The sequence below is a fragment of the Drosophila subpulchrella genome, chromosome 3R, assembly GCF_014743375.2.
Source record: "Drosophila subpulchrella strain 33 F10 #4 breed RU33 chromosome 3R, RU_Dsub_v1.1 Primary Assembly, whole genome shotgun sequence".
Lineage (NCBI taxonomy): Eukaryota > Metazoa > Arthropoda > Insecta > Diptera > Drosophilidae > Drosophila > Drosophila subpulchrella.
The window spans coordinates 14,100,815-14,243,214 of NC_050609.1; the positions used below are offsets into that span (position 1 = coordinate 14,100,815).

The window sequence follows — 142,400 nt, forward strand, 5'->3', positions numbered from 1 at the left end:
TTTTTTTTTTAAGCGAGGGTCAAAATTATAAAGGGTTATAATAGGGTTAATTCTTTTCCGACCACTGTGGAAAACAGTATCTTAACCGCGTACAAAGTCACGGAAAAATGTTCAGTCTGCCAGACATTTATAGTTAGTTGCGTTTAAGGCAGAAACTACATGCACCATTACATTTATCGGAAAGTTTCGAGTCATTTAACTACCAGATTTTTTTCCCGTACTCATTATTCGCCACTGAAATAACTATAGTTTATTGCGGATATCAAATAACCAATAACCGAACGTTTTTATGCAGGTATCGGCTTCAAGGAACTTAATACCCACTTAAGCCGCCTTTAAAAAGCCAAACGACTGTGTGGGCGGCTTTAGTTGGTTATGGAGGCCCAAGCGAAGATGTCTTCATCAATGTTGTCGATAGTGCTGTTAATGGGATCTATAGTGGGTTTTGTGGCCTTACAAATTGACCACAAAGCCTACTGTGATCTGCCCTATTGCGGGATTAACAATATAGTCTGCCAAAAAGCCGTAAGAAAAACTTATACAATAAAATCAATATAATATAGTCTTTTATTTTCATAGAATTATAGTTTCATTTGCCGTCGCAGTACAAGGCTGGTAGATCTGAGCGGTACGCAAAAGGATACTTTGCTACATTTGGTGAATGTATTTAGGAATAGAGCGGCCAAGGGTCTGACCCGAACCCTTTATCCCGCCGGGAGAATGGTCAGGATTTCCTGGTCCGATGAACTGGAGTACTTTGCCAAAATGGACGTGATGAGCTGCATTCCAACTCCACGTCCCTGCATGACTTCCCCGAATTTTCCCAACATTGGCAGCATCTTCGATACCGATGGCTATATGGGACCCAAACAACAGAGCTTCGGCCGTATAATGAACATGATCTCGAAGTGGACAAAGGAGGGACGTTTTGTGACCCGCCAACAAACTATCTTCTTAAAAGATCGCAGTGATCAACAGTAAGTTGATTTAATGATCGGTTAAGATTTATTATTTGATCAAAAGGTATTAATTTATATAGATCCGTATTTCGACCTGCACTTCTGATGGCCGATCGTAACACCCACATGGGCTGTGCAGCAGTCAAGTTTTCTTACCAACGCTTCAACTACCTGTATTTAAGTTGCACCTTCGCCACCGTAAACATCCTTGAAGCTCCCATTTACAGAGTCGCCAAAAACCCAGGTATATTCTGCAAGGAACGCGATGAGGATTACAAAAATCTGTGTTCCACTAGCGAGGAATATCCCGAGAACAAAAAATACGTTGAGTTAACCCGGTATATGACGTAGCTCTAAGGAAATTAACTCTGTTTTCAATTAAATTAATATTTTTACGGCATTGTAATGGCATTGTAAGCGAATGACAAAAACCTCTGGTGATGAGCGAAATAAATCAAAAGTTTTACGCGACACCTCTTCCCCTGAGAGTAGTTAATCGAAACTATGGAACCAACATATAAGGTGGAACTGGAAAATCATTCCTTCATTAAACATGGGTTTGTTCCACCTCTTGCTAGTCACCCTGGTTTTCTTAAGTCCTGGCAGGGATTGCTCTATTCATAATTTACTTCATCATCTAAAAAGTGAGCTTAAATTTGAATATGCCTTGCTATTGGGCAACTCGGATTCGATTTGGGTAGATGTTTTGTGGCATTTTGCAGTTCCTGTAATCCAAATAGAAGGGAATCATAAGGTAGACTATAATTTGGGAAAAAATCATTCCCACAACGTTCTCGCAATAGCTTTTCTTAATGATTCCCCTGAGGAAGTACTAGATATCTTACACATAAATCTACGAATGCTAAATACTCGGCCAGTGCTTTTGGTTCTTAGGAAAAGGACAATGCGAGTATATCCCATGTTGGAATGGTGTTGGAACCATAAACTACTTAATGTCGTGGCTATCGCACCAGATTTCAAGGTGAGCAATTATTATTTTTTTTTATTAAATAGCTTAAAATTAAAGAGAGTGAAGGTTTCTATTGATTCAATAACGTTTTCTTTCAATGTTGAAGTCTCTATAGCTTTTTCCATTTCCGGTGTGAGTTTTTTCTTTACTGATGATGGAGTTACATTCGGTTCTGTTTTTTCATTACTTGTTTGTGGGTAGTCTGTCATAATTTTCAATTTTTCCGTCGTTATATCATCATCTTTTTCATCTGGTAGAGCATCACAAACAATTTGGCATTCATTTTTTGTTTGAAAGCGATTTGGATTTCCACCGCAGCCGCCGTAGGTGAATTGCACACAACGATTGTTTGTAAAGTCATAGCCAAACACTTTAAAGTTTCCTTTGCAAGGTCCAGGATTTGCGATAAATGTACATTTTTCTTATAATAGAAAAGACTTAGTTACAAATTGTTTCTTAAATAAGAATATCTTACCTTGGCGGCGTGGTTGAGAAGTCCCAATGCTTATCAAGTAAATAAGTATTTGGAAAAATACAATCAAATACATAACTGAGAAATAATATATTATTGAATGTGTTTAAAAAAAAACACATTTGTTTTTGAAATAATAATCACACGCCCTGTTTGTTTTTTCTGATACTTTTTCAGGAGTCTTTGATTGTCTACAGCTACACACCGTTTCCCATCTTGCAGTTCATTGAAAGACGATTGGATGATAGTACCAAAATATTCGAATCACGTTTGGAAAACCTTCATGGCTATCGAATGCCCATTGTATTGGGAGGATCTACCCCTCGTTTGATTGTCTATCGTGGCTTGGATGGGAAATTGATATTCTCAGGACTTGTGGGCAATTTCATGCTCAGTTTTGAACAGCGATTTAATTGTAGACTGATTCAGCCATATCCTTTTGATGAGTCAGTTACAACGCCGTCTCGGGAACTCATTGTGGCTGTCAGAAATGGTAGTGCCCAAATTGCACTGGCGGCTACGTATGCTCTAGTACCATTTACCGGATATTCGTACCCCTTTGAACTGCTGAGCTGGTGCCTCATGATGCCATTACCAGCGGAGGTTCCTCATAGTCAGCTTTATAGCATGGTATTTAGTCCCACGGCATTTTGGATCACTCTCCTTGCCATGGTGATAATTTCATTGACTTTATCCATGGCTCTTCGGCTCCATGGCTATAGAGTCACTTTTAGTGAGTACTTCCTACATGATAGTTGCCTAAGGGGAGTCCTGTCGCAGACCTTTTACGAGGTTCTTCGAGCCCCGCCCTTGGTGAGGGCTATTTACCTGGTGATCTGTGTACTTGGACTGATGATTACCTCCTGGTACAACTCGTACTTCTCAACCTTTGTGACCAGCGCTCCAAGACTACCAGCCCTCAGCAGTTATGAGAGTATCAAGCGATCGACTACAAAAGTTGTGATCTGGAAACCGGAATAAGAAATGCTTCTCCACTTGTCGGAAAGTATGAAGAAGTATTCGCCCATCTTTCAGTTGCACAAGGACTATAAGGAGTTCTTGCATTTGCGGGATTCCTTCGACACCAGATATGGTTACATGATGCCACTAGAGAAGTGGTCACTAATGAAGGAGCAACAAAGGGTATTCAGTTCGCCATTATTTAGTCTGCAGGAGGATCTGTGCGTCTTTCATACGGTCCCTATAGTGTTTCCCCGAGCGAATAATACGGTATTCAAGGAACCTTTGGATCGTCTCATTTTGGATGTGACCGCAACAGGACTTCTCAGCCACTGGCGTGATATGGTCTTTACTGAAATGATCAAGGCAGGACAATTGAAACTTGAAGATCGAGGTCACCCAAAAGAATTTCGTGCTATGAAGGTGAAGGACTTGGAACAGATTTGGCGATGTTGGGGATATATGCTTGGCCTGGCCACATTCGTATTTCTGCTTGAGTTGATTTGCTTTTGGCGTCATAAAATCTGGTCAAAAGTTAGAAATATTTTTTCTCGCTTTAAGTAAAACAAAATAACAAATGCTTAATTAAGAAAAAATGTTTATGTCATTCAATGTTTCTTAAAATAAAATGTAATTAAAATAATAGCGATTTTTTTAAATTGTTTTATTTTTCTGTTTAATTTTCACTTTCAAGGATTGAGACCATGCCCTGTAAATGTTATTATAGTTACGAAAAACCCTGAGCTTGGTGTTAACTTCCCAACCAAACATGTCTGATTCAGGTGATTTCACTTGTTTTTTGTAATCCCAAGGGAAATGTTTTTTGGTTTTCTTTTTTCGCCCGCGGCTTGTTAACGTGTGCTGCTAATTGGAATTAACCATTAGCCACGTCGTCGGCGGATTCATTAGCAACCCTTTAAATGTGCAGCGGCATCAATCAGTGTCATGCAGTTGTCCCTCGACCATCGTGATGGATTGCCCAATGTGGATCCTGAGCGGCCTTTGTCTGATTAGTCTGGTCGGTGGCGCAACGGTAATTGAATTACTGGGTAGGATAAAGCTGGAATCGGACTTTGAGTACGTGCTGCTCATGAAGAACAGGAACTTTAGTCTGCCGGATCAAGTTTGGAATGCAAGTACGATAGAGATGGATATTATGGAAACAATAGAAGTGCCTGTCCTTCAACTGGACGAAAATGTGAGCTACTTCTTACACAACAAAATCAGCAGACGTTTGCTGTCCCTGGTCTTCTTAAGTAATGAAAATCTGGAGGAGCATAGAGGTCTGCTCAAAGCTCTGGTTGGGAATCTCAGGCATATGACCACTTCCAGAGTTATTTTTCTTATACAATCAGAGGCTTCAACTGATGTGCTTTACATATTGTTTAAAGATTGTTGGCGGAAGAAGCTATTGAATGTTGTCGTTATATTCAAGGATTTTGAGGTGGGTAAGGAGACATAAATTATAATTACAATAATTATCCTTTTGTTAATCCCAGGCAACCTCAACCTTCTACAGCTACTCATATTTTCCTATACTACAAATAGAAGAGCGGGTCTACGGGTCCAGTCTGTCGTCTTCATTAATTTTTCGCGATCGTCTGAGGGATTTCCATGGCTACGAGATGCCCGTGATTCTTGGAGGAGTCGCACCACGTTTGATTGCCTACCGTAATAAAAAGGGAAATGTGGTCTACGAGGGAACAGTGGGTCATTTCATGATGGCCTTCCAACAAAAGTATAATGTAAAATTTGTCCAGCCCTTGGGGGACAAAAACCAATTGGATTTTGGACCCTCGCTGCAAACAGTTGCTGCTGTGCGAGACGAAACAGTGGAGATTTCAATGTCCCTGACTTTCCCAACGATTCCCCCACATGGTTTAAGTTATCCTTATGAGCAGACGAACTGGTGTGTAATGTTGCCCGTGGAGGCTGATGTACCACCTTTCGAGTATTACACCAGGGTTTTTGAGCTGTCTGCCTTTTTGCTGACTTTAGGAGCCCTTGTGATACTATCCTTTCTCCTGACCAGTGCTTTGCGTCTCCATGGATACACGACTAGAATCAGTGAGTTCCTGATCCACGACAGCTGCTTAAGAGGAGTACTGGGCCAGTCCTTTGTGGAGGTTTTTCGAGCTCCCGTTCTTGTTCGAGGTATTTGTCTGGAGATCTGCGTGCTAGGCATCCTGATCACCGCCTGGTACAACTCATATTTCTCCAGCTACGTGACCACTGCTCCGAAACAGCCTGCCTTCAGAAGTTACGATGATATATTGGCCTCTAAAGTCAAAGTCGTGGCCTGGAAGCCGGAGTATGCGGAGCTGTTTGGTCGTCTTTTGGAGTTTAGGAAGTACGAGCCTATGTTCTTAGTAGAACCCGACTTTAATCGATATCGCGCTCTTCGGGACTCGTTGGACACGCGATACGGTTACATGATCACTACCAATAGGTGGGTTTTGATCAACGAGCAGCAAAAGGTATTCTCCCGACCTCTCTTTCGAAAGCGTGATGACTTTTGCTTTTTCAACAACATACCTTTAGGATTTCCTCTGCACGAGAACTCTGTTTTTATGGAACCCGTGCTCAAGTTAATCATGGAGTTGGCCGAAACGGGATTAACTTTTCACTGGATGGCCACAGGTTTCACTGAACTTATAGAGGCGGGTGAAATGCATTTTGTGGACCTAAGCCCTCATCGGGAGTTTAGGGCCATGCAGATCCAGGATCTGCAGTATGTATGGTATGGATTTGCCTTCATGGTGGTATTCTCCTCCCTGGTTTGGCTACTGGAAATCCTGGCCTATAGACTTAAAACTAAACCCCTTTTTCCACGACGGTTATTATTTCGAGACCAAAAATAAAAGAGTACCGCCGTTTTAAATCTATGAGACCATTGACTTTATGACCGTAAAATTATAGCCAAAAACATTAAACATTAATCGATTTTGGTTAGTTGTAAAGGGTTTGCCTCCCGAAAACAAAGGGAGCCTTCGCTTTTTTTTAATGACTAGAGTCAAGCTAGAGTTGTTTCACAGTACCAGCTGCTTTATGGTTATTTGTGTAGCCATCAAATATGACTTTCCTTTCGTTTCGTTTAGCCCACTCGGGGATCGGATGTTCCCGATTTCCATTGTGCAAATATTTGCACAGCAGCTAGCCGGCTCAAAGTTCAACATCAAAAGCAATTAAGACGCGTGCTTGCCGCAGTGGCAGCTGAACACTGAAAACTGAACACTGAACACCGAATACCCAGTGTTTGAGCTCCCCCAAAGGTGCGCTGATGTTAGCCACCTGTGCGACGGCAACTGGCGCCTCTTGAAATTCCCTAATCGACATGTTTCGATCTCAAACGACGGGCCGGCAGTGGAGGCATCACCATCAGCGGTGCACGGAAAAAAAAACTAGATCAATGTTGCTATGAAAGTTTAAGACGAAGAACTAGCTCTCTTATTAATCTGCAGAGAAAATAAATATATTCATCGGTTGCTTAGTTTCAATACCACTATTTATTTAAAAAGTTTTAGCTGAAAAAAATTTTTTTAAATGTATCTCTTTTGAAATCTGATACATTTTTAGTCATTGTTCATATTGGTTCAAAAGGATTTTATGAATGATCTAAAGAATTCGCGCTTAATTTTTTATTCATTTAAGACAATCTTAAAATATGAATTGAACATTAGTTCACTGTTTATAGTTATCGTTCCAAAATGATTTCGTAGAAAATCTAAAGAATTCGCGTTTTGATTTTTAAAAACATTATAGAATATACAAAAATGTTGGATTGTTAAACCGTAGGATTATTGATATCTGAATTATACCCAAATTTTTTAGCAGTGCACAAGTCGTGTTTCACCGATCGTGGAGTGAAAAATTTTCTCTAATCTGCGCTGATGGCACGCATTTGTAGCCCCCCGCCAAACGATGCCGGCAGTCTGGGGCCGGGTACTTTGATTTTGACTGACAAGTGCCGCCTGCCTGCTGATGCTGCTGCTGCCGGAGTTGCTGTTGCTGCTGAAGTTGCTGCTGCTGCTGCTGCAGTGTTGCTCCTGCAGTTGCAATGCGTTGTTGACATGCGCAGCTGCATGCGCTTTCATGTGAGCTCAGCTCCTTTATTGGAGAAAATTATTTCAGACCTCGGCCAAGACCCATCTGCCAGCCCCATCTCCATCGCCGTAACGAGCTAAAACTAATTAACCCACGACAGACCCAAACAGCGGACACGGGGCGCATCTTAATTGTCAATAAAACGTTTTAGATTTCTTTATTTTTAATGCTTGCAATACTAAAAAAATTAATGCAAAACTTAACTGCAGATGGATGTGTGTTTCTTGTGTGTGTGTGTGTGTGGCTTCTTTTTTGTGTGTGTGTTGTTTGTGTGTGCATAAATAATAACTAACAAAGATTTAACTAAGATTTCAATGTGTGGCTTAGCCTAGGCTTGGATATAAACAAGGTTCGTTCTCTATGTACATAAACTATGAAGTTCAATAAATTAGCAGAAAATACTCGTATTGCAAAGTGTACACAGTTTATAACAAATCGTTAAAACGTTACATAACCCAAACACCATTGAAGATATTTTTTGCGTAATCTAAACTATTGTCCATTAAAAACTATCACAAAATAATTGGCAGTTTAATTAACCACTAACTACGGCTGATTTATCAGTTAGCTTAGCCTATGCAATACACTAGTTGGGGGGAATGTGGTGTGTGGTGTTTAATCTTTAATTATAGGGAATTCGCCTTGTGTTTATCAAATACAAAAATAATGGCAAGTGCAAGTTGAGTTTGCTGAACATATGGTGTGTAAACGTACTTATAGATGGTAAAGTAATGCTTATGCTCCCCCCTTTTCATTTTGAATGCCTTCGAAGTTGGCTAACACTCGGCCCAAGAGATCAAAGAGATCCTTGAAGGAGAAAGGAGCGGGAATTTAGTGTAGGATAAGCTCCGTATCTGGAGGATGCGTTTCGAATTTTTAGCGCCTCGCGTCAGTGTTCCTCCCTCAAATATTTGGCATTCCCTCTGCTTTTGTTTATAATTAAAAACAAAACTAATTTTATTTAGGCAAACATATATTATATACATTAACACTAGCAAACAAATTTATGCTAATTTGGGCAGAGCAACTAAGAAAACGAATACTTTTTAATTTACAGGAAACATTCTGAAGAACTGCGGGTGATTAGGAGACTCGGAATAAAGAACATATTTATTCTAGTTTTGGGGACTTTAAAACAAAATTCTCTCTTTTAGCAAGGAAGCGTTTGGCCTCTTTTTGATATCACCACTCGTGGAATTGCTTCATTAGCATCGTTACACTTCTATTTCTACACGCCTAGCATACATATTCATATATTTTAGTAGTAGGTATTTAACTTTAGTAATTAAAATCTTCAAAATTTGGCACATTTAAATTTAATTTGTTTGTGTAAATGTACATTAAGTTGAGTATTGTATTTGGAAGTGCTTCGAGTGTTTGTCTGTCTGTGTATGTGTTTGGGCATATAGGAATTGCACAGAAAGCTGAAATAGGAATTCATCAATGACGTAAATTCGAGTTGGGTGTACGAGTATTTAGGTATTTCGAGTAGTAGTAATAGTTTCTCTACATTTGTTCATTTTTTGTGTTGTGGTATTTTGTATTTTTTTTGTGAGTAAGGAACAAGAAATAGTTAAGTCGGGGGGAATCCCCGCTGCCAGTGTGGTGGTCACTACCGATTGGTGAGCAGTCCATTGGCAGGTGGCAGTACTCCTCCAGGTGGCGTATTGGGATTGCTGATCATCACGGGCAGCGATGAAGGCACCACTCCACCACCGGTGATTTGCGGCTGTCTCTGGTTAAGTGAGGCACTGGCCGATCCTCCCGTGGAGCCACTGGATCGTGGGTGCTTTCCGGAGCCCCCTTTTATGAGGTTCCCATTGTTCTTCTGGGTCATGTGCGTCTGGTAGTGCTTGGCCAGATGGGCTTTCTGCCGGAAACTCTTGCCACAAAGCGAACAGGCGAAAGGCTTCTCCCCCGTATGAGTTCTTATATGGACATTCACGGAGTACTTGTCCTTAAATCCCTTCGAGCAGATGGAGCAGTAGTGCAGGGATCGCTCCTTCCTTTGTGCACTGCCCGACGAGGAGGACGAACTGCCACCGGAATTGGCCGGCGGACTATTGCTGCTGCTACTGGCACTTCCGCTGGACGAGGAGCCACTACCACTTCCTCCTATCAAGGGATTAGTTCCACTACTCTGGTTGTTATTGGCCACATTGGGATTGTTGTTATTGCTACTGCTGCGCTTGTAGGCCTTCTTGGGCTTGGTGACTCCACCTCCTGCTCCGGATCTCACATGGCTGCTGGCGGCGGAGACCACCACCGCTGAGGCTGGAGAAGTGGAGGTACTGACCTCCGGTTTCAGTGGTTGCGGTGGTTGCAGTTGACCCGCGGTTGTGACAGCCGTACTTGGTGAGATTTGCATCAGGACATCACTGGGTGGACCATAATCCCCGGGTGTGGGTGTACCAGCCGAGCCGGCACTGCAAAACTGCTGCACTTCGTTGGCTATCCTCTTGATCTTCTCGAAATCATCGCTGAAGGCATTCTCCAGCGACAGGAACATGTCGTCCACCAGGATATTGGCATTGCCATTATGTTGCTGCTGCTGCTGTTGCTGCTGCTGGGAACTGAGATGGATGCCCTGGGCCTCGTCAAACATCTGGGCGGCACTCAAGGTGGAGTCGGCAAAACCCAAGGCTGCTGCCTCGTCCGCAAAGAGCAATCTTCGCATATCCTCATCCTTGACCACCGGCATGGTCAGGCCATTCTGCATATGCAATCCCTTGGCATAGCCTTTGCCCTGCAGCGCACTTCGCAGCAGCGATTCCGCCGTACTCTGCTCCGTTTCCGTATTATGATCCGCCATATGCCAGTCGTTGTTGTTATTCTGAAATTGGGCCAACTGTTGGCCCAAATCATTGCCACCCGCCAGGGAAATGGCCGTGACCAGCGAGGGCAGCGTCTGTTGCGTCTGCTGACCCTGCTGATTTTGGGCCTGGGAAATACTGCTGAGACCATCCGTACCATTGCCAATCACATCCTTGCCATCCGTACTGAAACCACTGTCGTCGTAGGGATACTCCGACTTGATGTAGCCCGGAAAACTGCCCAGCAAACTGTCCAGATCCAGCGAGGTGGGCAACTGCTCCGCCTCCGAGCGCTTCAGCCAGGGCTCTCCTCCGTTTAATACTGTCAGGGTGTAGATCTGGCCATCGGTGGTGTCCAGGCTGCTAATCGTATCGCTGCTGCTGCCCGCTCCACTGGAGGCCGCCGAGGAGCTGCTCGCATTGGGTTGCTGTTGCTGCTGCTGCAACTGCTGATGTTGCTGCTGCTGCTGGTGTTGCTGGTGTTGCTGCTGCTGCTGCTGCTGTTGCTGGAGGTGGCCCTGCGGCGATGTGGGACTGGGCTGGTTGGTGCTGGCGGATCCACCATTACTGGCGCTGGCGGTGACCGGCTGCTGTTGCCAGCAGTAGCGATCGAGGTCCTCAAAGATCGAGCTGGAGTCCAGGCGACTGCTGTCCTTGTCCTGGTGCCAAAACTGCAGATTAAATAAAATAAAGGGAAGTTTAGGGAAGGAAAATTTTAAATTTAAATTGATCTTTCATTTCATGATTTAATATATTTTTTTTTAAATGTATCATTAAAGATGTAAAATAGATGTAAATATAAAAGGTTTTATTTAAATTTTAAGCATTCTAAAAATTTTCATCATAAGATTCGATATTATTTTTCTTTAATTGTTGATACAAAACAAGTAACTTAATAATTTTGAACGGTTTGGCAAATCGCAAACTGTAGTATCTTACCTCGTAGCCCTGTAACGTGGGATCGCCGCCGTTGGTGGTTCCATTACGGTTGCCAACGGGCACCACGACACCACCGCCGCCGCCTGCACCACCGCCCCCGCCGTCGTGGATCATGCTACTGTTGGTTCTCGCACCACCGCAGAGGCTCTGCTGCTGGGACTGCGATGTAATGGGCTGGTGAACCACCTGGATGTGGTTGTTGTTGTGACTGTGGGGCGACTGTTGGTGGTTCTGGTGGTGCTGCTGCTGCTGATGCAGACTGACGCCCAGGGCCTCCACGCCCACACCCACCCCGATGCCAATGCCCATATCGGGACCGGTTACAAAGTCGAAGAAGTCCGCCTTCGAGAGATCCTCGGCACGAAAGGACTCGCTGATGTCCATGCCAGCCGCTGCGGACATATCCTCGGTGCCGATCATTTGCTGAGCTTGAAGCGCCAGAGTAGCGCCTTAAAAAACCAGGTACTGGTTAAGTTTCAGTTATGGATAAGCTAAAAACAGAAAAGATATATACGATTAGTTAATTACTTTATAAGGATAAAATAAATAATATATTTAAAAAATATTTTAGAATTTGCTTAAATAGGTTAAATGTCGGTTATTAATTAATTATTCTTCAGTAGAGTTAACTGTTAACGTGAATTCTTCAGCCCCATATAACAGAAAGAGCTTCTGCTGAGTTTCTTGGAAATCTGTAACCCCGTAAGCCCAAAAATGTAAATGTATATCGAGAAATGGATACATGTTAGGTAACATTATTTACAAGCCCCGCCGTGAGTGAAAAATTCTTAAGATACCCATAGCCTGTTTATAACAGTTTCGATTTCGATTTTGCTTCGGGTTTCGCTTTCGGTTTCTCAATTTCTCCAGCGAACGCACACACGCCTGCATTAAAAGTCACACCAATTGATTAAAGCCACTTGTCAGTTGGCCACTTAAGTCAATCAGTCATTCGCATTCGCATTCGCATTGGCTCATTCTAGCCACATGGTCCGGGCCTGCATTCCGGCCATACTTGCATTTTAATTTGAGGCAGTCTCGGCCGGCTCTGCCTCTTAGCCGGCTATCTGCAAATAAATAAATCAAACTGACAGAAGGGTGACAAAGTGTAAACACATTTGGCGTGCTCGACTCGTAAATCTCTCGGACTTTGGCTAATGCCAAATTCTGCCAACCTGTCGGTGCGACAGTTTTTTTTTCGGTTCTCTACTATTTGGCCAGCACTTTTTGTTTCAGTCCAAGCTTGTTTCATTTGCATAGATTCGGCAAGTGCCCGGCATTTAGAATAGTTGCAAAAAATAACTGAAATAAAAAGAGTGTGGCTACCGTGTAGCCCATATCGCACATACCCCTAAGGTGATCGAACTGACAGTCTGTGGCCATTTCAGTTAGCATATCGCTAACGTACCCCCGAGTCGTGTTCTGGCAAAATGTGCCAAATGTTCGAATTGTCAAATTGATTCTACTCTTTTTTGTATTTTATTTTTTATTTTCGTTTCCCGCCACACTGACACCGACATCGAAACCGACTTGGGTTTATGTGTGTATGAAAAATGGACCTTACGGCCTGGCAGCGTGAGAACCACAAACAAAAATGACTTAACAAATTTGCATGGCCCGCTCGTACGTAGAGCTAGCTGGCTTGCATACTTTAGATAAGGGCAGAGCGTAGAGAAAATGCCTCTGCTGGAAAATATTTCAGATGCTGCTGCTGTAGAAACTTTAAGTGCAATATCTGGGGGGAAATCAAGTTGGCAGGGGATCTGGAAATAGCCAAGACGGCAGCAGGCACTCAGAAAAATTATTTCTAGATTTTCTTGAAGATGGAAAAATTATATTTTCTATGATTAAGACCGTGGGACACCAACTTGAGCTTAACTAACTGACTGAATTTATTTTAAATAGTCATGCCAACTTAGATAAACAAGGGTCTACAGGATATCCACAATTTTTGAAATGATTTCTTAAATCATGTTTAGGCTTAATCTCGAATTATAGATTTAATCTACGTTATTACCCTTGTAAATATTTTTTTAACTATCCTACTTACTATTGCTTTACAGAATGCATTTTATTTTATTTTCGATGGAGCTGAAAAATCCGCGTTCTTCGAAACTGAAAATATAATGTATTTCTTAAACAGGGACATCTTTTTTTTCTCAGTGCCAGTCAGCAGCATCAACACCTGATCGCCAAAGCCACTCAAAGGAGGCAAAGGCTGCCAACAAGTGCAGGCCATTTGGCAAGCGGTCAGTTAACATTTTTAAGGCTCTCGAGGTGAGCTCGTTTCCCGGCATTTCCCTCGCCTTTATCGCAGCTGCATCGGCCAAAAAAAATAAAAAGACCAAGAAAAAAAAGGAAATTTCACCAAAACCGAAACGCTGCGTAATCATTTGTGGTCATTTGCCTGCCAACTGACAGCCGCGCCGACCTCTGCCTAGTAGTTTACTTAATAATCATGTTTAAAATGCAGAAATTACTTTATATATACTTTATGGCCAGCAGCAGGGAAAAGCGCCAACAGAACGGACAAGCTAAAAAAATATGAAATAAAATAATAAGCCTTTGTTTGAGCATTTTGGCGCTCAAATATTGACTAATTTGAGCACGATTATTGTGATTTGGATGCGGGACCGAGTCGGGAAAGAAAGTTGGCCATCCAGTCATTCGGGTAAAGGAGACGTGCTCATATAACTGGCGGCCAGCCAATCATGGACGTGGTCGCCATGGATATATCTTCTTGTATCTGCTGGATGTGGATGTAAATGTGGATGTGGATGTGGAGGTGCATGTGGCGGGCACATGCATCTTCCCAGCGGTGCCGTGATGAAGATGCATGCGAATGCGAATTCGAATAGGAATGGCAAGGGGTATAGGATGGCATAGGATGCTGCATGGTAATCGCAATCGTAATCGTAGAAATTGTTAGCGCATTTTGGCCAATGCAAACAGCCCGAGGCGGCATCATTTAAAAAACATGATAGCATGATGGGTTTTATGTTTCGGGGTGACTGTTAGAGAGGGGGCATATTCGATTATGGGCCATAAATAAAAACGATTCAATAATTTAAATGTTTTTAATTAAGCTCTGCTCTTTGGCATATTTATTTACACATTTTGGTAGCCAGGCAGCCAATGATTTATTTGACTATGCAAATTGCGGCAGACAAAGGAAAATGGTTAGGAAATATGTATGTGCAAAAATGTGGCAATTTTCGGCACAATTTCTTTGGTCTAACCTAAGCATTATTAGCGTCTTTGTTGCGGGCGTCAAGAGAAAAAAAAATTGAGATAGAGAAAAAACAGCATCGCGGTAGTCAAAAGGCAGCCATCGTCTGAGATTAGTTTATGTGCAGGAATTTTTATATTGCGGTTACACAATTTTCTTCAACTTTGTTGGCCTGAAAACCCCTCGTCCTCCTCAGACAATCAATGAAAATCACACGCTTTAGCTGCTTCTGCTTTGGCCGCTTTTTCCTAGCGAGTTTGTCGCTTTGACTGCACGATTTTCCACGCATTTTTAACCCAAATACCGCGCTAAACGATTTTTTAATGTCTTCACTAACAAGTTTCAATTACCAATCGTCAAATGTGTGCGCATAAAAACTGAAACCAGTTGTACTTAAAACCGCAGCACCCCCTCTATCGTTGACTCAATCAATTAAAATAATTCGCCTGATTTCATGAAAAAAAAAAGAAGACCAAAGAGCAAGGAAGACAATGTGGCTAAGGAGGGGAAAAAACCTGATGGTTGAGGACTTTGAGCCAAGTTGATTCACGTACCGCAATCAAATTGCACTTCGATTGGCCAAAATGGAGCCATCAGTGGAAAGCGGCAGTCGTCTCATCGACTGATCGACTCATCGTAATCACATTTATTGAGAAAAACGATGGGGCGTTCCGCGTTGCGTATACGCAGTGTGTGCGTGCCCAATGTGATAATTGTGTGCGGGGAAAATGGGTTAATCATCTTTTGGCACATATTTAGTGATGAGAAAAACAGCTGCTGCATACTTTTGGGATCCAACTGTTGGGTAATCGTATATTTTACCAATTTTAATGCCTCGAAATTTACAACTTTGAGTATGCGAATTGCTAAATTCCTCGCCGACGCATAAATTATGATAGTCATTCGCTGACCGCTCGTAAAACGCACACAGAACGCATCAAAAACGCACGGGAGCTCGCAGCTGCAAATTTCATATTTCTGCACTGCAAATTGTCATCGTTAGCCAAGTGAGACCGTCGGCCATTCGGCAGTCGATCATTTCTCACAGCCAGATAATTATCGCCCACCAGTTGAGAGGCTGCCCCCAAAAAGCCAACCAGCCGGATATGCCAGTAGTTGGTAGATGGTAGTTGGTCAGTTGGTAGTCAGTTGCTGACCAATTGACCAATAGCTCAGCGAACTGGCAGCTGATAAGGAAAATACATGCTGCAGCTGCTGGGATGCCTGGCTTATGCCTCAATGCCTCAATTGCATGCAAATGCATAATTGAATCAAATGGTCCTCCCGGTCGCAGCAACTTTCGAACCCCGCCTAATGAAGTAATCAACGGCCGGCATCTCAGGCTTTTTGCTGCCATTGTCAATCAAAAGTCGCGTTTTTATTGCGCCTGCGTTACAAACCAAATCGCATCAAGATGTATTAATCATTTCGGCCGCTGCCTGCGTTGGCGTTAGCCACATCGAAGTTGGCAGAGGGACACTGGGGAAAATACTACCTTTTAATATGGTTCTTTTTAAGTTAGTATAAATTCTTTAAAATTATGTTAAGTCTGACAATAAAAAGCAAACAGCTAAGAAATAAAAATAACATATTTTAAAGTAAACATTATTATAAAGATGCTATTGTTAAAATGGAAACAAAATCATCTACTGATTAGGTGTTATTTTGTAATTGCTAATGTTTGAATAATTCATTCTTATACACTTTAAATTTTAGAAATGGGAAAAATAATTAAAAAGAATAATAATAAATCATAAATTTTTGTGCTGGGGGCCCAATTGACCTTAACAAATCAATTTACAATTGTGCAGCTTGAATAATAAGAAATGTTGATGATGTTATTTAAGTGGATTTTAATGTGCGCGATAGATTAAAAACATTTTTCGCACAAATTTTCTGTTTTAGTAGATAATAAATATATTTTATAATGTCAGAATAATGTATATTTATACTTTCCAATTTTATAAAAGTAATGACAAGTGTAAAAAGTTATCCCTTAAATAACAATAAATCATTGTGAAAACATAAAAAAATATTTTTTGCATTACTGTTGTTTTGTATAAACTTTGAAGATATGTTAAAATGGTACCTTTGAAATGGCTGATTTTGATGTAGTTTTTTTCTGAGTGCAGAGGCAGCCGGCAACAGTTAGCAGCAACAACCGACGAGCAACAACCGGCAACAACGGCAATGCCATTGCTTTATCAGCTGGCGCAGATCTCTTTGGCATAGCCAGGCGTATGAAAAAACGCCAAATAACTACAGGCGAGACGGGCATGATTAAAATGCGCAAAAATGGCAAACTCCAAATGGGCGCTGCTCGGCGGTAACGGCAACAACAACAACAACAACAACCACAACAACAACCACAGCAGCAACAACAACAACGGCGTGTGATGTACACGCGGCGCATTTCAATTCCATTTGATTAATGACAAAGCCGTAAAAGCAACTGCATGAAGGGGGCAACCAGCTAACGAAGATGTTGCTGATTGGCCCGTTGTCCGTCTTGGCCACAATCCCATTTGGCTTTGAATTCGAAGTGTTCCGTTGCCTGTTGTCAACTGTCGGATGCAATGATGCTGCTCAGGATCGTTGTTGTTTTCCGTTTTTTTTTTTTGTTTTTTCTTTTATATGTCTAACCATAAACATTATGCGAACATTAGGCCAGGCAGGCAGACAGCTCATAAAGCAATCAGAGCCACGAATCAATAGGGCCAGCAACTGTAACTGTTTCGAATGCAAAATGGGCAAGTGCAGGCGTCTGCGAGTAGAAAGTGTTTGCCACCCACTCGGCGAATCTGCATAAATACTGTCCACCAAATAAGGCCAAGAGAGTGCCTAACGGCCTTGTGCCAGTGGGTGCTGCTCCCGCTGTTGCAAGTTGCAAGTTGCAACTGATGTTGCTGCTGCTGCTGCTGTCGTGCCTTGCACCGCAGCAACATGGCACAATAAATTTCAAATTTGCTATGAAACTTGTATCAGAACATGTCCATCTTGGCGGCCCACTCTCTCCCAGCAGCCCCCTGCTGTTGTTTTGGGTGAAAATTTTCGTGTGCCTGCGACTTTCACAGCGGCATTAGTGAAACGGAAACACTTACACCCAGAAAAAAGAAAACATAAATTGTCATGTATTGCAAGATGCCAGAAAAAAATTCAGTAACTAAAAACTTTTTTTTAAAAAATCCTTAAAAATTATTTTAACAAAATATTTATATACTACTTTTTAAGAATTTCAATACATGTTGCTTACCATATTCACTTGTATCATGTATCATGTTTTCTAGCAACCAAAACAATTGTTTAATATTATTTTTTTAGAGCTTACATTGTATTTTGGGTCAGTCTGGGGTCGACTATTGTATCATATAATTTCTAGTAAGTATCTATGAATTATTTCTAAATTTGTTAAGCTTCAATATCAAACAGTTTTGGCTTTCGGGTGACCTTCCCGTTTTAAAGGGCTGTCTTTTATAGTAATATAAGGCCAAAACTTCAACAATTTACAAAACCCTATGAAGGTATTTAGATCAATTTTCATAAATCATTTTTATTTACGATTAAATGCTTTAATGCTTTTGATTTTCCTAGTGTAAGTCCACTTTCGGCCTACAGTTAGCTCGTCATACATTCTCTTGGGCCACGTGATTAATGCCTTAATTAGTGCAGCGCTCAATCAATTTTGGGCCAGTTAGTCAGAACCCAACCCAGAAAATAAGAAAATATGATTGGCAATTGTTCGGCGCGGGGTCATTTATCAAAATCAATACGGGAACGGTGCCTCAATGCCGATGCCATGCCAGGGTAATAACAAGGCTAAATGCCGAACGGAGCGGACAGCCCCCCGAGTCACAAAAATTTGCATTTTAACAAGTTAATTTTTTCAGCTGCCGCACTGCTGTTCTAAGTCATTGCAAACACAAAAAACGGTAGCGCACGAATTTTGGCAGCCTTTACTTTCAGTTGCCGTTTTTGACTGGCGACATAATAATAATGACAAACCAGAAACAAAAAACTTTAACACAAAATCTGGAAAGAAACACGGTCGGTCACAGGCGAAACAACTGCATTTCGTTGCCCAAGCGTGACATGTTAATTGAGTTTATTTTCCTGATTTTTGATTATGTTGGGTGGGCGTTCACCCCGGTTGAGTAGAGCTAAGCTCAAGATTTTGACAGTTAAATTGGATTGATATGAAAATATATATGAGCCTGCCTATATAGAAATTAAAGTATTAAGGCATTTACGTGGAGAGACGCCTCTGCCCGGAATCATGATAACTTTATTGATTTTGCCAAACGAGCAACGCCGTTGCCGCCGCCGAAGACATTGAAACCAAATCGTGAGCTCTGGGCTAACAATCAAATCGGCGAAAGAAACCAACAATTGTGGCTGTTTATTTTTTGTGTCTGAGAGTCTGTGACGTGATCGCTGCAGGCGCCACTTGGCAGCCAAACAAAGGGGACCAGGAATGGCCAGAAATTCTGGCTAATCAGCACAGACAAAAGGGGTGACGCTCCCATGTATTTAGTTTTGAAGGCTGACTGCTGACTGCCATTCATTAATGCCATTTAACATACAAGGTGTGTGTGGAAACTTAAAGAAATATATTTATACATTTACTACCCAGCAATTTGTTTGGCTGTCATGTCAGAGTGCAATGAAAATATTTTCACTTGCCCATCAAACGACACAGCACTTGACATGAGACAGGCAACGTCAAACATTCCGCAATGCCACCCAAAAGGCATCTTCATAAAGATTTGCCAAGCAGCAGCATCCAACACTCCCACATCCCAGAGAAGAAAAACCAAATGCCTTCAACAAACATCGTGTGCTGTCTGTGGGCTCCTTGAAGTTTCTTTTTTTCCCTGCCTCGATCAAAATGATTTTTCCCTCTGTGGCGTCTTTTTCATCATCATCATTAAATTCGTCAAGATGCAAATTTCTAGCCCGTTGTTTGTTGTTTGCTGTTTGCCAGTCGTGCTCATCTTCCCGGTGGCAAAACAAAAATAGCAAAAAAAAAATGGTAGAAAAAGGGGAGGAGTGGGTGTGGGAGTGGGCTAAAAAGGGTGGGAGGCCATCAGCCATCAGCTATCAGTCTGGCATTTCTTGGCTCTGACATTATTTGCCGGCTAAGCACAATTTATTGTTATGGCCCGGCTCTTAGGGCCACCTGTGGGCGTTGATCTGGCCATATATAGCGGTCCCATCAGATCAGATCCGATATAAATATAAATATAGCCGACATGTGGATATATATAACTCATAGCTGAACGAGGTACATAAATTGCTCGTGACTGCAATTAGACAATTGTCGCCGTCATCCGAACTCACTCAGCTCAGAAGCTAATGAATTTTTATTTGTATATGTCTTACAAGAGACAACACAGTAGGGCAACAACACAAAGTCTTTATTGTGTTGGTGTGTGCTGGCTGCTGTGGCTTGTATAAATTACCATAATAACAAATTACGGATCATTAAGATTGTCAGCTACTTCGTTTCAATTAATTAACCATTAATTACAAACCGCCTCGGCTGCAGAATGTGTGGTAACAACGACAAATGCTGCACATGCTGAGCAACAAAGGAGGCACTGCTGATGCAGCAGCAGCAGCAACATCAGTGCAACATTTGCAGCAGCAACAGCAGCGGCAACAACCATATTAGCCACGACAACGACGACAACAAGAAGAGGCCGAAATTAATGCAATAGAAGACAACAGCAGCGGCAAGTGAAGAAAAGCACCGGAGAAATAGAAAAAAGCAGCTGTGCGCAAATATGCAAATTTCACAGAGTAAAACAGCAGCTACAAAATAGCAACACAGCAACAGCAACAGCAAATGCTGCAAATATGCTAAGAGACTTCACTTTCAATATATAGCAAAGGATGCTTAGCCTGTTGTTGTTTGTCGCTTTTGCCAGTTGCACAAATTGCATTTTACCATATAAAACAATTTCAGCTGCTAGACAAAAGAAACTCAACTCAATGCGAGCCAAAACACACATTGTCATATACCCATATACCCAAACAAACCATACAATGCACCAGCCGAAACTGTGACAAAAGCACCGAAAGCCATACAAATACAAATTGAAAGTGAAACTCCAGGAAAAAATCCAAATGGAAACAAGAAATTTGCATAGAAATGAATTTGCAAGAGTTTGTCGCGTCTGGTAAGTATGTATGGTTATAGCTGGATTATGTTGGATTAGTTGCTTGGGAATGGGAAAGGGAGGCCTACGAAAATTATTGGGTTTGCCAGACCAATTAATTGAGGGAAATATCCCACTGACAACATTGTATGCTCCACAAGTTCTTGGGAAATCCATTTGTGTAATATCACTTGATGCTAGATATTTATTGCTAACAAATATTGTATGACCCAAGAAGCCAGATCTTAAAACTAGTATGGAATTTAAGATAGTTATTATTATTATAATTTTATAATCCACTCCCACATTTTTCCCTGCGTTGGCCTAATTAATTGTACAGCTTTATAGAGCTAGTTTTGCCATATTTTCCCAAAGACCATTAAGCCAATTCTATTAAATACCATAGTCAGTTGTAAGTCAGTTAAATAATTTGCTCAGGCCACTACCGCACACCTTGTAAATCCATTCGTCAAATTAAACATATCGTTAATTTTATAGATTTAACCATTTGTTTTATTAGATTTGCCCAACACCGTGTAAATCGGCCATAACTCTGTGGCACCAGCACCCCAACTCACTGATTGCATGTACTTGATCTATAAAGAATATCGGCTTAATGCCCCGTTCAGCTCGCGCCCCTTTGCAGGCGCATGACTCTTTATGACATGCGCTCTAGGTAGCCAAGTTCGTTGCCTAAGTCTTTTGTATTGCGACTGGGCATGCAAATATTTGCATATAGATTTACACACCCACGGGCCGCCGTCGCAGTCGCAGTTGGCAACAATGGTCTGGGCCAGAGCCTCCTTTACTTGTTTAATATATGTATGTAGCTATATAGATACGATGCCAAACTTTAAATATATTACACTCTAATGCCTTTTAAGCCGAAACTATAAATTTCTTATCGCCGATCGAAAATCAAGCGTGCTCACCACAAGTCACTGTGAAAAAAAACCAAAGCCAAAGTTTTGGCCACTGGGACTTTGGCTGTGGATAGCTGGGGATAGTTTGGTTAGCTGGATCAGAGGCTGAGTCTGAGGCACACACCCTAGTTGGCTCACTCGTGCGTCATATTCAAATGCGGCCAGATCCAGCTTTTCAGCTCCGGCTCCAGGTCGCAGATTGCGTCCGCCAGATAAGCCAACGCCAGCGCCACTGTTTCGATGACTACGGGAGTACGGGACTACTACGACTAAGACTACTTCATATGGCATATGGTATATGGCATTCTTTCAAAGGCCGTTCGCTAACGGATCGGACTAGCAGGAACCGAGGCAGCCATAAATGGCCAAAATGCATGCGCTGCCTTAAACAGTCAAATGTGTGGATAATAATTTTGATTTATTGCCACAGCATCGCGGCCAACGAGCCACCGCAATCGGCAATCTGGGCTAGATAGCTCTATAGCCAGAGTATTATAGCCATTATCAGGAAAGGCTCACAACCTGCCGTTTGGTCTGCCTTTTTTTGTTTTTGTTTTTAGGTTTTTTGGGGCGTGTGTTTTGCGGTGTGGGGCGTGTGCCAAACATGCTAATGAGCCAAGAGCCAACTTTCAGTGGACCAATCGGCGAGCGGCTAGGCGTCTAACAATGCCCACGTTTGCTAACAATATGAATTTTAAGGTCTCTGTTTCGAATACCTTTTTTGCATAATTTATACATTTTGCGGTAGCTCAGACTGACCGCAACTCTTTCCCGTTTTGCCTGCATTTTAATTATGAAACCAACTCGTGCCAGATGCCAAATCGAAACGAATCGAATTGATAATTTGCATGAGCGAACGCCCAAATTTTGCACAATCAACACAATAATTACAATTGAGTTGTGTTTTTTGTTTGTAGCTGACTTTAGAAGTTCTCTTTTGGCTTTTGGCTTTCGCCTGCCTTACTTTCTCGATTAGTAGTTTATCAGCCAGCTTGGCAGCTGCAGAGTCATTCATCTTGTGTCCAGCAAATGAATCTGCAAGTCTGCAAATCTGAATATCTGAATATCTGCAAATAAAGCTGTTGCCCCGGTGATCTGTCAGTTGTGCTGCCGCAGCCTCTTTTAATTGCAGGCCAAATTGAAGCTGACATTTATGCCTGCACTCCATTTCCATTGCCATTTCCATTTCCATGCCGAGTCCCCTCCTCTTGGCCTGGCTAATTGCCCAGATGCTGAAATCCTCCCGAAGTGAGGTCCTCCTCTAACGGGAGACGATCACATGCAAATTGAGCTGTTCGGGGGATTTGTAGTTGCAACTCGGAGTTGTACGCACAATTAGTGTTAGTCGTTTGCCCGGGACAACACTCAATGGCAATTAGGGTCGCCTGGCGTACGAATCCATTGCAAAATGCCAACAGTTGTCAGTGTGTTTGTTGGCCACAAGTGCTGTTGGCCACTCGACAGGGGCACGCAAATTGTAATTTATGTGACAAATTTTTATGTACCACTAGCGAAAATTTATTGGCCAATGTTTGCCGAGATTCTCTCAAGAGGAACCTGCAGTTTATGATGAGCCAGCCGCTAAAGGCTCCTCGTGTTGGTCGTTAAATGATGAAATCGTTTCGGAAGTGAAGCGATTCGATTGAGATCGGCTCTTTATCTGGGCCTTGATCAGGGGATTTCTTGCGGAGCTTAACTTTTATGGCTAGTTAAATTCTCTAGGACAACAAAATAGCCACATCAATGAAAACGATTTAGAGTTAGGGAAGTTAATGAATGGAGAGAGATTTTATGCAGGTTATGGTATTAGGCATGTCGGTTGTAAAAAATTAGCTATTTTTAAGTTTAGCTAAGTACTTTTTACTGCTAACATAAATTTAATGAAATTTATATAATTAGCTACATTTACGTATTTGATGGGAAACTTTAGATCCTACACAAATTTATATGAAGTATATCTTAGTATATTTAACTTTTTTGCTTAGTTCGTATAAGCATTGTCAGTTTAAAAAGTTCATTCTTTAAAATAGAAAAGGAAAAGCTTAAAAGTCTATAAAATAATTTTGTTATCATATTTATTATTTATATGTAGTACGATTGTATTAACCATCTATTATTTTATCATTGTTCTCAACTGTGATGAGATCTTGGCCGGAAAAACAATAAAATTGGTTGCTGTTCCCAGTCATTCTATTCTGATGCTCATCTTCCTGGAAACAAACACCTTCGATTGCACTCGAGAACGAGCGATGGACCAGCACTCGAGGCTGGCCAAGATTCCAAGATTCCAATCCATTCATGCCGGAAGCGATTCATTCACAACGTGTTGACTCCAAACAGGTGTACGCAGACCATAAGCCAAGTCACATTCGACTATCATTTATCACTTGAGCCACGGCAGCGACTTAAGCCGAATCTACGAGTATTTAAGCTGCTAAAGTGTTCGAAGCGTCTTTGTCCAGCGATTTGTCAATGATGCAAGCTTATGGCTTCAGCCGATAGAATTTCCCAAGCGAACCCATTCATTAACTTCGGTGTCCGTCGCAGCGGGACGGCTACCAAATAGAAAACAATATAAATAGTTCGAATTTCGTATTTCGTGCTTAAGACAAAAAACAAACACATAACGAATTAGACGCATTTAAATACACCGATCGAAATCGATTTGCATTTAAAATCGAATCAGAGATTTCTAATTTCGTGCTACCACTGGCCAAGACAATAAAACGCCCACGCTTGGGCAATAGATGCGAACCAGTTTATAGAGCTGGCTCATCAGTCATTTTGATTACCACAAATAACCGGAGCTGGGAAGCCTTTTATTGGCCTCTGCCATTGATGTCAAATAAATTGATCGCGTCTGAATGCCTTTTTAAATTCCTCAACTTACAATTTGTTTTGTTTTGTGGTCGCTACTGTGGCTTTCGGGCTTATAAGATGGTCCAGTTTGACTCACTGACTCTGACATATTGCCTGACAATCTCACTAAAACAATAAACACAACGCAACTCTAGAATCAAGCATAGCATTAAGACCAGCAAAAGGTCAGCTCGGAGAACTCGTTTTGTCATTTGCCAAAAAACACAGAAACATCAAGAGAGGCAGAAATAAATTGCTTCAATATCGAATTAATAAAATTCAAATTATTAAAACTGGCCACTTCCTGATCGAACTAAAAACGAAACCAAAACAAAAACACAAAAGGCAGTGGGGGGAATTAAAACAAATTCCTGCATTATGTGACCCAATTTTTTTAGAAAGAGGAAAATAAAATAAAATCCAAAGTAATTTATTGCATGTTTTGCTCATTAAATTGATTTTCCCCTTTGATTTTGAGTGCCAGTGCCAGTGTCATTGTCAGAAAAGGGGAAACATGGACTTGGACCCGGTGAAACTGGGAAGCCAAGGAGTCGAGAGGAGCACGAATGTTTGTTTGTTTGTTTGCTTGTACGCCGAATGCGACTGCTGCACTTTTCGGCACGCTCGAGTTTCATAAAAAATGCCAATTAAGCGTGAATATAAGTGCCAGATAATTTTTCAGACAGCAGCCAATGTAACCCAAATTGCCAAAAAACGCGAAAGAGTTACAACAAAGCCAAAACAAGCAACAGGAGCCGAAGGTAAAAAGTAAAACCAAAAAGTAAAACTCATTTTTCAGGGGTAAAGTTCTCTAACCAAAAGGTTACTCATATTCTTTCAAATAACTTGTGATTGATTTTAAAATTAAATTTAAGATTTTTAAGTTCGATTATAACTAACATTTCCATTGAGTGAAATTCAGTGATCTGCAGTTTTCCTAGAATCTCAAGACAACCCAGTTTTTTTTTTTGAGCTTTCGTCTGTGCAACATTGTCAATAGATTTGCCTTTGAAGTGACCTGCTGACAGCCGGCAATGATGACTTCAAAAGCCCGCCGCTGACCTCATAATAAGCCAGGCTCATCGCCACTCAGTTTATGGGGGCTCATCTGCCTTCAGGGAGGGCATTCGAGATTCGTTTCGGCTTCAAGATCCCTCTGCCAGGCAGCCTTAAAAAATATTTACAGCACTCAAGTGCAATTCAAGTGCTGGGCCAAGTCGAGCGATATGCCATGTCCACATCCACATCCACATCCACGTCCAAGTCCGAATTCGAATCAGGCAAAAACGAGACCGACCCCCGAAAAAAGTAAAACCCAGGCCAAGAATAACGAGCCAAAGTGTTTCTTCGCTTTTTTTTTGTTGTGTCGGATTTTGAGCATTTTTCATTTCGGAACGACAGGCGAACTGATGTTGACGTCCACGTCTGTATCTTGGAATTGAAATTCGAATTTGTGGCATCGTTTTCGGTTTCGTTTACGATTTTGGCCAAGAGTCTCTCAGCGCGGCATTCGTACTTTGACTAGTACAATGACAAGAGTTCCGATCCCAAAACAATGGCGGTCATGCTCATAAAATGCCCAAATGTCATCGGGGTTTTGTTTTATACGGTTATATATAAACCGATCTTCGCTGTTATCGCCGGACCCTGGGAGGCGGCGGTGATTTTGATAAATGTTTAATTTATTTTGTGCCTCGCTCGAACATTAAACCTGGCTATTTTCTGACTTAATGAACAGAAATTAACAACACACTGAGATCACTCTCCGGGGGGAGATGATATGTAGGTATATATTGTTCGGATCCAAGGGGAGACTGAGACAGAAGCCAACCATGCGGAAGATCATCAAAGTCTGCGCTTTTTTGGTCAAGTTTCTTCTCGTCTCGTCGGGCTTTTCTCATTTACATTACATTATGCTGGCTCTGGGCTCCGTATTATGAATGAATGTTTACCTACACACATGTGAAAAATGTTGTAATTAGTTTTCAGCTTTTTTTTCCCTTCTTCGCCCAGTGAGTGATTTTCAACAACGACTGCAAATTACAAGTTATTATTAATGTTAACAAGCGAAATCTCCGTGTACTTATGTGTGTTTATGTGTAAGACCGAGTGTATATTGTATAGTGAAAACTAATTTAGCAGGGGGTCGGTCCTCACCCGGAATCCCCTTGATTTGATTTTTTTCGTTTTTATTTTGTTTTTTTTTGAAAAACTTATGCACTCTGCCACGTATGTATTGTAACATTAATGACTGTTCTTGATTTATGCGATGCGATCAGTGGGGAGCAGGAGGCACCTTCCTCGGCAAGTGGGTCACATGTCCCGTGGGTATTTGTACTTACAGATGCCGCTACACGAGGCACTAAATGCGGTCATAAAAAAGAGGAAAAAAAAAACACAACCTCCCCAGTAGCGCTGACATTACATAGAATCCGAATCAAACACAAAATACGTACCACAATAATTATGCAAAGAGCTGCAGCGAAGAACAAAAAGCTCGTTGCACAAACGACATCGACACGAACTCATAAAATATGCAAAATGTGTGCCAGGCAGCCAACAAACCGGCAAACCAGCAGAAGTCGGCACTCAGCCAGCAACTTGTGTCAATAAAAATCAAGCCAAGCACTGCAAATGCATCCTCCGACTCTCTAGGCCCAATCCTCTGCACTTGTTCCATCGGCTCGATCCTATGGCCACCACTACCATATGCAGCTGGAAAACTGTGAGTGTGTCTCGAGTCTAGACAGCAGACAGCCAAAGTCACTTCACATTGCACATTGCGCTTCCTGACTCCGGATTCAATGAGCCATGGCCGCGAAGGATGGAGATGGTGCACTGGATGCTAGTTTTTATGGCCCACCGATGCACCGATTCAAGTGTATATAGGTTGAGTGTGTGGGACTTACTGGCTGTACTATATATGTTCGAGGGGGTACAATAAAAAATTCATCTCTGCCATGAAAACGGCAGAGCCCCGAGCTAATCAGGGGTTAAATTTATTGTAAGTCCTCGGGGGAATTTGCATACACCCGCGGTGATCGGATCACATGGCATCATCGGATGGGATCAATGGACAAATTGGTTTACGTACTGGGTCCACAAGTCGGCAGGAGCAGGAAGCGGCTAAATTCTGGCCAGCTTTACGAGGATCGTAAACATGGGGAGGTGTTTTGAAGCAACATTGCTCAAATTAAAGTAGATCGCGGGCCAAAGCACTTAAAATGCCTGCTCCACTATGAATAGTGGTTGTGACCATGTATAAAAAATTTAATAAAAATGTTAAAAGCTAAATTAGAGTCCAGACCGTAAGCTACGTTTCTTACTTAGATATCCTTCTCAAAAAAAAACTTTGTTTATATAGATCAAGCATTTTAAATATTTTAATAAAATTCCATGTTTAAGCTATACTTTCTCTGCGTGCAGGAAAACTCTCTGGCATTTATGGCTGGCAGTAAATAAATAAATAAGTAAAGCAAACGAAAATCAAACGGGAAAATGTCAGAGGTAAAAAGTTCTCAGTCCGGGCAGCAGACATATAAATTTATGACACATGACGTTGTGGAGTACAAGTACGGACCCCAACAACATCGACATCGAACGAGAGTCGACTGAAGTGTAACTTCCCACTGACCCAATTTACAAGCACTTAATGCCAAAATGGAGAAGTCGTAGAAGAAATAAACAAAGACGAAAGCCAGGCCGGGGTAATGCATATCAAATAAAGTTCAAGCGACAGCAACAACGACAAAAATTATGACCAAAATAGACAGCACTGCCAACAACAGGAACAACAACAAAGAAATTTAAATTAAAATCCAAAAACTCCCACACATAAAAAGTCGAGAAAGAAACACGCCAAAGAAAAAATGTACACACATATACAGGGCAAAAAGGGGTAACCAAAAAAAAAAAAAAAAAAGGTCTGTCAAAATTAAATCATTTCGGTGGCAAACAACATAAACCGATGGTTAAAAGTTGATAATGATGATGCTTGGATAACGCTCGTTATTACTATGGTTGGTGTTGTTTCTGCTGGATTTGCTGCTGCCTTTTTTTTTTGTGTGTGTGGCTTTTGGCCGTCCAGTGCGTTGGTGGCTGGCACTGACAGCGTAACAAATGCTATTTTGACAAAGTGTCTGACATGAGGAGCGTGGAAGCGCAGACCCAGAAAGAGACAAGCGAAACGACGAGGGTACTGCCATCATACCATCACAATTATGCGAAAGTGAGAAGAAATACAGTGCGAAACGGTCTTGTATACCATACCATACCATCCACCATACATGGCCAAAAGCAGATGAAATTTATGAAAATTTTCTACCGCTGATAAACACCCGCTAAAAGTTAAGCGGACAAACGACCCAGGGTCCATTCCACTTGACGGCCAAGCTTCCGGTTTCTTTTTTGGGTGAAATTTTCTATGCGCCTGTGGCAGATTTATGTGAGAAAAGGCAACAACCAGCGGCAAAACATTTTTCATAGAAAATTATAAACACCGAAACACCGATGGCGCGAACTCTAACAAAAAATTTGCATATTCCTCCCTTTTGGCGCTTTAACACGTTGGCTCCATGACACGGGCAACAGACTTTTTAATTATTAATATTAGACATTAGAAAATGAATACCAACGAATAAGATAAACAAAATCAATCAGTCAGTGGTTTCACAACCCATGGGGCTTCACATACAAATTAACAGCTTTTATTTCACTCATCTGTCACCGTGTTTTTGGGCAAACAAACTAGATTTGCCGTTAATTGAAGAAAATCTTTGTCTGTGATTTTGGCCATGTTAAATGGACAAATGAGTGACTAATTTAACGTCAAATAAACAAAGAGATTGCATAGAAAATCTTATATAATTTCAATAACAGTTATCAGGAGACAAAATCTTATTTATTATAAATATAACTTCTATGCTCTACATCTGTAAAATAATATTAAGCCGAATATGATTAACTAGTTACTGGGTTTTAATTAAAAATTGCCGAAACTAGTTTTCTTTTACTTATCTATAGTTTTAAGTTCTATTTTTATTAGAAGTAATCTTCGATCAAACGATTACGACGATTTAACTTATTCTTAGAATTCCATCATATTTTTAAAGATTTTATCTCTTTTTTGTCGCACACCACAATCAGTTTTTCGTTTCATTCATAATTTTTGCCTGAGAGCGTCAACAAGTTCGTTGCCTAAGTCTTTTGTTCCTGCTCACCAAAAAAGCAGTGATCAAGAGTTAATACAAAGTTATTCACTAGTGTAGTTAAGTAAAGCTTATCTTCGCCATGAGTTCGTTGCTTGAGTCTTTTGTTTGCATTGCTGAATGCGGCGTTGATTTGGAATTGCTTTTTTAGTTTTATTTTCCGTTTTTGTCGTTTTTAATTTAAAGTGACGACGTTTCACTTTAATAATTTTAATACCTTGAGTTTTTTATTGCCTTCATTTTAATTAAATGCCATTAAGGTGTTTCTCTTTCCCTGAGCTTCAAGCCAATTGTATTTTTTTTGTATTAGCCATTGGATTTTTTTTTGTGATAGGCAGTTTCGCTGAAAAATTGTGTTGCTCCCATTCGGGATCTTATCTAAAATTGATTTCGTTTTAATTTACTGCCTGCACACACTTAAACTTCGGTATATGGTTTTTTTGCTCTCTTCTATCATCAGCGCCCGCTTGTTATTGATTATATTTTTACACAATTTAAATAAATAAAACTGATTAATATTCATTGATGGCTAATTTATAAGCGTTGTATGTGTCAGCGAATCTGGGTGCCTCGGTTTTGGTGCTAAAGCCGCTGCTACTGCCAAGTTCGACTAACTTTCTTCCAGCAACTGGCAAAATTATCAATTATGAAGTCATTATTATTTACAGCAAGCCAAACATGCGGCCAGCCGCTTTTGATTAATAGCTTTTCAGCCACGGTCTTGTCAAGGGTTCGCCGTTTTCTATTTTCGCAAGCTCAAATTTTTGCGCATTTTTCTTCATTTTTTGCACAGAAGGTGTTGCCGGAACATTTTTTCTGCGTTTGAGTTTTTGGCTTTTGCGGCAGTCGCTGCGCAGTTCTAATTAGCTAATTATACGCTGAATTAGTATATAATTATTGCTGACTTGCACACGCCGAGTGACTAATTTAACCGAGCCAAAAGCGGCGCCTTAGCGAAACTTTGGCAGTATTTAATTTTGAAAAAAAGAAATACTCAAATGGCAGATAAGGCTTAAATGCCGTTGAGATGCGCTATCAGCGTTTTGTGAAATTTGTAATCAATTTGTTAGTTTTCGGCACAAAAGACCCCGGACAAAGAATTCTGTATTAATAGTTACTAGATTGTTCAAAATGCTTTAGTTTTTTGTTTTACTTCTGCTTTGTTTTGCGGTTTTCTGGTCATGATAACTAGCTGGGGATTTCTAAGAGACGAGCGTCATGACTTTCCAAATACAAAACACCAGCGATAAAACTTGAATTTATATGCCTGCGATAAGGCAGCGCAGCTTTGTGTCCCACCACAAAAAACTCTGATAAAACTATTAAAAAATACAGAAATTTGTATATATATATAAACTACCAAGATTTGATTTTAATATGGTTCTGCTTTGCATAGATGTGCGTCAGGCAAGAAATATAGAAATACCTACAAATATAAACTGAAGACCAAAGACTTGGCAACCAAACTTGCACTTACCGGTTTGAAATTGGTCAAAGTGGTCGGAAAGTTTATCCAATTTTAACAGCTTAATAAATCCACATTAATATGTACGTTTATAGTATATGATTCTTTTTGTATACGTATTAAATTTGTTGGGCTACACAATGATTTTTAGTAGTTTTTCCCAGGCCTCAGCCCATAATGACCATTATTTATGGCTAACGATTGTTGAAGACACACTCTCACACACATTTATCATCTCATCGTCTTATCAGACGAAACATAATTCTCGGCCTGCATTCATAAATTTGCTAGCCACTACTATTTCATTTGCATTTGTCGGAGGTGCGGGAAATATTCTTTTAACAAAACTAATTTGGCGGGGTTAATTAAAAAACTCCGAGCTCCGTAACGCAGTTTCCGTTGGCGGTTTCCGTTTTTTATGTTGTTGGTGGGCGACAGGAATCGGAATCGCGACGATAGCGACAACAGGCGATAGAAATTTTCAACGTTGGCCGACGGCAAATGAACTTATACGGAAGTCGGTTGAGGTGAGAAAAAACAGAGACCGCAGCAGAAACAGACGAATTCGGATTCGAAATCTCCGCTCGAAGCTCCGAAACGCACGCAACGCTCAAACACTTGAAACTGAACTGAACTGAACTAAATCTGGCTCTTGGCCAGCATGTCCAAGAAGTTGTTGGCCAAAAGCAGCGACGCCGGCGTCGACTTCAGCCGATCCGCTGAGAGCGTGACGACAACGCCGGCAGAGCAGATCTTTCCGATTTTTTTGGGGGTTTTTCGATTTTTGTTTCAGCTATTATAAGATCTGTTTGTTGTGGCCGGAGCGGCCAAAGCGGTAAATGATAATAAAAGTTAGCCAGCCTCTTGGCCAGGCCAAAAGCAAAGCGCTCTTCGCGCTCTATTAGCGATTCTGATGCTGATTTATGCTCTTAATATATTTGTCAATTATTTTTAGGATCGCCTGCCGCTTAATTCTTTTGTTTACTGGCGGTTTTCTATCGTTTTCTATGGGTGGCTTGGGATTATTTTTAGAATTTGCATAGGCTGGCAAAGCATTGAGCATTAAACTGTCAGCATTTTGATATCGTTTCGCCCCATAAATTGCTCGCATTATGATCGTTTCTTTGGTTGTCTTAATCAATGGAGAATTGTGCAAAAATAAAAACCTTTTGACCTCTGTCCGGTAGAATCTGGTTTGCTTATTATTGGGGGAAAGGCTGTGACGGACACGCCCAGTCTATTGAACTTTTCCCATAAATAAGCTAGATGGTTTCTCACAACAATTATGCGGCTAGCCATTGATAGAAACGCTCTCATTCACATCCCTGGGCCCCCCTTGTTTAATAATTTATCAAAAGCTTTTAGTCAATGATTTCGAATTTACAATTTCGATTCGCCTCAATGGCCCCAAACTGCGACTGTATTTTCTTAAAAGCCTTTCCACTGTCTCGCAGTAAACACTCGATTGAGTGGATTGCCGCAACGACCTGACCCCCATAAGCGTTTCACTAATTCATGCCACTTATTAGCCACAAAAACACAAAATACAAAAACACAAAACGGCCAGGCCAACTTGCACCTGCCTGGTGGAGCCGTGCTCCATTTGGGGCATTTCAACGTCAATCAATATGCATTTGAACTCCATCAATCGTTTCTTCGGCTGTGGGACTTGGCCTGGCCTGGCTTTGAGCATTTCTTTTGGCTCTTTCTCTTTCGATACGATTTTATGGCTTAATGCCGTTTTCTGGCCATTGAGCACTTAACGCTACATTTTCGGGCGGGACGGGTTGGCAAAGACGGCATGGATTGGTAAGGGGCATATTACCCGGGCTTATTGGCTGTCTTGTATCGTGTATCTGGTATCGCTATCGTTGTTCATCTGCTTTGCATTTTATGGCGACCCTGCTGACTTTTCTCACATTTCTACGACCGAATTTCAATTTTGTTTACATCTACCTTTGGGACCAATATACAATATGCTATAGTATATGTTGGCTATTATGAATTTTTAATAATTTCTTTTTATGTTTGATTTGACACTCGGGCAAACGATGAGAGCGGTTCCAATATATTAACGGTTTTTTAATTACCCACTGTCGGTGCCCCAAAACAAGTTCGCTGCCCAAGTCTTTTGTTCTCCGCTCGGACAGCATGACGGCCTGACAACACCAGGCTCCGCATCCAGGTCGGAAAAGTGAAATTGAAGTAGTGGTTGCTGTTGGCGGGGGAAAAACGGGAGGCGGGCACCTACATACGTATAATAATGTATAAAAAACCTAGTAATCAGGGGAGCCACAAAGATCGGGGGCAGCTCATTAACTTGCCGCTTTCGTCAACCAGCCCCAGATGCCGAAAAAAAAATAGCGCCACGTCATGTGAGGCAGTCTGTGTTTTTTTCTTCTACTTTGTATTTCGAGTCCCTCTCAAGGTGTTGCAGCTACCAGAGCTACCTGACTCCCCATCTCAAGCTCCGGAATGCAGCGCCCACTCGGCCAGCGCTTATTATTTCCTCTTCTTGGGAGCCTGCTCACCGCCCAGCTTGACCCATTTTCATTATGGATCGTATGGATCATGCATATATCTATACATACATAAATCTGTTCGCGGCTCCACTGTCTCCTGATCTCATTGTTAAGTGGAACTATTAGTTTGCTACGTTTCCAGGTCAACGGGGCAATCAATCATATTATGTACAGAAGGAAATTTGTATAGTCGCCGCACAAGGAGTGGAATTTGATTTCTCTTTTTTTTTTTTGGCACTTTACATGCCCTTGCGGCTGACTTTGTATTGTTAAACGGACAGTCAATGGCGGAAATACCTCAAACGGCATAGTTTCTTGTCAACCATAACGAATCGCCGAGCGTTGGGTCAAGAAAATTATAATATTTCATTCTATTTTGCAATAAATTGATTTTTATTCAATTTTTTATGGGTAGAAAACAAAATTCAAATAATATTTTTCAATAGAGTTCTTCAATCTTCCTTTTCCTTATCTTTTTTTATACATTATGATTAGCTTGTTTATTTTCTCATTCATAAATTGCAAAATAAACAATACTATAATAGAATTATAATTATAAAATAAAGATATTCTAATAAATTCAAACAAGAACTTATAATTCTAGTATGCGTGTTATGATTTTCCTAAATGTATTTATTTTCTTTAAAGGTTTTATTAACATAATTGTAATTTTTATAAAATCTAAGATCACTAAAATAGTAATAGAATTATATGTTTAAAACAAAACATAACATAACAAATTCCCAAAATATAACTAATCATTTCAGTAGAACCCACAAGTTTTTTCAAAAACAGAAAACCCACTAATCATCCGTGGTCTTCAACGACATTCGCGTCAAGAAAACCAACAAACGGAAGTCCGCACACAACAATTAAAGATGACTAAAACCAACCAACAATCGACAAATAAATTATGGTTATGCACTAAGCAAATATGACTTAAAAATTATGGCTTCGGTATTTATTCTGCCAGCGGTTTCTCGTCTTCCTTATTTACGTACCACTGCTTATTTGCAGCAGATTTGTTATACATTTTTTCTCGAAATTCCTTTCGGCCAATGGCTTCTGGGGGTATTTTTTCCACTTGCCGCCAGATTTCCCAGCATATTTCTACACAGAAATCGGCGCAGGAAGCGCATACCAGAGACTCTGGCGTTGAAAGATAAATAAAAAGCTGCACATTCACGATGCTGACCGGTGGCGCGGCGGCTGTTATGAAAATGAGTTTAAGTTTTTGTTTGTTTATTTTCTAAATGAACTTTTCACCAAGCGGATGTCGAGTGTTTAGCGGAAAGTGAAAAGTGCTGCTTAAAATGACTTAGTTTGCAGGTTTCGCCGGTGCCGGTTGCGGAAGTCAGTAAGTCGGTAACTAACAAGTTGTCTATCATGGAAAAGCAATTTCCATGCCAATGATTTATGAGCCGCTTAACCGGCCCATTACAATCTTATCTCTGGGCTATTATGTACACCGTTTGAGCTGACAAAATATATTGTGCTCGAAATCTAAAGCTGCCACGCTAAACTTCAAGTTGAATCTGAATCTCGAGCTTTGGCTGACGCTGACATGTCGCGCTTATCGCTGTTAAACTATCAAGAGACCAGCCAGCAGACAAAAGCCGAATAGACCTGGCCAAAAATCGAAAAAAAAAAAAAAACAGCTAAGAAACCAAAACAAAACCTGGGTCCCGGGCAAACACACAGCACAGTACTATGCAGTACAATATATGTGTGTACACAGTGTGTCTCAATTGTTTGCCACCACGCACGCGCGCAATTACTTAAACATGTCCAAGTCCGCGTCCACGAGTGGAGCCCACATTTGCCAGCCAGGTGCACTGTGGCTAAATGTGTGTGGGTATCTATCCTATGCTGTGCCATGCTATGCAAATGCGAATGCAGTCTCAGCTCGTACTCATTGAATGACCCTCGTTAGGCGCCCCCCATTCCCCATTCCCCATACCCCCATTGCCCATTGCCCATGCCCCGGCCCTCGTGCCCCTAATCTCCTCCTGACTCCGTCACGCTTTGTTTGGCCTGTCAAGATGACAAGTGTTTGCTTTGCTTTTGCCTGCTCCTCGACGCAGCTGGCGCTCCGGCCATGTAAACTTGACATTTGATAGCATTTTAATTAAAAAGAAGTCGAACGGTGTTGCAGGAAAATTTATGACGGCGCACTAAATCCCAGAGCATGTGCGTGGTCTCTGGAAATGCCTTATTTTTTTTTTGGTCCACTCTAGCGCCAGATCTGTCTATAGATCTTAGAAATTATATCACGCAGCGTTCGGATCTGTGGAGGTGGCTAGCTATATCTATATATATAAATAAATGTATCTGAGGTGAGGCGTTGTCCGTGACCGTGTGGCTAGCCCAGCGAAATGAGGTCGAAATTATTTGCAATTTATTGAAGGCAATCACAATGCCTATGAACTATATTTCCAAGCCATGGCATGTTGGCTCTTGTGGTTGTTGTTTATTAGTTCTTCAGCTGGCCTTTTCATTGGGCCATGAAATTCCGTTTTCTCGCCCTCCTCCCAGCACCTCGTCTCTATTTTTCCAACTTAATTTTTATGTTTACTCTTTTTTCCGCAAGACATTTCTGCAGATCGTGTTGGCTCGGTTCGGTTTTTACTTGGTTTGGTTTGGGAGCTGTGGCAGAAGTGCCGCGGAGATTGATAGGAATGCAGCTGGATGTTCGGTTGATTGGAATAATGGCATGGCCGAGAGTTATGTGGGCACATTTATCTGCTTTGATTGCCTTTATAAAATATTTTATGGCAAAATGTGTAAAGTAATCTTAATGCAGTTGCTGGGAAGGTGGCGTTCTTCAAAGAAAAATATATTTCCCAAAATTATATTGATACTTAAAATGGCTTAAGAATTTTTTTTAATTCCCATAAATTTTATTTTAATTTTTTTAACCACCGTAAGAGTATCAAAACTTTGGTTTATAGCCCTAAATATTCGCCACTCACGACTCCCCAGTCAATTCATTTCCCTTCTTGTTTCTGCCAACTTTTTTTTTGGCTGCTTTTTGTGAATTGAGTTAATTTCGCTGGTAGCGGGTGGTTGATTAAAACGGAAATGTCGTGCGTTTAGCTTAATGATCTCCAACGCCTCGCCTTTAACTCGTTCGTTTTCAAGTGCAAAACAATTTGCATCCCCTGAGGGGCAAAATCTCCAGGCCAAATAAGAAGCCTCACCCATATTCCGTGCGAACCCTTGAATTTCGTTTTTCTCCATTTTTGTGGGATCTGAAAACTACGAAACGCTTTTCATGCTTTTCATGTTCAACGTGATCTGCGCTGATCTCTTCGCATCTCCATTTTCATTTCAATTTTCCAGCTTTGAGATATTTCCCGTTTATTTTTTTGCGCAGGTGTTGGCTGCATTTGAAAATAGTGCAAAATCGTGCTAGAGATATTTGTACGTGATGCCATGTTGTAGGTGTCGGATCAGGATTTCGTCTGGGTTTCAGTTTCAGTTCGGTAGACTTTAATTTGGCCAAGAAACCCGGTGAGAGCCAAGAACCCAAAACGAAGGTTTTATAAAGGGTAAAGTCAAAAGCTGAAAAAATGCGTGGTTGCGGGTATGCCTATTCAAATTGCCCAATTGTGGCCCAAACTCACACTGAAACAATTGCAAACTCATTGACGTCATTAAAAAACGTTTAAAATAAAGTTTTGCGCCTTTATTAAGACTGACATTCGAACAAAGGCTCTTGTCAGCTTTTTGTGGCTGTTGTCTATTATTATGATTAAAATATCCCAAAGAGTGGTTTATTTTTGTTCGACTTGATGCCGCTATTTTTCATTATCCACACCCCCATCCCTTGGCCCCACTTCAGTCCAGAGATCTCTGTTTATTTAAGTAGCCACCTCAGCCGAAAAAATTATTGTTGATCTTTTTTAGGCCGTTTCATTGTTGTCTTTACGAAGCGGGGCGTTTCACAAAATCAAACTGCTCCACATACACGGCATTTAACGCATAGCCCAAAGAGTGGGAATATGTAGGTATATGTCTCTGACTCGGTTCATTGTTGTTTATTTTTATAAGGTCTCGGGCCGGGACACACCTTAAACGAGCCACCGAATGCCACCGATAGATAGCCACTGTAAGCCATTGGGCAATGTCCCGCGTTCCACAACTACCGAACCAAACTATGGATTTACCAAACTTCCAACTTCCAGCTTACCAACTTCAAAAAGCTATAGGCGGCATTTAAACATTTTCGATTTGTTTTAAATAAAAGCAATGACATGCCGCAAAAGTTTTAACAACAATCAATGCAGCACATAATCACAAAGGCGCAGCAGCGTCTGGTCGATATTGGTTTTTGGCTTAGGAGGTGTCGGTATTGGTATTGGCTTGGCATTAAAATCGGTAAATAATTCACGCCATTAAGCGTGCGACGATCTGTAAGATACAATACGATATCATACCATTCGATACGATCCATTACCCCGAATCGAAATCGGAATATGAATCTGAATCTTGTTTGCATCTTGGGCTGAAGCTGAATTGACGTTTATAATTTTTACATTTCGACTGGCTTATTTATGGTGCAATTTCGTTTTGATAATTTGCTGCCTTAAATGTGTCCACACTCGATCTGGCTACGTCATTCCAATAATCGGAATGTAAATTATATATATCCCCTTATTTATGCGTGGAAATAAACTAGAGGCTATTTACATATGTTTATTTAGATTGGCAGCCCATAAAGATAGCCAACAAACTAATTTCCCTGCACAGCAGGTGTTTGTCTTTGTATTGTTATCATCTCAACATTTTCAAAGTTGGAAACTATATATTTTATGTGGTATTGTAAAGAAATTGCCATGGAAATGGCTAGAAATCGACTGCCCTTCGGAAGGTTACACCAACGTACATCTGGTAAGTGCAAACGGATTAATCAAAGTGACATTAATGGGCATGCTAAGATTTCCCTCTCCGGAATGGTTTACCAAATAACTCAGATAAAGTCGTTAGGGCTCGTTAATTGAATTAGCTATCTGAGATTGCATATTCATGCTCAATCAAAACGAACACCGGACTAGTTTTGAACCGCCATTAGCAATGCCTAAAAGCGGAAAAATATAATTTCTTGTTTTAGTTTAAAGGCATCTCTAGGAATGAGATTGAAATTTGGCCTGCAAGAGGCTATAAAATCTGAAAAACAACAACCAGAATGCCCGAATTTAAAATCAATTAAGTCAAATTTATGCTGACATGAGACAAATCTGAAGCAGCAACAGATTTTGCGTAGGCGATCATTAAACGAAACGGACTACAGAGTATGGGGAAATGGGTCTTTGATGCTGTAACCTAACCGTTTTTGGTTGCCCATTTTTTAGGGTCCAAAACAAATCATTAGGTGATGTAGGTTTTTGGCTGCCCGTCTTTGCTCGATACTGATGCCAGATTTATGCGACATTAGCACGCGATATAGAACAGCTCCCAAAGGCGATTATATATTGGATTGTGATGAGGCCACCTACGGTGCGATGAATAACAATTAGTGGCATAAATCAATGACAATCCTCCATCGAGGGGTTGAGTGTATGTTTGTGTGTGCCCGGGAAGGCAAACAGGCGCATAAATAACGCAGATACATCGGTAATACAACTCGGCTATCCACACAGCCAGATAGCTCTCGGCTCTTCTCGGCCAGAAGACTCTCTTCCACTTGCCAGCTTGTCTCGTCTCGGGGGCTCTAATTGCTCCGCGTCAATGTTTATCCAACTGTGGGTGTTCCACACGCACTCGCTCGTTGACCGCTATACGATTTATACGATACTTCTCTCTGGCCGCCAATGTTTGCTTATTCTAATGAACCCACACGATACCTCTGAAGTAGTACAGTGTGCAGAGGAAAAAACCAAGTCTAAATATTCATTTCAATATTTGCATTTAAAGCCGCATTAGTTTTATGTAAAATCATATAGTCATAATGGGGAATTTGTGCATAAATATGGAAAAGTAAGGACTTCTTAAAAACTCGGCGTGCGTCAATTGATAAAGAAGCCTATTTCTTATAAATTTTAAATGGTTAATCCTAAAAGATTTTTAAAATGCCTAACAGAGAAGTCGGAACAAGATCAATATTTATTATAAAATTAATGAGCTACACAACCGGTTTCAAAGTGTTTTAGACACCCATATATATTTGAAATATGTTGATCAATTTAAACTTAATAAATTATTAATGTTAGGTTATTCAAGCAACTTATACCTTTATTAATATTAATACCCTTTTAGGAATGTTTCATCTTTATGGGGCTTTATAAAGCGGCGAATAAACGGTGTTAAAGGGTTTTTAATATTTGGTTATGTATATATTTAAATTTGTTAAATATCCAAATGTTGTCTACATGTAACTAAGCAAATTGATCGTTTTAATACGATTGGTTTCTGAGCGAGTTTTAGATTTACTCCATTACCGAGGAAAATTGCGGATTCCCGAATGATGTCATGTTGATCATGTAACTCAATTTCAATTTACATGATCGATGCTCGCATGCCAACGGGTAGCTGTGAGAAAAATTGATTGAATTAAAAGATACACTTATTCGGAGGGAAGTGGTGCACGGATGCGGTGGTTCAGAGTGGCTCAGAGTGGTTCACAGTGGTGCAGATTGGTGGTGGGGCAGGTGCCGCGGGGCCAAATGTGTAACTGTGCAGGCGTTCGATTTTAATCGCTTCATTTAAAATGCCGCTCGATACGCATCAGTTGGCTCCTTGGCAGCAGCAACATTTACTGCAGTAGCCACTGCATTGCGTGCCACTTGCTGCGATCTCGTTTTGACCAAAAACCGACTGAAAAACCGCCGAGCGCTTGTGGCCAAAATCGAAACACAAATGGCCGCCGTTTGGCAGCAACTGCCACTGCCGCAGATTGGCTGACCATTTTCATGCTGGGGGAAAATCAAACGAAATTTTTAATTAAATTGTTTGCCGCACTTGGCCATTCGGCCGATGGCGTACAAAAAAATCTTTTCAATTTTAATTAAAAGGCCTGCGAGTTGCCAGCATTTGGTTATCGCTGACGTATGCATCGTATATGCGAATCCCATCCGATGAACCGCTTTTCAGCCCACTTCCTTGCCCCGTGGAACACGTGTGCCGTAAATCAAACCGCCTAATGATGCATTTAGCGCATGAAATATGCCAATGCAGCCACGCCGGGTCACTAACTGCGGCTAATTTACGGGCACATAGATACTCAACACGGCACACACACACACCCGCAGCTCGTGGCCTATCAAAGTCAAGGTGGATATTAAGTGCAGCGGAATATCTGTGCACATGTGCTTTGCAACATCTTAACATCCACAGATCTACAGACATGCCCATCCAGCACTCCCCTCGCTTGTATTTACATGCGCATTTAGTAATTCTCACAGTCTGCCACACTCACACCGCCATGCGAATCAGAAATCAACACCCATACAGCCGCACATATCATACTAATGATGCGAAATGACTTTAACGGCTCTTTTCTTCTGCAGGTGCGATCAGGTGTGGGGTATATGCAACTGCATAAAAAGATCTTCAGGCGGCATTGAGTGGAAAGAGGAAGTAGCTACTACAAAGTGTTGGAATGAATTTCAGACTCATTAAGAAGTATTCGAGCACTTCTTTTGTAATCAAGAACGGCTTAAAAAGTGTACTTTGTAAACATTTTAAGTTTTTTAAGCCACGTAAAAGAGTTTCGAATTTCTTTCTCACATATGTGAGACATTAAATTCAGGCAAGAATTTATATAAAATATTTAAAAGTCTATTTCCAATATATGTGAGATATCCAATTCAATAACATTATTCAATTAAAACCATTATCACGTTTAAAATATTTTTAAATTGTTTATTTTTAGCAGGTAGTTTAGTTGTTAATTATACCATTCTTACAGAAACTTAACTTTTATAATAATAACCAATGAAATGTATTTATCATCTGCCTATTATTCTCAGAAATAAACGTATAAAAAGGAAGCAAAGCTTTAGTTAAATTATTTATTAGATTCCATTCTTCAATGTCGATCACATCTTAATATTGAATACTGCTAAGAATTTTCAAAGTATTTATTTCTTAGTCCCAATTATCATTTAATATAAGCTCTGTTTATAAGTATATTTATAATTCAATTTAATATTATTGAAATTTCTAAAGATTCATTTACTTGGGTTACTTAGGATACCAGTTCTGAAATTAGCCTTTTAAAAACTAAGCTTGGATTACAGGGTACCCCTTCGCAAACTCTTTTCTTAATACTTTGTCAACACTATATTTACTAGCAACTACAACAAGGCCGGCAAAGACAGGCAATGGCCTGATCACCGAGTTGGTGTTGGTATCAATGGTCTGGGGCTCTTGGCAACATAGTTATAGTGGCAGAAGGGGGCGGGATGATCAATGGCCAACTGGTTCTTTGCTCTCTCCCGCAATTGCAGACGGCAAATGCAGACATCGACGCTTTTTTCTATGAAATAAAGGTCAAATGAGCCAACAAGACAGTCGACGGCAACAAAAACAGCAACAAGTGATTTTTTCTTAATTCTTTTACCACAGAGCTCCACTTGCAATGTCTGGCCGTAAAAATAAAGATTTATTGTATAAAGATTCTCAAGCGTTTTTACCCCTTTTGTTTGGCTGCTGCTTTGGCCTGACATTTGTTCAACTTATTTGGTATTTTTGACTGTTCATGGCAAAAACGATTTCGTCGCCTTAATTACGTGTGTAAAATGTTTCTGTTTAATTAAGCCGTTTCTAGGGAATTGTAATTGGCGATGGCAAAGGTGAAATGGGAGTACCAATATTGCCACTCATTATAAGACTGTAGAAATGCGAAAACACACCCAATAGAAAGCTGACCCAAGACCATTTCCGTCGTGGACAGCACATTCCATTCCCTTGGCCATTTCTCGATTTCATTCACAGAAGTGCCAGGGAATCTTAATTCGAATCGTTTAGCAACGGAAGCATCGGCTTTGCTGGCCAAATCTTTTCTGCTCCACTTAAACATTTGCAACAACAGAGGGGGATCAGCACAAAAAAGGAGAAATACGAAAAAAATTAATCAAAACAAACAATGAAGAAATGGTCAAAAGCAAATAAAAAGTGCCGGTCCAGAAATTGGGTCCAAGATTTATGCCCCGAGGGCGATTTTCGGCTATTTGAATGATTCAAAAGAGGAGCAACAGCAGCACATTTCGCCATGTAATCTTGGGGTGGCCCAGAAAGTAGAACGAACCATTGAACCCGCATAAGGCCCGAAAGCCAAAGAAACCGAACCAAATATTCATAGAGCTATGAAAAGGCCAATTAATATGAAACTCGTTTCAATGGAATGCCGGGGTCTTATTATTATTACACTTATTTCGTTTGTATTTGTGTATTACTTCTTATATTTTTTTTTGGTTTTCTTCCTCGGCTCAATGTATTTGCACTTGAGCACATTACTCATACGCCCGGTTAGCCGGGTTAAGCATTTCTGCTGCCCTCGCTGGCGGTTGGTTTTTATTTGGTCAGGTAGAAGCCACCGTAGCCGCAAATGCCACACGTTACGCATACGCCAGGTAGGCCCGACCCGGCTCAATTCGCCTTACATTTTGTCGTGGCTCGTGATTGATATGCGCTCGCACAATATGATCGATCTCTTTTCTTCATCATCAATTACAGTTTGCTCAGCTTTTGGCCCGCGCCGATACCCATTGTCCGCCGGCTCTTGGCCGTTGTTGGTTTTATAATCACTTTTTTCGTTTTTGCTTTTGTTTTCTGCCTTGGTAATAATAGCTGGTGTTGTCTTGGCCGTTTTCCTCTTGGCCCGGCATTTTGTGGGTTAACTGCATATTAGACGCTGCTTGGCGGGCCACACACAGTCATGTGATTAGCCGCTGCTCCTGGTAGTGAGTCATTAGCAGTTTCGATCGGGCTGCCCAAGAAAATTCTGCAAATTACCGTTGGCCAGGCTAGCAGAGCAAAAAAAATCATGCCAACGGTTTTGCCTTTTATGCAAATGGTGTGGAAATTTTTTTTGGTGCCCCAAAATAGTTGATCCCCGAAACTATCGGGCCCGCCCCTCGCAAAGCTCGCTTCGATTTTGTCAAAGCTGTCAGGGAAATTTGCATAAATGATAACTTTATCGAACTGAGCCAATGAGTTGGATAGTCTGCGGCAGGGGGCGTGGCCAGTGAGCCGCTGAGTGACTGGCCTACGTGCGTGTCACCTGCGTGTCTGTCGCCATCCCGCTCTGTCCTCTGGGCCTGTAAAATTAACATGTCACTCCACTCCGCACAGGTGGAGACTTGGCTTGGCTTGGCTAAAATGCCTCGATTGGCATGCCATCCAAGTGGGTTTCCAGCCGGCAGAGGCGTGGCAAAGATGTGATGCAATTCGGCGGATTGTAAGGTACTTTAAAGGCACGCTTCTGAAATATGGGTGCTTTTTTTTTAGATTAAGACGATTTCTTTTTGCTTAAATAGTTTACCATTGTTTTAAAAATATTTTTTTATTTTATTTTAAAGCATCTTCCATTTTTGTTACTAGAAATTTACCCTCTCTGCTTGTCCTTTTAATGTTATGCCGCAGTTATGGCTATAAGACACTTACCGTAATGTCGACTAACCTTAATAAACTTAAAAAAAAACAAAGAAAACAAAAATTAAAGGTTAAATACTTTATCAATTAATTGTTTAATTTAAACATAGAAAATAACAGATATGTTTTTAATGCCATGACCTATTAAAAATCAACCAATCAGTTATTAGAGTTTTGGATGAGAGTCATAAGGCCTTTTATAAATATAGCTTTAAGTATGAGCGATATTTTAAGGCCAGAGAAATCAAATTAAATGCAGAATTATAAAATAAACTAAGCTTCTTATTTTATGCGACTAAGAACCACTTGTATTCACTGGTACACCAAACTCATTAGCTTATAATAACCATAATTGAATTAATTTCCAACCATCCCAGTTTAAGGCTTATCAGCATGCAAGCAGGGTTATTATATAATACAATTATTCTTAGTACAAGTCACCGGCTGGCAATCGTGGGTCCGATCTACAAGTGAACCCAGCCTTTTCCTGTCGTTTGTCATCCTCCCCCCGCTCGATATTGTTTCGAATCAAGGCAATGTTCGTGGCCTAAACAAGCGCTTAAACAACGACGGCAATGGCTAAAACAGCCCGTGGACGCTGGACTGTGGACTACATGAAGTGCCAAATTTATATAACCATTAGATACGGCGGTGGCTAAGCCGCTAAACCTCCATGGCTATAGAGCAATAGAGCTCTATGGTATCAAGAGCCTATACTACTACTATACCATAGTATACCCTAACCCCATTTGCATGCGCCGCCTTCGTCGACGACTGACATCGCAACATTTTGTTGCAGCGGCTACCAATTCCGCAGTCTGCCTGCCGTCCGTCCACTTAGTCGCAGCTCGTTTGGGCCACGTCTTTGGCTCGGGCTCAATTTTGTGGCAGCCACTAGTTGCTAGTTGCTGGTTGCTAGTTGCCAATGCTGCAGGTTGCAGGTTGTTCTTGTTGCCCGTTGTCGGTTGGTTGTTGGTTGTCGGCTGTTGGCCGATGGTTGTTGGTTGTCATGTACGAAAATTGTAGCGCGCATTGCTGCAGGAAATAGTTCAAACATATCAATTTTATTTTTATTTATGCTAATAAACCGTTAGGCCGCCCGAGTGAATTATTGCCCATATACATAAACTTTAAAAAACGAAATAAAAAATATAAAAAAAATATAAAAAAGAACCCACGACCCGGCGGCACATGTCGAATCTCTGTTGTGGGCACCTCGATCTCTCGGGTGAAATCTGTGCATGCACTTTGATTAATCAAATCAAATTAACGCCGCATTCCCACACAAATCAATGCAATTTGCGGTGCAGCCTGCCAAAGAGCCAATTGACATCGGTGATTCGACTATGGAGTGTGGAGTATGGAGTATGGTTTTTGGAGTATGGTCTTTGGAGTATGGTCTTTGGCTCTGGCGAAAGTGTTGAGAGCACAACACCCACCCAAAATGGCAGCCGTGCCCATTTCGACGCCTTGTGGGCGTGTGGGCGGGTGGTGCCGGTGGTGCTGGTGGTTTTTGGTGGTTATTGGTGGTTTTTTGCCGGTGATGGGCGAGGCCTCTATGCAAAACAAGTGCGATCAAAAACAAATATTCCATCTACTCCGGCTTGTCAGATATACGAACACACTTGCCTTTCGAGAGGCTTAAATTATTTTCGGTTTTATTGAAACTGATATATTATAATTTATTTAATATGCAAAATAATATAGTTTTCTTTTATCTTGCTCCCTAATTTAAAGTTTCTATGATAAGACATTTTAAAAAAATAAACTCATCTAGACCTTCATATTAGGTATGATACATAACATCATAAAATACTTACTATGCTTAAAGTACAAATAAAATCAGTTCATAAAAGTTTTTCCCTTTTTATAGTATTATCCTTGAAAACTTTTGACCAAAAAGGCTTATAAGTCTTGAATAAATATATTTTTTTACTCATTAAGGACATCTTATTATATCCAGTAGCATAACTTTCCCAGCAAGAGTATGACAAATCGGATCGTGTTGGGTTTTAGCTGGCATTTTGGGTTTTCCAGCTGCAGACTCTTAAGGCGATTTGACAAACGATAGACAGTGCTACGGCAAAAAATAAATAAAAAGCTCACTAAAATGTGGACACCAGAGTGCCCGGGCCATGTTGTCTGTGCCATTTTTGGGCAACCCCCGACGTCATTATTTGCCGGCCTGCGAGTACACATAATTAAAATTGACTCAAGTGTCGCCGCTGTCGTCACACCCAGTTGGAAATGTTCTGGCTCAGATGGATGGGAATGGTGGCCAAAAGGGGAGTGAAGCGGCGCTGGCTGCATAAATTTCAATTGGCAATTGACAGCGGTTTGTTGTTGCCACAAATCTCTGTCAGCTGCATAGTAAAATAAATGTTTATTGTTCGGTAAGTGCCGCAGCCCCGCTGGTAGGCCAAAAAAAAACCCGAAAAAAATAGTCACATTTAATGCATGGGCCGCAATTTATAGGAGCCATTTTCGGCCATTTGATTGAAAGACCCGCAATGGGCGTTCACCCATTGCCAAAGTGCTCCGTGTGTTTTTTGTCGAGATTTCGCGTATTTTCGCCTATTAATTTACAACTTTTGAAGCCATCGCCTTAGCAGTCAGTAGCGGACAACAACTGGGCAAACAATTTGCCATGGCCAAAAATGGCAAGCAGCTGAAAAATTTCGCATTTCGCATTTAGCTTTTTTTTTGTGTATCTTTTGCATAATTTCCTTCTCTTGTTTGGAATGGCGCATGCCATGGACAAAAACTACAGAAAAACAAAACAAACTCCTCTGGCAAAAAGTGAAACTTTCATAATTACTTGAGAATTTCTGGCAAGCAGTATCTTGCATGGCCACTAACTCTCTTTTCAGCTTATTTGCTGCTTTCTGGCCAATTAGCAGAGCCCCCGGGCCGGTGGCTAACGGTAGCCCCAAGCTTTAGCTTCAACTTCAGTCCCGACTTTAGCTTCAACTTCAACTTCGGATTCGAATCCGAATCCGAATCCAGCTCCTGCCCAGCTGCCGGTGGTCCCCCCGAGTGTTTGCCGTACGCATTAACGCCGTTTAGGCCCAAAAGACAAACGGCAAACAGCACCGAGCTGAAAACAACAAGCGGGCAAACAAAGCGACAAACTGGCCAAGAAGCCAGGGGACAGCTGTCCACAGCTGGTGACCAGCTATTAGCCAGGGGCTATCTCGTGGATCGCCTCTTGTTGACTCTCTGGTCAAAGATCTATTGCCTGCACACATAAGACACAAAAAATGTCGTCAAATGTGTGTTATTCTTGAATTGTATTGTTGGACTGGGGATCCTACGGTATTTTTATTCAACTTGTGTATTTTTTAAAAATTATTCGTCTTAAGAAAAGTATTGAAATTTTATTAAACTTCAAAATATGTCTTATAATAATTTCTCCATTTACTTTCTAAGTCAGTTGATAAAGGCTTTTATTTTTGATATTGTTGTATAACTTTAAGGAAAATATGGTAAAATTGATTTACACTTGATTGCTTTTTTAGTAATTTTACATTAATATACAATAATTATATGATAGACTTTAAGCTAAAAGAAAAAAAATTGTTCTTAGAAGAATGTTGACATAAATATATGAAAAAAAAATTGTCAGAAATAGTTTGATATTACGTACTAAGATTGATTTGAAATACATGCCGACTCCAAAGTATTTAAAAATTCTATTTGTCTAACTTAAAATATTTCCAAAGAAATTTATAATATCAATGTTTATTTGTACCTATACTATTATTATTATTTAATTACTTTTTTTGTCATTTGAAAGTTTAACAAAATGTATCTACATATATATCCTTGCTGTTTCTTAAAGGAGAAATGATTGCCTAGCGACAGCAGGGTATCTGAGCTTCGACTTGACCCGCTTCAATGCTGTTTGCCCATTGCCAATGTGGCATTTAAAACTAATACGAGCGAGACAACAGCGCCCGTGTTGGCTGCCACCAAATTGGTATTGAAAACAGTCAACAGACTGCTTGGCGGCAGTCGCTGCTGGCTGTTGGCTGTTAGCAACTTGGCTCAGACTCGGGAGCCAGGCTCAAAGTCAAAGTTAGTTGTTTGCGCTGGGCAAACAATCGGCTTGAATGAGCGACTCGGAAGCGACTTGAGGAACATTCTTGAATGTGTCAGGGGCGCAACTAAACAGCAAATGGGCTGCCACGGCGACTGGCAGGCATTTATTTATGCAGACTGCACTCCTCCTCCTCCTTTTAAATGCAATTGCCAACACGACACTCGAGCTCATCGCTCAGCCCACATGTGGTCCAGTTTAACAAAAAAAAAAAAAAAACGTTTTGGCTTTCCCAACTGTTTATCTGCATGAGCGCTTTACCATTTTGCTTAAAGAAATCAACTCCCCTTTCCATTAAAAGAGCACACAAACACCTGTCCGCGAATGAAAAACACTGACTTATTTATGCGAATTTTCCTAGGCCATATTTTCGTTTTGCAAATTAATTTCTGCGCCTTTGCCTTCATTAGTTGGCGCGCTGGTGAAAATCGCTGGGAAAATCTGCCGTATCAGCAATCCTCGCATCATGATCTCCTTGTCAGATGACGACTCGTTTTCGTTTTCGCTTTTGGTTTAAGTTTTGCACACTCCGCGGAGTTTGCCAAATGTGACGTCTAATGAAGCATGAGGCTCTGAGCCAGTTGTCGTCGAGTTGGGGCTCTGAGATCTGAGAGTCGAGAGTCGGCAACCGGTTGGGGGATTTGAAAATCTGGTAGTCATAAGGCGATGCAGCCTTGATGTAAGATAATGTAAGATAACTGGCCGCAGATCCGATGACAGCGAGAGAAAACACAGGTAGCCACTGGGAGGCGAACGCAATGGCACCGATGACAGCCAAATGCCCGAGAATCGCCATGAAGATCCATGGGATCCATTTGGAATCAGCTAAAAGAAAATATTTCTTTCGCGTAGACTGAGCAAAAAAGGTTGGAGCTATGTGTTGGGATAAAAATCTTAAGATAAGATTGGTAAATTAAAAAAAAAATTAACGAATATTATATTCAGCTAAGGCAAAATCTATCAAAAGACTGAAATATATGATGAATTTCCAAAACATTTTAAAAACTTATATATTTCGATCTAAATGTTTTGATTTTTTATAAAAATGCATGTATACAAATTTGGTAGGATGTTTCTTCTCTAGCTTGCCATCACTTTCTGAAGTAAGCCCCATCAAACCCAATCGCAAATAAAGCAAGTGTTATAAGGCTATAATTTTTCCCTGTGCGTGAAAAACTGGAAAATTATATAGATGCTCAATGTGCATTGCTCATCGTCCGTTCTCGAATGTGGATTCAATTTGGGTTTTCTCACTCTCCCAAATCGCCAGTCGTCTGCAATTGCCAGTGAGCATATAATTCTCATTCGCAATCGCTAACAAGCAATTATACGTACTTAATAGCTGAATCCTAACGATTTCCTCCATTACCAGGAATCGCATTCGGGCAACCTGCCTTAATTTACAGCATGCAAAATGAAATGGAAGTAGAAACAGAAACAGAACCACTGCACCACCGCCAGGAGAAACACCATCAAACACAACCACCGAGGCCTGGTCGCCTGCTGTGCACAGGCAATTTATTGTGTGTTTGTTTTGGGCTCACATATGAGTACGAGAACGAGTATCTCACAGATACAGCACAACGGTGGTGCCTAACTGCAAATGTGAGAAAAACACAATTAGCTTTTGGCGGCGGTGCAGCGGGGACCACCTGCTGATGCCCAGCTCGCCACGAAATCCGAAAATAAGGAAAGCCCCCGACTTTCCACGCAGACTAAACTGACTGAACTGAAAAAAAAAATGAGGAAATCTAAAAGGGAGAGAGACAGATACACGGGAAAACTAATTGCACATAGATGTTGACCGCTGTATGGTTTATTTAAATTCTCCACAACAAAAGCGGCCCGGCAAGTTTAAGGTCAGCTTATCTCGTGTGTGATATGCAAGTGCTGCCCGAGACCATGGGGCCTGGTCTCTATAAGCATGGGGTTTCCATAAAAACAGCATGCAGATGTATAAAATATATACACCCAGAGACCGGCCAACAATAGCCATAAAGCAAAACCGCCGCACACAAACGGCAAATTGAAACTAATCGAGTTTCGGCCAAAAGGCAGCTGCCATAAACATGAAAAATAAAATAAAAAACAAGCCAGAATCTAAACAACGTTTGCAGAGCTCGCCGATTGTAATAAAAATCACTTTGAATATGGCATAGGTGTGGTCCTAATTACCGATATTAAAGCGGATCTATTTCATCTGGTCGGGGACTGGGTTTCGATTCGACTCGATTTGATTTGCCACGCGCGGACGGGGAAATCAATATGATTGAGCCGTGGGCTTAGCAATTGCAGATGCCTAAATTTCCGCTAATGGCATCAAATATCGGTAATTTCACCACTGCACTGCGAAAGGAGCGCCCTGGCCAGAGGTCTTACCAGTTTTGTGCTGGGTAACCAGATAACCAAGCCCTTGTTTTAATTAAAATGGGTGCACATTAAACCCAATACACTTAAGCGGGACTTAAAAAAAAAATTGAAATAAAAAAGAAGCTGTGCGAAGCAGGAAGTTGTGGCCATCAAAGCAGTTGGCTTAGTTAGCGCTTGCCCACTTTCGTTATATCAATTTCACTGGGCCAAAAGCACGGCCATAGACCACAATTGTTTTGGGCCATCACTGTCAGGCTGTCAGTCAGTCAGCAAAACTGGGCAAACCATTCGGCCAGTCAGTCAATCTGACTGTCAAAACGCACGCCCATTCACGAGGCCACGAGCTTTAGCATTAAAGGCTCAATTATGGCACACTTAATGAACTCATCACTTGGACAGCGCATCAAACAATAACTGCAGACTGTCAAAACAGTCCAAATCAAATTGGAGCACCAGCGAGATCTTTTTTTTGTGGGGGCGTGGGCGGTGCTTGAGCTCGTCACCGTCCCGAAACACTGGCATCAAAGAAAGCAATTATCAATTACAATGAGCACTAGCATCTGGCCGACATAACTGAACCACAAGCCATTAGCTAAGGCGACACTAATCCAGATCCATCCATCGAATCCGCTTTCGAATGGCCATTTGGGGACTTTATCGTTTATGTTACTAGGAAAAATTGTTAATTGACCATAGGCATTTAATCTTGCCATTATATTACTGACCAGGTTTCTGAACATTGAATGCAACTACTAATTAAATTTTAGCGGATTTAGAAATTTCTATAAATTGTTGTATAATACACGGCTTTAAGTACAGTATGTCATAAAAGCGAATCACCTAATAAAAAGATAATAGTTGTAGTCACGGCAAAGCATATATGTTTAAGTAAAGTATTTTTATGACCTATGTATATAGTATCGATAAATGATTATTAACCAATACGTCACAGACAACTAACAAAATAATTGCTCGTTAATAAAATACAAGACTTTGTATTAAAGAATCGCAACATAAAGGAATAACTTTTCCGTAACTTCCAGGGATTTTGAGTGAAATATAAAACCGGAGCTTGAATAAAATTTTCTATGTAAGCCCGGTTCCCAGTTCAATCCAGTCCAGTCTCACCTTGATCTTGGAGTCCGAATGGAAGCAGCGCGTTGCACCGGCACACCCATGTATTCCTGATCGACAGCTATATGCATGGCATTATCCACTGGCCGTGTTATCTGGTGCACAGTGCACATATGGATTTTACCGTTTTAGGCATTCAGTCTAATTGATTGTTTGCAGTTGCTGGCCGCCACCTACTGACCTTCACATTGAGCGGTGGCAGTATCCGCAAGTCGATCGATCCAATCCGGACAAACGTCTCGGCGTCTAGCTCGTGCGCTATAGCTTTGGCTATATAACGCTTGGATCGTATGGGGGTACGAAAAAAAAATAAAACATAGAAAAACAAGAGATCCGATACGACCACACAATGGGCGCGTTAGATCGCTAATCGATTTGCTGCTCATTCGATTTTATTACGTATTCAAATTGGTGCAATTACCACTTGGAACCCGTACGGCATAAAGTGGGTGTGGCAGCCCCAACATCGTTTTTTCTTTTCTACTAAATTGTCTTGTGATAATTATAAATGCTGCTTCAATGTATACACGACCAGGGTGTTTTTTCATCCACTGCACTATGGTCAAAATGTTAATCTTCTCGTGAGATTATATTCTCTGCATACTCGTTGTTATTGGAATACTTTATTTTTAAATTAATAAAAAATATTTTAACATACTATTATGTACTTCTGGGTTAGTGGTTTAGTTAAGTTTATTTTATATTGATTTTTAGCAAGGGCACCTTAACTTATATTTTATACTTTGTCGATAATGGTTTATAAAGGTTCTTAAATTCGTTTTGTCCTAAAAATCCTAAAAATCTTTAATTTATTTTTTAATTGAAGAGAAACAAATGTTAATTTTTCTAAATGGTCTTGGCCAAAAGGACCATTGTCCCAAATGTTTATAATAACTTATTTAAGAATTTCAAAGCCAACTGTTCTGAAATATAATATTTTCCTTTGGTACTTATAGGAGTTTTTGCCAATAGTAGTATAATTTTTTTCTTCATACTTATAAGACTTTTTGCCCATAGTGCCCTGGAACTGCTGTTATGTGCAATGGAAATTTCTCCCGGGCTTGAATTACGTGCCGGATTTGGAGTGCGACAGCAACCTGCAGCGGATCGCTGTCGAGGGTAACTCGAGACCTTCTTTCACAACGATTTTCATTCAGTTATTCGTGGCCCAGTGCAGCAGCAACAGCAAAGGCAGAGACAGCGACAGAGCCCCTGGTATGCAGATATTTGCAACCGTGGTATACCATCAACCATCGGATCGGCATGGAATACTATGGAGCGACCGCAGTGGGCAAACACTTGCTGCCTGGTTGGCTACCGGGTCCAAAAAGAGACCCAGTCCGCTGAGGACTGAAGACCACGTCTTGTTGCCAATCACTCAATCAAAACGTCACTTGGCGTGGCAGTTTTGCGTGGCGTTTGTTGGAAAATTGAAATAGAAACGTCAGAATTTCTGCTCTAATTATAAGGCGGTATGTTTTACGTACTAGCCAAGTTTCTTGACTCCTCGGTTTGTCTGTCTGTTTGTCTGTATTTGTATGACTGTCTGTCCGTTGGCTGGCTTTTTTCTTCAATGAATATTTTTCTGTGTTTTGTTTTACAGTCTGCGCTTTGGCTTCCATCCGTATCTGTATCTGTATCTATATATCTTTATATCTATAGCTTTGCATCCGTATCTGTGTCTCTGTTGCAAGAGAGATTATGCTTTGATGCACTCACGTTAAGCTCACTTTACAGTTACAATTATTGTTTAATATCGTGTGGCCGGCTAAGCCGAAGACCCTAGAGACTTTGTGGCCGGCATTCGCATTCGCATTCGCAACACTTGCCGCGATTTGTGGCAACTCGATTCGCTGACTCGACTCGGTTTTCGTTTGCAATTATTATGCATTAATTGCGGGTGGGACAACCTGGCTCAGATGTCTCCCAGTTCAGCCAGAAAAAAGTGAGGAAAAAACCATTGCACTGCACCCACTGGACAGCCAAGTTGCCCAATCGCACAGCACGCAAAATGCTGAGACCCAAACTGCAATCGTTTCTCGTATTTTTTCGGTGTTTTTCCCTGTCCGATACACAAAACGCAAATTGTTTTAGATTGCCCAAAGCGGCGAATTATTTGCCGTATGTTGCCACGTTTTGTGTCGCTGCTGATTATATAAATCGGTTCAGTTACCCGCCCTCTCCTTCCCATAATCTCAGCTCTAATGCACGACACGTCGGTGGCAGCCGCTGGTCAATTGTCTGCCGCGCATTTGCTGGGCACGTGATTGTTGTCAGGTGGAAGCTGCGATATCCCCCATCCTGTTTTCAGCCCCTCGGATTGTTAGCGGGCCATTTAACATGTGAACATGCGCTTTTCGGCAGATTTGGCTACTTACAACCGAAAGTCTAGATTGTGTTGTGGTGCACTCCAAAAAATCAAACATGAAAATGTGTTAAAAACTTGTCCCTCGTTTAAAAGCAAAATTTTATTATAGAATTTTAGAAAATTTCATCACAAAGTCATAGAGGTATCCCACGTCTGAATCGGATTATAATATCTTAGTTTATGTAATATAGAAGTTCAGTTTTGGGCGATTGTGGGACAGCCATTGGAAATACGGAAATCTCGGACATGAAAATGGGTCAAAATTTTGACCCTTGCTTAAAATATAAACTCTAATTTAGAAATTTAGAGAATTAAACCACAAACTCACAGAGGTATCCCACGTCTAAATCGGAATTAAGTAACTCAAGTTATGGAATCTAGAAGTTCAGCTTTGGGTCCCCAGTCTGAAAGCCATTGGTAATACGGAAAAATCGGACATGAAAGTGGGTTAAAATTTTGACCCTCGTATAAAGGAAATATTTAAACATATAATAATAGAGAATTTTACCACAAACTCAACGAGGTATCCCACGTCTGAATCGGGATCCAATTACCCAAGTTATGAAAATTATAAGTGCAGTTTTGGGTCCTGTTCTGAAAGTCATTGGAAATACTGAAAAACCAAACATGAAAATGGGTTAAAAATTTGACTCTCGACTTAATGAAAAACTTGCATGTAGAAATTCAGAGGATTCAACCACAAACTCTTAGAGGTATCCAACGTCTCAATCGGATTCTGACAGCTCAAGTTATGTAATCCAGAAGTTCAATTTTGGGTTACCAGTCATTGGAAATACGGTAACATCAAATATGAAAATGTGGTAAAACTTTGACCCTCGATTAAAAAATCAGTCAAATTTAAAAATATAATATTGATAAGTATAATATCCAAAGAATTTGTTCCTTGCCTTTAATAAGTTTATTACATGCAAGATTATAACAGAACATGTAAAAACCAAATACCTGAGGCAACAATTCTGTTCGTTATGCTCAAAGTTATAAACCAAAAAAAAAAAAGAAGTTAAATTTCCTTTTATTCTGCAGCCAAAGCTGATTAAACATGCATCAACTGGCGGCCAGACACAAATCAGCGTTTTGCGCCGCTAAATTCGCTGTTGCACTTGCAGCAGCAATATTGCTGCCGGCCGTTGTTGTTGCAGGTTGCTGCTGCAGGTTGCCGCTGGTTAAATCAAAAAAATTTTGCGCGCTTTGCAAGCGTGTCAAAAAATTGGTCATTGTTTGTAATTATGAAAATTGCTTAATTGTTGCCTAACCCCAGTGGCAGCAGCAGCAGCAGCAGCAACAATTGCAGTTGCTAATGCGGCAGACAAAAAAGTTTGGTCAGACATTTTTTGCCATTGCTGCTGTTATTTTTTTAAAACTTTTTTTTTGCTGCTGGCATCTGCCTAAGTGGCAAGGCTTAATTGTTAATCGCCGCTGTTATAATTCCAGCGCCTGGTGCTAAATTTTATTACTAAATTATTAATTGCATTAATATTTAGCTGCAATCTGTTTTTTGGATCTATATGTGTTTAATTTTCTGTTTCGCTTGGTGGCAAAGTGCTGCGCCCAGTTTATTATTGTGATTATTATTATTTTATTTTTTCGGGCACCGTTTATGGCCGCTTGACTAAGCAAATTTATATAGTTGGGCACCTACACACATATGAGGCATGTGTTTATAGCCCAGTTAGTTGTTGTTCCTACGGCCCAGCCAGACCAACAAGCGAGGCGAAAAATGAAGAAAAAATCGGTTTTTAATTATTATTATTGTTATTGTTTTTGCGGCCAGCTACTGGTAGCTATTTCCGAGGAATGGCCCGTTCGTAATGAGCAATTCCAGCTGAAATTCTTTAAGAGTTGCGAGTTGCGACTTGGCTGGCCTGCTGCCTTTGTTTTGGCCCGCAATTAAACGTTACTCATACGACCCTGTGGCCGCCCGCAAATTAAGCCAAATTAAGGCGGCTTATTAAGCTAGCTGGTTCAGTGTGGCAAAACAGGTAATTAAAAGCGCCCCGTTCGCAGTTTGTCATATGATTTATAATAAGTTTTGCATAGATTTATTGACTTACTTTGGCTGGCTGCCCCGGCGGAGCAGGAAGAATGTGTTAGCGCAGGAAATGCCAGTGGTTTGCGATCTCTGTGTGTGCAACTGCAAATAGTTTCAAGCGAAGCGACATTAAAGCGTTATAATTAATACAAATCAGCACACTTAACATATAAGTACATATAAGTACACCCCGTTGCCAGAGACAAAAAGCAGCACCAGTTTAGTCTAGCGTTTGGCACGCCCGGCACGCAGATCAATTTTAATTAGACATAAACGACGATCCACATTTTCTGAAAACGGCAGGGGAAATGGTGGAAAAAGGGGGGAAAAATGCGATTGCGGCCGAAAGTGTTTAGTTGGCAATTACATAAAATAAGGAGCAGCTTCCAGCTTCCAGCCAACGGTCTGCCATGTAGCGTTACTCCGTTTTCCCTCTTTATGCAACGTTCGAATTAACATGTTCCACAGGCGAAGCCAACGCACAAGTCGCTGTCATCACATGGATACAAGTCGGCTGAGTGTATACAGTGGAGCTCTACTGGTGCTCTGGCTCTGTAAAGCCAACTCACAGATACAAAGATACACCTTGCCTTGCTCTGATTTCATCGGGCGACAAGAGCAAGTGCTGCCTTGCAACAGGTGCCCGGCGACGCCCATTGCGTGTGTTGTGGCGGCTAGAAAATGGCCAAGTCCCCCAGATAAGCAATAGAGGATAGTGAATAGAGGATGGAGGCTGGATGGCCAAAAGAAGCTGGCCAGTGCGTGAGCAGGCCCAAAGCAGGGGCGTGCCGGAGAGGGGGCTCGTGGGAACGTTCACTAGATAGCCACTATTGCATCACAGGGTAAATATATCATAAGTACCATCTGATAGCAAAGGTTACTTCAATCATATATTCAACTAAATAGTTTTAAAACAATAAGTAGCAATAGTTAACTATTAAATAGTTAAGGAAGTTATAATCACATAATTAACAAAAAAATACCCCTTTATTACTTGATAAATTCCACAGTTTCTCTTGTTTCCCATGGGATTACTTGGGCATCCCCGAATTTTATGATGACTATGTAGTTATAAGTGGGATATATTGAACATAAAAAAACCGTGGCTATAAAATCTTTACCATTTTCCTATTAAATTCAAATTGCTTTTAATATCTACTATTTTTTGTGAATATGATGAGAGATACCATGGTAATAGGAGTTTAATACTTTAAGCATTTTCCCCTTAATTTTGGCATTTAAAGTTTTTAAAAAGGAAAAAACAAACTTGTTTAATACATATTTAAGTGAGGTGGGAAAGCATTGATGAGAGTGTTTCACAAAATATCCTACTAAAAGATTTTTAAAGGCACTTAAAATTGATGTGGTATTGCCCCTGGGGTTTCACCCACGCCTTTATCCCAACCATGGCAAAACTTAAGATCCCCCTGGGGCCACACCCCTGACTTAACCAACCGCTTCTGGTGGCGCCAAAAAGAAGCGTCAACGACAACGATGCCGGCGCTAAATGGCTTTTGCCATATAAATGTCTTCATTGCGTATGAGTGATGAGGCAGCCATGGCCACGGCCACGTCCCGCCAAAACCCCCTCGAAAATCCCATGAAACTCTGCCACACGCAGCTTGCGAGACGCCTGTTGACGCATTTGGGTGTTGATTTTTAATTTATGCGCTTTTAATGTGCGAGAAAACATGCATTTAAAGTGAATTTATTATGAATAAAAGTGCGGCATTAATTACGCTGGCCGGGAGAGAGAGGGGTCGCTTCCGATCAGGAGTGCTTGGGAATATTGCTCAACATGATCTGTATCCAACCGACATCCTGCCTTTTCGAAGGGAGTGGGGCAAGTTGGCTGACTTGGCTGACTGACGTTGCAACACTTTGGCACGCATGCGCGGCATTTTAATGCGCAAAGTGCGCTGCCAACAACGAAACACGCAGCACGCCCACTTTTTGTGAATACCTGCGAATATCTGCGCACAAGTGCACTCACACTCACAGTCACACTCATATACTCACATATCGACTTTGCGACTGGGTCTCTCGAAGATTTATTATTGTATAATGCGCCGTACGCAGTTTTATTTATTGCTCTGCACGCCAAAAACTTTAAAATCAATTGAAAAGCTATAAAAACGTTCGTTTATTTTTTATTGTTGTCGTTACTTGTGGATTTTGTTAAGTATTTCAACATTTCTTGCAGCCTGCTCTGCTCCAAATTGCCAAAATGGTTGAGCGTTTATTTCTGTGTTTTTTCTGTGTTTTTACATTTTCCTTATGGGTTTCCCAATGGGTGGGGTCCCTGTCTTTGAAATGCGATCAACTAAGTTGCTTGGGACCAAAATTGGTGACTTAAAATAGGGAGAAATCTTAAAGGGTTTAGTGAATGAATCTGAATAGTAAAAACATTTCATTCATGACTACTGTTCATTCACGATTTCTCCGCTAGCCTACTCAAATCACCAGACGATAAAAATCGTATGCAGATCTTTCGAATACGAGCCGAGAACAAGTCCCAACTAATGCCTAAGCCCCTGACAATACCTAAGTCGATTCACGAGCTTGGAACCCTTTTGTGGACCGTCTTTGCACAGCATTAACAAGATGCCAGCTCTTAGATTCCTTTAGACGAGAAACGGAAATGAACAGGCCCAGATCGTTTTTTATATTTTGGCAACTTCTTTGAGGGGCTTACGTTTTACGAGCATTTATTGATATTTTGGCTTATAGAAGAGGGTCTAAAGCTAGAGCCTAAAGCAAAGTGTCAACACTTTTTCAAAGCTAACAGCCATTAGCCGGGCCTAAACGATGGGCCATAAAACGCTGACCGCCGGATCGTAAACCACCCAAAAGGTGGCACAAAGTGTAAAGTCATAATTGTACGGGATGGTACCAGTCGTCGGGGCAACTGATGTATGGCTCAGCATAAAAACCATTCACTTTTTTTATGGCCAGTCTTTTTATTTTATTTGGGAGGGCCGAACACGGGCACTCAGTGACCATAAATAGATATAAATAAATGTGATTAACGCATCTCTTAACAACGCATCGAAAGCAATGCAAATTTGGATTGTTTTTTTTATTTTTACTATGACCCATTGTTATTGTGATTATTATTGTGCTTTTTGCGCTTGTTAAGTGGCCTGCTGCTGGGCCATAAATTGTGGCCAACTGTCAGGTGTATGACGAATAACTTGTCCATCGGCTGATTGATTTGCATGCGCCGCTGATTGACACAAGCCATCGATATCCACATCTCAGCATCGACTTCAAGTGGCTTAATTTATGCAAATGCGCCACTCACACACTCAGTCATTCGCGAGTATGCATTTAGCCCCGATTCCAGCATCACAATGGAACATATATATACCATACATCCCAGCAAGATATCGGGGCAATTAGGCCCCACTATATACGCCCTCTGACATCCACTGCGACATGTTGGGCGTGCTCGGTGTTTTGTGGCATTTGACGTGGCTTATTTGCATAAACGACACCTCCAAAATGTTGGGGCAGAACTGAACAATCCACGCATGAATGAAATGAAAGCCGCCCCTCGGGTTCAATTGTGTGTGGGGTCTCCTTTGAGCCGGCTGATTTATGCCTGGGAGCCTAAGATTTGCTCTGCTTTGCATATGGGAAATTTATGAAGCTGGGAAATCCCAGGCTGGACCAGTCTCAAAGCCCAGACGCATAATTCAATTAAGGAGAAAATACAGATGACTATGGGAACCAGGAAAAGTGAATCACTATAATAAAAAGAGGAAATGGGTGTATGATCCATCTAAGAAGAGTACATTCTATGTCTTGTATAAATATCTTTTAAAATATTAAATAAAAGGAACTGAATGAATATTTTAATATTTTGATTTACCAGTTTTAATTCTATTAAAGATCAATTTAATGAACCTGCTCAGCACAAGCACAAAATGTTTCTTGCATTTATTGTTCACTCTTAAGTTATGTAAACGAATTCACATATTTTTTAAGCACCTCTTGAGCATAAAATATTTTTTAATGTCTGTTGCCAAATCTGCAAGCCTAATAGACCGATTTTAGCATTAATGGACTTTATTAAGTGCTCCTTTTCTGCTGCAGGTTTAAATATTGAAATTTATTTTGACCAAACCCAATATTTACTCTAGAAACCATTTATAATTTTGCTGCTATTTCTTTGTTTATGCATTGCGGAAGCCGTATTTTTCGGTCCAAGGACATGGCTCGCACGGCGAATTAACGGTTAATAAAGCAATCAGCAATTGGCCTGCAAATCAAATTGGCAGCAGCAGTGCTAAAATCCAGCAAAATGCGCTAAATTAACTAATTTTTGTTTAGGCAATGGCAGCAGCGGCAGCAAAGTCAGTAAAAACCCAGGCTCCAGCCGAGAGTGGGAAAATAAATTTGTTGCGCTAACAATGGCAAGACCTATAGAAAAAAGCACTACCAAGTTGGCCTGCAATGACTGCAGATTGTGGTACTGAGCGGCGCTTTTGGCCGGATTTTGTGGGCGCAGCCGGGTATTCAGTTTTTAGTTGTCTGTTTTTTTTTTTTAGCTCAAAAGCCCGGCTGACCGTGTATGCCATAACTATTTATGAACAGTTAGTTAACTTAAATGCTAGGTGGCAATTAAATGGGCGTGGCTGCCGCTGGAGGAGCACAGAAAGAGACGCGAACGAGAAATCATAACCTTGCCCAGCGTCGAGAATCAATAAGAGCCTCGTATGGAGGGAAACGTACTCGGTAGCCATATAATTAGCATTTGTTTCTTGGCAGAGCCAGGGACTCGCCCTGGTCCACACCCCAAAAAAAATAGGAGAATAAAACCAAAAAAAAAAATGAAATAAAAATAAAACACAAGACAATAACAGCCCGGTCAATTTGTGGTTTCTTTGTTTCCTGACTGCCTCCCAAATGGCCATGCTAGTTGGCCGCTAATTTGGCCAGCATTTAAGCCAGCCAGTCTTTAATTAACAAAGGCCACACTCTAATTGATAAATTAAACAGGGAATTCAATTAAATGAGGAACACCCTCCGCCAACACCCGCGGCCATCCAAAAGGTGCCAAGTTGTTAACATAAACATTGAACTTCGCCGCGGAGCGGCTGCTGCCAAAATGCTGAATGAATCCATTAATTTGCACCAGCGCCCCCAAAAATACGGGCCGCAATTGAAGTGCAAAGTTGAACCGCAGATCTAGCACTCAGAAAAATATATCTACTACAAGATACCAGAAAAAAAGGGTTATTTTTTAGGAATAAATAAGATTTATATTGTTAGATATTTGTTATAAACAGGAAAACCATGGATGTATATTTTGTCTATGTATATTTCTCATTCAACAAATCTTAAAAATAAATTTACCACAGCTTAATAAGAATATTTTCTTGGTGAAAATCAAATTTTTATATACAGTTCTTGAAATGGTATTTACATTTTTTGTTTTAAGTTTGTATTTTTTATGAGTGCACATGTGGGCAGTAGTTCGGTCGAGTACTTGGAAAAGCCAGTCGGGGCCCATGGGTTGGACCTGGTCCTGGCTGCTATCTTGATCGCATTTTTTACGGCACATAAATATATGCCAAAACACTACAATGAAAATATTGTGCTATACCGAAATGTGGCCACAACAACAGCAATCGAGTCTGGGCAACGACGAGAAAACTGTGGCAAAAATATGAAAACGTTTTCAATGAAAATTAATGGGCAAACGCTGCAAAATTTTGGGGTGCGCACTGCGCATGCTCAAAAATGTTAAAATCGTGACCAGAGCTCTAGCTTTGGACCCAGTACCCACTACCCAGTACCCAGCATCCTCTACTCCCCCCTTGGACTGCTTGGAATACCCCAAAGATTGCTCTCCGCCAAACTGGACGACGGCATTGTCTTTGGGGGACCGTGTGGCGTGTGATTTGGCAAATACTTAGACCCTATATGGAGCGGCAGCGGTGGAAACTATTTCCTGCGTTGCGAAAAGCCGCCGAAAAAGACCAAAAGCGGCTAACGGCCAGGCTGACCAGTAACAGTTCACATTTTGTGTCATCCGCGGGGCGGCGGCTCCATATTGATAATTCATAAAGTGCGCGAAAATAAAAAAGTAAACGCCTGCCTGGCCAAAAATGGTGAGCCATTTAAAATTAACGCGGCGAAGTTGGAGCTGTTCAAATGTCAATTTTAATTTGCCGCGCCGCAAGCGATTTGACAGAGAGGTAGATTGCCTCAAAAAAGCACAGTAAAAAAAATTATAGAAAAAATAAGAAAATGAAGAAAAAAAACATAAAAGCGGGGCTGCCAATCTTCGCTGCAACATGTTGGGGCAATTAAAAATGCGCATACGCCGCGTTGCCGCCGCATTTGCACGCAGTTAGCGACGCGTCGGCGGCAGTGGCGGCTTAGTTGAAAGCCAGCAATTTGGCAATAAGGAAATCGAAATCAGTCATCAGCTGGCAGTGCAGAAATATATTGCATCTCACACCACGAGATGCACTCGAAAAGAGGTGAACAGCTAGATAAAAGCCGAAAATCTGTGTGGAAATTGAAGTTGGAGGGGATTAACAGAGGTTTGGATTCGGATTCATTGAATCGTTTGATTGTGCTGACTCTTTTAATTGCTTAATCTGGATTTGGTTTATACTAGATAGAACACGTTTGGGCTTCATTTGAATAGACTACGATTAGTTAAATTGGTTTCTTAAAAAAAAAAGAAATATTTTAATAATGGCATAAAAGCTTTTTATAAAATTTATATATGCCAAGAAAATAGGCAGTTTTAAAAAGATTTTATTACAGTTTGTTGTTAAAGTTTTATGAGTACTGAAAAATACTCGGTAAATAAAAAAGTAATAAACAAGTATTTCTAAGTCTTTTATGATCTTTAACGATTTCTTGGGGTTTTTATTTTTTGTGAAAATGCCCCAATGAAGCTGACTTTAATTTCTTGTTACTCTAAACCAAATGCACTCCAGTTTACACCACACAACGCCCACAGCTCAAGGAGTTGAAGAATTAGCCAATAGTTCGGCTAAAAAAAGCAACACTTTTGGCAAGTCACGCAAATCTTTTCGGCCCGCTCATTAGACTAATGCACCTCAAACCCAAACGGAATCCTATTCGCATTCATAATCGTGTTTGGAGCAGGGAGCCATGAGCTTTATTATTCAACTCGCGTTCCGCTAGAGCAGATCCCGGCCGAATCACGCACTTTATTAAGCCATTATATAAAGATATTTATTAGCAACACTTTTGCTTTTAATTAGCCACCGACGGCTGGTTTCCTTTGATTCAATCAATGTCGCTTGCGTGCCGAATGCGACCCCAGACACATATCGATATTCAAATGTATTTCTGTTAATTAGAGTGCGGTTAATTTCGATGTTTATTAATGCCCTGGCCCAGGTGTGAACAGAGTTTTTGGGTTGGGTTGTGTTGTATTGGATTGGCTTGGTTAGGAAACGGATAGAAACATTGCAAACGCCAGTTGGCCAGTGAGCATAATCAATCAGCGTTGCAGCATTCCCACACACGCCCCACAAAATAAAATACAGAAAATAATAAAAATAAAATAGATTTAGTGGTGCGGACTCCCTCGAAAAATCAAAACGACCCCAGCCGATGGCGTTAATAATGCCAATTGCATGTTTTATGTGCCGCAACGATGCCAATAACAATAATAAACTGCATATTATTAAGCGCTTTAAAATATTTGTAACAAGCATCGCCCAGTCGCGAAGTCTGGTCTGGTCTGGGCCAAAACCCGAGCCGGATCTCCACGGCACTCTAGACGACCTCTCGCGGGGGCACACACTCTGGCCGGCAACTCGGAGCCACAACTTATGGCCAAGTCAGGCCAGACACGACGACGTGGTCAAGACTGCGAGACTCTGCGACTTTGCGACTTTAAGACTGGGCCTCGAGTGGAGTCGCTGTCGCAGTTTGCAGTCTCTAATCATTGCTCTCTTTTATATGGTTTATGGCATTTCCGTTGCTGTTTCTTTTGGGTGTCCAGCTATTGCCAAATTCATTGCGATTGCGATTGCATTCGCAGTTTAGTCTCTGGACTGGGCGTATTTTTTCCCATTTTTTTTTTTTAGTTTTGTAGCCTAACTCTTGACCACGCAATCGGAGAAATACATCGCGGCGTGGCTAATTGATTGATGAAGCTGTTGGCACCTTTTGCGAGCCTTGGCTAATCACTAATCACCAATCAATTCATAAAACGGAATAATAACAAACGCCTGCAACAAATCAATTAGCCGCTTAATTATGACACTAAGCCCAGATGGCCAGAAATGGAATGAACAAATTACCACCGGCGATATTAGCATAATAAAGCGATGCAACCACGGGCTGTGTCTCATAAATTATGCATAGACCATTTTTGGGGACAAAAGACCCGAAAACCGTTCCGTTGATGTTCGCTATAAGAAAGAGGAATGTGGATGGGCGGGGTAGGGGAAATCAGACGAAGGGGGAACTCCAAGAAATATACAGGCGGCTGATAACGGGCCAAAGTCTTTAGTTTGATTTTTTGCATATATGTATTTCATTAGTTGGCGAAAACTGCACGCCAGTTTGGGCTCTATAGAGGGGGTCTTTGGGAGGGGGCATGGAGATCCCATCTTAGCTGCCACAAACTGGTTCGCATTCCACTTTCAGTGGTAGACACACGATCCCGAATCCAATCCGGGGACAGGATGATGCGGCTGCTCCACCAGCAACAGCAGCAGCTGATGATGATGATGATGGAAATCGTTATTGACAACGGAAGACGACGAGGCGATTTCCATGCAAATGGCCATGAAATGGAATTTGACCGACGTCAACGAAGGAAACGTACTTGAACCAGAAAACCAGGCCGACACATTAATGCAGCCTGACACCGCAGCCTTGGCTGATCGGTCCACCAAGATAGGGGAAGAGTAAGGCGGACATGGAGCTCCGGCTGAAACATTTTTGGGCGATTGCTCCGGTTTCAATTAAACTGCAGCTAATTGCAATGGACAGCGCCGGCAAACACAAGCCAAAATAAATCATTTATTACCCAAGCTCAATGAAGAAAAAAAAGTTCGTTGCCTAAGTCTTTTGTTGGGGCGAGAGGCAATTTAAAAAAAAAAAAAAAAGAAGAAAAAACTATATATATAATAATCATAAAATAAAAACCAGACATGCGGCGAACAAACAACCAAACAGCTCTTGAGCGATAAAAAAGAAATCTTTTATTTGATTTCGCAAGCGAAAAACGTTGAGAAAAAGTAGTCAAAGCCAGAGCGAAATCAAAGCAGCCAAAACCGTAAAACTCCCCAGAGATTTTAATGACATTTTCGCAGGCTGGAGGAGCAGAGAACCACCGAACCACCGAACCACCGAACCACTGAACCACTGGGCCACCATTTGGGTGTGGGAGCGGGCAGAGGGTGCCTCGACTACATGGCAGCCGTCTGACAGACGCGTCACTACGTGAGCGACGTGTTTAAAACTTTAATGAGCCGCAAAATAATTGCAAATGCGACTCATGTCGCCCAAACAAACGTATCGCGGTGAGAAAATACAGATCCAGCGGGGGTCCGTTGGCTCTGTTGGCCACGAAGGGGGAAAGCCAACACCCCTCTGGTTCCATTTTATCGAAAGGAGCAGCACCTGTCCAAGGAGGCCACACTGCCTGCACTCGGTCGGTGTTGGGGCACTTAATTGCCAAAAGCGTGACTTAAATTTTTAAAAATCATAAAAGCCACGAGTCGAGCTATGCAGCGATAAGCCAACTGGCACTCGAAGAAAATGCGGAAAAGCTAAGGTCTCTGCAACATTCTACAACCCAGTTTGCAAAGAACCCTTTTTGCCAGTGTAGATCCCCAGCAATTTGGCAAATTAACGAGAGAGCCAAAGGCTTAGGACGAGCTCCTCGTTCGGTGGCACATGGCATGTGGCCAATTAGGAGCAGTTGCCGTCACTTAGTCACGGCTCTAAGGCCTCCGGATGAGTCGGCAGGTGGCTGGAGTTCGGCTGCCTGTTTTTTTATTGACTTTTAATTAGCAGAGCTTTAAACGGAGACAAAAAGCCACAGCCATAAAATTCGGCGAATTTCTTTGAGTCACAGAGACAAAAATGTGGGAATTTCCGTACGAAATGCGCTGCCAATATCATCGAAATTGAAAATCAAAAATCAAATATCGGTTTGTGGGCGTAATTGCCTCAGAAAAAGGGGCACCCACACGCTTACATGCGTTAAATGCCTGCCAACGACAGCAAAAAGTATCTAAATACGCATAAATCATTGAAGCCGAGTGTCGCCCGGCTGACAACACGGCAATCGATTGCCAGATCTGGATTCGGATTCGGATTCCGACTCAGATTCATATCCAGATCTGGAGCAGCAGATAGGCGATCCGAGCAAGTATCAAGCCGGTATATATGAGGCATGACTCCAGCCCACAAATATTCAATAAGCACTCAGTTATCGAGGGCGGTGGCAAAAGGGGGCTCACAAAGTGAGATGGCGCGTTGATCGAACCCGGCTCAGATCGATTTATCAACGTTTTCGGTCTCTAAACGTTTTAGCGCGTGCCCAGCGCCGTGTCAGCTTAGCGCTCTCTCCATCGCCAACCATCTATCTACCTATCCATCTATCTATCTATATCTATCGTAATCCCCTGGCAAACATTTTCATTACACTCAAGCTGAGTGAACAATACGTGTACCATGCCACTGCGTAGAAGTCTGTAACCCACTAAAAGATGTTCTTCCCCCGTTATGCTCTATATAATTTCATGGTACAAATGACAAGACAAATTTTGGTAGTCAATTATAGTTTAAGTCAGTGCAATTTGGACAAAAATAGGTATGTTATCTTTCATCCTCTATTTAAAATTTTACAGGATGTTAGGATCGTGGATTTTTGCAGATCTTAATAGAGCAATAAATTATTTCCTCCAAACGATTCTTACAAATGATTGCTTAGGTTGTAAGTATGTTGTTTAAAGTATTGTACCAATATAAGCGTAATATATATTGCATTTATAAATAAATATACTTCAATATGTATAGACTTCTTAAATTCTTTGCAAAGCAAAACATGATTTCAGCTTAACGGATCTTTTAAACTATAGCTTAGATAGTAAATACCATTTTAATGTATTTTATGTAATGTTTCTTGAACTGCTTTTGCTTATCTAGTATTAAAATGTACTTTTATGTTAGTTGTAACAAAGGAAATATTTTCAACAATATTATAATATTTATATAATATTAGTATAAAGTTTAGATGAACTAAATAAAAATCCAAAAAGCTTTGAGTACACTCTAACCAATTCAACAATCCTTGGATTATTTTGACCCAAAGCGTATCTAATCTTCGCCCCACGAGTAAGCTATAATAACTCTATCCGAACATTATGTATTTTCGGGGATTAGCGCATTATTGACATCTTTGTGGCTGCCCTGGCCCAGCAGGTGATGTGCTAACGAAGCGGGCGGAATTCGCTTCGATCGATCGGTCGTAATCAAGTGGTGGGGCTGAGAGCTAGTTTTTTGATTTATTTGCTGGGCATTTTAATGACTCCCCCGCCGTCTGAAGGCCCCCGAAACGGACGGGAAACACGATTGAGTCGCTTTTTCATTAAACAATCATTGACTTCTAGACGCGACTTTTATATGACCGTCATATAAACATGCATAAAAATTCATCAGCGGTGGACTGTTGTTTTTTCCATCGCTATCAGCTCGATTTTATGGCCTTACATTTCTGGTCTCGGATCGCTGGTGTCTTGGTGTTCATTTTATTGGCCCAATTTGTAAATATAGCGCAAAAGTGTTGAGCATAACAATGAGACTCGGATCGGCTGGAATGGGGAAAAGGAACGAGCGGTGTGGGTGGGGGGAAATTGTGGACTTCTTGATCATGCCATCAAGTTCGTTGCCTTAGTCATTCGTTTCGTGCCGCATGATTTGTTGTTTATTTGTCATTCCTAATCGGAGGCAAATCAAACACGCACCTTCGAGTCAAAAGTGTGTAGAAATGTTTATAAATTACAACGAATCTTAAATGCACCCAAAATTGCTAGGAAAATAGAAAAACAAAACAAAATAAAAAAAAAAACGCAATCAAAATGTATGCATCAATAGCGGTTGGTACTTTTTTGCGTTTTCTAGTTGATTTTTGCCTCCTGCTTGAAACACGCATTATTTATGATTGCAAGGCATGTAATTCGTATGCTAATTGATAAGTATCGCGAAATTTATTAACCAGCCGTGCTGGACAACAACAAATAAATGCGTGCTAGCCGTGCGGCGTCAATTTTCAAGTACACAAAAAACACACACAGGCACACTCTAATGCAAAAATCTCAAATCTTGATATATATAAGGCAGTTTTTGTTGTTTTATCCCCAGCTAGTTCTCACGCACAGGCGCAGCTGCATTTGGTCAGCGGGTTGTACTTGACCCCGCGCCCCCGCCCCCTCCTTCAGCCCCCTCCCTCTGCAGGCCATGGCCCGTGACTTTTGTCATGCCGCCGCAAAATCAAGTTCAAAAGCCCGAGCGAACATATAGAAAATGCGATTTGCAAGGCAAATTTGTGTAGCTGCTGCTCCGTTTTTAATAGCGTATAAAACAAAAATATTTGTGTGTAACATAAAACCGCCAACAAGTGCGGCCAACGCCGAAATCGAGCAACTTTGTAACATCGAATCGCAGCAATATCCACAAACAGCCGACAACATTTCGCGTATCAGCAACATTAATTATAACAGCCACAACAACATCGGCAGCCGCAGCAATATAAGGCGGTGAAAAAATGCGTTTATTTTAAATTGAAAATAAATTTACAGTGCACTGGGAAAAAGCCAATAGAAAAAACCACCGAGTGAGTCGTTAAAATATTTAGGATGAAAGAAAATATAACAAGGAAAATGCCAGAGAGACCCCAAGATCAATAAAAATTTTTGGTGAAAGTCAATTGAAACTAGGATTTTCTTGTTTTTTCCATTCTGGCTTTAACTATAAACTTTAAGGTGCTACTAAAAGAAAATGTTAGCTGTGTGTTTTAGCGAAGGATGATTGATATGTGGCCATTCAATTTGCCTTCGTTACTGCAGCTGTCGGCTGTGGCGGTGATGTAATAATTCTCGTTAACGTCGTGCTGTCTGCGGCGATAGATCCGCGAAATCCGATTCGGTTTCGGATTTTGAAAAAATTCCCGGTCCCCCATATCTACGGCGTGTCGATCAATAACAACACGCACGCGTGTGCGACATTTTTGTCGATTTTCGCCTTGATCTAGAATTTTGTTCCTATTAATTGATCTCATAATGACAGACACTTCAAAAGCGACATCACGACGTTTATTAATTAATGCAAGACCGAGATCAAGTCAGCCTCCTGCGTATGGAAAGTGCGTAAAAAACACATACAAGGTATGCTAAACAAATGCCGGCAGCTTAATTAGCATTCTAGATTACACACAAACAAGTGCGTAACAAGAACTAAGGCAATAATGGATTTATGGGGTTACCGCGAAGGTTGTCCGTCTGATATATAGATAGATACTTCTACAGATAAATGGATGTGAGTTGGCCAGGGGCTAATAATGGGTTCGGGGCAGAGCCAAGTCGGTCATTAGCGAGCAATGCTAAACGGAGGCAAATTGCTGTCAGAGCATTTCCCGCTTGCCAATATCTCAATCAGTGGCCAAAGTTTGTTGGCATCAAGTGCATAAATTAATGAAATTATCAATTAGCCAAGAAACTCTCCCAGCTGCCGTTGGCTTTTTTGCTACTGGTGCTTCCCATGGATGTTTGCTGACTATCGGGAAAATCATTGCGCAAATGCACGCAGTTCATGTCGAAACTCAATTGCAATTAAAACCTTAAAACTAAAGCCAACAAATGCCGGGCCAAGGAAGTCCCCGGACTGTCCCAACTCGTTAGGCGAGTGGAAAATGCTTTAATAGAAATTGCCGGGCTGGCAAAATGTTTGCAATTGTTGTCTGCCTGCCGACTGCCCAAATTGACATTATCAATGGCTCCGCAAATGCGTTATTTATTTAATGCCACATCCAGCAACTTCTCGATTGTGCAATCCGATTGCTACCCTGGATATTTATGGGCTGTGCAGGTATTTTCAAAAGGAAATTAAATTGGCGAAGATCGAGGTGAGATGAATTCTTTAATTCTGAAGTGCTCAGCTGTATTATTCTGTATTAAGTTTAAATGGATAGACAATAATTATTTGAAAATATTAAGGATCCAATTATCCAAATGAAGATTATAAAACTATTTAAATATATTAACATAAAAAAGCCTATTAAACCATTATTCGGTTTTCTTGACAGCAGTTATTAAACCTGATTTCGATTGAGCATAATAAAATGTTATAAAGCCAGAATAATAAAAACGAAGATTAAAGATCAATATGAATTTGCTTTTAATTTAACATTAAAAATAAATAAAATGTGATTAATAAACTTTAAAGAAATGGTTTTGAGTCTTTATATTTTAAAATCATTTTAGTAAATTTGGTTTTTAAATTATTCTCTTAATCCTTAAGTGTTTAATGCTTCATTTGTTAGACATTTTTGCAGATTTAGTCATAAAATCCTTTATACTCTGCATAATATTCATATAGATAGGGTATTTTCCGTTTGATTGGCCATTTCGCCTTTGTATGATTTGGGCTTTGTTTTGGTTTCGTTTCGTTTCTGATTTCATGCAAATGTTTGCAAATTTCTCAAATTAACGCGTAGGCGAGCCAAATCAAGCCGAAAGCGCTGGAAGTGTCGCCGTCTCAGCACCACCAGCACCACCGGCACCACCAGCTCCACCGCAGCCGCCTCATCTGACGACGCCCCCACCGGGCCCGCTTCTCCCTCGCGGACCCACAGCAAGTTCATTGAACCACCTACGAGAAATATGCAAATCGCAGCGGCGATGGATGCAGGGGAAAATAAATCAAATGAAACGGACTGACTTGGCGAAATACAAAAGGAAAACTAATTTCGATTCGATCTTTTGTGGCCTTTGTCTGGTGTTCAGCTTGTAAGACCTAATAAACAGGAAAACAAAGCAATAATTGTATCATTTTTCTTGTTTTTATTGCGATTTTTGTTGCAAGCCCATTAAACCGAAATTAATGGCTGTCGCCTGCTGCGGTATTTTTGGCCAAAAGCCTGTGTCGAAAAGATTAATGCGACGAAAACTTCCTCACGTCGGAGATTTGATATTGGACATTGAGTGTCGGACGACTGCGTTTTTTCTTAATTAATAGCTCACAGATTTTTATTGCCGCACATCTTTGTCAAATCAATATTTATAAATTATTTATAAACGAGCGGGGCTCGAACCCTAACATGCGACTAATTAAAATGATGAATGCGAAGCGTTTCAACTCGAAAATTAATTAAGCAAATTATCCATTTAAATAAACATAGAATGTGGCCGCTCGCCTGCTCGATGGCTTTGCGCTGATAAAGCCAAAAAATAGTCGATTTGGGAAGCCATCGAAATTCGTGGGGACAAGTTCGCGGCTGCCAATTAGGGGAGGTTGAAAAAAGCGCATTTTTAATTGCAATTAATTAGCGCTGTCAGTTTTCCCCATTGTTTCGTGACGATTGACAAAACACTTGCCAAAACTATATTTCTGATGACCTCCTTTTCGTAGACATCATTAGCGCTTAATGTATAACTAAATTCGATTTTCCTTTGGATTCACGCCCAGTTTTCTGCTCGATTAAAAATATTCATTAGGCCTTTTGGGAATTTCTCACTTGATTACAGACCAAAACCGATTTCAAAGGGCTGCCCCTGCCACATGCGGCGTAATTAAATTTTCTTTGTTGCCTGGGAATTCGCTACGATTTTAATTGTGGCGGCCCACGGCGTTTTTCTGCCTATATTTCTAAGTATATATCTGTTAATATTTCTGTTTTTTTTTTATAGGCTGGGCCCTTCATTCGCACAATTAGCAATTTCATGGGTCTTTGTGTCTGCGGCTTGAAGTTTGAATTTCCGTGGCCTTTATTCGATTTCGTTTCGATCTGTTTCTGTTGTAATGTGTGAAATTGATTTTCGTTTGGCAATTGGGCTTGTAATGGCCAAAAGCTGAGTTTTTCTCACCCTGCGGAGGTCTCCGATCGGAAGACAATTAACCGAAACATATGGGAATGTTGCTTCCTACTGTTCAAGTTGAACTTGTGAAGGTTAGCCAGTCTAACTGCATGTAAACTGGGTCAGTTTTTCGATGGGTTATCCTCTACCAAAATACCTTGTCGGCTCTATCAAAGCCCGTACTTTTGTTTTTCTTCTGGCGGCAATTTATAGAAGTGGGGACACCTTTCTTGACAGCATCATCGCCAGGCACTCGTAACATTTGCAACATTCGCATTCAAATGACACTAACGGCTTTGTCATGTACTGGGCCACATGTAACTGTACGGTTTGTCTCCTCTTCTGGAGAGCCAGTAATCATGCTCTAACGACACAGGCACAACACGTATATAATTTGTATAAGGCGCTATATGGCTGCTGCTATGCTATGCGGCGAATCGTCAGCGGGTTCATATAGAAATCTTGTAATCTGATAGGCATGACAAGAAATATTTTGCTTGTCATTAAATTTACTTTTATTTATGCAGCACTGTCTATCATTGTTGATGTTGTTGCTGCCGCTGTTCGTTTCGATTCGCGTGTTTTGTTTCGGCGGCGGCTTGAAATTAGTGAAAACTCTTCACATCGAGAAGACTGTCTAACTGACTGACTGACTGACTGGATGGTATGGGTATGGGTATGGATTTTGGCATGGGGGAAACTTGAAAAAGTATGCATGCATAAGTTGGCGCCTGCTAACGTCTTATAGTCATCGATTTTCGACCATTGTTGGTGCTGTGTTTGCTTGGCTGGTTTGGGGTTGAGTAATAGGCAAAATATTTGCGCATGCCTCATTACGGTTGCTTTTTGGGTTGCGGTAATCGATGTGTAAGTGTAAGCCAGAAATGCGAGGGAGTGGCGAAACAAAAGACTTAGGCAACGAACTTGCTGCAGCTAGAACGTTTGTGCTGTGGTGATTCGATGCGATTGGGATGCGTGACATTTGCAATGATGACATCACAGCAGCCGGCAATCAAATGTCAGCCAAGTGCGTCATCGATGGCAATCAATCGTGTGGACAAAGGGCAGCAATTGGTGGCTAATCGGCAGCCAACTAGATTGACAGCTCCACTGACTAAACGACTGTCGATCAGGCAGTCCAACAGACAGACAGACAGACAGACATTCGGTCTAGACAACATGTGTAATGACGTGTGCATCGTGCAAAAAAAAAAATTGAAAAAAAACCTCAGTAGCAACAACAATGGCCCGGCATAATGAGCACAATTACTGGCCAAGCAAATCAAATGCAACGCGCTACCAACGCTTTGAATCAGTCACATTAATTGCAGCCAACAGCAGCCAGGCCGCAAAAAAATGATCATAAATTATAGCAGCGGCGGCAGAAAAAAGTATTAATTAAAAAAAGGAGGAAAAAGCTGCAACGGTAACAACAGCTATTAAGAAAATTTCTTGTTGACTCATCCGAGTCCACAATTAACAACTCGCAGACTACCAAGAATCGCTGAGGCTGCAGCATTTCTTGCACTCATTTGTCGCATTTTGTCCCAGCCACTTGGCGATTTCTTTGTCAGAGCTCGGCAATTAAACAATTGTTGTTATCGTTGTTGTTGTTGCTGTTGTTGTCGTCATCATCATTGCAGGCCATAAATTTTATTTAATTCCTGTGGCCCCCCGTCCCCTTAAAAGCACACGCCCTGCTGGCTGGGGATCTCGTGACTTGCGTTTCGCAATTGTGAGAATCGAGAATTAAATAATTCTTTGCATATTTATTTATAAACATTATTCCTGCCTCTTTTTCACTCTTGAATTGCGATTTCCTCAAAGCTGATTAGGCTTTTTAATTCGCGTTATGTTTTTGTGTAGGGTTGCTAGTATTCAAATGAATACACTACAATGCATAAGATATATTATAATAGCGTGCCTCAAATTTGTAAGTATTAAAGATCAAACAAACACTCCTTAAAGAAAAAAATCAAATCTGGAAAGACATGTTGAAACCTTATTGAAATGCAAACAAATTAATAGCCTTAATAAGTTTTTTACATCGTTAGCATACTCAAGAATTTCGAAATCATTTTTTATGCCCCCATAAAAGTACAAATGAATACCAGTAATTGCTAGCATTAAGCATCGTTTAGTCAAAGCGAGACATATACCTCCTTTTGATAAATCATTAAAAGCCCCATTATTTGCCAAACATCAGCAATGACCAACATCCCCAGTTCCTCTCTACAACACTAGTCCAATGCCTCATGCAATTGTAATTATCCATATAAAATGAAACAGAAAAACAGAAAAACTCCGTTTGCTCACAGCTGTATTTCCTCTTAATTGAACAGGAGGAAAGAAAAAATAAATAAATCGCTTTTCCAATAAATTGCATCACAAGACTCTCAACAATCCCACCGCCGACCATTGTGGACGACGCGTCAATTGTTAAAGTGTTGAAGTGTTTTTATTTAAATTGCTCAACTGAACTTGTAATTATGGCTCACTCTGATTATTGTTATTGCTGTTTTTGCACTTTGGCTTTAGCATAAGGCAGTCTCTACAGACTGAGAGATAAATTATATTTTAGAGCCATGCTGGAATTTTTACTCGCACTGTTTCTCACTCTAAACCATAGCAATTAATTGTAGTTAAAAATGCTTTAACTAACGGTTTTATGGCCAAACAACAAAAGCGGCAGCTGACTTGTCAGTTAATTGTATTTGAAATCGCTGCCTCTGCTAATTGATAAATCTCCGTTGGCTTTTGGCCAAGAGCTAAAATCTAGGAGCCAAGCGCTAGATGGGCGGCAGTTGCACATAAAATGCAATTACAAACGCGTAAAACCGAGGAAAACGCTTCGACTTCAGTTCAACTGACTCAACTCGACTCAACTTGACTCACCTGCGGCAGGGCAAATACGCTTTTGACGGATCTGTGCTCGGGATTGGATTCGGAATCTCCCCCAGAATCTCCTTGGGACCGCTGAGCGCAGAAGTAAGGCAACGAAAACACACACGCGATACCAGCACACTCACACACTCGGATATCTGTTGGCCAGGCTCAATCTATATATCTATGAAACGCGGATGTGGTTGGCAGCAAAAACTGGCAAGTGAAATATTTATGTAAATTTATTTCAGCTTCTTTTTTCGTTGTTGTGCGGCAGCAGCAGCCAGGCCGTTGTGTTGTTGGTGAAATGCATTTGAAGACATTAAGCGGCACACTTGGCAATTGTCGTCGTTTGGGGCAGCGCAGCGATTTGATTGAAGTGCGGCTGCCGACCAGGTCCACAGACCGACAAACTGACAAACCGACAGTCCGAGTGGCAGGCGAAACGTTGTTTAACAATTGTTTTTTGTTTTTTTCTTTTATTTCGGTTTTTTTTTGCGGTCCGGCAGGATTTGAGTTGTCAATTAGTTTGTTACGGCTGCTATCACTACTCGGCAATTCGGAGGCGCCCGAAGCGCCGTTATCTGCCGCAAACAAATGACACCACAAACTGGCAGCGCGTTCGTTGCCTAAGTCTTTTGTTTTTCAGCCCGACGCGAAGATTGAACTGAAACTGAATCTCGTCGTTTAAAGTTAGAGCCTCTGTGTTTTTTTTCTGTTATTTGTGTGTCATTAAAAGACCGCTTTATTGCAACATGTTTTTCTATATACAATATAATTAATTTACTGATACAAATATTTTATTGCACGCTCTTTATGTGATCTTTTGGCCAGCGAGTAATTAAAAATGAGTTTAATTTAATTTACCTTTTTTTATTTATTTATACTCTCGTTTGTTTTTTTTTTTTTTGTGGCCGATCGAAACGAGTTTGGTCTTTTGTTAATATTACTTTATATGCATGCTAGTCTTGTCTTGGCATAGGGCATATATGTGGCTACAAACTGGCATATATGTTTTGATTTGGTTTTATGGCCGCACTGAATGGCTTTTTACTGTTGGCCAGACTTTTTACGAGCACTATTTTTCTGTAGGTAGCCGCACAATAACAGATTAAGTTTGAGTGCCAGCTGCAGGCGGGGATTTTCGTTTTCATTCGCCACCCGCAAACGAAAAAAGCATTTCCATTTCGATATAGAAAACCGCGCAGTTCATTGGCCACTGGCCCCAGCGCGATAGCGACGAAAATCGCACACAAAACGCCCTGGAAACGCGCGCACGCGACAACGGAAAAAACGCGCACGCGATTCGCCAGCGAGAAACGAAACGAGAAAATCCAAGTTTTTTGCGAACGTTTTGCGCAGTCGCAACCAGCTCAAACAGTCCCGTAAGAAAGTCGCACAGAAACTGCAAGAGGATGAAAATTGCAATCGGCTCGCAGCCCGACTGCAGCAGCAGCGACGCAGCAGCAACAGCAACAGCAGCAACAGCAGCAGCAACAGCGACAACAGCAACACATTGCAATTGCCGGTGCAGCAGCAACTTCGGCAGGAGAAGCAGCAACGGCAGCGTTGCAAAACGTTCAAATCTCTCGGCAAAAACAGGCAACAACCTCTCGAAGACCGACTGACCGAGTAATACAGTCCAGCACCCCAACAGCAGCAACAACAACAACAACAACAACAACCTGGCCCGAACTCTCTGGCTGGCAAGGCAACAACAAGAAAAAGCCGCTAAAAGCGCTTAGCCAAGAAAACCTGTTGCCCACCACCGATCGCTGCCAGCGTCGTTCGTTGCTTCGTGTTTATCGCGAATCTCTCTCGCACTCTCTCTCTCTTAGCCACAAACTCTCTGGGCCTTCCAGTGGAGAGCAGCTGGCTTAGCGGTTCATTTCCAGTTGGCTGCAATATCAGTTGCCGATCAGCTTTTGACCAATAAAAAAGGGGTTCCAAGTCGGGTGTCTGGAACGACGTTGACTGCGCCGCTGGCAGCATTTTGGCCAACAAAGAGAAAGAAACTTGGCTAAGAGAGAAAGACAGAGTCGAGCTGCTCTTTCGGGCCACTTGCTTAGGGCCAAAACGGACTGATAAGAAATTGAATAAAATTATATGAATTTCATTAGGCCGCCTCAAAAAACGAGCACACATTTCCTGGCCAGCCACGCCTGGACATTACGGCTATCGCGGCTCATTTATCGGGCCAAAAAGGAAGCGAAAAGTGCTTGTGAGAATATACTTTTATTTCAAATTTCAGATACAAATCATAATTGAAAGGGGCACACGTCCAAAGGTTGCGACTTTGACAATTTAATTGTCACACGCCCGCCACTTTTGGTCAGCCGGGAAGGCAGCACGAACTTGCCGCCTCGAACTCTATTAACGAAGCCAATTGACGGACACTTGAATGGGCAGCCGCTGTCATTGGCAAAAAGGGGGGATGCCCCTGAGAAAGGGGGTTCAGCAGGGGGGCGGTGGGACCCCAACGGACCACCGAACGGCATTAACATAAACAAGTGTTGCAGGAGTCGCGAGCTGCAAAAGGGTAACAGAAACATCCCGAACATTGTCATAAATAACGCGACAATGACAACTTGTTTGCGCGAAATCGGAATTGGAGCTGCGATTGGCATGGCTGATGGTGCACTTGGAGAAAATAATTGAGCTAAGTAGGTCAGCAAAAAATATTAAGAATAATCTGAGTAGGATTTTCATAACCATAAATAGGATTCCTAAAAAAAGGTTAAAAAATATGAAGAATTGTATAAAGGGTATATCCAAGTTTCTAAAATTCTAGAATGAAAAGTTTTTCTGATTCTTTGTAGGGTTCTCTACTTCAGGGCATTTGTAAATCAGAAGGAAGTAGGAAAGTAGTAATCTCTTTACGAAAATGGGTGTTTGAAATATGTTAATAAATTTTCACAATGTTTGTAAATTTTTGTATCCTTAAGTTATGGTTTTATTTTAGTTAATGGATAAGTGTACTTATAAATTATTATTTATATTAAGTTATAACATTTCTTAATTATAAACTTAACTTTAGATGAAAATATAGTTGCTAAATTGTATTACTTGAGTCATGAAATAATTTAAATTAAATGTTAATGTTACTTGTTATATATAATAATTATTCAAATCAAATATTTTTTATAAATGTACTTAGTTTTATGCAGCTATTTTAGCTTCCATGTAGAGTATTATTTAGCTTTTGAATACTTTGGAAAACAGTACGGAAACTGAAATTCTAAATTCCTTAGACTGATTTTCTTCAGTGCAGCGGTACTGCTATCGCACTCGGAATCGGAATCGCGGCCTAATGCAGCAATTGACGTGCGGCGTTTGCACCTAGCCGAGTATTTGATGCGTCCGCAGGTCCCAGAGGCGGAGGCCACATAAAAGTGGCGCGGCAATTGCCAACTTTGGTCACTGCCGGCGACAAGTGTAAAACGACTGTCTCCAGGAGTCGGCGCTGGGATCTCGGATATTATAGTTGGATCATGGGGCTTGGATCTTTGGCCGAGTGCTCCTCCTGGCACAGAATCGCCATTCGCGACAGTGTGTTTGTGTGTTTATGGCAGCTGCCGTTTGATACTCATTCAAGTGCCGCCTAACATGATTTCGGTGTCATCTGCTTTTCAGCTTTAATATTGCCTGTTTAATGTGACATTTGCTGTAGCCGTTGCCGCTGTTGGGCTCCTGCATTATTTATGAGCTTTGGATCGGATAGGATCGAATCGAATCGAAACGAATTCGGATTCAATCCCCACATTCACCATCCCATTCGCTCTCACCATAGAGGCTTATGGCCCCTGGATGGCATCTTAAACGTTTCCCATTTTTAATTTAGTGATGATTGATGTCTTGTCCACGTCGCCTTGACAACGACACACTTGACTCTCCACTGGACCCGTCTGCCCCACGTCGGACTCGCATTTGGCTCTGGTTCGCCTGTGGGGATACGCAGCTGTGTCTTTGGCACAAAAGTCAATTAAGCCGCGATTTAAATGCTGCCAGGGTCATGCCTTGGGAAAGGAGTGCCCGTGCCATGGGAAGCTGGTATTAGCCTGCTCTCAACTGGCCAGCAAATGGTCCTCGGCTACGTGCGGCTGACTGGCCACAAAATGGGGCCCAGAGAGCGCCATTTGACCTGATTTTATTTGCACTATTTTACTTTTATTGCTCACTGTTCCGCGTGCACTGTGAGAATTTCTGAGATGGTGCTCTTCAGCAGCAAGATTTAGAAAAAGTGTATCAAATTAATAAGGATTTAAGTAAGTTATAAACTTAAACCGATTCCTAGTTGATATTTAAAAATAATACAAACACACTGATTGAAAAATAATTAAAAAAATGTATTTTGAGAACTGATACTATAATTTAGTTCTTAAGTCTTATTATTTTTGCTCTTTACTAACGTACTTCCTTAAAATTTCGTAATTATATTTTATATTTTAATAACTATTTTAAAAACTTTCAAATATGCTTATTATAGTCTTTTAATTATTTACCAGAATCCTTCTTTTTAAATATTTCAAATTAAATTTCAGAAACTAAATGTTTGAATTAAGCGCATTTTCAATGGGCTTAAAGCGGATTTTTCATATTTCAAATGTAAAATGTGTACATTTAAAAATTTTTCTCCAAGTGTTTGATCGCATTTTGAATGAATGGGAAGCCATTGCGCACTTCTCCCGGTGCAGGGCAATGATGCGGAACCGAATACGAAATGAAATTGCATCCACAAATTGCCAGGGCGACGGCCATCGACAATTTCATTTTTTAACCGCCGAGTGCGGCTGCTCCTGCTCCTGCTGGCTGCTGGCTGCTTCCATTTGGAAGCCGAAGTGCGGTTCAAAAGGTTTGCCAAATTATAAATTAAAAGTAAATCGAATCGAATGCTTAGCCATTTGTCTATGAACTTGAAAGTGCCTGGCGATGTGAAAGCCGCGGCTCAGGGGTCAGCTCCAAATACAAATACCCATCGAATCCAAAACGAAATCCCCAACCGGAGCGTTGCAGGTGCATGTCAAATCCGTTTGTCAGCGTCAGCATCTCGGTCGTGTGTTTTTCCAGCTTGTTCTAATTTGCATGCAAACGGATCTGCGGACCGGACTAGAGACCAGAGTGGTCTAGAGTGGACTTTACAGCGGCGACCTGCCACAAGCCATGACGAATTACTTGACACCCGGACGGGCCATAAAAACGGCGATCGCTTTTTGGCGGGGGCGTTCCATTTGGCCCCGGTTCTTTGGTCATGGCCAAAATCTGGTTCTGCCGGCAATTTCAATTGCTATTGATGGGGCTTTCGGAAAGGCAGGTTCAGTTTCCCCCTGCTAATTGCAATTGTCGCTTGATGGCCAAGACATCTCTCTTTCGGCTGATTTACGGCCAAACATCGACGCTTGATGAGCTGGTCGTCAGCTTTTAGTGCGTGCATCACTCATTGTTACAGTTAGAGAGCTGGCAGCTCTAATTTAATTTAAATGCATCCCGCCAAAGCGACACCCGCCGCTGTCGCTCGTTTGTCTGCCTGGAGCTTCGGTTACCAACGCCATCTCCCAGTCCCAGTCCCAGTCCAAGCGGATCTTGCTCCACATCCACTATAACAACCACATCCACTATAACATCCACTTGGCTGCAGGTTTTCGAGTGTGTTTGCCTTGGTGGCGGTGAAATTTCGCCCGCCTCGCGTGGGCGTTTTGACTCAAATGCCTTCAGCCGGTCTTTACGGACGCCGTTTCAATGCGCTTTAATTTCTATGGCCCCGCACAAGATTGCAATTCATTTCCCTGCCATTTGGCGGGCAGCGCTGACACACAATTAAATTCTCACACACAACGAGAAATTTACTTAAATATTATACAATTTACAAGCCACTAAAAGGGGTGCTCTTTCTATTTAAAATACTTAAATTATATTTAAAATTCAAAAAATATTATTGGCAAGTCCTTATGTCTAGTTAAAACTTTCCTGTTGGAAAATAAAATTTAAATAAAGAAATTTAGAGAGTTCAGCCGTCGCTTAAAATGTAAATTGTAACATAGAGTTTTAAAGAACTTAACCACAAACTCATATAAGTATCCCACGTTAAATTCGGAGTCCTAATATTTAAGTTATGGAATTTTTAAGTTCAGTTTTGCGTTCGGACATGAAAATTAGTTAAAAATATGATCCCGGTATAAAAAAAAATATTTTAATGTAGAGTATTAGGGAATTCCACCACCAACTTGTAAAGGTATCCCACGTCTAAATCGGAATCCAATTACCCAAATTATGAAAATTAGAAGGGCATTTTTGGGTTCCCAGTGTGAAAGCCATTGGTAATACCGAAATCTCCGACATGAAAATGGGTTACAATTTTGACCCTCGGTTAAGGGATAAACTTTAATGTAGAAATTTGGAGAATTTAAACACAAACTCATAGAGGTATCCCACGTCTAAATCGGAATAAAAAGGCTCAAGCTATGAAATTTAGAAGTTAGGATTTGGGTACCCAGTCTGAAAACCATTGGGAATACGGAAATATCGGACATGAAAATGGGTTAAAATTTGGACCCTCGCCCAAAAGATAAATTTAAATATAGAAATTTGGAGAACTTAACCACAAACTCATAGAGGTATCCCACGCCTAAATCGGAATTAATTAGCTCAAGTTATGAAATCTAGAAGTTGGGTTTTGGGTACCCAGTCTAAAAACCATTGGGAATACCGAAATCTCCGACATGAAAGTGGGTTTAAACTTGGACCCTCGCCCAAAAGATAAATTTTAATGCAGAAATTCGGAGAATTGAACCACAAACTCATACAGGTATCCCACGTCGAAATCGGAATCCCATAACTTAAGTTATGGAATCTAGAAGTTCAGCTTTTGGGTTCCACTGGAAATACAGAAAAATGGGTTAAAACCCTAGACAATATTAGTAGAATATAAACTAACCTATATATGGAGAAGGCACTTTAAAGACAACTTTCAGAAATTTGAAAATAATGGGGTTCGATTTTTTCCGAGTGCGGACTGTTTTTGGGGACTTCAGCCTTTGACAGTCGGGCAAAGAAACTCCGATCATCATCATAACTCGTGCGAGGGCCTTATCAATTGTCATCGCCGGATCTGATCGCGGTTGTCATCGGGCCGGGCTTATGGCTGTTAATCCATTCTGCCCGCTCTTATCAACATCGCCATCAGCGCAAAAGCGAAAATTTGTTAAACACTAAATGCACTTATTTGTTTTGCGGCAGCGGCAGCCCCAAGAATGCAATCAACGTTGGCCACACAGCAACTGCAACTGCAACTGCTGGAAGTGCAGCAAATGCAGCAACTGCAACTGCAGCTCCCTGGCTGACTTGACTGACTGACAGTGGTTTTTGGCCCGGCTGCTCAGTGGGGAAGCTACTAAAATGAGGCAGTCTCGGGAGCTCCAGAGTTACGTTTTTTTTTCTTATTTTTTCCATTTGACTCCCACGTTTGCGATGGCGCATTGCACAAATTGCATTATTTGCACGCCGCGCAGTTGCAGTCTGGCTGACTGTTGTTGTTAGTATTATCATCAACATTGTTCTTGTTTTTCGGCCTCTTCCTGCGGCACTTGACGCCACGAGAACATAAAAATGCTTTTCAGCACTCGAAATGATGATGACTGTCCTCCGCCCCCTTGTTCGGCTAAACTACTCCAGTCAAAATAGCGTTTTAATAGACGCAACAGCAACAGCAAAGCAAAAAAAAAAAAAAAAGAAGCCCAACACGACCCAGAGCCAAAGTCTGAGCCAAGTCAGTGAACATGTGAAAATACTTTGGCCGAAACCGCCGCGGAAAGGGGAAGTCACAGGAATTGCCAGCACACGCTTTTCTAATTTAAGAACCTTTCGCTGCATGTCCAGAAATTTGACATCAACTTGCCGCTTGCTGGCCAAATTTGTTGTTATCTAAGCCACAAACGGAATCCAGTTAGCTGCGTCAGTCGGAAGAGCAAACAAAGGGGGCTTCAAAAGGGGCTAAGGGGCCAAGGGGGTTTTCAAAAACGGCTAGACGCCCTGTTGGCTTAAACACTTGACTTGCCCCATTTGCTGCCGGGGTGGTGGGTGTTGCTGTTGCAGTTGATGTTGCTGTTGCTGCTGCTCTTGATGTTGCTGGTGTAATGAGCAACCACTGCAACTGTTGAGCTGGCAAGTGAAGTGCTCATCATGACAGCTGCAAAATGCAAGGCGAAGATGATTTATAATTGTCATAGACTTCCTGGTTTTGTTGTTTAAACGGGCGATGAGTGAAAAGCCGAGCACTGCCATCACGAATCATATCCATGGCAGATACATTTCAGCACCTGCTGCCAGCAGTGCTCATGATGGCACTCCCCATCGAGGGGGAGAATCTACGGGAGAATTCAACTAGACAGGCGGATGACGGCTATTCAGAATTTCAGCAGTCCAATTTTTACTTATTTAAAGTCAATTTAGAATTTATCACAAGTATTACATATTTTTATATGATAAGAAAAATATTATTTCATTGAATGAACCGTTTTAGGATTCGATTAAATAGGCAGATGAGTGCGATTTAGAATTATTATAACTATTTACCTACTTATATCTATTGTGCGTTCATAAAATCGTATATTAAAATAAAAGCATTTTTAAATTTAGGACATAAATAGATTGAAAAATCTTTTCATCGAAATTCTTTATCTATTTGTTTGAACCAAAAAAATATTTAAATGAAATTTACCGGAACAAATTTAGGTTTGTTCACTTCAGCCTTTAACGAGTTCAAGTTATTATGGCAAAATCAAGTTTTCTCTTAATGTTTATATTCATCAAAAGCTGCTTTGATTTTGTATGTTTATGTCAATATAAACATTTTATTGATGCTGTTATGAATGCTTTTAAATTGAGTTTAAGGTTGAAAACACTAGCCTCTTGAAAGATCTTTATTAAAGCCATATAAAACGATTTAAGAGACACGCTTACAGTCATAAATGATAAATCAATAGATAATAATGGATGAATATATAGTTAAAGCAAATAAGAGCTACACATTAAGAATAATTAGCCAGCAAAAAATTGTAATTTCAATGGCTCATTCCCGGATTTATTACGCCACTGGAGCAGTGGCTCAAATTCCGTTTCCTTCAGTGGGGAGCAGTTCCGCATCCAACAATAGCCACCGCAAATGGCCAAGAGGCAACCGAGTTATGCAACTCCAGTCAGCCGACGACGGCTAGGCAATGGCGGGCAATTAATTTAATTGCAAACGGCATGAGAGCTCGCCACGCCCTGAATTTATTTTAATTAGCCCGATATTCGCTTCATTATATTTACATACATCAACTGCAGCCCCGGCGACCCGGCCAAGCGAAGCGCAGCGCTGCCCAGAAATAGTTCGGTCTAATAAGTGGCATTTATAATTTTATTGACTGCCAGGCCAACCCAGCGAACAGCACCAAACAGCCACAAAAGATTGCGGGGCGATCGATTGATGGCGAGTTCTGAGATTCAGTTTTGAAATCCGCTGCAGCAGAAGCGCCGGCGGCTCTGAAAATTTGGACATATGCCAGTCTGTGTTTTTTTTTCTTTTTTTGGCCAGGTCGATACTAAATTTTTCGACATTAGTTGGCAATTTTTGCTGTGGCCCAAAGCTGTCACGCCGACAGAACGTCAAGGAGAGATCACAGAAATGGGAGAAACTTTTATTTTTAATAGGGAATTTCGAGTGCTCTCATATGAGATTCCACAAAGATAGAGATAAATATTGACTTCAAAAAATGAATAAGGATTTTGAATTATGTTTATCTATCCAACTAACAAATGAACTCAAAAAAGAATTTGACTATACTTTGGTCCTTAAAACTATATTGTTTTAAGAATAAGAAATTCATGGGGGATATATAAAAACCCAAATAGTAAAAAAAATGGGGATGGAGATTTGAATTGAATTTATAAGATACAAATATCAATAAAACCTTTTAAGGGACCCAAGGTCAAAAAGTTATAGTTTACCCTTATATTACAGGAATTTCCTTAGAAATTCAATGCCTACTTCACGTAACTGGAACTGGAACCCCTTGGAAAGGGTACAAACCCCAAGAGCCACAACACATTTGCCACATTTTGACTTCTCGTCAGAGGGCGATGTTGTTCCGCTGGCCGGGGTAGTGTTTGCTAAACAGGCACACTTCGAGCCGGATCGGATCTGGTCGGAACGGAACGGATCTGAGCGGAATGGAATAAGGCTGGCTGGCTGACTGGCTGACTGGCTGGATTGGCCCCAGACCCTGACATATTCCTCGTTGACGGTGCACGACTTGGCATGGAGGAGCAGGACGGGCTCCAACGCCCTGGAGCTGATCCAAGGCGGATCGGGGGCATCATTATGATGTGACTGTGACGGGCGGGCAACCTTTCGGGAGGGGCTGTGCTCGCCCTGCATTTGCAACATTTTCATTTTCATTTTCATTTTCGTTTGGTGGCTCGGCTCGTTTCCCTGCCATGTGGCACATTTATCAGAAAATGCCCACTGACATTTGGCCAGCCACTTGAACTGGGTTAGCAGTGCAGCCCAGCTCAGCGCTCATTAATTTTATTTGTTGCCAAAAAAAAAAGGGAAAACCAAAAAAAAAAAAATGATTACTTGGCTCGACCGCGGGGCATCACTACAATCCGGATTTCTCAATACGCAATTTCTGTACGAGATTTCGAGATTTACCAAATTGAATTGGACAACGGATCTGATCGAATCGATCAGAATGTGTAATTAAAGGGCGATTGAGAGTCGAAGGGCGGTCCGGGCCCTAATGAATGCCGGCTGCTAATTAAGTTTTTAATGATCCACATTTGGGGCGTACAAGCTGGCAAATCAATTAGCGCCCGCAGCCGTCTAACAATGTGGCCAACAAATGATTTTGGCCCAGACCGAAATGGTTTTGACAATTGCAGCCGAACTACGCCCAAACGCGGAGCGCAATCTCTGATGTAATCTGTGGCCAATTGGCGTCGTTGGCCTGAAATATGTTTTATCGCATTTATTATCAGCTGCACCAAATCGTCTATAATTGAAAAACTGTTAACTAGATTAGCTGCCATTAGATGGAGCGATCGGGGGGCCAGCCAGGCCAAGTGGGCTCCAGTCTCTGGGTGTCTGTCTCTGGGTTCCAGATCCATATCCAGTTTGTGGTCCACTGCCGCTGTGGGAGATAAGTCTGTAATCGACTCATAGACTCGGCCAAAATGGCGCTGGCCAGGTACATAAATAAAGTGCGGCTGCCCCAATGGGACATGCCATCCATTCTCCGTTTTTCTCAAATTTTCTTTATTTATTTAAGTGCCACCAAATCAGACTGCTCTTTGAAATCTAATTAAGTTGTTTAAGTGGAATTTGTGGCCATAAAATTATGCAAATCGACTAGTGGTGCTACCCCACTCGATAGGCATACTCTGCGGATGCATATTTGCATTGGTAATTTGCACGCCAAAAGCCCACAAAGCCTCGGGGGCCTCGGCTCTTTGGATCGTAAATCATTAGTGGGTGAGTTACGGTTATGTTATGTTATGTTATTTGTATGTTTTTTCCCTCTCAAGCGCCACTAAAATATTGAGCAGAAAGTAATTGCATTTTATTGCAGAATTTAAGGGTGTGAGCTCTGGAGCGGAAAAGTTCTCAGGCCCCTTTGGAAAGCCATTAGTTTTCGTCATAAAAATCGACTTTTACGAGTGTAAGTCACATGATTTCTTGATTTCTTGAGGAGAATACCCATATGAATATGCCCACACAGGTGCATAAAGATGTCAACGCTTAACTTATCAAGCCAGACAAACACGAACACCGAAACGCCAACGACGATGATGCGACAACGATGTTAATACAATAAAACCACTGTAATTTCTGCTTTCGGTTTATTTGCGTGTCGCTGCTGGTCACAAAAAAAGAAAAAGAATCGAAAAAAATACAAGTAGCGCCCACCGCTGACCGTTTATCAAACAACAATAAACTGTAATTTATGAAAAATGCCTGTAAAATGACGATAAAACAAGTGCCACGACCACGACGACACCACCGAAAGCCAAAGCAGCAAAATGCTGCTGTGCAGATGATGATGATGACATGGCTGCCAGTCTTGGTCTTGTGCGCATCCAGTGGGTGGTTTGGATGCATGGAGGCATGCTGGAGTCATGGCGGAGTGGCCAAGAAGACAACAATTCATTTGGATGGTATGCACCTCGGGGGAGGGCAAGAAGTGGGGGGTCGTGGGTTAGCGGGTTCGGCGATCCCCAGCTGCATCTTCACATTTGGCCCGGGCATTTGACCATTGTCAACACGCTGGTTTGTTGTTCGGCTCGCCGGCAATTGTCTTTGTGGCCAGTTGGTGAAGCTATACTGAGGTATATCCAATCATGTATATACCAAGGAATAAAATTTGTAAAAAATAAAATATTTGTTTATGAAATTTATAAAACTATTCACCTTATTACAATATTTTTATCTACAATTTCATTTGTCTTGTATATACCATTCAAGAATCCCAATTTACTTTAATATATCATTTACTGCTTTAACATTTACATCATCATTTATGTAGAATTTTAGCTATGTTAATATCTGTCATATAATGGATTTGTAATAAAAGTACAATATTTCTTAAAATCTGATCCTAAATTCTCCTGGTTTTCTAAATAATCCATACGACTTTTTACCTCTTCCTTTCGTAGCTCTTACCTAAGACATAAGCACACTTCCTATCCCTATAAAATGTGTTTTCAGTATTCTCTATTTTAGGGTACCTGCTCTTCGAATACTCCCACCTGCAGCATTCTCCTCTGTTTATTTGGGTCACTCTGGCGACAGGTCAGACAAGCCACAATTTTGTGCGTCTCAACTTTTGCTTTCGAGCGTTGGCGCGAGCTCCTTTGCATTTACCATATCGCATTGTATTCAAAAACGCTCCTGCACTTGCATTCGAAATGAGTGGTCGAAAGGGTTCTGCAAGTCAGCCCTTAAATATGCTGACTCTTTCAAATCGGAAAGAAAACAATGGTAGTTGGGTCTTAAAAGGCAGGTCCAACCCTTCAATGTGCCACTAGTATATCATTCAACCATGTGGCAACAAGTGGAGTTCGTAGAGACCCCTAATTGGACTCGAGCTGAGGTTCTTCAGCGGTTCTGGACACATTTAAGGGTGGAGACACAATTCCGAACCTTACTATACTATCGCTTGAGCTCCTGTGACTGCTGGTTCGAAGAGGTTTTGGGTTCTACTGATAACTCAACGACTTTGCTGTGGAACGATCGGACTTACCCACATTATCTGAGACACCGACAGGATATGGACATATTGGCAGTGGCTTGTCTGAGATTCGCGCATTATAATGAAGTTCTGCTCTCGTTAAGCTTAATGCTGGATCAAATACTTAGTGTGCCTGTGGTATTGCAGCTTTGTAAAGAGGAAGATCCTATTGAAGAACAGAAATCCGCCTGGTTATTATTAAAAAGAAGTCAAGAGTTAAAGATGCCAAATGTGCTGCTGCTCTCGTGGAACTTTTTCACCTCCAGGGCATTTTACGCTTTTGATTTGTTTCCGAAATTAAAAGTTACAAAACTAATATATCAAGGGATCCTCACCCTTTTTCCCTATAAGCTGGGAAACCTGCAAGGACATCCCATTCGCACGCTGCCAGATAATTCTCAACCACATACCATTGTGCGAAAAATGGAAAATGGATCCTTTGACATTTCCGGTCCCATCTGGCAATTTCTGATCGAATTCGCTCAACATATAAATGGCAGTCTGCAGCTGCCCATGGAGCCAGTTTCTGCGAAAACCCTAAGATACGTGCAGGTCCAGGACTTGGTAAGGAACCAAACCTTGGATATAGCGGCCAGCTTGAGACCCTATAGTCATGTGCAGCGTTCTAACAATCACATCTTTGGCTATCCCTTGATGGTGGGTAATTGGTGCGTGATGTTGCCAACGGAAAGAGTAATAACCAGCCATGAGGCGTGGATCAGGTTGATGGAGTCACCTTGGATCTGGCTCTTTTTGCTATGCCTATACATTTTGCACACCTGGTTGATCCATCGAATACGTGTATCTTATCCCACCATTCATCTGATAAAACCTTTAGCATTCCTGGCGATTATCTGCTTTCTTCAGGCCCAACTTTCGGCCTACTTTATTCGACCCCAACAGTTTAGTCATATAACCAATATGGATGAGGTAGTGCAAGCTGGTCTAAAAATTAGGGGAATGCGTGGAGAGTTCATGGAATACCCAATTGATATGAAGAGTAGGTACGCCTCCACCTTTCTGCTGCATGATTTCTTCTTTGACTTGATCAAATACCGGGACAGTTTCAATACCTCATATGGATATACAATGACCTCTATTAAGTGGAATTTATACAAGGAGGCTCAGCGGAACTTCCGGCGACCTTTGTTCCGATACTCGCAGGACATATGTATACAGAAGCTCTCACTTTTCTCCCTAATTATGCAAAGCAACTGCTTATATCGCTACCAAATAAAGCAGTTCCTCCACCGATTGCACGAAGCGGGCCTTATTCGCCTTTGGTATCGACGATCCTACGACGTCATGGTGAAAATAGGACATTTTCCTTATGGGGACTTCAACACATCACACCAGACACATGCCATACGGTGGTCGGAATGGCTTTATGTGTTAGCAGTATTTGGTATTGGGCTTTTATTTTCAACGGTTGTGTTCGTCATCGAGCTCACTGTTCACTATGTAAATGTTTACTTGCAAAACTTGTAACTTGCGTCGTAGGAGTAAATAAAAATCATACCTATAACAGGGTAAAATGATATAGGGCTTAATGTTTTCAGGAAATATTCTTCTATATAAGCTATACCATGAAAGTAGTTTCGGCATTGAGAATTGTTAAGTAATGGGTATCCAAAAACTGAGTTGGTAGTCTCTGAAACTTAGTTATTTTTACCACTAATTCAAATGAAGTCCATAAATAAGTAAAAGTTCTGGCGCCTCAGTAACATTTTCGGCGATAAAGTAAATACCTTATACCTTATATCATGTAGTATCATCCCTAGGACAAAGTCAGTGCTCGGAGATGTCTTCAACTAGTAGTACTATTCACACAAAACTCGTGTCGCTCATAAGCCGAGGTCAGGAATTGACCAGCATTTTCTTTTATGTTCCTGTAAAAGAAAAGTGCCACTTAGAGGACACGCTTTCTTCAGCCACTTGGGGTCTGCCTTTGGTGATCTGGCGTTCGGATAGGACAGTGATACTAAATGGATTTCTCGGCGAGGGACTGCTGGTGCTGGCCTGTCTTCAAGGAGTCCATTGGAGGGCTTTTCTGGGCAGCCTATCAAGGAGTTTAAAGAACCTAAGACAGGCCAGAGTACTTATTGAGTTTATGGAGGAGAGGAATGCAAATCTTGTGTATCAAGTGCTATATTTTTGTCTAAGCCAGGATATGATTAATGTTAATGTTATTTTTAACGATTTTGAGGAGACCCAAATGGTGAGCAGCTTTGAGGCCTATCCGGAGTTTGAAATGGTGAACCAAACTTTTACAGAGGACACCCAAGTTAGTGACCTGTATCCAAATAAGATGGTAGACCTACGAGGCGGTAGTATCCGTACCATGCCGGACTACTCAGAGCCAAATACAATTCTCTACCAAGACAAGTGGGGCAACAAGAAGATACTGGGCTACTTGTGGGACATCTTGGAGGCCTATGCCCGAAAACACAATGCCCAGCTGCAAGTGGTCAATAAGTATGCGGATGGCAGGACCCTTAACTATATAGAAGTCCTAGATGTGGCCCAAAACGGTCTTATAGATATTGCAGCCAGCATACAGCCCATGTCTATGGGTGCCCTAGATCGCGTTCACGAGGTGTCCTATCCGGTGAGTCAGGCCAGCTGGTGCACCATGTTGCCGGTGGAGAGGCAACTCGATGTGTCCGAGTTGCTATCCCGAGTGCTGCCTTATACAACGTTTGCTCTGCTGATTTTTCTCTGGATTATTTACGAGGTGCTGAAAGGACGATGGAGACGTTATCAGAGGCTCCAGAGGATTGGCTGGCTGGTACTAGCCACATTGGTTACTTCTTACTATTTAGGCAAACTATTCACTCTCTTCGCAGATCCTCCATCCTTACCACCCATTGATAACCTAGCCGCTTTGATAGAATCTCCAGTGCGTATAATCACTACAAGATCTGAGTACTCTACCATTCAGTTCACCCAGCGCACCAAATACTCTGGTGCATTCCGTTTGGTCTTAAAAAGCTCTACACTCATTGGCTTACGCAATGGCCTGAACACTTCCTATGGCTATACAGTAACCAGTGAAAAATGGAAAATGTACAAGGAGCAGCAGAAGCGTAGCTCCAGGCCCTTGTTTCGGTACTCCAAGGATCTGTGCTTCTACGAGATGGTTTCATTTGGCCTGGTCATTCCTGAGAACTCGGCGCATCGGGCTCCTTTACACGACTTTACCCTGTTACTATGGCAGTCCGGGCTCCATGATTTTTGGGTGGCTAGGGGTTTCCACTATATGGTAAAGGCGGGTAAGATTCACTTGGCGGATACGAAGGAAAGTTATCGGCCTGAAACCCTCAACATCTCGGATTTGAGACATGTCCTAGTACTTTACTTTTCTGGGGTGCTAATTAGCCTGGTTCTGTTTACCTGCGAGCTATTTGTCAGCTGGGTAAGCTACTGGTTGGGCTTTTAATTGTTCACGGGGCAATTACGGCGATGGCGTTCGATAAAACCAGCCGGTTCCGGTAAACCCTCAACTCTAATAATAAAGACAAGTCAGGATAAAAAAGAAAACAAAAACAAATGAAAACTTTGTGTTTTACTTCGTGACGGTGACAAGGGTTCCTGGGGCTGGAGATTCGGGCAAGGAGACAGTAGTTAACAATGCTGTTGAATGGTTTCCTACCGTCTTACACCTTCGAGCTGGGCTGGAAATAAATGCAAATTGCCTCCTACGAAGTCACCGCAGCGACACGACGGGCACCACGAAATGAGACCCCAATCGAGGGGAGATGAACCACTGAACCACCGAACCACTGAGCCATCAGACAACCGCAGCAGATCCACCAAATTATGTAAAAAACCTTGGCAGCAAACACCAGCAAATTGTGGCCTAGTGTCGGAGTTGTCTCTGTTTTTTCTATCCATTTTGGTAGGACAACTGGCCCGTTTTGATTAACATAAAGCGAATAATAGACATCGACTGGCAGCAACGTGTACAAATTTGATTTCACGATTTTGCACTATTTAGCCAAAGAAGTTGAAGCCAAAGACAACCAACACCTGCAGCATCAAGCCTTTTCGCTTTTTCACTTTTTTGGTAATTTTGACAGCTGAAGATGCATTTGCGCTTCGTTTCCACGGCTGTCAATGATGTGTTGCAACGTGCATATCTCAATTCCAAATGACGTCTAGTTAGGCAAATGAATCCACTCTTTTGGGATTATGAATTGGCCCAGTTCGATTGTTTGCTTTTAGAATTTAGAATCTGGGCTCTTGGAAAATCGATGTCTAGATTGGGTTTTTGGGCACGCCGGCGCAATTTATGACACACAAGAAGCGCCACGATTTGGTTGACAAATTTCCCCAAACACGAAGCATGGGAAATGAATTATGTGGCCGTGATCGACGGGAAAATCAAGCCGAAAAGCGCTGATCGAGCGGGCCAAGACCCTCACGACATGTGAGACAATTTCCAGTCGTCGTGGCCAACAATCGACCATCGAGATTCGAGATTTGCTGCAAATTATTAAACGATCTGTCCCAGCGAAGGTCAGCGGAGTGGAAACACGCGTGCGCAGACCGCAAAACTTTCTCCGCAAGACGGATGCGAGGGTGTTGTCAGCTGCCAAGAAGGATCAGGCTTAAGTCAGCCCCGGCCATAAAACCAAAAATCTCTTGGCCGGCCAAAGAGACGCCGCCTGAACTTTGAATGGCAGCCAAAACAAGTCGGGAGCTGCGATGGGTAGCATCGAATTTTAGAGACCCTTTTACCAACCTATTCATCTTTGAACAGAAAATACTGACATTTTTTAGGTAATGTCTGTTATTGGGTGTCTTCTGATTTAATAACTTGTTTTATTAAAAAATCCTCTTTTTTTTTAAGCTAAACTGCTCAGTAAACCCCAAGTGCCCTTTTGAAAGGGTACTCATGTGAAGCCAAAAAATATTTCGGCTTAAAAATTCTACAGCTGCAGCTGGCCCTCTGGGTTCGGCCTGTCGTATTTTCTCTCTGGTTTCTTGTTTTGTTTCGCTGCATTTTGTTTTGTTTTCGCCTGCGTTGCGGTTGCCTTGCCCACAAGTTGAAAGGTCAGGAATTTATGGATTTTACATGGCTGCAGAGACATATTTCCAGATACGAGCAATCGTAACTTAAACAAACTGGGAGCTTGCCTTGAACTCTCACTGTTCCGCATTGAAGTCACATTGATTATCGCTGGGCAAACTTTTGATTCCCGTATTGCAATTGTCCCCGGATAATTACGTGCGATAAGCATTTGATTGCCAAAGCAAACATTGGGGAGCCAACAAACGCTTCCAGTCGAAGGTGTTGGCCTTCAGTTGATTTCGGTTTCAGTGTGGGCCATGTTGTCCAACTTTAGTTTTAGTCCCGCTCCTGAGCTGGTCGATCTATATGGCCTAGTTCTGCCATTTTTAGTACCCTCGGAGACCACAATGTTTTATTTAAATCCCACTGGACGGAATTGCAGTTGGGAAAGTCTTCAGAGGACCTTATCACAACATCCACAGATAATCTGGCATCGCGAGGAGGCTTATCCAGAATTGTACAACCGACACAGCAGCAAGATCTTTGCTATGGCCTGTCTATCTAGGAACTCCTTCGAGTGGCAGTTAAAGCTCTTGGCCACCAGCTTGACCAGATTTCGGTCGATAAAAATCCTCATCGAGATGCAGGCTATGCAAAGCCAATTCCTGGCCTCCCAAGTCCTGCAACTTTGCCTGCAACACAGCATGCTAAATGTGGTGCTGTACTTTCAGCGTTGGAATCGCACTACAAATATCTATAATTACCAGGCTTTTCCCTATTTCACGCTTGTCAAGCAGCGCTTATCAGGAGTATCCCCATCCAGAATTTTTACCAACCAGCTAAAGAATGTCCAGGGATATCAACTGCGAGTTCAACCCGATCTATCGCCTCCCAACTCCTTTCCCTATAGAGATAGCCAAGGTGACTATCGAATAGCTGGATTTTTGTGGAATATTATACAGCATTTTTCGGAGAGCTTAGGAGCCGGCATCCAGGTTCTGTATCCCACTTGGCCCAAAGCCAAGGTTGCATCTGAGGAATACATGCTGAAGTTTACCAGGAATGGCAGCTCGGATTTCGGTCTGACCACTATTATGACTACGTTCAAGCACGAGGACAGGTATCGAGACTATAGCTACCCCATGTTCTACTCCAGTTGGTGCACCATGTTGCCCGTGGAGAAACCCTTGAGTGTCCATACGTTGTTTAGACACGTACTGAGTCCCGGATCAGCGATTTTCCTAACTTTGGGTTCGATTCTGTGTTTCTTGGTTATACCCCGCTTGATAAAATATTTGGGGATCACTTTTCGTGGGAGACTAATGAGAATGGCTTCAGGGATATTTACCTTGGTCATGCTCTGCGCCAGTTCTGCTCAACTACTCTCCTTACTAATATCACCACCGCTCCGCCCACGAATCGAAAGTTTTGATGACCTCTTGGCCTCGGATTTGAAAATCTTTGGAATGCGCAGTGAGTTCTACTTTATGGATGGCGATTTCCGGGCCAAGTATGCGGCGGCTTTTCATCTGACGGACAATCCATACGAGCTGTATGATAATAGAAACTATTTTAATACAAGTTGGGCCTATACCATCACATCGCTGAAGTGGACTGTGATCGATGCTCAGCAGCGGCACTTTGCCCATCCAGTTTTCAGATTCTCAGAGAACTTATGCTTCAATTGGGCCGCACCCTGTGGACTTTTAATAGCTCCGGAGTCCATTTATAGAGATCCCCTGCAGCAATTCACCCTGCGGATGGAACAGGCTGGCCTAATTAACCAATGGATGATCCGAAGTTTTTATGATATGGTTAGAGCTGGACGGATGACCATCAAGGACTATAGTCGTACGACTCTGGTGAGACCTTTGCGGACCAAGGACCTTCGAATGTGGTGGCTTAACTTTGCAGTGGGTCTGGGCACTTCCTTCGTCGTATTCACCATCGAATTGCTTCTGTTCTACACCAACGTATTTCTCAATAGCTTGTAGTGCCTTTGGCTTTGTCATTTTCCCCAGCAAATAAAATAAATGCAAATTGCTCACCAGGAAGACACCGCAGAGACACGACCGGAGCCACGAAATAAGACTCCGAGTGCGAAGCGCGAAACAAGCCAACCACAACAGATCCACCAAATTATGTAAAGCCCCGACACCAAAGAAGCTGTCTAAGACCAACAATTTGTGGCCTACTGACGGAAAAAGGGGGTGTACACTTAAAAAAAATATCTAAGCAATTTTAAACTTAAGGAAATTTATGTGTTTTAGTTAAAGCTTATTATTTCCATGAAGGAAAAAAAGGTCTACGCTCGAAAGGAAAAATATTTATCTAATAGTTTTAACAAGTTGTAGTTTAAATAAATGGCAACCCTTGAAAGGGCAACCTTCATGAAACAACATTTTTTCAGTGTAGCTGCTTTTTTTTCTATTTTGTTAGGACAACGCAAAATCTGGCTGAGTCTGAGTTGCTGGCCCGTTTTGATTAACATAAAGCGAATAATAGACATCGACTGCCAACAACGTGAACAAATTTGATTTCACGATTTTGCACTATTTACCCAAAGAAGCCAAAACCAAAGCCAAAAGCAACCAACACCTGCAACATTGGCAACAACGACAAGCGGATTTTGGTAATTTTTGACAGCTGAAGATGCATTTTCGCTTCGTTTCGTCTGTTGTCAATGATGTGTTGCAATATTGCACATCTCAATTACAAATGAGGTTTACCTCTATTTGAATAAAGGCTTCACAGATATTTTTTGAGAAGGAATTGAGAGCATTGGAGTTAGCTTTTGATTTTCTTCACATGTCGACTGACAAACAGACTCTACATATCATCATGTCTGAGTTGGGTTAATGGTTGTTAATTCGGAATCCAATAAATAGTATTATTTAGTTGTTGTGAAATTCATTTAGTTTTCCTGTATATGGTTGTTTTTCACACTGACTTGATTTATTTTGAAGTGGAAATCATTCTGGGCTTACCTTGGGTCCGTCTTATGACTCACCTGGCAGACCTGCTGACCCACCATCGCCACCGCGGTGGTTTCGACTGTCCAGGTGTTCAATTAAGCACTGGCGTTGACCTTAATACTCGGTCCGCTGCAAACGGATCGAAAAAGTGCCAGAATTTCTGACAAATTGTCGCCGAATGTGCGCAGAAATCAAGTTTATGGTCAATGGAAGGCAGAAATAAATACGGCACAGAGTAGTATGGATGTCAACCGATTCTACTCGACCGCTTAGAAAGTAGCTGGCATTAAAATGCCAGGGAAATACCGATTCCGAGGTGCTAAAATATGCATTAAAATTGCTGATGAAGCGGCTTGTTCGCTGGCAGGATTACCAAATATTTGCGGCTGCCAAAAGTCAAAAGAAATCAATCAAAATGCCACAATCGACGACGACCAACCGCAAGGCGCCAAAAGGCAACAAAAGGCAATAAAAGGCAGGCAGATCGGCCGACGGAAGCGACAGACTGACGTGTGCCCAAGACGCTTAGTGGCTGCTGCTGCAAGCCAGGTTTATACCAATTTTTTCCTTTTTTTTCTTTGCAACATTTGCAGCATCCAGCGGCAGACGGACGGCCCCATGTCTCTAAGTGGACAACAAAACGCCTCCAACACTTTTGGGGCGCGAAAAATGTGTTTGCCAAGCTAAGCCGAGGAAAGCCAAGTTGGAGTTGGAGTCGGAGTTGCAGTTTTCCTGGCCAAGAGTGCTTGCCATTCGGGCCAAGAGTGCTTGGCTGAATGCCTAATGCAATTGCAGTTGCACTTGCAGGGGGCGGTATTAGAGGCATTCAAGAACTGAGGATCTCGGGAACACCAATGTATTTGCAAGTGTACATAAAAATAAAATAAATAAGCCCGCGCTGATCTTCATTTGTTGTTGTCGCTCAGTTGACATCGCCTTTGGCATGGCATCGTCATCGTCATCGTCATCTCCATTTCCATCTCCATTTCCATTTCCATCTCCATTTCCCTGACATATATTTGCATAGTTTTGTCGAGAACAAAATGGCAGCAGCGAAACAAAAAGAAATTCGTTGACAAGTGTCTGTCAGGGACATCGTGCTGGGCAAATTTGCATGTGGTCGCATCTCACGCTTCAGACACAACCCAAAAAATACTAAAAGAACAAAATCGGTAAGAAAAGGTGAGATTACAAGGACACCGACGGGTCAAGTACACTTATAGGGTTAACTTGGCGAACATGGATATCTTAGTAGTAGCGAATTATTTAAAGCACAGTATCAAAAATTTTAAATTGTTTATAAAATAAAATATAAAAAACAATTGTTAGGTTGTAGACAGTTTTTCTTTTCCTATAAAAATCTTTTAAAACTTTCTAAGCAACTGTTAAACAATTCACCCTATTTTTTTAGTAAGTAACCACATTTTGTAATAGCAAGTGTGGTTGGATGTGGTCTGAAAATAATAATAATATAAAAATAACATTCATCACACCGCTGAAAAAACCGGAAATTAGTCTGAATATGGAACACCAAATGGGCACATCATCATAACTAGTTGTACCATTTTCGAATACCTTCTTCAAGGGTATAAACCGAAAGCGGAGATCCGACTTGGCTTATATATTGTGGTGAAATTGTTGTTTTGCTGTTTCCCTGTCTTTATTTTTACCGTCTTGTGTTTTGTGTGTCGATCTCAAGCGCACCTTTATGGTCTATTATACTAACGGGAATGCCCCGAGAGCAACGACAATAATAAGCAAATTGATTGAAATATGCGATATCATGGTAACCGCAACTCAAACGGAAACGGCCGCTCCCACCGCCCAACTCCCAACTCCCACCTCCCCCACAACAACTACTACAATTGTGTGGTAGCGCATTAAATGTCGATTTCGTTTTGCACCCGCGGCGCAGATACGCAGCTTGTGATACGGGAAGTACGCAGTGGTGCTATATAGTGGGGCTGGTGGTTCCACTGGTGGTTCCATTGGTGCCGGTGGTGCAATCCCGGGTCACTGCCAATGCCATGGAGCAGTTGAAGCAGGGGTGCGGCCCCAAAATCCCAGCGATGACGCCCACCCAGCCGGCCCAGTGGGCAATCTTGGCCAACTTTCCGCCGCTTTTTCGGTTGCCAAGTTGCTGAATGCCGAATTCCGATACCGATACCAATGTTAATGTGCTTTAAATAAATCATTAGCGCATTGTTTGGGGCCATAAAGAGCACGAAGGATTATGGCCAGCTGTATTGCAAGTGTTTAATGGCCTCAAAGGAATTTGGAACTGCAGTCTAGAAAGGGGAAGTAAAGGCAAAAATGTGAAATATGATATGGTATTCCTTTCCTTGGCAATTCAGTTTGTAAGCCGGCAATTATCACCTGGTGACACGCGGCTAATTAGCATGCGGTATGCTAAAAACTGGGTGCAACCTCATCTCAAACGATCTCGTAAAAAAAACACGTTGCCTTTACTGGCCGAAAAATTTAAGACTCGGCCGTAATGATAACTCTTTTGGCTCGTGTGCGTTCGTCTGTCGATTTTTATTGACTTTTCATCGATTGCGAATACAAAAACACACAAAAAAGAGAAAAACCAAGGCAGAATTCTTTTTGAGCTTGCCGTCTGTTTTTGGGCGTCGAGCGTAATTAAAACGTTGTAAAAACTTGCAAAATGTGTTAACCAGTTTAGGCCGAGTTTAGCCTTTTTTCGCTCCCTAGCCATGCGTTACAATTCACAGATTTTTTGCTTCTTTAGTCGGTCTCCCTGGTGATGCAATGCCTTTAAATGTCCCCACCAGGTTTTATATATCCATATATCTCGCATTTGAATGCCGTCTAATAGATACTTTCCATTCGGCACATGCAAATGTATGATTTCCTGCCCAAGTCGAAGCGGCCATAAATAGGCAATTTGGCGCTCTGGCCGTTTAACGCCGACTTCATCTGAGCAGACTCGCAACGAATCGAATCGAATCGATTATCGTGCACTTAACACCAACAGCTCTTTAACCCGCAACCGGCTAGTATACCCTTAAAGGTTTTTCCTTTTTTTGCTTTTTGGCTGCAACAATTTGGGGAAAATGTTTTCAATCAGAAACGAGGCGGTAAGTGCCGCAGGAGGAGGGCAAGACGGACGATTGAGCCTTGCTCGGTGGCTTCTTGCCAACAATCAAGGCCAGCTCCCAGCTAGAGTTTTCAGCCACAGCATCATTATCAGCCACCGTGCTGATTATCAACATGTGCCGCATGTGCTTTTGCCCTCGATCCATAGATCAAGATCATAAATAGCAATAAGCCAGCCAGACAATGTCTGCTAACTGTTTCAGGCAATCAATCAATCCATCTGCCGCTGTTTCTTCGGCCAACTTGCAACTTGAGTTTCGCGAGTGGCCGTTTGGAAAGTTCATTCAGTTGCGCTTCAGTCTCGGGCTACCTAGACTTGGGGGAAAGGGTATAGTGGCATCGAGCTTACAGGGTACCAGCTAGTTGATTGCGGCAAGTGCTGGTCTCAAAACGTGATCGATTGATTTGCGCGATCGCTGCAAGAGCCACGGCAAACGGCAAGTTCAACGAGCCCGATTGACTGACTGACTGACTGACTGCTGACTAGATAATTGTGGCGTTCTGCGGCTGATGCCACTATATTTTCTTCTTTTTTTCTGCACTAAACAGCTGGGGCAGACCGCATAGCTATATAGCTGCATTCCAGATCCCGGGATCGGATCTGTGGGCCAAACTGGCTGGCAATCTGTCAGGCTGACAGTTGGCCCAGTCGCACAGCTCTGCCGGCTTTGATGATTGATGATTGTTGAAACGCGAACGAAATTATGATTAAATAAGTAATTGTGGCTAAACAAAAAGCAGCAGCAGCAGCAGCAGCAGCGATGAAGACCACGATCGGCTAAATGCTAAGCGGCATGGCAGTTTGCTTTTTTTGTTTTTGGCATTGGCCAAGTGCAGTTAGCCGGCAGCATCGGTGATTTTAGCTTGGCTCAATTGCTTGGGCATTGGCTAAAAACGTCAATGTCAAAGTCGGCGATCCAAACTCTTGACAAGGTCTAGTTCAAAGTGGTCTTGGTTATACCACCGCTGGCTAAGGTTAAAGGTTGCAAAAGCCAATCACAATGTGGACCACACACACACACTCACACACCCAGCTTTTTTAACGCGTGAAATGTTAGCGCAGGCCAACTCCAACTTAGCACTCGTAATAAATTCAAAAGCGTTCGGCAATTAAATCGTAAATTTTTACAACTACAAATTTACAGTTATTAAAAACATAATTTGTTGTTGTTGTCCGCCGTTATTAATTACTACAACAGTCGGGTGTCACGCTGTAAAACAACAGGTGGGCAGTCGGGGAGGCGGCGGGAGTCGGCCCAAACGAAAGACTTAGGCAACGAACTTGAGTTCAATCAACATTTTCAATTAAAATGCATTTGTTGTTGCTGCTCGACGGCTGCTGCTGCAGCAAGTCATGGGTGTAGTGGCACGTTTTTGTGCACATTATGCGGCGACCAGGTGCGAGGGTCGCCACACAAGTTGATGGAAAGGCACCCCTTCTGATTGAGCCGATCCCTCGAGCCACCCACCCACCGTTTCCCATGGAGATGGAGCACGTGTTCCGGCCAGGTTTTCATTTTTTTGCCTTGTTTTTTTCACAAATGCCACGCTCGACTCTCAACCCTGTTGCTAATCGTCCATATTTGCCAATGTCGTTCGATCGCCTGCTCGCTGGCTAAACTCAGCCATTTGGCCAATCGATGCTTATCGCCGAATGTGTTGAGTGTGCACTGGCATAAGAAAAACCATAACAATGCCAAAAACCCAACCGAACAGATGAAGAAAAAATTAATTAGAACAAAATGCACAACGAAAAGTTATTTACAAACAATGGGCGTGTCGCGTCGGAGCAAACAAAAAAATATAAAAAAAAATAAACATTTACAGCTCGTATTTGTTTTCGGCCGAGACAACAATTGGCCAACAATTTGTGGCAGTCCGCAAGTCACAATTGCAGCCGCAATCGCAGCCACAATGGCAGGGCCTATCGCGATTTGTGTTCCTATGAATTATTTGCTAAATTGGCTGGCCAACGATTGACGAAAAGGTTTTCCATCTGCACGGACGAACCGGTTCGAAAAACACACAAACACAAATCTACAACAGACAGTTTCCAACTAATTAGGCGTGGTGGCTTTTAATCAAAACGATTAAAATGCTTTCGGACAATATTTTTCCACGCCTAATCAAAGACTTTATGCCATTTTCTGCCTGACAGCTGCAGTGGCCAACGAATCTGGACTCGGAAATGGGTGGACCCCCAAGGGGGGCTGTGGGGGCGGGGCGTGGCCATATCAAATTGTGGTACAATTTATTAAAAACGAAATATGTGTGAGCCGGGCTAAGTCGGACCAAGTCGAGTCGGTCGGCCTGCAGACGATAACAAGTTGTCGAACCAGATGTCAAAGCGATTTGCAAATATTTGACAAGCACAAAACACCAAAACAACTAAGAGAAGCCAACGGGTTTGCGGAAGATCGCGCGATCTGTAATAAAAAAGGGGGCGCAACCGGGAGATACGGGAATTATTGGTGGGAATATTTTTGGGACCACCGAACTTGAAAAGTTGTAGTCCCAATAACAACAAGACCATTTAAATGGGTAAGAATCGTTTTGAATTTAGAATATGATGTAAGACTATCAGCCTAGGGGAGATATAAATATAAAGAATATTTAAATTTTTAGTTCCGGTAATAGGAAATCATTAGAAATCGAGTCTAGAGAGTTAATACTTGAGTACCCATTCCAGATTTATAATTAAAACTTGAGTACCCATTCCGGACCTATAATTAAGAAAACATAAACTTCGAAGCAATAAAATATTTTCAACGAACAATGAAATAAAATATCATATGCTAATGCCAATAAAGACATAAAATAAATTCCCATCCGAGTGCGCATGTTCCACCACGTGGGCCATTAAGATCGAAATCCCAATGTTGAATGCATTTTTGTCCGCTTATCGCGGGTCCACAATCTTCCTTCGAGGGCCACAATTTCGCAGAGGCAGCGTCAAAATAATAATAACATAAAACTTTATTTTATTTTTATTTTCAATTTAATTTTATTGAAAATCATCGCGAAACAAAATCGAACGAACAGGCAAAGCGAAAACCATATTAAATATCCAGTCGCGTGGCCAGAGAGGGGCCCTTAAAAAAAAGGAAAAGAAAATTTAATACAACAAGCGGCAGCAGCGCACGCATTAAAACCGCAAAAGCCTCCCCCTGTCACTCACCTTCACGGCCATTGCCATCGGCTGGAAATGGAGATCTGGATGGGATTGGGGATCGGGACTCAAGGGGGCCCGAAGCTGGGACCTGGAGACGCAGACCAGCCACTTTTCGGCCATTGTCAGCATCGAAAAATCTGATAAGTCGCATTATAAGAACATAAAAACACCCAAAACCAAAAACCAAAAACCCGAAAACAAAACAAAGCCAAAAACGAAACATGCACGAGGGAGAGAAAATAATTTCAGTCGAGCATCGCATCGATCCCACAAGGAAAAGGAGTGCAGGGCGGGGCAGGATCCCCATCTACACCCCCCTCCCCCGAATTAACAACTGCAGCAACAACAAGGCCAGGCCAAAATATGCAACATGCATGTTGCAGCAACTCTCTTGTTGTTTTTGCTGCCGCTGTGGTCGCCAATGCAAACCGAAGGGGGAAAATGCATTACAGATTTTGGCACATCGGTATCTGAATATCCTTACTGTTGGTTATAGGTCTTTTTAAAAAACTATTTAAGATCTATTTTGAAGATTCCAAAAGTTTCCCTTTGTAACTGACAAAAGGTCAGCAAATTTAAAATTTAAAGCCAGATTAATATTGAATTCTTTTTGAATTAAATTTCAAATTTAAAAATGGAATTACTTAAGATTTTTTTTTAAATAGGGCACCATTTATTTTTGAAAACGTATTAAAAAGTATAAAAATAAAGATGGAGTTCTAGGATCAAAACTAAATCCCTTTTTTAAATATTTATTTAAAACGTATTGGCTTTGATATATAATCCTTTGACTCTATATATGCCCTTTGCCAGGGTATTCGAGGGAAAAAAGAAGAAAAAGGCGAAAACGAAGCGAAAATATTTGGGGGCCATGCAACGAAATGAAGTTGCAACAAGATACTTTACTTTACTTAAGGGCAAGTAGATGCACAACTGATACTCGGACATGGGAGAGACTTGATTTCGGGCCCACTCCACTGCACTCCACTCCCCGTTTAATTTCTTGTGCAAACTTCGGGCCACTTGATGTGGGGCGTGTTAGGACACTGCATTGCCTGGCATGCCGCATCTTGGCCAGCATTTCGGTCTCTCTTGGCCGGCATCTGCCCTCATTTGGCCAACATCGCTGGCGTGGACAGGGGACAGAGGACATGGGGTATTGGCATTGTTTTTACGGCCTCATTGGAGTCGTTAAGCTGCGTTACGTGCGCATCATTTTGAGGTGTTCAATTAAAGTTTTGCAGTCCCCGGCTCGTGCTTCGTTTTCAGTGCTTTGCTTTTAATTACTTCAGTTTCGACTCGAACATCAACTCTGGGATGGAATATGGGTTGGGATGGGATCAGATCAGTTCAGTTCAGCTGAGATCGGTTAGAGTGACGTTGCAGGGTCCATCCATCTCGGCCTGGTGTGGCAATCAAGGCCCGGCCCAGTCCAAAAAAGCCGACAAAAAAATTTAATTGTAAATAACAATTCCGACAAGTACAGACAGCGAGGAAAACACTCTGCCAGGGGGGTCCCAGAAATGAAATAAGTACCATCGGGTATCTCAGCTTCAACATATTTTACTTAATATTACCATCACATGTGGGTAAAAAGGGTAGCTAACATTCGTGGTAAGCCATTACCATTCAATCTCGATTCTCTTGGGCACTCATTTTGTGGCTCATTCACTTGACTCTTCGCCTATTTATAGCCGATTTCATTTGGTGAAACTGTAAAACGCCTTTGGCCTTGCCAACTGATTGATGGCGTCCACATAGCATCGCATTTTGTTAGATTTATTTTCGGCTTATTTATTATTACGCCAGTTGCTTTGATATCGCTGCGGCAGCATGATGGGGCAGTTTGAAGTGCATTTTCAAATCGCTTCGCTTGGCATTTCCCAGCTGAGCGCTTTCGGGGGTCTATATCATAGGCCTAATAAGCGGCCAATGCGGAACCGCAAGCCTGCCCAAATTATTCGCCATCAGACTAATTACTTTGGCACTCGCTCGGCGGGCTTTCATCTCGTGTGGCATGCAACTCGGAGTTGAGCCTCTTGGCCAAATGCAGTCAACACTTGGGACTTTGGGACTGGCTGTGCGGCACATTGACCGCGGGCCATCGAGGATTTCGCTGGATTTGCTGGATCTACTGGCCACCGGTCAACTCAACCTACTTACGGCACTGAGTAAAAAAGCCACAAAAGGTGATGATGGGGTTGATTACTCTGCGCGCGACTTTCCTTCTAACTCAACAACTGTACAAATAATCAAAAAAATTTTTTGGCGCATTTAATTTGATCGCAAGCACGTTTCGCTTGCGACTTTAATTGAAAACGATTTTCGGGGCGCCGTTTCGAGAGCAGAGAGCACCGTCATTAGAAACTGACTAACCTGACTGACTGCAGTCCCAGTCCCAAATCCCAAACCCAATCCCAATCCAAATCCAAATCCTAGGGTCCACTGTTACCCATTACCCAGTGTCAAAATCGGTGCACGTTTTCGAGCGGCTTTCACCCATTTCGGTGGGCGTTGGCAAGGGCAAGAGTCTCATTTCGCTGGGGGATTTTACTGCGGCTTTCCGACTTGATGACCAACTCGATCTGGCATTAGATAGAGCAAATTATAATCGTATTTTGGGGTTGAGTTCGGCTCAATTACTGATTAAATTAAGGGCAAGGCTGGGGCAAAAGTGTTTGACAATGGGCCAATATCGCAGATTGATCATCAGCCTTAAACTGAGTTTAGAACTCGGCTGGCAGTGAGGAAGTGAAACCCGATCTGCCATGGTGGTAGAATTCCATTTATTAATATTCCGTTTTTGGCAAACTTTTTACGAGTAAGACCCCCCATAAAAATCGGTGTGAAATCGCCTGAGTTTTGAGCACGCGCCCCGTTCATAAAATAAACCTCTGCCGGCTGCTCAGCCGACGTCTCAGCCAGCACTTGACCCAATGCACAGACAATAGATTTAATTTCCATTTGTCCGATCCGCTGTTTCGACCGCCATGCCGGTGTGGCGCATCTCCGGCCACGTTTTCTTTTTCGTTTTTGATCTCTGCGCCTCGATTAGGGCGACTCATCGCCAAACTCAACCGAATCGGACAACAACGGCCACAAAGGGTAATAATAGAAACAGAAATCGGGCAGGCAAATTGACTGATGCCAGCCCCGCCACCAAATCTGGACCTCTCTCGCTCCCAGTGCCCCATGCCCGATGCCCTCCCAAGAGATGCCCTTCCAATCCGTTTTATGATCTTTAAAGAGGTATCATTATTTTTTAAAAGTATCTGCGGATATGGAAATAAAATTTAAAATATGATATAGTTCACAAAAAAAGAGTTATTCACCCAAGAACAAGATATTGTATCCATTTTATGATCTTCAAAAAATAATTTTATAGTTGAAAATAAAAGATTAGTTCATCCAAAATATGATACCATAATTATAAGATATTTCTTATTTTATAGCTAGATAGTTTATTTTCATTATTAATTTTGAATTTATTTTTCAACAACAATAAGTTTATCCATTGTCCGTAATAAACTCTTAAAGTGTTGTATAATTTTTTAAGTCATTTTAAATATAGTTCAAAAATCATTCCAATCACCGACTAAATTAAGTCATTTAAGTAATGGCACAATATTAAAAAGACCCAACTTAATAGTGGCAATATAAAAACTTAAAGGGTAAAACATACTTCGCTGTGCCGCGCCTGTCTCACATGAAATTTGATTATTTTTCCTTTGTTTTCTGGTTACTTTTGGTTCAGTTTTCGTTTTCATTTGGGGAGAGGTCAGCGTTTGGGGCGTCTTGACCCGGCTTAAATGAAAAGCCATATTTCTGCGGATGCCTGGCCCCAGTTTCTGACGTGCGATCGATTGCGCCTGTCCGAGAGCGAGGCCCTCGCAAATTTGTAGCTGTCTGCGGAGACTCCTCCGTTGCCAAGATTTCGGTTTTGGCCTGATTTCGATTTTCGATTTTAGGTTTTCGGGGTTAGGCAGCAGAAGTCATGCACTTGCCGCGCTCGATGCTCGATGGTCGATGGTCGATGAGAGCCAGTTGCCAGTTGCTATAGCCGGAATCGGAATCGGAATTGTCTTCTAATTAAGTGCATTTCGTTTAATTAATTTAAACTAACTGTAAATTGAGAGTTTGACTGCGAGTTTTGGGCGCGGTGGCGTCGTCTGCAAAAAGTTGGCCTCGCTTTTGGTATTGGCTCCTTGGATTCAGTTCGGATTCAGTTTTGGGGTGGTGAGGGACCTGAGGTTTAGGCCCAGCATTTGAGCTTGTTAAGGCTGCCGACCGGGGACGACCAAGTTTATTAGTTCGTGCCTTCATTTCGTAATTACTTCAATTGATTCTGCGCTGCTGATGGCAACGGTACTGCAACTGGGACTCTTAGGACTTAGGACTCTTGGCCAACGGAACTGAGCCGGGCTTAAACCGCTTCGTTGCCTTTGATTGTAAATCAGTTTACTTTGCCATTTAGAAGCCTTTTGTGTGGCTGTATAGCTGTTGCTTTTGCTGCTGGCTGGCTGGCTGACTGGCTCTTTTGGTAGTTTGGTGGTACAAAAGGTGAAATCACGATTTTCAAGTGCATCGCCATCGATACACAACGACTCCGTCTCGCTTGGGCCGTTGCAAATTGTAACTCTAACTGTACAACAGGTTCAAAGTATCTCCTAACAGGTACGGCTGCCCCGAAAAGGAGATCGGATTGGGACTTGGACTTCGCCATGGAGTCTTTAATTATCGCCCAGCTATGCCAGCGATTCGGGCCCAGAGCTCCCAGCTCTTGGGCACTAAGCAAATAAACATAGCATAGGGTAAAAAGTTAATTAGGCTTTCCTTATTTCCCCCATTTGGCATTCCAGAAATCACTCAATTAGATCGCAGCCAAGGTGAAAGGCCGCCAAATTGTGGCCATAAACCAGGTCCAGGGCCATTTCAGATCACGTGATAATAACCATGTGCGGAGTTTTGATTTAATAAAGTAGCTGGCAACCCTGGCGGGCAACTATAACAATAACTTTGGGTGCCTTAATCGCGCCTAAACGACGGAGGAGGATCTCCTTTTAGCCGAGGAGGGGGCCCAGCTGGCCGAGAGCGAGGGGTCAGGAGGCTTCAACACCTAGCTGGCTGACCCATGGCCAGCTAATTGACAGTATCGTGACTAAAATCAATTTGTTGTGAGCAGGCACAGCAACAAATTTCATAGCCCATAGCCCCGAGTCGGGATAACCAACTAACTGCTCCCTCTATGAATGATTTACGATGCGTCGTTGCCGCGCTGACCCCAGAGTTCGACGTTGTTGAAACATCAAAAACACAGAAACAAAGACCCCGGCGACCATCAGAGACGCCCGCTCATAATCAGCAGCACATAAACAACATTTCGCCGACCACCGATCGAAGATCGTCGGCGATTTCCTTCCAAAAAATCCCCCGAAAATCCCCTTGCCCCATTCCCATATCCCCATCATCCTATACAGACATTGGCCAGACGAACATAATCAGCCGGGGCAGTGGGTGTCCAACGGAGAGACGTCCCATCCCGATAGGCACCGAACCGAACCGAACCGATCAGCATCTTCAACATGATCATTACGTTTGTTTATTGGCGAAAATTTAGAAATTTATTGCTCATTCGTTACGAGCCCGAAATGTGCGTTATGGCATTATGGAAAGCCAGCTCTGTTCTCACACTTTGGGCCATTGACAGGTAAATAGTTATAACTAGCCACACTTTTTCTCTCTTTGTTAAATGTGCATTTAGACAACATTATCGTCAATCAACGGGTGGCTATGGGTGTAGGTATGGCTATAAGTGCGGCTATGGGTATCTCTCCGGGCAAGATTAAGCCGAATTACGGGGGCCTCACAACATAGGGTTAACAGGAGGTTTCCACCTTGGCGTCTCTGCTGATTGCTGCCAAAAATAGACGCATTAATTACCCCAAAGCACCGATAAATAATGCAAATGTTTGCATTGAATAGTCGGAATTTATTTTTGGCGAAAAAGGAAAATAATAAAACTTTATGGGTCAAGTGCCTTAACTGTATAGGTGGTTAAATTTCCTCATTAGCCAATTAGAGAGTCATAAAAGATACCGTATTAATATGCGCATACCTTTAATCGAGTGCAGAATATGGTCTAGATAAATTTGAATAGCCCACAAGGGGACTTCCGTATGGTGGGCCATAAATCGGAGATTAATCGCTTCTTAACCGCTGGGCCTTCAAAATGTTCCTGCAATGACGTGATAAAGCCGCGTAATTAAAATATGAACAGCGTTCATCTGTTGGCCCAAACATCTCGGCCTGGCTGGCGGTGGAGAAACGCTGTTTGCTCCATTTTAAATAAATGTTTTATGGCAACCGAGAGCACACAAAGCCAAGAAAAATGCCAGTCGCATTAGCCGAGGCTCAAGGATAGAAAACCGGGCACGAAGAGCGGCTCTCACGCGGATGTGGTTATGGCTGTGTGTTGTGTTTGTGTTGCCAAAAGGCCAAAACACATGGCCAAGATCTGAAGCTAAAGCCATACAGCTATATAGGTAAAAATGAAGCCGAAGCTGCGGGAGCTAATAAATTTTCCGAAGTCTGTTGTCTGCCTGCCTGCCGTTTGACGCTATTGATCGTTAAGTAAATTGTCTGCAATTATGCCAAAAGGGAAAATAATAGAAATTATAACGAAACCGCTCTGCTGGCTGTTGACTTTTGTGTGGAGTTTGGTGGGAAGTGGGATTTGGGATTCGGGATTCGGATTTACCCAGTGACAGCCACATTTGCGCATAAGTTAGGCCGCCTTATCGGGCCCGCAAAATGCTGGCGATCATAATTCTCGCTTAGGTGGCAAATTGCTGGCAGTTGCCAATTGCATGTGGGTCAGGCCACTCACGAATCCCAGGGCTCCAGACGTCCTGACATCCCGACATCCTGACATTTATATATATTTATTTATAACTCGTGCGGCAGCCGTTAATTGTTGTCGCTCTTGATAAGTGAAATTTACCGACTGCCTTCGGCCGTAAGGCAGCGTATAAGCCATCTTATGGTCCATACTCCTTCAGATTTAGACCACTGCCAGCCGGACCAACCAACTGACTGACAACTGACTGACTGGCCAACTAACTGGGCCCGTGTCAGCCCGAGCCGACGACTATCGCAATGTTACATCCGTGCGTGCTGTCAATTAACATGGCCAACAACCGAATCAATTAAGCACTGGCCGGCGATGCTAATAATGGCCACGCCCCAAAACCAGAAGCCTGTCATAAGCCAACAGTCAATCTGCATTCCGAGGGCAATTCGATTCCAACAGTAGTGGTCTAACCAAAACCGAAGCCCATACCGAAACCATGCCAAAAAGCTTGTCCTCCTGGCCATTTGATTGATGCTTGTTGCCGGCTAGCAGACAAACTGTTTAATTGGTAAAAATAAACAAATAAAAAAGCAAAAAAAAAAAAACAGAACTCACCGAATCTGCATTGTTGATTATATAAGCGCCGCTGGGTTGACAAATGTTTAGGCAGGACTCTGATCCTGTTTTCACACATTGTGCAACACGTTTTCTGGGTTTAGATTTTTTATTTATTTTTTTTTTTACCATACTATACCGTATATGTAGCCCCGCCCGCGCATTGTCACTTTCCGCTGAAATGTTCGATTTCAATTGGAAATCGCTGGTACGTGTAAAAATATTTGTGCAACTGACTGCGTTTTTCTTTTGGGCAGTTTCTGTGTCTGTAACTGTTACTGTTTCTGTTTCTGATTGCTGCCTTTGATGCATTTCAAATGAGTTGATTTATGGCAAGTTTTTGGCTGACTGAATGGCCGGCCAACTGACTGACTGACTGACTGACAGAATGCCAAACTGACTGAATGACTGACTGACGGACCTCTGCTAACTGGCTGGCTTGTGGCTGTCGCAGAGCATGAATGAAGGCTTGTTGATGTTGTGACAGCTCCAAAAACTGGCCAAAACTCACAGCACAGCCACAGACATGTTAAACTGCTTTAATTACTCCAGCCAGCATGTGTATGTACCTATCTACATATGTACATATGGCTGATTTTTGGGCCATAGATTTATGAGAATTCATGCCGCACCCAAAATGCAGTCACAGTTGCAGTTGAAGTTGCATTCACAGAAATCTATCTGTTCCACTTTTGAGGAGAACTGCCCTTAGCCAAAAGGAAAGTTGGACAGGGACACGATGGAACTTATCTGAACTGACCTGCAAATAGTTTTATTTCGGGCATGGGGAAAACAGCATACGACGCCCACGCGAACACGGGTCTAAAAAAAAACTAAGAAAAACAACTGGCCCACATGCTAACCTTAGCCTTTATTTTCCCTGGTTTTTTGCGGGAGGACTTTGATAAATTCCGCACAAACACACAAGTAATTTGAATAATGAAGCGGGGGCCTTAACTGAGTTAGGGGGCATCAATCTGTCAACGCCGCGACGTCGCATTCTGTTGCATGCGCATGCGCACAGTTTGAGTTCGATGGGCTGCCTGCCACCGGCGGTCGGCCGCCAAAGAGGCGAACATTGAAGACATCGCGTGCCGCCGGTTTCGCTCCTCCAGATCCGCAGCAGCAGCTCCGCAGCTGATCCGCAGCCCCACAGCCTCCCAGATCCGCAGCAGATCCGCGTGGGTCGTCGCAGTCATCGTCGTCTATCAATTAAACAAAGCGGCGCGGCGGCAGCAGCTTCGACATCAAATGCAAGGCCGGCACGGCTGCCAGGTACTATGTTGAGTAGGACTCGAAGCTCCAAACTCCGAGCTACAAACTCCAGACCCCTGTCTCGAGACCCCAGCCTCGAGACCCCCGTCCTAGTCTTGGACCCGATCCGTCCGGCCACCCAAAACGCTGCTCCAGTTGCCATTTGAGCAGCGCTTCCGCGCTCTCGGCCAACCAGTTTCCAGTTTATTTGCTGTTGTTTGTCGGCACTGCAAAAACTAATGCTAAGCATCGCGTTTTATAGCTGGTTAACATAAAGTGGATATTATTCGTAAATGGATTCATAAGAAATTTTTAAAAACAGGTGCCACATAAATGATGAGCGCTTGTTGATTAAAGAAGATGGGATTATTATCAATTAATGGTTTGTGATTACTTTGATGAGTTTTTAATGCTTCAATATTAAGTTGGCTCATTTTTAGGATCTTTAAAGCTTACAAAATGATTTGTAATTTAAAATCTATTATAAGTATGAAGAAATGTGACAATAACTATGAAAATGGTAAATAATTTTTAAGTTAGCTTATTTATAGGCTTACAAGCTTACAAAATTATTTGTAATTTAAAGTCTGTTATAAGTAAGAAGATATTTGACAGTAACTAAATGGAAAATAATTTTAAATCTTATGTAAGCTTTTTTATTTGAATTTATATTGGATATAAATACATGGACACTAATGGGTAATGCTTAATAGTAAATGGAATATTATATGTAGATCCAAGTAATTTGTGTGAAACTAAGAGTAAAGATAAGTAATTTTATTCCATCTCTCTCATTTTATTTTTTGCTTTGATCCTGAAAATTTCGTTTCCGCATTGCAATCTCATTTATTGTTCCCAGTGCACCCGTTTTGTTTGACTTGGTTTGGTTTCGTTTTGTTTTGTGTGTTTCGCGGGTCTCGTGCAGGACAAACATGGAGCATTATTTAACGACACAATTCGTGCAACTCCCACGCATGCAAACGGCAACTCCAAACAAAACAAAGCCCTCCCCCCACTCACCACCGAAAAAAAACGAGGCGAAAAGCTACAAAACTGAAAGCGAAAAATGCGAATTGAGGGTCTGAGGTCCCCGAGCTGATGGCTGATGGCTGGGCTCTTAACTGGGCTCTTAACTGATGGCCCAGCGACCGAAATTGGCGCAAAAATGTCACCAGCCTGCACTCCCAGTTGGATTTTGGGTGGATCGGGGGAATCTCGCACAGCCATCGATCATCGCAGCCGGCTAAAATGTCAAATTGGTTTATCAGCCCACAGGAAAGGCGGCTTTAATGTCAGTTTAGCAATTTGACAAATGACTTGCGATAATAAAAATGCTAAAAATGTGGCACGTTGCATGTGCCTCATGCTCTGATCTGTTGAAAGCCCGAGCGTTCGATGAACCCTGGCCTAGACTATAAGGCTACCATATGCTATCGCGAGCAGCTAATCGGCGATAAAGCCACAGCTTGTTAGCTTGTTAAATCACATGTAAGCGTGGCTAAGTTCGAAGATTGACGATCGCACATCGCGGCCATCGCCGGACATTCATAAATGAGCAATCGTTGGCTTGTATCTGTATCGCATTTCAGTGACTGCAGACTGCAGTTCGGCAGCTCAGCAGCTCGAACCACTGCCACAAATTACACGCAGCCCGGCGACAAGGGGCATTAATAATTGGCCAACTAAATGCCATATCGAAGCCGCCTGGCAAGTCTTATCAATAAAACTGTTTTTGCCGGCCACGCCCGCACACACGCACTCCCAGAAAAGCACCTCCCTGGACTTCCAATCCCCCCCCGAAAGACTATGATTCCGATTCAGATTCCGATTCCAGGATGACAAATTGCGCAAATCCATGAGATAGTTTTTGGCTCTTAGCATTTGCACGATCGCTCGGCCGTTGCATAATGTGCCGCTTAGATTTGTATCTGCTGCATGCGCCATGTTGTTGACTCAAAACGCTGTCAAAATGGCCAGCCAGAAATGATTCGTGCGATAAAGCGCCAAAAAAGACAACGGCAAACAAACAAATGCAGTAAATGCAGCAAATGTTGCAAGTTGGGCTAGGCCTAGGCCTGCTCCACTGACCGCCGGTCAGGCATGGACATTTAATAAACATTTTTGCACCATTTTTCAGCCGCCCGTTTGGCTGCTGCGACTGCCGCTGTCACTTCTGCTAATGGCCATCGTTAGCTGGTCATCGCCGGCCGGGCTTATCAATTTATCAGCCCCGACTCCGCGGCAATTAGCCAGTCTAAGCGTCTAATTAAGTTGCGCCTGCACGAGCAGATACAAATGCTGATCGATGGCGGGGCTCCAGCCTCTGCAGATGGATGAGCAGTCGCCGGAAAAGAGCAGATGGCGATAGCCGAGAACATGGCAATGCTTTTGGCCGGGCTAAGCACCTGACTTAGCCTGAAATCTGCCCCGGAAGACCCACTTATTTTGGTTTTTTTGCGGCATTTGAGGAGTTTGTTTTTCAGTTTCTTTATGAGGTGGAAAATATTTTAGGACTTTTCGTATATGGTTCCACTTAAAATGTATTTACAAACAGAAAACTAAATATAAATGTAATGAAAACCACAGTTTTTGGCTTATCATTTTTAATGATTTATTAATTTTCAAGAACTTATGGGCAGTTTTTCAACCTAAGAAAAGAAATAAAGATTCCTCATTTAGTCTAAGTTTTGTCTTCTTGACTTTAAGAAAAATTAAAAATAATAGTTTTTGATGTAAAGGCAATTTATTTTAAGTTCTCAAACTTTACATATAGTATCCCCCGTGTCACTGTGATTTATTCACAAAAGTATTCGCCAGCAATCTTTCATCATTGGCGCATTACTTTGCAAGAAAACTCTGACAAGGTTTTTGCCGCACATAAAGTATAAATATATACAAATCGATATCTAAAAAAAATAACAAGAATCACATATTGTTGGCAGGCTCTTCCTACTCCATCTAGTCCCATCTGCTGGCCAATCGTAAGTCCCCGTAGAGCTGCTCAAAGAACCGGCACTCCTGTTCCGAAAGGGTCAGCACCAGCGTGTCCACCTCGTTCTCAGGTCCGGGTTCCTCTGGAGAGGTCTCATCTGGAAGAGGGGATGGCTCCAGGACCGGCCTGAAGTCGCGTCTGCAGAGTGGACACCGCGAGTCCCGACCGAGCTCCAAGTACCTCTGGAAGCACTCCGTGCAGAAGGAGTGACCGCAGGATATGCGGTGCGGAAGCCTCTGCTCATCTAAACAGAATATGCACGGGTTAGCGGTCATGGTCACAAGATCTGAATCGGATTAGTGGATTAGTTCGCGTACTGGATGCACTTGTATCACGGTTTTTTTTGTTCCACAGGCTTGGACTACAAAATATAGGGACACACATATAAAGGACGTCGCTCAGCTGGTGAAGTGAAAATTTCCTTTGGGGGTTACCAGCTCGTTTAATTCACAACCCTTGGCCTGCTGTGACATTAAGTATTTGCTTTGTATATATATAGCAAAATATTCCGACATGATGTTATATGTAATAGAAAATATCTAATGTACAGAATGATTTTTTAAGTTAGGATTTTTTGAGTACTAAGCATTTCACTAAAAGACCCCCAAAAAAGCGAGGCTAGGGTTGTCACGTGGTCGTGATGCGATATTTGACTTACTGCCGACATGTATCGATAACATTGTTAGCCAAGGCAACACCTCAGCACTTCATCCCAGCTGCACCCAGTTCTTGATGAAGTTCTCATTGAGATCGTGTTCGGATCGCCGCAGACCGTTCCCAGGCAGCTCTTTTGCATAATTCCATTTAATCTCGGCCAGAGTTGAGGGCAATTTTCAATTTGCCTTGCCGACGACGCTCCTGTGGCTGTGTTATTGTTAATACTTACCGGTACTGCACTTTTGTTGCCATTGTTGTTGCCGTGTTGTGTTGTGTTGTGTGTTGTTGCCATTCAAATTGCATTCAAATCAATTACATTCGAACTAAACATAATTCATGTGGTATGGGTTAATACAACAAATTACAACTGACATTTAAGCAGAAACATGAAACGGACAATTTAACATGAGTGCGGCAAAAGGGGGCAGCGGCGGCCAGAAAAAGCAAAATAAAATGAGACAAAGGCAACTTTTTGGGGCTGACTGGCTGGCTGGCAGGCATCATATGCAGCCGAAAAAAGGCCAAAAAGATACGAAAACAGAATTCAACTTGAGCCCCGGAGTTGGCCCAGCCGCGGTCGGCAATCAAGGCATAAAGCTGAGTGACCTTCAGTATCCGTAAAATGAAAATAAACAAAAAGACTGAAAAGGCACGAAAAAAGTGCAGCCCCACACACAGGCTGAACAACAATAAAATTCTTTTCTCACGATTGTTGACTTTAACACTTGCAGGGAAAAAATGGCCAAAAAGCAAGGCAACAAGTTTCGAGTGCGAGGGTGCACTTGAAGAAAAGTGATAGGAATTCAAAAGTTTGTGTGGTGGTAAGGGTAAGATATTATATAAATTTATATTAACTTTTATTAATTTAGCTCCCAAAAAAATATAAAATATCCGAATAAATTGATTTGTGGAGGCAAAGTATTTCTTAATCTTTAAATAGTTCTGTACAATTTAGTTACATTATATTTTTATTGACCCCCATATGATATCCTTTCGCTATAATTTTTTCCGAAACCGAAAAAGTTCAAATTTGGAGTTCGCGTATGGTTTTTTTACCATGCTTACAGTAAAATTTCTCCGAGTGTACTCGTATTCACTGTCATTGCCTGCGAGTGAGAAATAAGCCCCGGCACAATGAAAATGAGCCACTGCTACTGGGAAGTGGTTTTGCTGATCTTGCGACAAATTTGCAAGCGGCGATCTTCAGGCGGAAGACGTTGAACTGCTCCACATGCATTTCAATGGAAGGCTCAATCGAAGTGGAGATAAATGTTCTGGGCAGCTTTTGTTTTACTTAATTTTATGTGCCTTGCATACTTTTGCAGGCCCTCAAGGCATTAAGCATTTTGCCAGCGTGCTGGGCTCATTTATTCGCTGCACTCGGTTTATCGATTGAATGCATTCTGGCTTTTGCCGTCTGCAATTAAGTGAAATTTATGTTACTGCTGGTTCGTCGCTTAAGTCTTTTGTTTGCGGGTCGCGCGCCAAGGCACGTAAATTGCCGAAAAAAATAAAAGCCGCGAAAAATGTGTTTCCTACTTAGCGTGGGCAGACAGTAAGCCGGCTCTGGCTCACATTGGCCATCCTGTACTGGTCCCCAGCTCCTCATTCCTCATTTAATCCGCCGCGTTGGTGGCGTGCATACATAATGCATAATTACCGGTTTCACTTTTCTCTCTCTCGTCTGCGATTATCTTGGCATGCCTTGGCGTTTTTATTCCACCGTACAGATACTATATTTTATTTTACAGGCATTGCGGTTTTATTGCCTCGCTCGTATGGTTTCTTAATTTTTAATTTTTATGATGTGTTAATGGATATTTTTGTGACATGACCTCCTGGCGTGCCGTTGTCGTTCGTCAAGCTCTGTCCGTCTGCCAGTATTAAGTTCAAAGCCTCCAAGGGGGAGGCGGGGGGAAACCAGGAGCAGGAATCCCAGCTGGGTATTATGCAATCTCTGCCTGTAATTGAAGCTATTTAAAGCTCGTTACATGGTGCAAGGACAGCGCTGCAGACGACAAGGGCGTTCATCCCGAAAGAGGGGCTGTCAATCAAGCCGATTGACTTGGTTCGGGCAGCGGGCGCTAGGTGGCGCCGCCACCAGTCATTTCCCATTTGGCCAATCATCGCGGTTAAGTGAGCTCCTCGCAACCAAATGTGACCCAATTCCTTGGGTTTCTGGCTGGCGGGATCGACTTGTCGCTCAAATTGCACGCACAGGGCCCTCGGACATGGACTGATTACAGGGCCCAGGGCATGCAATTTGCATCAATAAAACTTCGGTCCAGGGAACTGGTATCTGCGATCTGCCTTTGCTGCTGTAGGTCAGTTTGGAATATGGAAGAAAAAATGCAATCCAAGCGTTGATTTGTTGCCTGCTCCTGCATTCTGGGCCTTCAATCAAGTGACGATGGGCGCAAACGAGCAGCAGATGGACTCCTGGACTCCTGGGCTCCTAAAACCTGCCCCACCCCATGGCCACTTTCATCTCGGCCGCGTCTTAACCCAAAGCTCCTCTTATCGGATAAGAGCCAGGCCGCTGATTTGACGGGTGTCGGAGCCACTTGATCGGCCAATAATTACTTTCTCTGCGGTCTGTTATTGATTTCGGCTGATTGCCGCCATAATTTTATTATGCATCATTAAGATAAAGCAGCCCCGGTCGTTTGCAAATTGTTTACAGCCTATGGAATCATCTTGAAAATGCCCAAATCCCCACCCATCGCATCTCGTTCCGAATCTGGGATCTGAGATCATTTTCACAGGCCTCCAAAGTAAGACTTTCCAAAAAACCCAAAGCCCAAAACATTATTATGTGCAAATGTGAAAGGGCCCGTTGAAAAACCCATCAAGAAGTTGGGATGGAAATAAAATTACACATTTGGGTATTGGTCATTTGAATAGAAGGCTCCTATAAATGCTTTTTATGAACGCCTCGTAGTGATTCATGGTTTTAATTTCGGCACAGCTATATTGCCTAGTTAGTACAAGCTGATTTTGAGGCCTTTGAACTTTCTGGTCAAGCATCCAGCTTCGTCAGAAAACAATCAAGCATGAAGGTTATAATTTTGAAAAATTAAGACGGCTTTTTTTTTATCTGGAACTCGTTAAAGCAACCATGAAGGATAGGCATGCAAAAATTGAACATCAACTGGAAGTGACTTTATGCATTAAAGTTCCAAAAGCTCAAGCTGGATCGATGAATGATCTATAATTTTCAAAACGGTAACAAAATCCATAACAACGGATGATCTTTTTTAAGAGCCCTTGCCCTTTTGAAGTACTTGTTTAAGAAACACTTGTGTATCAAGTGGAAGCTTAAACCTTATTGTTAAATTTCTTTTGTGCCAGTCGAGGCCCGTTAAATTAACTTCACTTCACATCAGAAATCCAGCAAAATAATATAAATTTACGGCCGCGAACGAAGAAACTGCGTCTTCTCCGCAGACTTGAAGTGTTATTTTTTGACAGTTCGGACGTCAACTTTAAAGTGAGATCTGTCATAAAAGAGCCTGTGCCGCTTTTGATTTTGATATTTTTTTGGCGGGTCTTCGCGATATGGGGGAAAAAAGGCAGCGAGACTTGCAACTGCCCAAAAATGTATGCAGATTTTTAATTAAAGCGCGTTATCAACAAAGCCGGGCCACAGCGAAATAACCAAAATAAAAAACATCCCAAAACCGGTTGACCCGATAGCCAATTTGGTGGGGACTTCAGACCCGACATTTTGATCGTCTTGGAGTGGCACTTCCTTAATTGGAGCAAGCATAACAACAAGTGCAAGCGCTAATTTATTATATTATTTAATAAATACAATTAATTAGGGGGACGAGGCAAGAGGAGCCCAACGAGCTATGGCTACATAAAAATTACTTAATAATTTCCATCAAAAATAATTAATTTCAATATTATTCAAGCAGAGAGCGGAGTGGTTTAAGGCCCGCGGCTGGGCAGCATCATCATCAAGTTGAGCATGTCAGCGGCAACGGCGTGTTAAGCATTATTTTTCGGCCTGCCCTTAACCCCTCCCTGGCCAATTGCGACATAAAAATGCTTATTACTTACAACAGAACATGCAGCACGCCCAGAGGCGACTCACAATTATATATACATTCTGGTTATGTACGATATTGTGGGGCCCCCTTTAACCCCTCTCTGGCCATTCGGGGTAACTTAAATCAATTGCGGCATATGCCGGCAAGGCTCAAGCTGCGACCTGGCCCAAAGAAGATCTCTTGAAGAAGATCCCGCTCCGTTCGCTACGCCTGAGTAATTTCGCTTTTTTGGCGGCTTTTGTCCTTAGTGGCAAATGACTTCGAGATGCGACTCCTGGCCGGGGGTTTATGGCATTTTATGCTACTTATGCAGCGCTGCTGCGTCCCCGAATGACCGTAATTAATCAATTTGGCCAAAATGGCAGTGGACCGGCAGCGGAGAGGGCTTACAGATTGGTCAACGGCAACAACGTCCGTGTAATAACAATGAAAACAGCGTGTGTTGCTGCCCGACTGGCTTGTACTGTACTCATGCATATCCGCACACCATAAATTATGTTCGCACAGGGTTAAGCGCATTATTTAAGCATTCATCACGCGCTCTCCCCGATCCCATTGCTCAGTTTCAGCTTCGGTTTCAGGTCCAGTTCGAAGTCCCAGTCCCAGTCAGCGTCCCATTCCCAGTTCCGAAACGAACCACAGTCTGATGGAGCTGGAATCCCCATTGGCCACCGTTGCCGTGTAATAATTTTTGAAATTTATGTAAACAGTGTTGATTATGGATGAGTTATGTAGCATGTTCTACCTTTTGTTTTGTTCGCACTGCCGGCCGCAGTTAATTTTAAGCTTGTTTTGCAACTTCGTTTATCAGCTCCCTGCCTCCGGATCTTCGGGCCAAAAGCCACCTGAGTCATCCTCGCAATTGATGTCTTTATTAGGCCGCAGTCACTGTCGCCACTTGGCTGTCAAATTTTGAAGCTGAGGAGTTATGATCGGGTTTAAGGATGGATGTTTTGGGGAGTCTAGATATGTTATCCATACTAGTACTAAATATAATTACAATTTGCTTTCAATTTCTGAATGTCATGTTAGGGTTGCAGTTTGTTATCTGTCAGAGAAAGTTAATATGAACTTGAATTCTTCAGGAAGACAAATTTGTTTTCCGAATGTACATGTTACAAACCAGGAACGTTAACATGACATTAAGAAATCGACACTAAATTAAACCAACATTTTGTTTACTTTTTCTTTATTTGTATTAATTCCTATTTTAAAAAACCTCAAAAATACTTTATTGACCACTAGAAGTTGCTCCAGTTTCCCGGGCCCATTAGCAGATGGGTCCACCATGTCTATCCATGTCTCCATGTCAATTCAGAGGAGCATTCGACATGGTTAGCCTGACAAACGGACCACGTTCATGCATTGTTCGCGTGTTTGTGCAGCACATTAAAAATTACACGAGAAATTGTTTGGCACAACTGGCAAACGTTTTTCGGGGGTTTGCAGAGGGAATTATGACCCGCGGGGCCAAGTGGCTGGAGTGGAGTGGAGTGGAGTGGAGTGGAGCCATTTGGGTGGCGCCTTTTGTCTTCGAAACGTGCCACAGTCGGAGGCAAAGTCGCAGTGGAAGTCGCAAATAGTGTGCCACATGCGGTGCTCGTTGCCTGCAACGGTTCATGCGCGAATAATATTTTAATTCTGTCGATCAGCCGGCACGTTTCGTCGAAGCCAATCACACAAAAAGCCCGGGCGGCCATCGACATTTATGTCTCGTATGCCCCCCTGCGAAAGCCCCGGAGTCAAAAGGCGCAAAATGCCCAAAAGCGACGCATGTCACAAGGGGTAGTGGGTGCTCGACTCCGGCTAATGGGGCTCTTAAGCATGTGAGCTGATAAAAGCGACAAAACATTTAACAAGTAATTAAACATAAAGCGCGCCCCACATGACTGCCTGGCTGGTTGGTTCTACTCGGCGGCAACTGTGCCCCAAAAACTGGGTTAAGGACGCTGCTCAGCACCACTCAGCACCACTGCACCACCGAGCCAGTGAGCCACTGAACCACCATTCTGCACTCCACCCCTTGGGACAGCCCCCGCCTTTGGCAGCCAACATTCATTTCGATTTCGTTTGCGCTCCTATTTATTTTTTTATTCCGATTTTTATTTTTTTGCTATTTTTCTTTAATTTTTTTCGGGTGAGTTGTAATAGAGTTGCTGAAATTTGGCATTGTATTTATGGCCCGGGCATAGGCCCGGGCATACCAGGCATCTGACCCACACCCACATTTCATTAGATATCCACCCTGGGAGCGGTGATAAATGCGATAATAAATATTCAAGTTGTTTTTCTGTGAGTGTTATAATTTAGTGTTGATTAGTTTGCGCAAATAAGAGTTATTGATTCAATTTCAATTAAAAGGATATGAATGTTTTTTACCTAGCGCCATGGCCTGGAACACCCTCTATGTGAAATACTCACCCTAGTCGCCCACGAACAAAAGACTCAGGCAACGAACTTGTTTCTTGCACACTATTTGTGTGTGTGCGTGTGCTGGGCAGTTTTTGGCACCTCTCGCATTGATATGGCCGGGTTATTAATGATGCCTAATGAGTGGGTTGGTCCCCAATGCAACTGCTACCCGGCAGCGAGCGGGGCAATTATGTGTCATTTGTATGCACTCCCAGAGACCCAGGGACATGCAATTTGGGTGTAGACTCAAACTAAAGCGTTTATTAACTTATTTTCGTAGGGGAACTTGGGTGCTCCCAAGTGTGTGGATAGTCGGGGAGGAGCACTACAAGGGCACCGAGAGCTGCCAGCGCAGGCTGGACTGCCTTCCAGGTGTCTGATAGCCGGAACTGCAGGAGCACTTGGATTGGAGCGAGGGGTAGGCTGTAAGAAAACCTCAATGTATTATAGGTCCAGACTTCGATGACGAATGAATAAGCGAACTCACATGGGACAAAAACGATTACGAACTATAGCAACACGGGGGACGAAACACTGAACCCTCCTAGGAGGCCTGATCGGAATGATTGTGGGACAGTTGACGCATGGTGAAGGTGGTTTCTGCTGGATGGAGGACAATATACAACATAATCTAAACAGGACTTTCGTCTATCTCCTACCTGGTGTGCGGAATCCCTCCTGGATCTTGTAGATCTCGTTCAACTCCCGGGCACTGCACAGTGGAGTGTCCACCTGAGTGGTTTCGTTGAAACGACCATAGTCTATCTCGTAGGCCTGCAGATCCTTGTTGTACAGCACCACCGGATCGAAGCGATGGCCCCAAAGGATCTCGGTATTTATGTAGCTAGATCTGGCCTGAGTGCTCTGGCCAGTGGACTCCACGGTGCCCTCGAGGATCACCACGATTTCGAATTTATCCTGCAGCATATCGGTGGCATTCAGATTGTACAGCGGCGAGTTCTCGTCGATCTTGTGCTCAATGACCATAGGCCAGATGAAGAACAAATCGGAGCCTGAGTCATCGGTGCCGATCTCTAGTTCCGTGAAGTACTGCGTCATCACCTCGCCCTCCTTGGTGCTCTTCGTCCTTATCAACTGGGCCCTCACGCCGGCTCCAATGATGTGGGACTTTCGCATGTCACCCACACGGAACATCAGGGAAAGGCAGCCATCCCGCTGGCAAATAACCGCGTGTTTGGAGAACAACAGAGTCTGAGCCCTTTGCTTGGCCCTCGTCATCTTGGCGAAGACAATGCCGGCCATAAAGGCGGATGACATCACGCCGTAAATGGACTGGAAGCACATCATGAAGATGGCCTCTGGACACTCGGGGGAAGTGGTCCTCACTCCGTAGCCAATCGTGTGCTGCGTTTCGATGGAGAACAGGAAGCAGGAAGTGAAGCCATCGATGGCAGAGACACAGGGCGCCCAGCCAGATTCCTCTGAAAGGTGGAGAAAGTTTAATACATTTTTTATAATTTTCTAAGAGCTTACGAACCTTGGTTATCGGGCATGTGGGGCTCCTCCAAATCTCCGTGTGTGTAGACGATTAGCCACCAGATGAGCGCGAAGAAGAGCCATGAAAGGATGAAGCTGAGGGCGAAGGCCAGGAGGGTCCACCGCCACTGCCAATCCACCATGGTGGTGTACATGTCCTGCAGGAAGCGAACCCTGCGTCTTTGGAGGTGCTTCTGCACCACATTGCAGTCTCCATTCTTGAAAACCGCTCGCCGGCGAACTCTTCTCATGCTGCCAGGCCGGAAATTGCGAGATCTGCGAACAGAAGAATAAAGATCTTTTACAAAAAGCCTAAAAGTGTGCAACCTTTTGAATCATAATTCAATCATATCATGACATATCAACATAGAAGTTTTTCTGGAGATTAACATTTTCAAATTCTGTTAAGCGATAATTGTTTTAAAACAGAGCAAGAAATACTTTAATTATATTTACACGTTTTTATGCACGCTTCCCAGCTAAAAAATATAAATGATGTATTAAATAGCAAACTTGATTTCCCTTATTTTCTGAACTTGATCAGACCCATTAACCATTGAAAGTAATGCTTTCAAATTGTTGATTTAGTAATTCTTATATTTTATCATATTTTAAGCCAGTGCAAGTACTTGAAACACTTTATTTTACCATATCCACATTTGCCTTAACATCTTTATCCATCTTCCTCTTAACAAATGGCAATGAATATGATTTCTATGATTTATGCAAGTGTCAGATGAAATTGGATGTCTGGACATTGTGTTGTTTAATTTGTGTAAATTAAGTGTGCGCATTTGCACTCGTTTGTTTTTGGACTGGGCACACGAGAAGTGCATCTAATTAACGCCGCCAGCCGCGAATGCCAATGTCGCATTGTCGCAAGGCGGACAAATCGGACAGATTGAGATCGGACTCCAGATTCAGAGCAATCTGATCCATCCCTGCTTATGGCACTTAATTGCAGCTCACCCACAAATTGTTTGATTTATTACCTCAGCTTGTCAAAGCAATGCATTTTTTAAGAGGGCTGGAGGCATCGACCGGTGGCAAACACCCACATGACCCGGCATTTCTCGGATGCCAATTACCTTAACCCCACATTGACACTTGCACAAGCCGATTAATTGGCATTGTGCCGATTGCTAATCAAATTTAGAGCTCGGCTAGCTAAATTTGTGCCAGATGATTCATGCTTACGCTTTGAAGAGTGTCGGCACTTATTAAATTCATTATTGAGCGACCCACGCAATAGACAAAAAAAGAAAGAAATAAAATCTGTATAGCTTAAGTGCAAAGAAAATGCCTGGGAAAAGGGAAGCTATGTATATCCATTGGGAAATCTTTTTGGCCAACCGTTTAGCAGGTGACAAGTGTGAGAACGAGATGCCGTCGAGATTCGGAGGAGACAAAAAGACTGAATGCCCGGCCTAATGAATCGCATTCGTAACGCGCCCCTAAATCATTTGCACTGCAATCTGCAGTCCACAAAACAAAGTGGAACCTGTGGGCGTAGCCATATAATTTACAACCGCAAACGGCGGGCGGCATTTTGCTAATCAGCTAGAAAAAAAAGCCCAAAAGATGCGCAACGTGACACGGACGCACTGTGCTGATGATAGCAATATGATGGAGCGACTGTCGGCAAGTTCAAGTTGAATGTCAGGCCCCTTGACGAGCTAATTACTGGGCGGAAAGCCGGCGGAACTTTGAGTAATTGGGTAATTGTTGCCCGAAGCTCCTATTTTTACTTTCGCGATTTTCCTTCGAATTAAGGAAATCCGGTATCAAACGGAAAGTAGGAGTATAGTATTTAATTTAAATGCATTTATATTGCTTGCCAAAAAATTATTAATTAGTTTTTTACTAGTTTTATAGAGAATAAATGATTATTTTTTCTTTCAACGCCTAATAAGAGAGATACAATTATAGCAGCATGATTTGAAAGTAAAAAGCAGAACAGTATCGTATATCAAATAATCTAATTCAAGGTGGAGAAACACTAAAACACTGATAAAAGTTGGGCCATAGATGCTGGAACGGAATCACTTAAGAAATAGATCGCATTTGATTGAAGATATTTTTTTCACTAAGCCCTGGGTAGATTTTAAATCTATCTTGAGACACTTTAACTGTAGCTTTGTTAATTCGCACCCTTTGGCCAGCGAGTGGCTGGATCCCTTCAGAGCCTCGTAGTAGACTCCCGCCTGCGAGGGCGTGTGGGAGATGCCCCGCATGTACTGGCGCTTCCACTCCTTCATGTGGGCAAAGGTCTCCTCCTCCTTGTCGCCGCCCACAAGGGTCTCGGCATCGGCGGGATCCTGCAGGACCTGGACATCGCTGAGCGGCACCTGCATCTCGCTAAAAAGACGTTCTAACTTCGCGGTGTTGAACGAAACTGAAGCTCCTAGCCAGGCGATTCCGCCCAGGCCGACACGACGTTAAAGTGGTCTGAGTTGGTCCAAACAATTAGAGCAGCTCTAACTAATCGGTATTTATTGACCAAATCACTTAGGCCGGGTAAATAGATTAGAAAATGGCTATAGACTCACCTGCAGCTCGGTTGGGATCGCGGGAAGCCACTCGCCTTGCCATTTGGGGATAGGCCATAAAAGCTGGTCGACCGATTGGGCACTATGGTAATGGGATAAGACTGCGGATTGCTGATCACACTGTCCAGCGAATCGGGATCCGCTTCGATGGCCTTCTTCAGAGGTTGGGCCGCCTTATCGCCGCCATTTGCCTGCGTGGTTGTTGTTGTGGTGGGCGCCGCCGAGTGGGTGGAGAAATTGAATCGCATCTGTGGGAGGTCGAGTGGAGGAGTTGCCTTTTCAATTAATCTATTTGGCAGCAGTAACTCAAGCGTCGAGTGGGCAAACAGAAACTTGTGATAAGTGCAACCCAGGTGCGAGAAATCTATTTTCTTTTTTTTTGCCAGCGCTGTCAGCTGATTCTCACAGATCTCTGCGGTTTGATGGCAAAGTAAACTTTAAGATATTTTATCAGTTTCATTTATTTATGGCCTGAATAGCAAACATATGCCATTTTATTCAACCATAAAAATAGCTCTTACTCGCTATAACTTGTATTCATTTTTTAGGCAACTGAATAAATTACAAAAGTTGAGTTACTGAAATTCTGGGCACTTCCGTAAACTGTTTCAATTTTCGCACCTTTCTGTACTTTTCACAAGATTTGAGGCAAACACTTTTCGGTATATTGAATATAATTGCAAATTCAGAGCACGCACCTTGGATTTTTAATCTGAATTTCGAGTGATTGACACGTTTTGGCTTAAGTAGTTTTAGCACCTCCAAAAAGTTCAATTAATTGACACCTTCTAAGCGATTTTACGTTAGATGTGCATTGTTTTGCTAAAGAGCCTCAAGATATTTTGGAAACATTGTAGTTATAATTATTTTACGAACTCTGCGGACTTCGCTCTGTTTTCTAGTCGCGTGTCGTTTCAGGAATGAGATGATCTGAGACCGGGAGATCACAGTCCGCAGAAGCCGCAGCCACAAAGCGACTGTCACAGCGAGACCTACGGATCCGCAAGTCCGACCAATGGATTAAATGACGGCCGACTGAAAGAACATTTTTCCAACTAAACAAAAGTTGTGAACAGAAAGCGTTGAGCTGTAAATGAACACAAACACACACATGTTCAGGAAGAGAGCAAATTACACACTGCAAATATATGGTGATGCTCTCACAGATACTGTTACTGAAAGATACAACTTGTGGCTTTGCCGCGGAATAAGTTCAATTGGAATGATTCGTAAATTGAAAGCGAAGCGGAAGATAAGTGCGATAAGCTCATCTTATCAACGAAATCAGAAGGCAGAGACACTTCTCAATGCAGGCGACCTTGAGGTTGTGACGAGGAAGGAAGGGGTGGCGTATGCTTGATGTTTTGTATGCCCCTCATGAAGTGTCGCAATATCGATAGGTTGGTCCGGAAGGTTCTGATTTATCAGATGTACTAGGCTCTCCATCTAAATAGACAGCGCAAACAATGGCCCTCGTCTGTATTTTGTATCTTGACTCAAATTCGTACAAGGTGTCGTATACGTAATATCCGAGTGTTTACCCCCAGACTCACGCGCATTTCGGCTGCATTGTGCAAACACAAATAATAAATAAATTGTGACGTTAATAGCCGAGATATATTCAAACAAATATCACTGTGCAGTCATCGGTAAAGTCATGCGTAGTTGATTTTCAACGACATCAAGCCAATTAAAACCGTTCACCACCGCCATAAATCTTGGGCCTTTGTGATGTGCCTAACTGGAAACTTTTCTAATTTATTGATAACCTAAACAAACCTAAACGTACTGTGAATTTTAACAATATTAAAAGCAAAGCTACTGGGCTAGAAAGGGATGTTGGACGACCTCTGCGATGGTAAGCCTTTTGCTGGGGCTCTTCATCAGTAAACCGTCAATCAAATCCTTGGCCTCTGAACTCAGGGGACCTTCCATTTCCTTGGGATAGCTGGGCTCGCCACTCATGATGGCCGCATACACCTCCACCACATTTTGGTAGAAATTACCAAAGGGCAGCTTGCCATAGAGCATTTGGAAGAGGGTCACGCCCAGTGACCATACATCCACCTGGTAATCGTATCCCGACTCTGCTACCAATTCAGGAGCCATGTAGCAAGGGGTTCCACAACAGGAATGGAGCTTGCTGCCCCGGTAGTATGCAGACATGCCGAAATCGGCTATCTTGACCAATTCGAAGTCAATCCCAGAAGTGGATGAGAAGGTTATGAGCAGATTCTCTGGCTTAATATCCCGATGAATGATTTGCAACTGCTGCATGTGAGTCAGTCCCGCCGCCGTGCCCCTCACCACTGATCGGGCATTTTCCTCCGACATGGAACCGTGTTCCTGTAGCACCTCCTCCACATCCCAGTCCAGATACTCCAACACCATGTACATATACCTATCCTCCTCCACAGAGTACATCAGTTCCACAATATTCGGGTGCGATTGCAGATGACGCAGGACATCCGCCTCTATATAGGGATCCTCGCAGGTGTAATTCATGTACTGCTTATTCACCATCTTCACAATGCACTTCATCCTGCTTGCCTTTGTTTTGCCGCTATAGATCAGCGTCCTTGCAGTTTGCACCATGGGTTTAAGATTATTAATGTACAGCTGAATGGCCTCGGGCAGATCCTGGGCCTTGATCTTTTCCAGGGTTTCGCCATATATTTTACGTTGGTGCCAACGGTTTTGCAAGTCCATCTGCCGTTGGAAATCCTTGTTAACGCTGTACTCAACCCAAACCATCTCTTCGTACTGGCAGCAGCAGATCACAATGTCGCCCTCGGAGAAACAACCCAGCGATGTGAGGGGCGATCCATCGATCCGTAGGATATTTATGACGGCCGATCGCAGGACCACGTGGCGTCTCAATGCTTCGGTTACCGCCCGCAGCAGGGTCTGGAAGTCCTTAAAGTGGCTCCTCGATACAGCCATGTTAACGCCCTGGAAGTATCGGTTTCCATTCCGCAGGAAGCACACCCGCAACGCCTTCAGGGGGCTGGGCTGCAGTCGCTTGGATTGGAAAATCTTGTCTTTCTCAGACATTACGCGCCAAATCGTTGAAAAAAATTATCAAAATCAGAGGATTGAAAAATATGAAAAAAAATGATTTGCTATCTTTGCTGTCTAGCTGAACTTTCCTAGTTTTGAAAGGCTATCGCTTGGCTAGCTAAGTTTCTATGCGGTAGAAACACGGGGCTTTTCGCTCAATGCTCTTCCGTCATCCCCCATCCCGGGAAAATTTATGCACGATCCACTAAATTGTGAATGGCAGCGACTCGACGCGAATGAAGAGCGCCAAAGCCGCTGGTATAATTGAATAATCAGCTTTATCGCCCACTGTGTGTGTGCGACCCCCGATTCTTGGATACTTGGATTGGATGAACTCGCAGATGCCCCCTGGTAATCCATTGGCGGCCGGGCCACTTAACTCGCGCCAAGTGCAAATTTGTAGTCCATCATAGTGACACTTTAGTGATCCTGGGGTGTAAATTTCATTTTAGCCGACGCAACGCAACGGCTATTTCTGTAATCGTCGACAAATCGATTCGGTTGACTTTCTCAATTAACCCCCTGTTGAGAGATTTATATATTTATTGCTAAAATGATGCGAAATATTAAGTTGGACGGCAGGGCACCGGTTTCTATCTGGTTCACGTTTGCCCTATCCACACCAGTCTGCTTTACACCACAAAAATTTAAATAGTTAATAGGGAGTTTAAACATTACACTTATAAAATCAAACAAAATCACCTCCAAACGAGGTAAAAAACCAGTGAGAATCGCACCGTCAACTTACAAAAATTATACGATCCACTTGGTAAATACACTTTCTCAATTGTACTTTCTTAGTCGGGTATTCGGATTCGCAATACAATACGATTGTTGGTGCGTTTCGTCACTACGTGAGCTGCCGCCCTCAGTGATATTCGGAGAAATATGGGTTGAGTCCACACTAAAATTATTCCATACCCATTTTGAAATGTCATTATCAATGACTCAAACCGAGGGTAGAAATCGTGTGTAAAATACAGAACGTATACGCACCTTGTTCATCCACCTTTACGTAGATGCAAAATAGATTGCGTTCTTTGGTCTATTTAAAAAATATATGGAAGAAAGAGAAGGCGGTCATACTTGTAGAGCGCCATAATTCAATTTATATAAATATAAGTCTAGTACAGAAAAGATAACAACTTCATATTTTCAACTATTTTAACTAAAAAATCAAGTTTTCTCACCATCCAATGAAAAAGCACATACAAATAATAATAAAATAATTTTAATTTACAAAATGCATTATGCATAAGATAGACTCTGACTATTTACACCTGGTTATTGTGGATACACGTGTAGTAAGGAAAGACATCTTGACTTTGGGTTATGAGAGTGATAGGTGTTGGTGTGGATAAATGCTGAAACACTTAGGAGCTAGTTGCTAATTATATAGCTAAAAGTATAAGCTAACAATTCCTAGAAACTACGAAAATTGTACAATGAATTTTGCAATTAAATATTCTGGGTTTCGCGCGATCTTTCACAAAATGGCAATACGAAAGTGTGAGGGTGAGTGTGTGGTGTGTGTTATGTGTTTTGTGACGGTAATTTGATGTCCTTTCACATGGCAGCACCATTGTAGTGCTGATACATCTCATCCCAGAACCTCTGACGCTCCGGCTCGGGATTCGTTTTCATCGCCAGATTGGCCGAGATGTCCATGTAGTTGAGGCTGTTCATCACATTGGTGGGATCGATGGGAGTCCACTTGGTGGTCAGATTGGGGTCCTCGATGTCCGGCGTGGGGGAGCTGCAATTAATCGTAGTTATATCTACAGAAAGATTACATTTATCTCGGTTACCCACCCGTATTTGGCGAAATTCGTCCACATGCGCACCATGCGATTCTTGACCTGCACCTCCATCGACTTGGGATCCAGACTCAGGTTGAAAAACCCGAACTTGAACAGGTATCCCAATTCATCGCCGTGGCAAACTCCAGGTCGGGGAATCCCCAACATCCGTTTGTACAGACCCAAAGATCCATCGAATGAGAAGCGGTACATGTAAACGGGGGCATTTCCGTATTTGGCATGATTCCGGGCCGTCTTACGAATTCCCTGAAGGAACATGAGATCCGTGAGGAGCTGTCGGGGATAAAAAATTTATAAATATCTATGTATATATCCAAACTTGAACTTGGACTTACTGCTATCATCTCATCCACCGATTCAATGCCCACATGCTTGCTGCCTAGATAAAAAGATCTTATCTCACGGGTCACTCTATCATGGGATTGGGTAACATTCAAATCTTGAGGCACCAGGCGGCCAAAGTCGTTCTCAATGATGCTTAGCAATTGGGGATTCTTCCGAAGTCCTTATAAAAGAGATAATTATTAGTTATTGTTTATTTTTGTGTATCCTAAGATATGATCATACTTCTTATAAACAGCATGGCCTCGTGTGTATTGTAGCCCGTCATGTAGGAAACATCACTGTTGAAATTCTGCGTGTGGTACATGTCGCTGGGATGTTGGGTCAAGAAGGGCTGTTCCAAGAACTGCTCCTCTTGGGAATCCTGATTCCAGTATCCCTCTACCACGGGCACAAAAGGCAGACCAATGTTATTTCTCTGGTCCTCGGCGGTTATGGTGGTTGGAGCTGCCTCCACCAGTTTCATGGCCGGAACCCTGCGCAGGAAGTCGAGGATGTCCTCGGTGTTGTTGGCACCCACATAACCCAGATTGGCGGCCAAACGGGCAGCTCGCTGACTTGAACTGGCCGCCATGGACCAGGGATTCAATGCCGAACCACTTTGGGAAATCGCTCGCTGGAAAAGTCCCTTGGCCTGTGGCGAAAGCAGAAGCAACTGGACAGACGAGGCTCCAGCGGACTCTCCGAAAACGGTCACCTGGTTGGGATCTCCGCCAAAGGCAGCAATGTTGTCCCGAACCCACTTCAGAGCCAGCACCTGATCCTTTAGACCCTGATTACCAGGGGCATCTGGTCCAGCGGTAAGGAATCCCAGTGGACCCAATCGGTAGTTGAGGGTCACAAGAACGATATCCTCGGCCACCAGGTAGTCGGGTCCATAGAGGAAGGAGTTGCCGGAACCAAAGGAGAAGCCTCCGCCATGTAACCAAACCATCACAGGCAGCTTGGGCTGCTCCCCGGACTCCTCCTCTTTGGGCATGCGAGTGGTGAAGACGTTGACGAACAGGCAATCCTCATCTCCCTTGAAGGTGTCCAGGATCATGTTCTTGTGCGGACAACTCTGACCCTCCCGAGAAGCATCTCGGATGCCTGACCACGGCTTCTCCGGCTCAGCAGCTCGGAATCTGCAATAAAAGATGTTATTATATTGAAGTTTATCTTGTGAAAGATTAGAATCTGGTACCTTCTGGCTCCTGTGGGTGCTGCTCCATAGCGCATTCCCTTGAAGCTGTAGTAGCCTCCCCTCTCTCCAGATCGATACTTCTGATAGCGACCCCTAACTTTTCCCAGTGAGGTGGTAGCCACGATCTCACGCTCTTTCTGTGAATGATTTTAGCAAGCAATGTCAGTCTATATATAAAACCAATGATTAGAATAAATTTTTACTCAAGAAATCTACTTCAAGGCCCACCAATTTTGGCTGCCACTTGCGAATGCAAAAAATCTGAGTTGCGCAACCAATTTGCATTGAAGTGCGAACTCGAAAAGAACCGGCACAAAGAAGTATGCCATGTGCCTGGCCAGAGTTGCGCAACCGCCTCGGTCAATAGCCAAAAAGCCAGTTCCCGCCTCCGTTCACCTGCCAGGTTCTTGACTTAGTGGCCATCTAGGGGGTGTGTGCAAATGTCAGCTCTTTCTTTGCTATTGAGTCGACCTCAGCCCCAATCTGCACCTGCCTCCATGTTTGGCCAGCTGGCCATGTTCAAGTTGAGATTTGATTTGGCCACCACTTGACCACAATTCGGCTGCCCAAAGAGGCTGTGTTTAAAGCTTGGCATTTGCTTTGGCCATGGGTCAAGGCCGATGGAGATGGAGACTTACCCGCAGAGATCGCACCACCTCCTGCACCACTCGCATGGCCCTCGATGGCAGCAGTTGCACCAGCGAGTTCGGATGCGATGTCAGGGTTTTCCAGGCCGTTGTCTCCTGCAATTGCAAATTCCAAAGAGTTTTAGTATGCACAGAGAGAAAATGCTGTGATTATTCAAAAAATGATAAAAAAATATATGTACAATGTACATAAAGCATTAAACTCGAATCTAGGAATCAACCCACGTAAATGGACTGTTACTTAATATTGCTATTTTATATTTCATATTTACTTTTAATCTCTTAGAATGTCGGCTGTGTCAAAAACTATAATGTATACAAAATATTTATTAAAAAAGTGTGTTATTTTCCTGTACTAAGATCACATTGACCCCTATTTTAAATGTATTTTTGCCTTTTGAAAATTAAAATTTAACATGCAACTTAAATCGCTCCATATTAAGCATTTTTAAGCGTGCAGTTAACAGCAATTTGCAAAACATGCAGCAGCCCCTTGTGCAAAGGCTGAGGCCCAGTCCAAGTTCATCGGGCTCGATGACAATTTTTGGGGCTGTCCGATTTGTACAGCGGCGTTAACTGTCAACGTTCAACCTTCACCGACTGCTCGGCTTAATTGAAATGCCATTTGCATAACTCAAATGCTCGGCTTGCGGCAATTAGGCAGCGGCATTAGCAACACCAACATCGAGAGTCACGTGCTGCCAGAGGAAACGCCAATCCAATCCAATCCGATCTCAGTTCCCAGGCCAAAATAAAATGGGCGTGTGTCCCGGGCCAAAATGGGCTTATATACTTGGCTGTGATTCATGGCACAAATAGACGTCAGTCGGTGGCTGTGCAGCACCGAGATTCAAGTTCACCTTAACCACTCTGTTGTTATGCTAATTATGTGCTATGTGTGCTATGCTGTATACTCTATCTAGGTGAATATTGGTGGTATTATAAGACCAACCATATGGAATCTAGTTCAATTGCTTGAAAGGTATTCGGATTTCGTCTTGTTTACTTTTTCGGTATTTTGTGTGTGGTCCGGGGTCTATGCTAATGTGGGTGTAGCTGGTTTATAACAGTTTCCTATCAATATCCGATCGATGTTGGCTTTAATTATAACTGTTTAATGCGCTTGTTGGCTCTGTGTGTTTTTTTGTATTCGATAACAAAACAAACGTTGGCTTAAAAGGCGCTTAAGAAGTGGGTCATTGTTTAACGCATAAAGCTCGAGAGTGCTGGGAAAATAATTTAAGTCTGCCAATCAATCTTAAGCTGAGATTTTGATTTGGATTTCAGGCTTTGGCTTTTCGGCTGCTCTAATATGCAAATGAGTGAGAGTCTGCCTTGTTGCATTGCGAATCTCGCATAATATTTTCGCCGCTTACAATGCAAACATTATGCAATGGGTGCCGCTTTCACGCTTCCACGATCGAGAGTCGAAAAATAAAAGCGAATGAAATGCAGGTAGAAAGCGCTGCAGCGATGCAATTGTTGCATAAGAACCATATTCAATACGAACCGTGGTAGAACTGGCCATTTGGGGGATTTGGCGCATGTCCAGTGACCCGGAAGAGTTTTTCCTCTCTGTATTTTTCCCATTTTCCGGCGATATTGTTGTGGTGGCGATTAAAAAAAACGCTTTGGCCCGCAAATCTTGCAAATCACCGCCATCCAAGCCCGAAACCCAATCCTCCCCCTCCGCGGCTGACTTTCTCTGCTCGGTGACTATGATTCGATGGCCGGGTTCGGATTTGTTCGGTCTCTGCACACAAATTGCCAAGACAATTAGACCAGTGGCCAGCAAAAGAGCCGCGATCGCAGCTCCACGGGCCAAATTCCGGGGGCAGGGCATGATGTCGAAAAAGGGGGCTAAAAAGCCAGGGGACTCCGAGTTCGAGTTGTCTTTTGTTTTATGCAACCGCTTGACAGCCGCACAAATTCGTTGCAGTTGTTCCGACAAGTGCAATGGAACGAGGAGCCGTAAACTTTGATTTATTGAACTCGCACTGGAGGAGTGACACTGACTGCCAAACGAACACAGTCACCGCTAAAAGTCTGAGCACCCGGGATCAACGCTTCGCTCTTCCGACTGCCACTGTTGCGCTTTCGACGGCCTGAAGGCTTTTGAATTAAATTCCACTTGCTCCTCGATTTTCCTCGATTTTTCGCTTTCAAACGGCAGTCATTAAAGTACCGTGTAAGTTGGAAGAATGCAGGTATGCAAGGCTTAAATGCAAGTTAAATCTATTTATTTTTTAATAAAATTTGGTATACTTTTATTAATTAATGCTTATACTCAGATGATCATATGGTAAACATTTTACAATTTAAATATAATTGATATCCCCAATTTTTATGGGTTTACCATTTAGTTAGACTTTATCGCATTAAAGAATTTTATAAACGAATTAAGAGCAATATTTTCATTTGTTTAAAGGAAAATGGTTTCTTTCTATTTTTGTTTTATAAATGAATTGAAGATAATTCCATGCACTTAAGAGGTATTCCCCTATTCGAATCTCTCATCCTAAAACATTTTTGCCATCTTGTTAGAGCTGCACTTGTTACAGTCTGTCCGTCGGCTGTTTGGTGTTTTAAATACATTTTTCGGTTTGTTTTGTTCAGTTTTTTAGTGTTTGTAATCATTGTTTTTTATGGCTGTATTATGTAAGGCACGCAATGACACAGAGCAGACATTTTGGCCATTGTTCATGTACATTCTGTAGTGTTTGTGCCGGCTTGTCGTTGATGTTGGCCTTTTATCAGTCAATGTTATCTGACCGGCAAACGGAAATGTTTCTATAGTTTAATTGGCGTACTTATCCTCGTGATGGGCACTAATTGATGATTGGGGACGAGGTAATAAAATCAATTTGTGTATTAAAAGGGCATCGTGTTTGCACCAAAGTTGAGTTAGCCATTGGTTTGCCAAGTAGCTGCATATATTCTAAATGGCTTCTGAATAAACTCGCATTCAGAAGGCCATCCCTCATTTGTATGCCCCACTCGACCTCCCACATGTTTTGGGCCACTGGCTGTCTAATTAGCAGGTGCCAAACAATTTTTCACGCGCTTCACTTCCCCCAACTTAAAACAATAGAACCGCGCAATTGACCAGTCTTGTTTGCTGTTTGGTCAGCCATAAAGTCCATTAGCAGGCACATGTAAATGCAGTGACCGGCAGCCAGACAACTTGGCCAAAACAGTTGGCCCTAAAGCAGCGTCTGCTCAGGTGTTGAATTACTTTTGGAGCGACCACAAATTTGCGACACGATGTCAAAGTCACAAAAAGTGGCCGAGTCAGCCAGAAATGGCCAAAACTGGCACGCTTTGTAAAGCTTCTTTTGTCTCTGCTTAAGTTATACAAGCTGTTCTAAGATCCGGCAGGTATGTTATGGAAAGAAGGGTTCTTAAACTCACCTTAAGCTGGTTGGAGATCTTCCCGGCACGTGCTATAGCCGTGCCAAAAGTCGAGGGGGCTATGGCAATCGAGGAGCTGACATCGCAGAAGAGTATTAGGCCCAGTCCCAAAAGCAGGAGGCTCAGCATCGGCCGAAGTCCAGTGGTTGTCATTGTGCGTTTGCTTTTCGACTGGGTAAACAAATCGGAATAATGCATTAGTCGATGGCCCGTGTTTTGGCCAGATGTGTTTGCCAAACGAAAACGAACCGAATATCGAATCGAAGTGCGCAACGCTTCTGAGCCAACTTCTTGGTCAGGGCCAAGATAAAGACGCGAATGTCAACAGCTGGGGCTCGAATCTTAAGACGCTCTTGCGCTTGACTCCACTCAACTTGGCTCACAGTCAGTTTACTTGGCTCAGTTTTCAGCTTTTCCACCACAAGTCTGTCAGCGGTGGTCTCAATTTAAATTGCTTGCGATTATTTTCGAATTTGTTCACTGTGCTTGTCTTGAACTAATACAGACATTATACCATTTTGTTTTGCTGCCGCTGTTTTTATTGCCGTGTTATTTTTTCCTTAACGGGAGGTCACTAAATATTTTGCATGCTCACAGGGCGTATGATTAATTAGGAATTCATATGGCTTTAGGTTTATTCCACACATTATGGTATGGCGTGTATGAATATGAATTTGTTTTATATATGTTTCTTACATTAAAATTCAGACTCAATGACAATGGACTAATTGAATGGCAAGACCGGAAACCAGGGCGAGAAGGTCCCAAAGAAGCTAACGAACTTTTTTTTTTCGTTGGGTACCATAAATCTGTTAATCAAACTAAAAATGGAAAACTTTTGGCCAAGCCAGTAGGGGTGTTAATTATTCAGTTCCGCTTCCTTAACAGTTTCGTTTAACTGGGCCATAACACATATAGCCAATAAACACAATAAACACGCCTCCAGTAAACCAGTAACCCAGAGCCACTTCCTTCTTTTACTTTAAGCCACGACATTGCTGCTGGCCTTTTTCTCTGAGATCTCTAAGCCATTGGTAGTTGCGACAATGCCATGGCAACACTTGCACTTTCCTTGAAAGCTGTCCAACCAGCTGCAAATATTCAGAGAAACACTAAGAGAGAGATCTACCGATCAGCTGTGGGCTTTTCTCTTGGCCATAAATGGGGGGTATTAAAATATGCACTTATGATTACAAGAAACATATGCAAATTGGACTTGGAATTTACGAAATGCTGCATACAAATTGTTAACGAATGGGCCAAAATCGACTATTCCAATACCAAAATGTGGCTATTTTGTAATGAGCAGGCCAATTGAAGAGTTGGTAATTGCAATAAGAGAGAGTCTGTCAGAGAGGGGCAGCTGCTTTGGTTGGTCTAAACGTTTAAACGGGTCGGGAAAACTCTGAAAAGCTGGCCAGCTGACCACAGGGAGTTGGAAAGGTAACTGGGATCGGGATTCGGGCCGAGTTGGAGGTGGTGGGGATGCAGACTTGGCCTGGAGCCGGCCAGACGGGCTTAAGACGCCTTACGTAAGCGGCGAGCAAAACAAAAAAGGTAAATATTGAGTGAGAAAATAACATGAAAAAATTAAGCCAAATGGCTGGAGAGAAGTGAAATGAAGAGATAAACCCCGAGAAAGAGAGATACAGATACGGAGGTGTGAGAAAGCGAGAGTTGGCCAAAAGATGATGGCCCAGTGGTTTTTGGCGTGCGCCGTTTAACAGTAAATTTCGCTTGACCCATTATATAAGTAGCCGGGACAGCCAGCCAGTTAGCCAGCCAGCAAAACGGAACTAATTCAAAACTATTTTCAAATTCGCCAGGCACATTCGAAAGGCATCTGCTTACTTATGCCCACAGAGGCCCCAAGTTTCATTAACAAAAGCTGGGGCTGTGCAAATATTTCACCAGCAAACAGACAAATATTTGACACACATATTTTTCTTGAACCCTGCTGAATGAATGACTCAACAAGACATCAACTGCAGTGCGCAATTTTCAACAGATTCAACTGGTAAATGTGTCAACTTGATGGCATTAAATCGTTTTCATTTCTTTGATTAATTCTGGGCATTACTTTGATCACCATTTCAAGCACTTGAACACTTTTCGCTGCACTATGTAATTGGCTTTGTAATTCGAGTGTTGGGCAAGTTCAAGTTTGTGGCCCGAGTCTTTGGCCCGCCACTTCGATTCAACTCAATTCGATTCGATTTCGGCTTCAATTTCGATTTCAAACTCGGACTCCTCGCGTACCGGAATATTTCGTGCTCCACGTTCGACTGTCGCCGACAAACTGAGGCTGCGACTGTGCAGCGGTGCGCTTAAGCGTCAAATTGCCCCGGCTTATACCTTAACCCATTGCGGCATGCAAAACATGGCCAGCAGTCTGGCTGATCTGTAAAAATGGTTGTACGACATGAGCGGAATTCGTAGATGGCTCAGCTTTTACCTCAGAAATTCTGGACTCACCTTGGCGGATTTCTGTTTCCTTAATTTGAACATAAGAAGACATTATGTTGCTTAAAAGAAGCTACTACTTTTATTTGTACCATAACACTTTTAATTTTGGCTACTTTAGAATTACTATAAAATGAAGGCCTTAGAAAATGCAAAGGCTTAAAGATCACAACTTTATTTTTACCTTAGAATAAGTCGATTTTCGGTATTATAGATGGATATAAATAGTATTGGATATTATAGATGGACAGATAGATATTTTGGATATTACAGACTTACTATAAAAATAGTGCATTGAAAAATCCAAGAGCGTCCTTGAACTTTTTTACCTTGACAAAATTATAGTTTGGATATTATAGATTTGTTTTGTTTAAGGTTCTCTCAATATAGGGAAGAATCAAAGACCATTGTTATTTTTATGAAAAATAGTCTCCAAATGATTAATTGTTATTCAGTAATTAATTATTTCTATAAAAAACTATAAAGCTAATGGATGAAAGGGTATTCCCTTGGCTGGGTGTTATATATTCGCTTTCAGCCAGACGATGGACAGCAGATTAACAGTTTGTTTGAATAGCTCGGTTTCTGTGGTCTTAAATTATGGTCGTACTCATTTTGGTAACGCAGTCACGCCGGCTCACGCATAATTATGCAAAATTATATTTATATTTCAATTTTGGCAATTGGTGGCCAGCCCAAAACAGGCGTATTCTTATGCCAGCCCCCCTTTTTGGTAATTTTCAGGCGAACACATCAAAAAACTTGGCTCATTTGCCAGTGGCCACAACTATGGACACGTGAAATTGAACCCGTTTATGAGGCCCGCGGAAAAGAAGTTGGCACTGGGATTAGAGATGGCCAGTCTCGTTTACCGTTTGAGATCAAGGATGCAACTAATAATCTGTGGCACAATAAGCCAAGGCAATGCGATTTCGATGTGGAAAATAAGCTGGCCATTGGCAATGAAATGACAACTGTAAAGGCGACGCGACGAGCGTAATTTAAAGTTAACAATTAATGCCAGACGCCGGATGGAAATGAGATTTTCAAGAAAACGCGACTAATTAACGAAACGGTTGCCCAAGTCGATTTAGTTGAGGTATTAGCGGAACAATTAAGCGGGGAATCTTCGGTAATAGCATATGCAGTATCAGTACCACTAATTAATCGTTCTCGGAGGCTGGTAACCTCGTTGCCAATTGTTCTCACTCCGGTGCTCGGCAGCCGGATTTAATATTTAGCCAAGCGCAGATCGTAAACAAAAGAATGCCACCGCACTGTGCAAATAAACCTCGAAACGGAAAATTAAAAACACACCGAAAACCACCACAATAATATTCACTTCTGTTCATGAATTCATATTTTGTGCATTCTGCCAGCAGTTGTGTGTCTGTTGTTCTGCCCCGAAAAAGTGTGTCACGAATTGTCGTTACTGTTTGCCCCAAATATTTGCCAAAGCGTCAATTACCATGGCACACGAAAGTTACACCACTAAGAACTTAAAAACTTTAGGCTGCAAACAAGATATAAATAAAGATGGGAAGACTTGCAGTAAGCGTGCCTGGTGAAAGGCAGAACCTGCAGGGGATCCTCTGAGCAAGCCACATATCAAGGACAACTGGATGATCTCGCTGTGCTGACGTCAATAAGTTCTTTGTTTTTAACATACGTCATTCCAGATTAAGAGTTTGTGATATGGAGTTTAGAATTAATAAAACTTCATTAAAACTGTTTTTCTAAAACACATGCTAGCCTTTAGTTTTCTTATCAAGAGAAAACGCTTTACGATTATATAAACATATTTTTGAGATAACTTTCTACTTAGTAAAACAATTTAAACATATTTTTTTTTCCTAGAAAATTTCTGTTTTTGGTTTTTACTATAAAAAAAGCCTGTAATTTTTTAAAATGTATTAATGTATCTATAAAAAATCGTCAATTACAATTTTAAGCTTTTGCATAGCAAATAGTTGTTTAGATAAGATTCACAGTTGCGCACAGTATGATTTTAAGTAACGACTAAACTTATGCTATAAATTCAGCACCAACGAATGGTTTTGAAGCACACTTTTGAGATCAAATTGTTTATAAGCCGAATTTTAATTAACATGGATAGGTAAGGAATAACATGACCCAATACCCATGTCTGCTAAACAAGTAATGTATTTAAGATCATAAATTAAGCAACTGCAGAAAACCACTCTCTCTTTCCTGTCTTCCTCGCATTCTTTCCCTATTTTTCTGGAATATTTTGTAACAAAGATAGATTACAGACACAAAGACGATTCCGAAACGAAAACCAAATGGAAGCAGCCAATCCAATCCGTAGTACCGCAACGGGGAAACTTCATCTACATTAAGACGCATGTGAGTGGCATCCTTATTGCGTAAGACGTACTCCGTCCACCAAACTGCCGTATCCAGAGGACTCATGGGTCGATCCCTGAAGGATTGCGACATTTTCTTGGCCATGAGAGTATATTTAGGGTTTTCTAGCAGTTCCCTAATGCTCTTGGTTAGAATTTCAGAATTCAAAGCGTTGGCGTCCAAGACCTCGGCCATTCCGCCTTGCTTAACGTACTGCAAAATAATGAACTGGTCAAAGAACACTGGTAGTCCCAGCATCGGAACTCCACTGTCAACCGCCTCCATCACACTAAGTAATCCTCCGTTTGTAATGAAAAGCCGGACATTGGGATGGGCAAGAACGTGGCGCTGCGGGGCTCTTTCGATCACATATATGTTCTTCGATTTGTTGGGAATATTTAAAAGCTCATTCTTCCAAACAATCCTCTGCTCTAGTTGGGCAAATGATTGCATCAATTGATGCTGCATGTTTTCTGGCAGAAGCTGCACCATGATATCCATTCCCATCGAAAAGTAGATGACGCCGTGCTCCGCCTCGTCCAAAAATCTCTGCAGCTCTATATTACATGGTTCCGGGGGTTCACTGAGATGCAGTCCTCCAACCTCTATTATATTCGGAACATTTGCTCGCACTCTGCCCATACTGAAATGGTTGTTGATTAAGATCACCGAGAACTTGCGGCGCAGTTCATTAAACTTCAGTTCCGAATATCCAAAGATTTTCTTGAAGATGCGCAGTTGGGCCGGCCGAAAGATCAGACCCTCCAGCAGCTTTTCCTCGGTGATATGGATCCAATTGTAAATCTTGCTCATAAACAAGGGATCCCATGAATAGCCAATCGGGGAGATGGGTTCGTATATGCTTGGAGCCGGATTTCCAGCAAGTGCTTCAGTTTTCCAGCTTACAGTTCCCCCGGACAATCCCATCAAACTCGCATTGTAGAACTCCACCAGGCCATATAGGGCTTCTAGACCAGATGGCTCCATCATGACCAGGTCGAAATGTTCACTCCCATCTCGTAGCATCCGCTGAACAGCATCGTCACTTAGGATATCGTGGGACATGTTGGAAAGCATTGAAACGGCCAGCACGCTCTCCATCCATTTGTTACCAAAGAAGTCCAAAAACTGATCTGACTCTATCACTTCTGCATATTTTAATAGTTTTAAATATTTTTAAAATATCTTTTGATGTAACTAGATCTGTTGACTCACCTTGAACGCGTTTGTTAAGCTTGGGAATGCGAATATGACGAACTCCCTCTATATCGGGCGGCATTCCCTCTGGGGTAATCAATGTTACGTTGTGACCTCGTTCAACAAGGGCTCTTGAAAACGTTCGTAGAACTAGAAAATGCGAACTAAGGTGGTAGGAAAATATTCCAAGGATGTTAGCTGCCTCTGCCACATCCCGATGAAGGTCCTTTTGAAGTAAATGGTACAGGATAACCACCAGCCAAGAAAATCCGAGGCGCATTTTTAAAATTGTAGTCCGCTCATGTCGGAGTA

General features: G+C 42.3%; 13 protein-coding genes across 24 annotated transcripts; 6 read left to right on the forward strand and 7 right to left on the reverse strand.

Moving 5' to 3' along the window:
* The first annotated feature begins 380 nt into the window (after positions 1-380).
* On the forward strand, positions 381-1,410 carry LOC119562565 (allergen Tab y 5.0101-like). Its single transcript, XM_037875779.1, has 3 exons — positions 381-525; positions 580-977; positions 1,040-1,410. Exons 1-3 carry the CDS (start codon positions 394-396, stop codon positions 1,308-1,310), a joined length of 801 nt encoding a protein of 266 aa, XP_037731707.1. The 5' UTR covers positions 381-393; the 3' UTR covers positions 1,311-1,410.
* Positions 1,411-1,512: 102 nt separating this feature from the next.
* Positions 1,513-3,904, forward strand: LOC119562923 (the record flags this gene model as incomplete). The annotated part of the gene is given in 2 exon segments (XM_037876073.1): positions 1,513-1,941; positions 2,579-3,904. Coding segments are annotated over 2 exon segments (1,755 nt in total), but the record flags the coding sequence as incomplete, so codon positions are not given.
* Positions 3,905-4,331: 427 nt separating this feature from the next.
* Positions 4,332-6,222, forward strand: LOC119545672. The gene is made up of 2 exons (XM_037851399.1): positions 4,332-4,805; positions 4,861-6,222. Exons 1-2 carry the CDS (start codon positions 4,332-4,334, stop codon positions 6,220-6,222), a joined length of 1,836 nt encoding a protein of 611 aa, XP_037707327.1.
* Positions 6,223-7,617: 1,395 nt separating this feature from the next.
* On the reverse strand, positions 7,618-76,527 carry LOC119563305 (zinc finger protein 853). Of its 2 annotated transcripts, XM_037876637.1 has the most exons (4): positions 75,184-76,527; positions 56,220-56,299; positions 11,218-11,708; positions 7,618-10,949 (listed from the first exon to the last, which is right to left on the reverse strand). In XM_037876637.1, the coding sequence occupies exons 3-4, from the start codon at positions 11,635-11,637 to the stop codon at positions 9,078-9,080; spliced, it is 2,292 nt and encodes a 763-aa protein (XP_037732565.1). In that variant the 5' UTR covers positions 11,638-11,708; positions 56,220-56,299; positions 75,184-76,527; the 3' UTR covers positions 7,618-9,077. The 2 variants fall into 2 exon arrangements, with proteins under 2 accessions (XP_037732565.1, XP_037732566.1); XM_037876638.1 differs by lacking the exons at positions 56,220-56,299; positions 75,184-76,527 and adding an exon at positions 12,567-12,676.
* LOC119563306 lies at positions 25,194-25,976 on the reverse strand. The gene is given in 2 exon segments (XM_037876639.1): positions 25,194-25,931; positions 25,933-25,976. Coding segments are annotated over 2 exon segments (114 nt in total). The 3' UTR covers positions 25,194-25,861.
* An 11,720-nt stretch (positions 76,528-88,247) lies between the features above and the next one.
* Positions 88,248-89,924, forward strand: LOC119545715. Its single transcript, XM_037851524.1, has one exon. It carries the CDS (start codon positions 88,248-88,250, stop codon positions 89,922-89,924), a length of 1,677 nt encoding a protein of 558 aa, XP_037707452.1.
* Positions 89,925-90,237: 313 nt separating this feature from the next.
* On the forward strand, positions 90,238-91,875 carry LOC119545731. The gene has a single exon (XM_037851551.1). The coding sequence runs from the start codon at positions 90,238-90,240 to the stop codon at positions 91,873-91,875; it is 1,638 nt and encodes a 545-aa protein (XP_037707479.1).
* A 1,892-nt stretch (positions 91,876-93,767) lies between these two features.
* Positions 93,768-95,444, forward strand: LOC119545729. Its single transcript, XM_037851549.1, has one exon. The coding sequence runs from the start codon at positions 93,768-93,770 to the stop codon at positions 95,442-95,444; it is 1,677 nt and encodes a 558-aa protein (XP_037707477.1).
* An 18,868-nt stretch (positions 95,445-114,312) lies between these two features.
* On the reverse strand, positions 114,313-114,899 carry LOC119562934 (postreplication repair E3 ubiquitin-protein ligase RAD18). Of its 2 annotated transcripts, XM_037876088.1 has the most exons (2): positions 114,746-114,899; positions 114,313-114,672 (listed from the first exon to the last, which is right to left on the reverse strand). In XM_037876088.1, exons 1-2 carry the CDS (start codon positions 114,810-114,812, stop codon positions 114,395-114,397), a joined length of 345 nt encoding a protein of 114 aa, XP_037732016.1. In that variant the 5' UTR covers positions 114,813-114,899; the 3' UTR covers positions 114,313-114,394. The 2 variants fall into 2 exon arrangements, with proteins under 2 accessions (XP_037732016.1, XP_037732017.1); XM_037876089.1 differs by lacking the exon at positions 114,746-114,899 and having other exon boundaries at positions 114,313-114,703.
* A 6,892-nt stretch (positions 114,900-121,791) lies between these two features.
* On the reverse strand, positions 121,792-126,643 carry LOC119559020 (G protein-activated inward rectifier potassium channel 3). Of its 6 annotated transcripts, none has more exons than XR_005220612.1 (6): positions 126,297-126,643; positions 125,599-125,846; positions 123,051-123,325; positions 122,212-122,994; positions 122,040-122,155; positions 121,792-121,975 (listed from the first exon to the last, which is right to left on the reverse strand). XR_005220612.1 is itself a non-coding variant. In XM_037872159.1 (5 exons), exons 2-5 carry the CDS (start codon positions 125,844-125,846, stop codon positions 121,878-121,880), a joined length of 1,404 nt encoding a protein of 467 aa, XP_037728087.1. In that variant the 5' UTR covers positions 126,475-126,643; the 3' UTR covers positions 121,792-121,877. The 6 variants fall into 6 exon arrangements, 3 of the variants coding, with proteins under 3 accessions (XP_037728087.1, XP_037728080.1, XP_037728095.1); XR_005220616.1 differs by having other exon boundaries at positions 122,040-122,152; positions 126,297-126,642; XR_005220618.1 differs by lacking the exons at positions 125,599-125,846; positions 126,297-126,643 and adding an exon at positions 125,201-125,420 and having other exon boundaries at positions 122,040-122,152.
* A 636-nt stretch (positions 126,644-127,279) lies between these two features.
* LOC119559048 (serine/threonine-protein kinase DCLK1) lies at positions 127,280-128,762 on the reverse strand. Its single transcript, XM_037872179.1, has one exon. The coding sequence runs from the start codon at positions 128,650-128,652 to the stop codon at positions 127,417-127,419; it is 1,236 nt and encodes a 411-aa protein (XP_037728107.1). The 5' UTR covers positions 128,653-128,762; the 3' UTR covers positions 127,280-127,416.
* Positions 128,763-129,873: 1,111 nt separating this feature from the next.
* Positions 129,874-138,436, reverse strand: LOC119558965 (esterase B1). 5 transcript variants are annotated; one of them, XM_037872148.1, is made up of 8 exons: positions 138,321-138,436; positions 136,062-136,232; positions 132,642-132,746; positions 132,004-132,140; positions 131,046-131,944; positions 130,814-130,983; positions 130,471-130,751; positions 129,874-130,414 (listed from the first exon to the last, which is right to left on the reverse strand). In XM_037872148.1, exons 2-8 carry the CDS (start codon positions 136,212-136,214, stop codon positions 130,225-130,227), a joined length of 1,935 nt encoding a protein of 644 aa, XP_037728076.1. In that variant the 5' UTR covers positions 136,215-136,232; positions 138,321-138,436; the 3' UTR covers positions 129,874-130,224. The 5 variants fall into 5 exon arrangements, with proteins under 5 accessions (XP_037728076.1, XP_037728074.1, XP_037728077.1 ...); XM_037872146.1 differs by lacking the exon at positions 138,321-138,436 and adding an exon at positions 138,142-138,160; XM_037872149.1 differs by lacking the exon at positions 138,321-138,436 and adding an exon at positions 136,311-136,631.
* A 2,186-nt stretch (positions 138,437-140,622) lies between these two features.
* Positions 140,623-142,373, reverse strand: LOC119553222 (UDP-glycosyltransferase UGT5-like). The gene is made up of 2 exons (XM_037863484.1): positions 142,107-142,373; positions 140,623-142,039 (listed from the first exon to the last, which is right to left on the reverse strand). Exons 1-2 carry the CDS (start codon positions 142,366-142,368, stop codon positions 140,697-140,699), a joined length of 1,605 nt encoding a protein of 534 aa, XP_037719412.1. The 5' UTR covers positions 142,369-142,373; the 3' UTR covers positions 140,623-140,696.
* Between the last annotated feature and the right edge of the window lie 27 nt (positions 142,374-142,400).

Excerpts from the sequence above, each read along its gene's own strand:
- LOC119562565 (XM_037875779.1), top strand. The coding sequence starts at position 394 with ATGTCTTCATCAATGTTGTCGATAGTGCTGTTAATGGGATCTATAGTG. Across the intron at positions 526-579 it reads ATATAGTCTGCCAAAAAGCC|AATTATAGTTTCATTTGCCG; the intron begins GTAAGAAAAACT and ends TTATTTTCATAG. Across the intron at positions 978-1,039 it reads AAAGATCGCAGTGATCAACA|ATCCGTATTTCGACCTGCAC; the intron begins GTAAGTTGATTT and ends TAATTTATATAG.
- LOC119545672 (XM_037851399.1), top strand. The coding sequence starts at position 4,332 with ATGGATTGCCCAATGTGGATCCTGAGCGGCCTTTGTCTGATTAGTCTG. Across the intron at positions 4,806-4,860 it reads TTATATTCAAGGATTTTGAG|GCAACCTCAACCTTCTACAG; the intron begins GTGGGTAAGGAG and ends TGTTAATCCCAG.
- LOC119563305 (XM_037876637.1), bottom strand. The coding sequence starts at position 11,637 with ATGATCGGCACCGAGGATATGTCCGCAGCGGCTGGCATGGACATCAGC. Across the intron at positions 10,950-11,217 it reads CCACGTTACAGGGCTACGAG|TTTTGGCACCAGGACAAGGA; the intron begins GTAAGATACTAC and ends TTTAATCTGCAG.
- LOC119545715 (XM_037851524.1), top strand. The coding sequence starts at position 88,248 with ATGTGGCAACAAGTGGAGTTCGTAGAGACCCCTAATTGGACTCGAGCT.
- LOC119545731 (XM_037851551.1), top strand. The coding sequence starts at position 90,238 with ATGTCTTCAACTAGTAGTACTATTCACACAAAACTCGTGTCGCTCATA.
- LOC119545729 (XM_037851549.1), top strand. The coding sequence starts at position 93,768 with ATGTTGTCCAACTTTAGTTTTAGTCCCGCTCCTGAGCTGGTCGATCTA.
- LOC119562934 (XM_037876088.1), bottom strand. The coding sequence starts at position 114,812 with ATGTGTGTCCCTATATTTTGTAGTCCAAGCCTGTGGAACAAAAAAAAC. Across the intron at positions 114,673-114,745 it reads CCGTGATACAAGTGCATCCA|ATGAGCAGAGGCTTCCGCAC; the intron begins GTACGCGAACTA and ends TATTCTGTTTAG.
- LOC119559020 (XM_037872159.1), bottom strand. The coding sequence starts at position 125,846 with ATGCGATTCAATTTCTCCACCCACTCGGCGGCGCCCACCACAACAACA. Across the intron at positions 123,326-125,598 it reads CGATCCCAACCGAGCTGCAG|ATCTCGCAATTTCCGGCCTG; the intron begins GTGAGTCTATAG and ends TTCTGTTCGCAG. Across the intron at positions 122,995-123,050 it reads CCACATGCCCGATAACCAAG|AGGAATCTGGCTGGGCGCCC; the intron begins GTTCGTAAGCTC and ends TCCACCTTTCAG.
- LOC119559048 (XM_037872179.1), bottom strand. The coding sequence starts at position 128,652 with ATGTCTGAGAAAGACAAGATTTTCCAATCCAAGCGACTGCAGCCCAGC.
- LOC119558965 (XM_037872144.1), bottom strand. The coding sequence starts at position 134,493 with ATGCCCTGCCCCCGGAATTTGGCCCGTGGAGCTGCGATCGCGGCTCTT. Across the intron at positions 132,141-132,641 it reads AGGTGGTGCGATCTCTGCGG|AAAGAGCGTGAGATCGTGGC; the intron begins GTAAGTCTCCAT and ends AATCATTCACAG. Across the intron at positions 131,945-132,003 it reads GCACCCACAGGAGCCAGAAG|ATTCCGAGCTGCTGAGCCGG; the intron begins GTACCAGATTCT and ends CTTTTATTGCAG.
- LOC119553222 (XM_037863484.1), bottom strand. The coding sequence starts at position 142,368 with ATGCGCCTCGGATTTTCTTGGCTGGTGGTTATCCTGTACCATTTACTT. Across the intron at positions 142,040-142,106 it reads GCTTAACAAACGCGTTCAAG|AAGTGATAGAGTCAGATCAG; the intron begins GTGAGTCAACAG and ends TAAAATATGCAG.